General features: G+C 43.7%; 2 protein-coding genes across 2 annotated transcripts; one reads left to right on the top strand and one right to left on the bottom strand.

Moving 5' to 3' along the window:
* Positions 1-23,863: 23,863 nt before the first annotated feature.
* On the top strand, positions 23,864-92,158 carry LOC143769577 (ovostatin-like). The gene is made up of 38 exons (XM_077258260.1): positions 23,864-23,983; positions 29,617-29,679; positions 32,996-33,197; positions 34,210-34,366; positions 35,250-35,302; positions 35,676-35,696; positions 37,209-37,377; positions 38,490-38,574; positions 38,960-39,089; positions 39,741-39,852; positions 41,778-41,893; positions 42,010-42,168; positions 43,771-44,028; positions 46,743-46,800; positions 46,875-47,017; positions 48,584-48,733; positions 49,577-49,744; positions 51,507-51,609; positions 55,014-55,049; positions 57,630-57,699; positions 58,349-58,580; positions 59,743-59,866; positions 59,975-60,099; positions 61,369-61,420; positions 61,760-61,843; positions 65,364-65,540; positions 65,969-66,047; positions 66,230-66,383; positions 77,408-77,485; positions 79,007-79,166; positions 82,239-82,459; positions 82,552-82,767; positions 85,401-85,525; positions 87,793-87,883; positions 88,585-88,653; positions 88,739-88,844; positions 90,172-90,221; positions 91,850-92,158. The coding sequence occupies exons 1-38, from the start codon at positions 23,916-23,918 to the stop codon at positions 91,853-91,855; spliced, it is 4,470 nt and encodes a 1,489-aa protein (XP_077114375.1). The 5' UTR covers positions 23,864-23,915; the 3' UTR covers positions 91,856-92,158.
* A 17,216-nt stretch (positions 92,159-109,374) lies between these two features.
* LOC143769578 (ovostatin-like) lies at positions 109,375-133,315 on the bottom strand. The gene is made up of 36 exons (XM_077258261.1): positions 133,174-133,315; positions 126,462-126,645; positions 125,542-125,698; positions 124,304-124,356; positions 123,956-123,976; positions 123,386-123,554; positions 122,927-123,011; positions 122,720-122,846; positions 121,796-121,907; positions 121,555-121,670; positions 121,002-121,160; positions 120,684-120,914; positions 120,042-120,099; positions 119,362-119,504; positions 118,915-119,064; positions 118,621-118,788; positions 118,417-118,513; positions 118,193-118,325; positions 117,745-117,976; positions 117,536-117,659; positions 117,333-117,451; positions 116,858-116,909; positions 116,143-116,226; positions 115,843-116,019; positions 115,658-115,736; positions 113,959-114,112; positions 113,694-113,771; positions 112,957-113,119; positions 112,643-112,863; positions 112,348-112,563; positions 111,646-111,770; positions 111,202-111,292; positions 110,824-110,895; positions 110,603-110,708; positions 110,358-110,408; positions 109,375-109,531 (listed from the first exon to the last, which is right to left on the bottom strand). The coding sequence occupies exons 1-36, from the start codon at positions 133,236-133,238 to the stop codon at positions 109,527-109,529; spliced, it is 4,377 nt and encodes a 1,458-aa protein (XP_077114376.1). The 5' UTR covers positions 133,239-133,315; the 3' UTR covers positions 109,375-109,526.
* Positions 133,316-144,179: the final 10,864 nt, after the last annotated feature.

Here is a 144,179-nt window from a genome sequence, read left to right on the forward strand (position 1 = left end):
CCGGATACACAGCAGGGGAACAGCTGGCGGTGCTGAACCCCACTGACACACTGGCGAGGTGTTTGGCTCTGTGCAGCCAGCACTTCCGGACAGCAAGTAGCGGTGTTGGAGCCCAGGCTGTGCAGGGGGAGCGGAGTGTAGGCCGAAGCCTGCACTGGAGCAAGTTGAAAGGGAACCTTTAACCCCCCCCCAGGCGTTTGTAGCTGAAAGAGCCATCGTGTACAGCACTAATGCTGGAAAAGGTAAACTTATCTCTTTTAATTATGGTCCTTGAAAAGGCTGAACTTGACACTTATGAAATGTGTCCCCACACACGGTTAAACCGTCCGGTCGGAGGAACTTTCCATTGTCATGTGACGCAGCACAGCCGTCATTCTTACCCCCTTGGCGCCGTGCGCCTCCTCCTCAGCGTTGTTTGAATCTGTCCCGGAGTCTGCGCTGTTATGTTATCCCTTGGCCAGGCACACTTAGCGCTGCCCATCTTCTGACATCATTTGGTGTCAGGCTGGCTGCGCCTGTGCGGCTGCGCTGAGCAAGATCCCACCTCGCTGTGTCATCTAATGTAATCACTCTGCGGACCTGTGATCCATGGGCTGAGCAGTGCATATCGCCTATCACTCCCCTCCCTACGGCTTCTTCAGACTGTGCGGCGTCCCGGCCGTGGCATGCTATTAGGGATCAGCTGACGTTGCACAGTCTGAAGAAGGCGTAGGGAGATGAGTGAGAGGCGGAGGTTCAGATATGCACTGCGCATGTCCATGGATCACAGGCCCGCAGTGGGATTAAATCAGAAGACACTACGAGGCGGGATCTTGCCCAGCGCGGCCGCACAGGCGCAGCCATCCTGACACCAAATGATGTCAGAAGACGGGCAGCGCTAAGTGTGCCTGGCCAAGGGATAACATAACAGCGCAGACTCCGGGACAGATTCAAACAACGCTGAGGAGGAGGCGCACGGCACCAAGGGGGTAAGAATGACGGCTGTGCTGCGTCACATGACAAAGGAAAGTTCCACCGACCGGACGGTTTAACCGTGTGAGGGGACACATTTCATAAGTGTTAGGTTCAGCATGTGCAAGGAGCACCACGAAAAGAGGCACTTTTTCCCTTTGCATCATTACTGCTGCACAAGGTGGCTCCTTCAGTAACAAACGCCTGGGGGGGGACAGGTTCCCTTAAATTTAACTTGTTGTGCCTGCGTGGCGGTCGCAGGACACGTTGCCGTATACACAGCAGGGGAGCAGCAGGCATTACTGAACCCCACTAACACATTGGCGAGGTGTTTGGCTCTGTGCGTACAGCACTTCTGGACGGCAACTAGCGGTGTTGGAGCCCAGGGACAGCAGCAGGAGGAGGAGGTGGAGGAGACAGGAGGGATTGCCACACACACAGCTGGGGAACAGCTGACGTTACTGAACCCCAATAACAGAGGAGCGACTGTTGGGACTGTGCGGACAGCACTTCTGGACGGCAACTAGCGGTGTTGGAGCCCAGGGACAGCAGGAGGAGGAGGTGGAGGAGATAGGAGGGATTGCCACACACACAGCTGGGGAACAGCTGACGTTACTGAACCCCAATAACAGAGGAGCGACTGTTGGGACTGTGCGGACAGCACTTCTGGACGGCAACTAGCGGTGTTGGAGCCCAGGGATAGCAGGAGGAGGAGGTGGAGGAGATAGGAGGGATTGCCACACACACAGCTGGGGAACAGCTGACGTTACTGAACCCCAATAACAGAGGAGCGACTGTTGGGACTGTGCGGACAGCACTTCTGGACAGCAACTAGCGGTGTTGGAGCCCAGGGATAGCAGGAGGAGGAGGTGGAGGAGACAGGAGGGATTGCCACACACACAGCTGGGGAACAGCTGACGTTACTGAACCCCAATAACAGAGGAGGGACTGTTGGGACTGTGCGGACAGCACTTCTGGACGGCAACTAGCGGTGTTGGAGCCCAGGGATAGCAGGAGGAGGAGGTGGAGGAGATAGGAGGGATTGCCACACACACAGCTGGGGAACAGCTGACGTTACTGAACCCCAATAACAGAGGAGGGACTGTTGGGACTGTGCGGACAGCACTTCTGGACGGCAACTAGCGGTGTTGGAGCCCAGGGATAGCAGGAGGAGGAGGTGGAGGAGACAGGAGGGATTGCCACACACACACACATCTGGGGAACAGCTGACGTTACTGAACCCCAATAACAGAGGAGGGACTGGAGGGACTGGTGAGACAGCACTTCTGGACAGCAACTAGCGGTATTGGAGCCCAGGGACAGCACCAGGAGGTGGAGGAGACAGGAGGGATTGACACACACACATTGCTGGGGAACAGCTGACGTTACTGAACCCCAATAACAGAGGAGGGACTGTTGGGACTGTGCGGACAGCACTTCTGGACGGCAACTAGCGGTGTTGGAGCCCAGGGATAGCAGGAGGAGGAGGTGGAGGAGACAGGAGGGATTGCCACACACACAGCTGGGGAATAGCTGACGTTACTGAACCCCAATAGAGGAGGGACTGTTGGGACTGTGCGGACAGCACTTCTGGACGGCAACTAGCGGTGTTGGAGCCCAGGGACAGCAGGAGGAGGAGGTGGAGGAGACAGGAGGGATTGCCACACACACACACATCTGGGGAACAGCTGACGTTACTGAACCCCAATAACAGAGGAGGGACTGTTGGGACTGTGCGGACAGCACTTCTGGACGGCAACTAGCGGTGTTGGAGCCCAGGGATAGCAGGAGGAGGAGGTGGAGGAGATAGGAGGGATTGCCACACACACAGCTGGGGAACAGCTGACGTTACTGAACCCCAATAACAGAGGAGCGACTGTTGGGACTGTGCGGACAGCACTTCTGGACAGCAACTAGCGGTATTGGAGCCCAGGGACAGCAGCAGGAGGTGGAGGAGACAGGAGGGATTGACACACACACATTGCTGGGGAACAGCTGACGTTACTGAACCCCAATAACAGAGGAGCGACTGTTGGGACTGTGCGGACAGCACTTCTGGACGGCAACTAGCGGTGTTGGAGCCCAGGGACAGCAGGAGGAGCAGAGGAACACAGTGTAGGCCGAAGCCTGATTGGAGAAAGTCTAAAGGGAACCTTTAACCCCCCCCAAGGCATTTGTAGCTGAAAGAGCCAGCTTGTGCAGCACAAAGGATGCAAAAGGAAAAGGTGGCTCTTTTCATTATGCTCCTTGCAAACACAGAAGTAAACACTTATAAAATGTGTCCCCTGATACCGTGAGACCGTCCCGGAGGTGGGACATTCCTTCGTAATATGACGCAGCACAGCTGTCATTCCTACCCCCTTGGCGCCGTGCCCAGGGTCCTCTGCGTTGTTTGATTCCATCCCGGAGCCTGCGCTGTTATGTTATCCCTTGGCCAGGCACACTTAGCGCTGCCCATCTTCTGACATCATTTGGTGTCAGGCTGGCTGCGCCTGTGCGGCCGCGCTGGCCGAGAATCCGCCTCGCAGTGTCGTCTAATGTAATCCCACCGCGGGCCTGGGATCCATGGCCATGCGCAGTGCATATCCTCGCCTCTCACTCCCCTCCCTCCGGCTTCTTCAGACTGTGCGGCGTCATGACCGTGGCAAGCTATTAGGGATCAGCTGACGGTGCACAGTCTGAAGAAGGTGTAGGGAGATGAGTGAGAGGCGGTGGTTGAGATATGCACTGCGCATGTCCATGGATCTCAGGCCCGCAGTGGGATTAAATCAGAAGACACTGCGAGGCGGGATCTCGGCCAGCGCGGCCGCACAGGTGCAGCCAGCCTGACACCAAATGATGTCAGAAGAGGGGCAGCGCTAAGTGTGCCTGGCCAAGGGATAACACAACAGCGCAGGCTTCGAGACAGAATCAAACAACGCTGAGGAGCCGGCGCACGGCGCCGGGGGGGGGGGGGGGGGGTAAGAATGACGGCTTTGCTGCGTCACATTACGAAGGAAAGTCCCACCTCCGTGATGGTTTTACGGTATCAGTGGACACATTTTATAAGTGTTAAGTTCTGCGTGTGCAAGGAGCTAAACAAAAATAGCTACCTTTTCCTTGTGCAGCATTACTGCTGCACAAGGTGGCTCTTTCAGTAACAAATGCCTTGGGGGGGGGGAAAGGTTCCCTTACATTTCAGTTGTTGTGTCAGCGTGGCGGTCGCAGGACACATTGCCGGCTACACAGCTGGGGATCAGCTGACGTTACTGAAACCCAATAACACTGGGTCGTATGTTTTGACTGTGCAGACGGCACTTCTGAGCCTCAACTGGCGGTGTTGGAGCCCAGGAATTTAAGTTCAGGTGGTAGAAAGATGAACAAAACAGGAGACCTGGATAACGTAGACAGTCACCTAATTATTTAATCAGGAAGAGGAGTGGCAAATTCCTGCGAGATCCAGGCCTTGTTCATTTTCAGGAAAGTAAGCCGGTCAACGTTATCGGAGGATAGTCGCATGCGACGGTCAGTTAGTACACCACCTGCAGCACTAAAGACGCGTTCCGATAATACACTAGCCGCAGGGTAAGCCAGCACCTCCAATGCATACTGGCTTAGCTCTGGCCATGTATCCAGCTTTGACTTGAAAGGGGAAGAGCCGTCTGGGAGTACAGCAAGAGGGCAAGACATGTAGTCTGTCACCATCTGACGGAACCGTTGCCTCCTGCTCACTGGAGCCGTCTGTGATGGTGTAGACTTTTGTGGCGGGCACAGAAAACTGTGCCACAGTTGGGCCATACTGGTCTTGCCTTGGGCAGAGGCACTGCTTCTGCTCCCTCTTTGTGCAGAGCCTCCACCACTGCCTGGACGCACTGAGCTGCTTTGTAATGCACTAGCAGCACTTCTCTCAGTGGGAATGGAGAAGATGATGGAATTCACCAGTGTGTCTTGGTACTCCCGCATTTTTCGCTCCCGGTTCAATGGTGTGATGAGGCTTTCTAAGTTGTCCCGGTAGCGAGGATCGAGGAGGGTGAACACCCAATAATCAGGCATGTTGAGAATGTGGGCGATGCGGCGGTCGTCTCTCAGGCACTGCAGCATGTAATCCACCATGTGCTGCAGACTGCCAACTGGCCAAGAAATGCTGTCCCCTGCTGGAGGTGTGATCTCTGCCCGCTCGTCATCACCCCACCCTCGCTGTACACACTGACTACTGGACAATTGTGTAACTCCCTCCTCTGGACGGATGTCTTCCTCCTCCATTGACTCCTCCTCATCCTCCTCCTCACAAGTGTCCCCTGCCTACGCGTTTGTGAGGAACCACGTGGCGCTGACTGTCCAGAAGATGATGGAAATGGTGAATCCTCATCCTCCACCTCTTCCACAACATCATCCCTTAGCGTTGCAGTGATTTTTCAAGCAGGCAGATAAGGGGGACAGTCATGCTGACTAGTGCATCATCTGCACTCGCCATCCGCGTGGAATAATTGAAGGGACGTAAAACCTGGCAGACGTCCTTCATAGTGGCCCACTCTGTGGTTGTGAAGTCTGAACGGCGCGGAGTGCGACTTCTCTGCGCCTGATGCAGCTGGTACTCCATTACAGCTTGCTGCTGCTCACACAACCGCTCCAACATATGTAACGTGGAATTCCACCTGGTAGGTAGGTCACATATGATGCGATGTTCCGGCAGGTGGTGTCGGCGTTGCAGAGCCGCAATGCGCGATTTTGCCGTGCTGGAACACCGCAAGTGAGCACACTCTAGGCGGACCTTGTGCAGCAGTACATCAAGATCCGGATAGTCCCTCAAAAAACTCTGCACGACCAAATTGAGCACATGTGCCAGACATGGGATATGAGTGAGGTTGCCGAGGCCCAGAGCTGCCTCCAGATTTCGTCCATTATCACACACTACCATGCCTGGCTGGAGATTCGCTGGCCCAAACCACACATCGCTCTCCTGCTTGATGGCATTCCAGAGCTCCTGCGCTGTGTGGCTTCGATTCCCCAAAGAAATTAATTTCAAGACGGCCTGTTGACGTTTGGCCACGGCTGTGCTCATGTCGGTCGTAACAGGTAAACGTTCATCACGGGTCCATGTGGAGGTGGACTGTGACGGCTCCTGCAGCGATGATTCTGAGGAACTGGTGTAAGAGGAGGAGTCAATGCGTACAGAATGGATTCCTGCAATCCTTGGAGTGGGCAGGACACGTCCTGAGCCACTCGCACGATCTGTACCCGGCTCAACGACATTAACCCAATGGGCAGTGAGGGAAAGGTATCGCTCCTGTCCATGTTGACTGGTCCACGCATCGGTGGTGAGGTGGACCTTGCTACTGACGGCATTCAGTAGCGCGTGTTTTATGTGTCCCACCACATGCTTGTGCAGGGCAGGGACAGCTTGCCTGCTGAAGTAAAAGCGGCTGGGCACATTGTACTGTGGGACTGCCAATGACATCAAGTCACGGAAGCTGTCAGTCTCCACCAGCCTGAATGACAGCATTTCCAGTGACAGAAGTTTGGCAATGCCTGCAGTCAGAGCCTGTGCTCGTGGGATGTTTGACGAGAAAGGCCGCCTTTTCTCCCATGCCTGTACTACCGATGGCTGTAGACTGGGCTGGGAGTGTGTGGATGACTGGGAAAGTGGTGCTGCAGGTGGAATTACAGCGGGTCTCTGGACAACAGGGCTAGAGGTTCTTCCACGGCGATCCTGGGAGGAAGCCGAACCAGCTGCGTGTGAGCTGGAGGAAGAGGCAACACGAGCTGAAGAGGTGGTAGCTGCCGCTGTTGGTTGGCCTAGCTCTTCAGTGTGTTTTTCTAACTCCGCCGCGTGCCTGTTGCGCACATGTTTCCACATGTTGGAGGTATTGAGGTTGCTGACATTTCGACCTCTTTTGACTTTGTGATGACACACCTTGCATTTGACATAGCAAATGTCATCTGCAACTGTGTCAAAAAAGGGCCAGACACTGCAAGTCTTGGGAGCGCCCTTTTTGGCTTTTGGAACAGACATGCTCCTAACGGGTGCCAAAGTGGAGGCTACAGGCTGCGCAGTCTTCCCCCTCCCTCTACCTCTTTGGCCCGTTCTAGGAATCTCTTCCTCGGAGCTGCTCCCACCACCTTCCTGTCCCTCACGCCACGATGGGTCAAGGACCTCATCATCTACACTACCCTCTGCCACCAACTGCTCCTCCTGGGTAGTCTCAGCAGCAGAGCACGCACCAGAAAGTGGCACCTGAGTGTCATCATCAGCGGATGCGGCCTGCGATGTGGTGACCGGAGGCACTGGCCCACCCGCCTCTTCAGAGGAAGAGAGAAAAAGCTGTTGGGCATCACTGCACCCTGCCTCTTCTTCCATTTCTCCAATGCTGCTTGGCTGGCCCCCTGTTTCCAAGCCAAGAGATTCAGAGAACAGAAGTAGAGACGGCTCCTGTCCTGGGCTCTCTGTCTGCCTGGGCAATTTGGCAGGTGGTGAAGAGACAGATGGCTGCTCTCCAGTGCTCTGTGTCTGAGAGGATGTGGCACTAATTGAAGTCGATGCGTTAGCTGCCATCCATCCGACAACGGCTTCAATTTGTTCTTCACGCAGCAGCGGTGTACGGCGCTCTACGACAAAGCTGCGCATGAAGGACTGTTCCCTGGTGAAACTGGGTGCTGGTGAGTCACCGGTGCCCGCAGCAGGCACAGAATCCCCACGTCCTCTCCCTGCTCCGCGCCCACACCCACGTGCCTTACTCACTGCCTTCTTCATCTTGGTTGACTGATAAAGATAAGCAGAAAAGTACTAACGGCTTTGTGTGCTTATTCCTGAACAGCTCCTAACAGGTATAAGAAACACTAATTTTCTAAAGTGTGGACTAGACTTTAATATGAGCTAATGTGGCCTACACAGATGTTAAGTGGTGTCACTGGTGTGTTTGGTGAACTTTATTATTTATTTATTTTTGGGGGGCTGAACTGACAACAGAGAGAGCTGCAGTCACACGGAGACCGTGCAGACAGCCGTAAACGGCGCTGCAAGGCCCAAAAACCCTCCTCTACGTTATCCTATGTAGTGTTTTTCCACAAGTTAGCTGGATACGGGTGGAAAGACACTAATAGGAATTTTTTGAAAAAATGTGCAGCAGCCTGCACTACTTAAAACAAAAGGAAAATTGATTTTACGGTATGACGCAGTGAACAACCCTGAGCTGGATACAACCAGGCTATGGCTGCTCACAGACTACAGGGCGAGCTGCAGTCACACGGAGACCGTGCAGACAGCCGTAAACGGCGCTGCAAGGCCCAAAAAACCTCCTCTACTTTATCCTATGTAGTGTTTCTCCACAAGTTAGCTGGATACGGGTGGAAAGTCACTAATAGGAATTATTAGAAAAAATGAGCAGCAGACTACACTACTTGAAAAAAAAAAAAAAAGAACAGTATGAGGCAATGAACCACCCTCCCTGAACTGAATACAACCAGCTATGGATGGCCTATGGCTGCACTCAGACTAGAGAGTGGGCTGCACTCACACACACACACAGACCTTGCAGATCGCTGTGAAAACAGCGCTACAAGGCAAAAGCAAGGTGATTAGTAGGTGAACACAGCGATTGCTAAATTAGCCTTGGAAAAGCACAAAGAAACAAATCGCTATCTCTAAACTGGCCCTCAGTCAGCAAACAGCGTCCTGTCACTAACTGAATTCACAGCAGAGTGAGCGCAAAATGGCGCCAGCGACTTTTAAACTGCATCATGACATCATTTCAGCAGCCAATCACAGCCTTGCCAGTAGTTTCAGGCCCTCCATGCTGAACAGGATGTGCCCACACTTGGAATCATTCTCATTGGCTGAATTTGTGCAGTTTGAATCTGGGAACTTCCGATTCCGGTATCCGATACGCGGCAAGTATCGGATCTCGGTATCGGAATTCCGATACCGCTAAGTATCGGCCGATACCCGATACTTGCGGTATCGGAATGCTCAACACTAGTCACCAGTGATCACTGCATTACCTTTACAATGGCACTATATACAGAGCTCCTGTGTATAATGTCATTGATCACAGTATATCCTGAACAATATATGCAGCACTCGTGTGTATAATGTCACTGCTGATTACTAGGGTTGAGCGAAACGGGTCGTTCATTTTCAAAAGTCGCCGACTTTTGGCTAAGTCGGCGTCTCAAGAAACCCGATCCGACCCCTGTGCTTGTCGGCCATGCGGTACGCGACTTTCGCGCCAAAGTCGCGTTTCAATGACGCTAAAAGCGCCATTTCTCAGCCAATGAAGGTGAACGCAGAGTGTGGGCAGCGTGATAACATAGGTCCTGGTCCCCACCATCTTAGAGAAGGGCATTGCAGTGATTGGCTTGCTGTCTGCGGCGTCACAGGGGCTATAAAGGGGCGTTCCCGCCGACCGCCATCTCACTGCTGCTGATCTGAGCTTAGGGAGAGGTTGCTGCCGCTTCGTCAGAAGCAGGGAGAGCGTTAGGCAGGGTCCACTAACCACCAAACCGCTTGTGCTGTAGCGATTTCCACTGTCCAACACCACCTTCGGTGTGCAGGGACAGTGGAAGCTACATTTTTTTTTTTTCTCTCTCAGCGCTGTAGCTCATTGGGCTGCCCTAGAAGGCTCCGTGATAGCTGTATTGCTGTGTGTACGCCACTGTGCAAACCAACTGCTTTTTTCAAAGCACATATCCTCTTGTTCCTTCCTTTCTGCACAGCTATCTTTTTTGTTTGTCCACACTTTTTATTTAATTTGTGCATCAGTCCACTCCTATTGCTGCCTGCCATACCTGGCTGAGATTACTGCAGGGAGATAGTAATTGTAGGACAGTCCCTGTTTTTTTTTTTGGTTTTTTTTTTGTGGGAGACTAAGATTTGCATTTCTGCTACAGTGCCATCCGTGTGTGTGCCATCCCTGTGTGCGCCATCTCTCACTCAGTGGGCCATAGAAAGCCTATTTATTTTTTTGCTTGATTTGGGTTCTAAAATCTACCTGAAAAAAAAACACTACATCCATCAGTGGGAGATTAATATTGTCCTCAGGGCTTGTGTGCCACTCCTGATCCTGACTCCTGTGAGCGCCATCTCTCACTCAGTGGGCCATAGAAAGCCTATTTATTTTTTTGCTTGATTTGGGTTCTAAAATCTACCTGAAAAAAAAACAGTACATCAATCAGTGGGAGATTAATATTGTCCTCAGGGCTTGTGTGTCACTCCTGATCCTGACTCCTGTGCGCGCCATCTCTCACTCAGTGGGCCATAGAAAGCCTATTTATTTTTTTGCTTGATTTGGGTTCTAAAATCTACCTGAAAAAAAAACACTACATCCATCAGTGGGAGATTAATACTGTCCTCAGGGCTTGTGTGCCACTCCTTATCCTGACTCCTGTGTGTGCCATCTCTCACTCAGTGGGCACTGGGCCATAGAAAGCTTTTTTTTTTTTTTTATTATTATTTGGTTTCTAAAGTCTCCCTGAGGAAAAAAAAAAAAAAAAAGGTGGGAGATTAATATTGACATTTGTGCTTGAGTGACAGTCCTGCGTGTGTGGCATCTCTGTGATTTTGTGCCACAGAAAACAGAGTGTGTAACATTGTGCCTGATTTTCCTTGTGGTCTCACCAACCTGTTAAGGGATATTGAAATCATACTGAAGTTATAGCTTACCGTGTAAGTTGTTTGACAGCAACAAATAAAGTTACTTTGGTTAAGTTTTTAAAACAATGAGGAAGTCTGGTGCAAGAGGTCGTGGCCGTGGGCAGGGCCGGACTGGCCATAGGGCAGTTCTGGCAAATGCCAGAAGGGCCGATGGCAGTAGTGGGCCGCTTGAGTGTGCCGCTGTCGGCACTCTTCCCCCCGCTGTTGCGGCACACTCCCGGCCCCGCATTCAACTATACCGGCGTCATAGACGCCGGTACAGTTGAATGCAATGATGGAGGAGAGTGCGTCTGCTGACGCCCCCTCTCCCATCATTCCCCGCTCTGCCTGCCGCTGACACTGCGGGTGCGCGATGACGTCATATCATCGCGCACCTGCAGTGTGACCGGGCACCGGGCAGACTGCAGCTGCTGAGACCGGAGCCAGAGGAGAGCAGCGCGGGGCACGAGGAGAGAGGTGAGTAGAGTGTTTGTTTTTTTTTTAACAAAGAGTGATGAGTGGATTGTGGAGCTATTGGGGGGGGGGACTGCCTGCATTCCATTCTATGGGGGCTGCCTGCCTGCATTCCATTCTATGGGGTCTGCCTGCCTGCATTCCATTCTATGGGGGCTGCCTGCCTGCAGTACATTCTATGGGGGCTGCCTGCCTGCAGTACATTCTATGGGGGCTGCCTGCCTGCAGTACATTCTATGGGGGCTGCCTGCCTGCAGTACATTCTATGGGGGCTGCCTGCCTGCATTCCATTCTATGGGGGCTGCCTGCCTGCATTCCATTCTATGGGGGCTGCCTGCCTGCATTCCATTCTATGGGGGCTGCCTGCCTGCAGTACATTCTATGGGGGCTGCCTGCCTGCAGTACATTCTGTGGGGGCTGCCTGCATTACATTCTATGGGGGCTGTGCTGCATTATATTGTATGGTGGCTGCCTGCATTACATTCTATGGGGCTGGCTGCATTATATTCTATGGGGCTGGCTGCATTCCATTCCATGGGCATGTGCTGCATTATATTCTATGGGGCTGGCTGCATTCCATTCCATGGGCCTGTGCTGCATTATATTCTATGGGGCTGGCTGCATTCCATGGGCCTGTGCTGCATTATATTCTATGGGGCTGGCTGCATTCCATTCTATGGGCCTGTGCTGCATTATATTCTATGGGGTTGGCTGCATTCCATTCTATTGGAGCTGTGCTGCATTATATTCTATGGGGCTGTGCTGCATTATATTCTATGGGGCTGGCTGCATTCCATTCCATGGGCATGTGCTGCATTATATTCTATGGGGCTGGCTGCATTCCATTCCATGGGCCTGTGCTGCATTATATTCTATGGGGCTGGCTGCATTCCATGGGCCTGTGCTGCATTATATTCTATGGGGCTGGCTGCATTCCATTCTATGGGCCTGTGCTGCATTATATTCTATGGGGTTGGCTGCATTCCATTTTATTGGAGCTGTGCTGCATTATATTCTATGGGGCTGTGCTGCATTATATTCTATGGGGCTGTGCTGCATTGCATTCTATGGGGCTGTGCTGCATTACATTCTATGGGGCTGTGCTGCATTATATTGTATGGTAGCTGCCTGCATTATATTCTATGGGTCTGGCTGCATTCCATTCCATGGGCATGTGCTGCATTATATTCTATGGGAGCTGTGCTGCATTATATTCTATGGGGCTGTGCTGCATTATATTCTATGGGGGCTGTGCTGCATTAAATTCTATGGGGCTGTGCTGCATTATATTCTATGGGGCTGGCTGCATTCCATTCCATGGGCCTGTGCTGCATTATATTCTATGGGGCTGGCTGCATTCCATGGGCCTGTGCTGCATTACATTCCATGGGGCTGGCTGCATTCCATTCTATGGGCCTGTGCTGCATTATATTCTATGGGGTTGGCTGCATTCCATTCTATTGGAGCTGTGCTGCATTATATTCTATGGGGCTGTGCTGCATTATATTCTATGGGGCTGTGCTGCATTGCATTCTATGGGGCTGTGCTGCATTACATTCTATGGGGCTGTGCTGCATTATATTGTATGGTAGCTGCCTGCATTATATTCTATGGGGCTGGCTGCATTCCATTCCATGGCCATGTGCTGCATTATATTCTAGGGGGCTGGCTGCATTCCATTCTATGGGAGCTGTGCTGCATTATATTCTATGGGGCTGTGCTGCATTATATTCTATGGGGGCTGTGCTGCATTAAATTCTATGGGGCTGTGCTGCATTATATTCTATGGGGCTGGCTGCATTCCATTCCATGGGCCTGTGCTGCATTATATTCTATGGGGCTGGCTGCATTCCATGGGCCTGTGCTGCATTACATTCTATGGGGCTGGCTGCATTCCATTCTATGGGCCTGTGCTGCATTATATTCTATGGGGCTGGCTGCATTCCATTCTATGGGAGCTGTGCTGCATTATATTCTATGGGGTTGTGCTGCATTATATTCTATGGGGCTGTGCTGCATTGCATTCTATGGGGGCTGTGCTGCATTAAATTCTATGGGGCTGGCTGCATTACATTCTATGGGGGCTGTGCTGTATTACATTCTATAGGGGCTGTGCTGCATTACATTCTATGGGGGCTGTGCTGTATTACATTCTATGGGGGCTGTGCTGTATTACATTCTATGGGGGCTGTGCTGTATTATAGTCTATGGGGGCTGTGCTGCATTACATTCTATGGGGGCTGTGCTGCATTAAATTCTATGGGGCTGTGCTGTATTACATTCTATGGGGGCTGTGCTGTATTACATTCTATGGGGGCTGTGCTGCATTACATTCTATGGGGGCTGTGCTTTTACATTCTATGGGACTGGGCTGCATTGCATTCTATGGGTGCTGTGCTGTATTACATTCCAATGGGGCTGTGCTGTATTATAGTCTATGGGGGCTGAGCTGTATTACATTCTATGGGGCTGTGCTGTATTACATTCTATGGGGGTTGTGCTGTATTACATTCTATAGGGACTGTGCTGCATTACATTCTATGGGGACTGTGCTGCATTACATTCTATGGGGGCTGTGCTGCATTACATTCTATGGGGGGCTGTGCTGCATTACATTCTATGGGGGCTGTGCTGCATTACATTCTATGGGGGCTGTGCAGCATTACATTCTATGGGGCTGGGCTGCATTACATTCTATGGGGACTGTGCTGTATTATAGTCTATGGGGGCTGTGCTGCATTACATTCTATGGGGGCTGAGCTGTATTATAGTCTATGGGGGCTGAGCTGTAATGTTGGATACAGCTGTAATTATATGTTATATAGTTGTGTTACACTCCCCTCACTTCTTGTAGCCTACAAGTGTACAAAGATATTATACAGTCACCATGCGACAAGTGGGCCTGTGTGACTTCAAATGCCAGGGCTGAATTTTAGTCCCAGTCCGGCCCTGGCCGTGGGCGTTCATTGTCAGCTGGTAATGATGGTAGTGGTAGTGGAGCATCAGGTGGTCGTGGGGATAAAAATATTCCACGTAAGTCTGGAGCTGTGGAGCCAGTTTCGTCGTCTGGCTACACAAGGCCTCGAACGCTCTCTTTTCTGGGAGTAGGAAAACCGCTTTTAAAGGCGGAGCAGCAACAGCAAGTTTTGGCTTACATTGCAGACTCAGCCTCTAGCTCTTTTGCCTCCTCTTCTGAAACTGGTAAATGTAAAAGCAGCGCGTCGCTTGTGGATGTCCACGGTCAGGGACAAGTCGCTTCCTTGTCCTCTTCAGCAAAAACTACAACAAGAGAGAAGGATGCAGCAGGCGACACAATGGGTTACTCCATGGAGCTCTTTACACATACCGTCCCTGGCTTACAAAGTGAAACACTTAACAGGCCATGCCCATTACAAGTTGATTCTGACATGGAGTGCACTGATGCACAGCCACAGCCAGAGTACTATGCTGCTCCTTTGACTCAGACCACCACATTGCCCTCTCAGGGTACTGATCCACAATCAGACCCTGATGAGACTATGTTGCCCCGCCACGAACGCTATACCACCGACCGACACAGTGACACAGACGAAGTTGCACACGAGCTCGAAGAGGAGTTAATAGATGACCCAGTTATTGACCCCGATTGGCAACCATTGGGGGAACAGGGTGCAGGCGGCAGTAGTTCAGAAGCGGAGGTGGAGGAGGGGCCACAGCAGGCATCAACATCGCAACAGGTTCCATCTGCCGGGCCCGTATCTGGCCCAAAACGCGTGTCAAAGCCAAAACCTGTTGGAGGACAGCGTGGCCATCCGGTTAAAGCTCAGTCTGCAATCCCTGAAAAGGGATCCGATGCTAGGAGGAGTGCAGTCTGGCATTTTTTTAAACAACATCCAATTGATCAGCGCAAAGTCATCTGTCAAAAATGTTCAACTAGCTTAAGCAGAGGTCAGAATCTGAAATGTCTCAATACTAGTTGCATGCATAGACACTTAACCACCATGCATTTTCAAGCCTGGACTAACTACCAAACGTCCCTTAAGGTTGTAGCACCCTCGGCCAATGAAGCTAGTCAGCAACGCAACATCCCTTCCGTCACTGTAAGGCCACCATTTTCCGCACCACCGGCAGTATCTGTGCAGGTTTCTTTGCCAGCCAAAAGCACTCAGGGTCAGGGAATCACCAGTTTTGTAGGAGGAAATATTGCATCTAGGTCACCGGCGGAAACAATACCATCTCCAACCATCTCGCAGTCTGCCATGTCCATCGGCACACCCGCAAGTTCCACGATCTCCATCTCTCCAGTTCAGCTCACACTACATGAGACTCTGGTTAGAAAAAGGAAGTACTTATCCTCGCATCCGCGTACACAGGGTTTTAACGCCCACATAGCTAGACTAATATCGTTAGAGATGATGCCCTACCGGTTAGTTGAAAGCGAAGCTTTCAAAGCCCTGATGGAGTACGCTGAACCACGATACGAGCTACCCAGTCGACACTTTTTTTCCAGAAAAGCCATCCCGGCCCTGCACCAGCATGTTAAACAGCGCATCGTCCATGCACTCAGGCAATCTGTGAGTACAAAGGTGCACCTGACTACAGATGCATGGACCAGTAGGCATGGCCAGGGACGTTATGTGTCCATCACGGCACACTGGGTGAATGTGGTGGATGCAGGGTCCTCAGGGGACATCAATTTCGGGACAGTTGTGCCTAGCCCACGGTCTAGGAAACAGTTGGCTGTAGGCGTTCGCACCACCTCCTCCTCCTCGTCCTCCTGCAGAAGCTACAGCTCTTCCACAGACCACAGTCGGCCAACCACTCCATCGGCAGATGACACTGTTGCACACCAGTTGTCCCATTATGGGCCAGCTACTGCCAAGCGTCAGCAGGCTGTATTGGCTATGAAGTGTTTGGGCGACAACAGACACACCGCGGACGTTCTGTCCGAGTTCTTGCAACAAGAAACGCAGTCGTGGCTGGGCACAGTAGATCTTGAGGCAGGCAAGGTAGTGAGTGATAACGGAAGGAATTTCATGGCTGCCATCTCCCTTTCCCAACTGAAACACATTCCTTGCCTGGCTCACACCTTAAACCTGGTGGTGCAGTGCTTAGTGAAAACTTATCCTGGGTTCTCCGACCTGCTCCTCAAAGTGCGTGGACTTTGCTCACATATCCGACGTTCGCCTGTACACTCCAGCCGTATGCAGACCTATCAGCGGTCTTTGAACCTTCCCCAGCATCGCCTAATCATAGACGTTGTAACAAGGTGGAACTCAACACTGCACATGCTTCAGAGACTGTGCCAACAGAGGCGGGCTGTTATGTTTTTGTGGGAGGATACACATACACGGTCAGGCAGTAGGATGGCAGACATGGAGTTGTCTGGTGTGCAGTGGTCCAAGATACAAGACATGTGTCAAGTCCTTCAGTGTTTTGAGGAATGCACACGGCTGGTTAGTGCAGACAACGCCGTAATAAGCATGAGCATCCCCCTAATGCGTCTGCTGATGCAAAGTTTGACGCACATAAAGGAGCAGGCGTCTGCACCAGAGGAAGAGGAAAGCCTTGATGACAGTCAGCCATTGTCTGGTCAGGGCAGTGTACAGGACGAGGTAGCGGGCGAAGAGGAGGTGGAGGACGAGGAGGATGATGGGGATGAGTATATTTTTAATGCGGAAGCTTTCCCGGGGGCACTGGAAATTGGTTGCGTGGCAAGGCCGGGTTCTGGTTTTTTGAGGGACACAAGTGACGTAGATTTGCCTGAAACTGCCCCTCAACCAATCACAACCGGAGATTTGACAACTGGAACTTTGGCCCACATGGCGGATTATGCCTTACGTATCCTAAAAAGGGACACACGCATAACGAAAATGATGAACGATGACGATTACTGGTTGGCCTGCCTCCTTGATCCACGCTATAAAGGCAAATTGCAAAATATTATGCCACATGAGAACTTGGAACTAATATTAGCAACCAAACAATCAACTCTTGTTGACCGTTTGCTTCAGGCATTCCCAGCACACAGCGCACGTGATCGTTATCACACGAGCTCCAGGGGGCAGCAGATTAGTAGTGTTAGGGGTGCACACATCAGAAGTGGCGTTGGACAAAGGGGTTTTCTGACCAGGTTGTGGAGTGATTTTGCTATGACCGCAGACAGGACAGGTACTGCTGCATCAATTGAAAGTGACAGGAGACAACATTTGTCCAGTATGGTTACTAACTATTTTTCATCCCTTATCGATGTTCTCCCTCAACCGTCATTCCCATTTGATTACTGGGCCTCAAAATTAGACACCTGGCCAGAATTGGCAGAATATGCATTGCAGGAGCTTGCTTGCCCGGCAGCAAGTGTCCTATCAGAAAGAGTATTCAGTGCTGCAGGTTCAATATTAACCGAAAAAAGGACTCGTCTGGCTACCCAAAATGTTGACGATCTAACATTCATTAAAATGAACCACAACTGGATTTCAAAATCTTTTGCCCCACCTTGCCCGGCCGACACCTAGCTTTCCTATGAAAAGCTCTTGCCTGTGGACTACTGTGAATTACTTTTCTAATGTCTAATTTTCTGCAGCTGATTGTCCAGCATATGACATGTTTACACCTCCCTAAATGGCCAAACTCACCACACGGGGCCGTGGTATCGCGACTTGGCGCAAGCACCCGTGAGACAGCTGTTTGCCTGAAGAGGTGGGTGTGCTCGCTTTTGGTCGACGGCATTGGTACTGGGTCCCTCATAGTACAATAAAGTGTCTCTGGCGGTGGTGGTGCGCACCCAACGTCAGACACACTGTTGTAACATGAGGGGCCCTGGGCCTGTACCGCCGGCCACAAGAGAGTTCACCCACCCCCAGGTCAAACATTGCTCTACCACTTCCACAGTTATCTCTCACACTTCCACCAATGTTTAGTCTATGCGCTGACATCCTTCCATACCTGCCACTGACAATACCATTGTGTTGACATGTATGATGGTACATAACATAGTCAGGGGCAGTGTCCTCTATTTACCACAGTAAATACTTTGCGCTAAATTAGTAGGTCTGAAACAACGCAGAGGATCCCACCCCTGAACCTAATGATTGCACCCTTTAGTGTCTTTGTTTTAATGCGAGACATTCACATTTATTTGTTGTTTTTTGACTACTAACTGGCAGACACTCATTACAATCGGCCTCCGTTGACCACACCACTGCTGCCCGTGTACCCCTGGAACCTATTTTACAGTGCCTACAGCCAGCCCATTTTATCATGTTAGGCCTTCAAAGCCTGTCTGCGGTCCTTCCTTCCACTAGGCCTCCACTAACCAGACCACTGCTGCCCGTGTACCCCTGGAACCAATTATCAAGTTTATAAGCGTGTCCCGAGGAACACTCCGGTATAAAACATCAGAAAATATAAAAATAAGTATTTTGCTTATAATAAAGAAAATACTGGAGAGATATCAAATGCATACATTTTAACATTAAAAACAAAAACACATACAACCAAAAACTGGTACAGTACCAAAATTGGCCACCAGCTACAAAAACTTTCTCCTGCAAGTAGTTAACTGAAAGGTTTTTTTCCATTGAAAACACAGATATGGCATCCACCGAGTGTTGTCCTGTCGCGTCTTCTTTATATTATTGCAAAGAAGCTGCAACTGAATAAAGCTGTGCTTCAACCTTCTGGCTTTCGGCCTATAGTATCAGATATTAAACTGCATTTGGCCTTCAACTTTGGTTACGGCCTACTAACGGTGTCTGCCCCTCCCTGGTGTTGCCCTCAACTGAATAAAGCTGTGCTTCAACCTTCTGTCTCTCATTAAGTGTTTTTTAAAAAACAAAATGGTGGTTAGGGCCTACTAACGGTGTCTGCCCCTCCCTGGTGTTGCCCTCAACTGAATAAAGCTGAGCTTCAACCTTCTGGCTCTCATTAAGTGTTTTTTAAAAAACAAAATGGTGGTTAGGGCCTACTAACGGTGTCTGCCCCTCCCTGGTCTTGCCCTCAACTGAATAAAGCTGAGCTTCAACCTTCTGGCTCTCATTAAGTGCTGTGTTTTTAAAAATTGGTGGTTAGGGCCTACTAACGGTGTCTGCCCCTCCCTGGTGTTGCCCTCAACTGAATACAGCTGAGCTTCAACCTTCTTGCTCTCATTAAGTGCTGTGTTTTTAAAAATTGGTGGTTAGGGCCTACTAACGGTGTCTGCCCCTGCCTGGTGTTGTCCTCCACTGAACAAAGCTGAGTTTCCACCTTCTGGCTCTTTTTTTTTTTTTTTTAAATTGCTGGATGGGGCCTAATAGCTCTGTTTGCTCCTCCCTGGTGTTTGTCCTCAACTAAAAAAAGCTGAGCTTCAACCTTATGGCTTTCGGCCTATAGTATCAGATATTAAACTGCATTTGGCCTATTAGTGTGTTTGGGCCCTTAAAACAGTGTCTGCTGCTCCTGGGTTTGCTACTCCACTCAACAAAGCAATGCCGCCTGTTTAGTCCTGTTACCAATTTTGAACTGCATTTAGCCTACTTTATTCTTTGGCCCTATATCTGTTTCCTCCTCATCCTGCCCACTGCCCAGCCACTGCTACATGAGTCTGCTGGTACATTGACCTAGACCACTACATTCCCCTTGCACTCTACACAGCCAGAATCTGACCCTGCTGAAAGTCAGGTTCCCCTTCCCGCATGTTATACCACCTTACACAGGGACAAAGAGGAAGGTGCAGATGAAAGTGCAGGTTCCTTCATCAGGTGGGGGGGGCATACTCGTTGGCGACGTCACTGGCACATGGCCCCTCAGAGTACGCAAAAGTGTCGCTGCTGGTGGGAGGCGCCCCCGCCGTGCAAACACACCGCTGTACTTTGAGGGGCCCTGTGCCAGTGCCAATGCCAACGAGTGGGCCCCCCTGCTTGCTTAGGATCACAGCACTTGCAAACTTGACATACTTACCTCTCACTGCTCCACCGCCGTGACGTAGTCCATGTTTCCTGTGCCCACTAAAACCTTGAACCAGCCCTACCCCCCACAACTTTTGCCAAATCACCCCCAATTTCCAGTGCCCAACTATTATTATAAAGTTAATTTAGATTGACAAGCTTCAGAAAACAAGAATGGATGTTTTTGGCATTAAAATGGGCACTGTAGGTGTTTTCCTGGCCTCCACTCACTGCCGGCTATGCTTCCCCATTGACTTGCATTGGGTTTCGTGTTTCGGTCGATCCCCGACTTTTAGCGTTAATCGGCCGACTTCACTCGACTCGACTCTGGACTAAGTCTGGTTTCACAAAACCCGACTCGATCTTAAAAAAATGAAAGTCGCTCAACCCTACTGATTACTGTATTACCTGTATACTGTACACTATATACAGCGCTCCTGTGTATAATGTCATCACCGGTAATCACTGTATTACCTGTACACAGACACTGCATACTAAGTACAGATCTCCTGTGTATAATGGCACTTATGGTGATAGTATTGTGGTTTTTTTTTTTAATGATTAGTATTGTAGTATTCAGTCACTATGTGGTGGTAATATGTTGTCCGGACATGGTGTGGCGGTATTTGTTCCTTGTATGTGCTGTTATTTGGTCACAATCTAATCTTAATAATAATCTTTATTTTTTATGTAGCGCTAACATATTCCACAGCGCTTTTACAGTTTTGCACACAATATCATTGCTGTCCCCAATGGGGCTCACAATCTAAATTCCCTATCACTATCTTTGGAATGTGGGAGGAAACCGGAGTGCACGGAGGAAACACACGCAAACATGGGGAGAACCTACAAACTCCTTGCAGATGTTGTCCTTGATGGGATTTGAACCCAGGACTCCAGCGCCGCAAGGCTGCAGTGCTGACCACTGAGCCACCATGCTGCCCACAAAATGGTAAGATGTGGTCTAGTGATGGTGTGGTGGTATTTGTCCCTTGTAAGTGATAGTATTTGGTCACTGTGGTGGCAATATGTGATCTGGACATGGTGTGGCGGTATTTGTTCCTTGTATGTGGTATTATAGGTCACTATGTGGTGGTAATATGGTGTCTGTCCATGGTGTGGTGGTATTTGTCCCTTGTATATGATATTATTGGTCATTTTAAAAATTGAATATAAATAAAAATATACCAAAATTGTATTGGATATTTTAACAAATAATTAATAGGATAGAGTATAGTAGTGCTCGGCCAAAAGAGACTACCTTGTCGTGGTAGCGGCTTGAAAGATCTTTTTTCCAAAACAAAAGCTGCTGGCTATATGTGTGATCTGGTGATGAGAACTGTTAACGTGTGATTGGTGAGAAGTGGAGTTTTTCCAAGAGAGAGTGGTGGGGCTGTGGACAGTTCAAGGGGTGGAGCCTGGGAGGAGTCTCAAGGGGGCCCCCAAAATTTTGCCAGTATGGGGCCCCGAAATTCCTAGTGGCAGCCCTGCTGACTCACCAGTGACATCTAGTTGAAGTCCTTTATCTTCACTTTTCTTCTTTATCCAGCACAGACCGCCATCATTTCTTCCAGCCAGGACTTGTTTCTGCAGAAAATAACACAGTTATCTAGAGAATTGCACATTACATTGTAAGCGGTGGCTTTAACTGCATCCCAGCTCTGACTGACAGTCGGCTGTCAGTGCCGTGGTATGGTTAAAGACCCCATTCTCTATGCACTAAGCGGTGATTGAAGCCATACTGCAATACTGGCTGTATCTCTATTAATGAAAGCCTGAGGCTGCTGGGAGGAATAAAGTTATTGGATTCTCCGCCTCCAAGCATAGCACACCTCCCAAAATCTCACACCACAGGATTGTCCCCCAGCATCGCACATCTCCCAAATCCCACCACAGGCTTCCCTAAGCATTGCATCCCCCCAATCCAATTAAAACCTAACCTCCACATTTTTAAGCTTTTTTAAAAACACCTGTCTTTAGACAGGCCTATCACCTCACTTCACTAATCAAACTCGTCCCCGTTCGCCTTGACATATGTGCCTCAGAATATGGTCCCTCGGTTCATCTGTTTCCACATTCTCCAATAGCACTTGGTAACGGTACCTAGACAGATACTGTCTGATGACAGACCATGCAGCTTAGTTGAAATACCCTATTTATCATAATGATAACTGGGCCATACACGACAAGCAATTTTTACCTATTGTGCTTCCTCGATTTCGTTATGGATTGTAAGCTTGCAAGCGGGGCCATCACTCCTACTGTAACTATTGAATTATGTGTTATTTTGTATTGTCTTTATTGTTTGTACATGTCCCCAGTTAATTGCAAAGTGTTGCAGAATATGTTGGTTGGTTATTTATTTATGATTATTACTTAACAAAGAAAGCCCCTTCTCATTTCTTGGTGTTAGCAATGGCATCACATGGAAGAGAAATGTCACAAGTCCTGAGAAAGGTGAAGACTACAAGAAGATCAGCAAAGCTTTATTTATCAGTCAGAATATTGGAGGAAAAGTGATGCACAAATGTAACAGAGATGGAACGGCAAACATCTCACCAAGATGTCGAGGTCGACCACGTAAGTTACCACCTAAAGAGAAGCATCTTCTGATAAGAGTTGAAAAAAAGTGAAATCAGGGTGAGTGTTTCCAGTGACCCAATATGACGTACACTGCAGAGGAACGGCATATGCATGGGTGCCATCCATGAAGGAAGCCTCTCCTAAAGCCCATGCACATAAAAAAGCCTACAATTTGTCAGAGTCCATGATGAAAAAAAATGGGATTCTGAAATGAAAGGCTAAGAAAAATGTTTTTGGAACTGCTGCCTTCAAAACTGTACACCATTGCAAAGGTTTAGGAGGACCAAGAAAAATGCATGCCACCTACAGTGAAACAGGGTGGTGGCAGTGCCCTTATGTGGGGCTGTATTAACGGTATCATGAATTCACAGACGTACTGATCTATATGGAAAGAGAACATGCTGCCATCACTCCATGTCCTAGGTGGTAGACACTTTTCCAACAACACATTAATCAAAAACACAGATGCTGCATTTCTGAAGAGACACATTGTCATCACTCTCCATCCAGCATCCAGGCTCTAAAAGAGCTCGTTCTCGAAGATTGGAAAAAGATGGATGTTGCAATCTGTCGCCAACTCGTTCATTCCAATCCTAGAAGGATCTAGTCATACACATTACTAGATGTAGTAGTTTTTGATGTGGGGTGTACTCATTTTTGTATCAACTGATTTGAGTAAAACTAAAGATTTTCTAAGGAAAATTATATTATTAACCTCACTTTCAAGTTATGTGTAAAAACTAAAAAAAATGTTCTTTGAAACTTGGTCTTGTAAAAATTTTGGAAATTGTTCTTGTGCTCAGTGAGATAGTGATTAAAATCTTACTTTTTAAAAGGGGTGTACTCATTTATACTGAGCACTGCTGTATATAGTGATTTTATTTGGATGCGTTTTTGCTGTATTGAAAGAGTCTCATAACTTTTGAGTTGCAAAAACAAATCCATGAAGAGAATTTTCCCAGGATAATAACATTGATAGACTATTCTTGCATTTGTCATCTGCGACCTTTATTCATACAATCGTCACTACCATTTTGTAGAGTAGATCAGTGGTCTTCTCATCCCCCCAACATCCATCCTATAAACATTATAAGCTTAACTTACAGAGAAACATTTTGTAAGAAGGTGCTACGTATCAGCAGGAGAGTGACAATAAATGGGCATCGTAACGCTTCATTATTTGCTGTTTTTCTTTGTTGACCTTTTTCTGTTAAGCAAAAGTTCCAAGGTTCCTCTTGCATAATAAGGTGAACAAACACCTTATGTTTGGTGATTGCCTGGAGCAGTTTGGTTCCTGAAGTGATGAGCACATGGAAGTGGGTGGTATGTCTTCAGTTAGGACTATAAAAGAAGACAATGCTGCACCGTTGGTTTAGAGGTGATCCCTACCTGTCGCAATGTGGACGAAACGACTACTCCTGAGCATCTCCCTCCTGGGTCTGATCAGCCGGGCCAAATTTCAACTGTAAGTTTTTGGCTGACATGTCATTTACTCTACTACGAAGACTATGCGCACGAAGCACCGGTGTACTTAGCCAACAGTGTACAAAGGGAAAATCTCTGGGTATATATATTAATATTGCCAAGTGTAGACAGAAAGATACTAGAAGTGTGTTCTTTGTGTCTTTGTTGAGCAGGTAAACATCTGTATATGTTTATTTTAAGGGATCTTCCATCCTGGGACTGAAAAGTGACTATGCAATTCCCATGTGTGTACCTTGTGCCATAAGTTTGCCTCCTAGCTGCCTCTTCTGCTCAGATTAGTGCCCTGTTTCTTCAGCTTCCATGGTGGCCACCACAGTGGCATTTGGAGTGCCATGATAAGTCTAAACCAACCCACCTCTGCCTTCACTATTCAACAGCATCAGAAAGCCAAGGAAGGTTTGGTTTAGACTTACCACTGGACTCCCCATGATAACGGCACATGTACAGATACAGTACCACCGTATCCCACCACAATGTCAGTCAATGTAAGTCAGTATCACACCACAGTGCCAAATTGTGCCCCACACCAATGCTAGACAGCACCACAGGACAATGTCACATAATGCTACACTACAATGCCAGTCAGTGCCCCGCTCCAATGCAAGTCAGTGCCCTGCTACAATGCCAGTCAGCGCCCCATTCCTATGCCAGTTGGTGCCCCACTCCAGTGCCAGTTAGTGCCCCACCACAATGCTAGTCAGTGCCCAACTTCAATGCCGGTCAGTGCCCCACCACAATGCCAGTCAGTGCCCCTGTACAAAGCCAGTCAGTGACCCATTCCTATGCCAGTCAGTGCCCCACTCCAATGCCAGTCAGTGCCCCACTTCAATGCCAGTCAGTGCCCCACTACAATGCCAGTCAGTGTCCCACCACAATGCCAGTCAATGCCCCTCTCCTATGCCAGTCATTGCCCCACTCCAATGCCAGTCAGTGCCCCACTTCAATGTGAGTCAGTGCCCTGCTACAATGCAAGTCAGTGCCCCATTCCAATGCCAGTCAGTGCCCCAGTCCATTGCCAGTCAGTGCCCCGCTACAAAGCCAGTCAGTGCCCCACCACAATCTCAGTCAGTGCCCCATTCTAATGCCAGTCACTGCCCTGCTTCAAAGCCAGTCAGTGCCCTGCTACAATGCCAGTAAGTGCCCCACTTCAATGCCATTCAGTGCCCCACTCCAATGCCAGTCAGTGCCCCACCAAGATGCCAGTCAGTGCCCCACTCCAATGACATTCAGTGCCCCACCACAATGTCAGTCAGTTCCCTGCTCAATGCAAGTTAATGCCCCACTCCAATACCAGTCAGTGCCCTATGACAATGCCAGTCAGTGCCCCACTACAAAGCTAGCCGGTGCCCCACCACAATGCTAGTCAGTGCCCCACTCCAATGCCAGTCAGTGCCCCGCTACAATGCCAGTCAGTCTCCAGCTACAGTGCCATTCAGTGCCTCCACACCAATGCCAGTCAGTGCCTTACTCCAATGCCAGTCAGTGTCCCACTACAATGCAAGTCAGTGCCACACTAAAATGCCAGTCAGTGCCCCATTTCAATGCCAGACAGTGCCCCACTCCAATGCCAGTCAGTGTCCCACTACAATGCCAGTCAGTACCCCACCACAAAGCCAGTCAATGCCCCTCTCCTATGCCAGTCATTGCCCCACTCCAATGCCAGTCAGTGCCCCACTCCAATGCGAGTCAGTGCACTGCTACAATGCATGTCAGTGCCCCATTGCAATGCCAGTCTGTGCCCCACTCCAATGCCAATCAGTGCCCCACTACAAAGCCAGTCATTGCCCCACCACAATGTCAGTCAGTGCCCTATTCCAATGCCAGTCAGTGCCCCACTCCAATGCCAGTCAGTGCCCCTCTCCAATGCCAGTCACTGCCCTGCTACAAAGCCAGTTAGTGCCCCACTCCAATGTCAGTCAGTGACCCACCACAATGCCAGTCAGTGCCCCACTCCAATGCCAGTCAGTGCCCCACCACAATGCCAGTCAGTTCCCTGCTCCAATGCAAGTTAGTGCCCCACTCCAATGCCAGTCAGTGCCCCTCTACAATGCCAGTCAGTGCCCCACTGCAAAGCTAGCCAGTGCCCCACTACAATGCCAGTCAGTGCCCAGCTACCAATCAAGTCATTGCCCCATTCCAATGCCAGTCAGTCTCCAGCTGCAATGCCATTCAGCACCTCACTCCAATGCCAATCAGTGCCCCACTACAATACCAGTCAGTGCCCCATTCCTATGCCAGTCAGTGCCCCACTCCAATGACAGTCAGTACTCCACTACAATGCCAGTCAGTGCACCACTACATTGCCAGTCAGTGCCCCACTACAATGCCAATCAGTGCCCCACTACAATGCCAGTCAGTGCCCTATTGCTGTGCCAGTAAATGCGCCACTCCAATTCCAGTCAGTGCCCCACTACTGTTGTGAATTCCGTTCTCGAACTCCCTCCTGTGGTCAGGAATGGTACTTCTGTGAGTTCTGTCCGTGGACTCCCTCTGGTGGCTGAAAGTGGAGCTGCTGGTCTTGAAGCTGCTTCCTCAGCTGCCCTCGTTTAGGACTAGGCTGGCTTCTCTATTTAACTCCACTCAGATCGTTACTTGATGCCAGCTGTCAATGTATCAGTACTGGTTCAGATCTCTCTTGGATCTTTCTGATGACCTGTCTACTCCAGCAGAAGCTAAGTCCCTGCTAAGCTCATTTGTTGTTCATTTGTGTACTGAATATATTTCTTAGTACTTGCTAAGTTCTAGTCCAGCTTGCTATCATTACATTACCTTGCTAGCTGGAAGCTCTGGGTTGCAGAGTGGCACCACCGCACCGTGAGTCGGTGCGGGGGTCTTTTTGCACACTCTGCATGGCTTTTTGTAGTTTTTTGTGCTGACCGCAAAGATCCCTTTTTCTATCCTCTGTCTATTTAGTAAGACTGGCCTCCTTTGCTGAAACTTGTTTCATTCCTATGTTTGTGCCTTCCTCTTAACTCACAGTCAATATATGTGGGGGGCTGCCTTTTCCTTTGGGGAATTTCTCTGAGGCAAGGTGAGGCTTTGTTTCTGTCTTTAGGGGTAGTTAACTCTTAGGCTGTGACGAGGCGTCTAGGCAGAGCTAGGCACGCTCCACGGCTAATTCTAGTGTGTGTGATAATAGGATTAGGGTTGCGGTCAGCAGAGCTCCCACTTCCAAGAGCTCGTCCTGTTTTGCAGTTTAACTATCAGGTCATTCCAGGTGCTCCTAACCACCAGGTCCATAACACACTACATTGCTAGTCAGTTCCCCATTCCAATGCCAGTCAGTGCCCCACTACAATGCCAGTCAGTGCCCCACTCCAATACCAGTCAGTGTCCCACCACAATGCCAGTCAGTTCCCTGCTCCAATGCAAGTTAGTGCCCCACTCCAATGCCAGTCAGTGCCCCACTACAATGCCAGTCAGTGCCCAGCTACCAATCAAGTCATTGCCCCATTCCAATGCCAGTCAGTCTCCAGCTGCAATGCCATTCAGTGCCTCCACACCAATGCCAGTCAGTGCCTCACTCCAATGCCAATCAGTGCCCCACTACAATACCAGTCAGTGCCCCATTCCTATGCCAGTCAGTGCCCCACTCCAATGACAGTCAGTACTCCACGACAATGCCAGTCAGTGCCCCACTACAATGCAAGTCAGTGCACCACTACATTGCCAGTCAGTGCCCCACTACAATGCCAATCAGTGCCCCACTACAATGCCAGTCAGTGCCCTATTGCTATGCCAGTAAGTGCGCCACTCCAATTCCAGTCAGTGCCCCACTACAATGCTAGTCAGTGCCCCATTCCAATGCCAGTCAGTGCCCCACTACAATGCCAGTAAGTGCGCCACTCCAATTCCAGTCAGTGCCCCACTACAATGCTAGTCAGTGCCCCATTCCAATGCCAGTCAGTGCCCCACTACAATGCCACTCAGTGCACCATTCCAATGCCAGTCAGTGCCCTGCTACAATGCCATTCAGTGCCCAACTCCAATGCCAGTCAGTGTTCCACTACAATGCCAGTCAGTGCACCATTCCAATGCCAGTCAGTGCCCCACTACAATGCCAGTCAGTGCCCCACTACAATGCCAATCAGTGCCCCACTAAAATGCCAGTCAGTGCCCCATTCCAATGCCAGTCAGTGCCCTACTCCAATGCCAGTAAGTGTCCCAATCCAATGCCAGATTGCCCTCAACAACAATGTCAGAAAATATTTCACCACAATGATAGTTGATGCTCCAATGTAATTCCAGATTGTTCCCACAGCCATTCGAGTCAGAGATTCCCATCATATTGCTGAATTAAGAGCCCTCACATGGCACTAACACAGTACCACAGTGTCCCACACCAATCCCAGATAGCGCCCCATAACAATGTTGGAAAATTCTACAAGACAATGCTATTCAATTCCCCAATTTATTTTAGATAGCACTCCATGGCATTGCCAAATATTGCCCCACCATAATGCCAGCCAGTGCCCCACCACAATGCCAGTAAGTGTCTCATTTCAATGCCAATGGCGATAGCTCCCAATGACAATGGTGGAAAATACTCCAACCCAATGACAGTCAATGCTCCAATGTAATTCCAGATAGTTCCCCACAGTAATGCCACTCATAGTTCCCCATCATATTGCTGACTTTGGAGCCCTCACATGGTGCTATAACACAGTACCACAATGTTAGATAGCGCCCCCACTACAACTGCAGATAATGCCCCACCACAATGGTAGTCAATACCCCAGCAATATGCCAAATACTGACTTCAGCACTACAGTACCAGTACAAAGCCTTCATTATTCTGTGAGCTCTATGGAGAGGCAAAGACAAACCAATAGAGGTTTGTGGCTAGAAAGTGCTGGCAGCTAAGAACCTGCACATATCCCTGTACCGTGTGTAGAAATCTCTGTTATCTACACACGATGAAATCAGATTTGACATATGTCTGTGTGTAGGACCTGACTTCAGTTCTCAGATCACACTGAGATTTGTCCCTGGAGCACAGTGCGCGTCGCGGTAATAACTCTGCAATGGCCGGATCACACAGAGCTCATATGGGCATTTTCCCATGCTGGCAATATTCTACGTGGGCATTTTACTTGTATGCATATATATTCTATTTGACCCCTAGGATGTGACATACAGTTATTAATTCACATCTAATGAACAATCCTGAGTAATAATTACTTTTCCTAATTGTATTAATTATTATTGTTTATTGTTAGTGATGAGCGAGTGTACTCGTTGCTCAGGTTTTCCAGAGCACGCTCGGGTGATCTCCGAGTATTTGTTAGTGTTTGGAGATTTAGTTTTCGTCACCTCAGATTCAGCTGAGGTGACGATTTACAGCTCCTAGACAGCTTGATTACATGTGGGGATTCCCTAGCAACCAGGCAACCCCCACATGTACTCAGGCTGGCTAGCAGCCGTAAATCATTCAGTTGAGGTGGCGAAAACTAAATCTCCTAGCACTTACAAATACTCGGAGATCACCCGAGCGTGCTCTGGAAAACCCAAGCAACGAGTATACTCGCTCATCACTATTTATTGTCATAAATCATTTATGAAAATATTTATTATTTTTGCTGTTTTTGTTGTCATTTTTGTCTTTCTATTTAGCACTGAAGAACCATTTCCTGATCCTGTCACAGTAACGCCTTATCCAACACGATATGATGATAGGTAAAGGAGACGAGCTGATTGTTTTCTGTGTAGTGAATGTAGTAAATTGCACTATGCACAGGTCTCGCGTGCCCTTAGCTAAAATCCTTAACAATTAGGCTGTGTTGTTAATTGTGTACAATAATTCTGTGAATATCTCATAATTTCCATTGCCATGCCGGGGATTAGTGATGAACAAGTGTGCTCGTTACTCAAGTTTTCCCGAGCATGCTCGGGTGGTCTCCGAGTATTTTGGGCGTGCTCGTAGATTATGTTTGTGTCACCGCAGCTGCATGATGTGTGGCTGCTAGACAGCCTGAATGCATGTGGGGACTCCCTAACAAACAGGCAATCCCTGCATGAATTCAGGCTGTCTAGCAGCTGCAAATCGTGCAGCTGCGGAGACACAAACATAATCTATGAGCATGCCCAAAATACTCGGAGAACACCCGAGCATGCTCGGAAAACTCAAGTGATGACTAAACTCGTCGGATTGTTGTGAGTCCCAGCAGTTGGGCCCCCAGCATTCGAGAAAATCTGTAGTAATGCTGATATGTTTGGAAATAACCTTACAGAGTAGTTGAGCAAAAAGATTTACAGTACCATAGTTCAGGGACCATGTCAGTAGGACATGGCTGCCACACCAGAGCTTTGCAAAGGACCATGTCAGTAGGCCATGGCTGCCACACCAGAGCTCTGCAAACCTCTTACCTGTGGCACCTTTTCTGATTAGTAGGCCCTGCAGTGCCATTACATTTCATCATGATGCCCACATTATGCCGCAGGGGCTTAGCAATCACAAAAAGTGTGCTTCGCAAGACTATGGTCCATCAGATTCAGACTACCAAAGTGGCCATTGGCTGCTGAACCTTACAGCCATTATCAGAATCTTTTGCAATGTTACTGGACAGTGTCCTTTGTTTGTTCTGTGACCATTATTAGTTTTTCCAGTGAAACATGGCTACAAATTTAGACATATCTTAAGGGGTATTCTCAAACTTGGCAGGTTTCTCCTATCCCCAAGGATAGCATATAGCCTCCCTATTCCTGGGAGATTGACTGCTTAGAGTCCTACTGATCCAGGCACTTCATTCTTAATGGCACCACTGGAGATGGTCTTCAGCATTCCCTTAAGAATCAATGGAACGGCAGTGCTCATGATTGACCACCGCTTCATTCACATGAGGCTCTTCAGAGCCCTTGTCATCGGGATCAATGGGGTCCCAGCAGATGGACACTCCTCAATCTCGAAGTTATCCCCTATCCAATGGATACGGTACAGATTCCAAATTGAGAATACCCTTATGATGGCAATACAAGGTTAATAATTTAATATCTACATTGGGTCTGACGCAGTTGGAGCTCAGGGCTAAGAAAAGCCCAGTAATGCTGGTAAAAGTCTGGCCTATGGGACCTTTACTGATACGAGTGAAGCCAATAGAATATCCAACAGCATAGGCCAAAGCTACAAAAATCTCTGAAGTTTTAGATGAACAATCCTGGTATTTGGAATAAATCCATTGTTTTGTTTCTTTGAGGTATTAGTTGGGTCCCTACCTACCCCTTTACAGTGCCAACTTAGGATTTATATCTAAGGCACATCAGAAGGTATATCCAAAACGTATGAAAGGTGCACATAACCGATAAGTGATATCATAATATTACCAGCTACTTTTCATATCAATATGGTTTTGTTTAAAATTCCAGCAACTTGCCCCTTCTATAGCACCTATAACAACACTATAGCGGATGTGTCGATGTGAGCATGGATGTTGTAACCCTTACATTTCTTCCTGTCTTTTATCGGAGCTGGACATGTTGTAACGACAGCAGTTTTTAGGTCAGTGTATTCCCTGATTGTTGTCATTACTAAAAAAAAAACTTCCATTTGCCATAAATATATATATTATCCGGTGTAAATGCAGTTTTTTTTCCTGAATCCAGCACTGTTTTTCTTTTGTTCCTATGACTCTCCATTTCTGAGTTATGGCCCCCTTTATAAATCTAGTCTTGTTAGACAAGTGGGCGCGGTTCTCTACTTTGTTGGCGTCCTCTTGACCATCACACCCAGTTGGTAAACATGTCCAGATTTACAAACAGGGAAGAAGGTGCGATTGCTCATAGGCGGAGGGGTACAGGAATGAAAACTAAACAACATCAGGTTTAAAACAGCAATATTTATACTCGGGGGGGAAAAAAATTCAGATGCAATAGAAAATATATAAAATTGTTATTAATATGACAAAAATGGGAAAACCTCAAATTTACCATAGCTCTGATTTAACTATATTTTAAAATAAAAAATAAGTTAAAAAAAATGAGAAATTAAAAATTTAATTATATTAAAAAAAATGTAAATTTTGCACTGGCCTCACTGTCACAAGCAACAAAATGTCTTCAGCTTACACTGGTTTGTTGAAGCTCCTTAGCTCATAACTGCGAACATGTTCAGTGGTAAAATAGAGATAATTCCCTCCTTAGAAAATTCCCAAACCATCCAGAAGTGTCCACTGAGTTATATAAACCTCACCTTTACTGTACAGGGATATGCCTGAATTTACCAGAGCTGTATATGAAAATGAAGAACAGTCCTGAAAAATTCTGGATTGTGGAACGTTATGAAAGCCCCATTGGAAAATTTGAAATAAGACCTCCAATTATTTTGTGTCATATACAGTTTTGGCCTCCCCTGGTGGGATAGGAGGGCTCTAGGTTAGGATCTTAGGTGTGACCTTCAACGTCACACACCTTGTTTACAGCCTTACACTACCAAATCTGAAAAATATGTAAAACCCAAAAACTGAGCTGGACTATATGCTGGTATACATACAAAGTGTAAGAACTCGTTAACACTGTGGCCTTTCATAGACAAAACCCAAGAAACCCCCCCAAAAATCTTGTATTTTGTCCACACAGGTAGCGTGGTTCCCCTTTCTGAGCTAAGTATTTCATCTGCATAGCTTCCCATGGATGGGTGTCTGAGTCGGGACCCTGTCCTGCTTTGCCCTTAGTCACATTGACACATGGTATAATACTAGAAATTAGGTTAGGACCATCCCAATTGAGACACCTTGTCATGGTGGGATGGCTTTTATGGTTTCTTTATCAAACTAGTATTAACTAAGTACCCCATGTTATTTCCATGTACTATTGCGGTTTACAGATTTACTTACTGTAGGGTATATGCTCATTTTTTTCTTTTTTTTTCTTGGCTTTTGACCTAACCCCAATTTTATCTGTTCCCCACTGTTGGAATTTCCACCATGAGGCGATATCATTATTGAGGGACTATGAGAAGCACAATGACCATGACAAATGTTATATTCTCTAACTACAGTGTCCCCAAAAAAGAGACCATATTCAATTACGCCATGATCGTCTCAGTCACGCAGCAAAGTGGAAAGACAGGACAAGTCTGCATCTTCATTGACAGCGAAGAGAGCGTTCAGCTGAATGTTACACTTGAATACCAAGACATCAGAATTTCTATATTCAACCAGTTGGTCAGTTCTACGTTTTTCGAATGCGGATTTTTTCAAGTAAGTGATAAAATATCAATAGGTCATCAAATAAAACATTATTCATGAGTTTGTATAATAAATAGAAAAAGAACTTAAAAATAAGATACTAATTTGGTTGATTAGGTTTCTGATAGTGTCTGGCTTTTATGTAGAAGTAGCACCATTGGGGTGTTTGTCATGTAGCTTTGTAATGCTCAATGTGCAGTTGGGTGTAGAGTAGAGTACTAAGTGCCAGATCACCAGGGACTTTACGATGAACCACTATATGTTACACTCCAAGAACACAAAGAGATTTAAAGATTTATTGCCATTTTCTTAGATGGGTAAAAATTATTGGAAAAACAAGAAACTTTGTAACTTACATATTGATTACATTTAGCCTTGTTCTCCATTTATTTTAAGTTTTTGATTTTGTTTTGTTTTTTTAATGTTCATTGTGCTTTTTAGAGAGGTGACCAAAAGTGCAAAGTGCTTAGACAAGCTCTTTCTTATTGAGTTTGTAAGTGCTGCTCTAAAGGTTGATGGAGAGTGAAGTTAGCTCCTGATCGTGTCCAGACTTAGTTCCTCCAATGCTACAGAGGCAAATCTGCCTCATATAGCAGCACTGGAGGGCCAACACTTCTGGCCAGTGGTGTCACAAAGCTGATGGCCTGACCTGTCAATCAAGCAAGAGCACCCTCCCTCTCAAAGCAACCAGGAAGTTATATGACTAAGGAAAAAGATGAAACATACTGTACTTAAATGGTCGTACACTACCTAAGTCTACCAGATACATGTCTATTGATGCCTTTGTTTTCCTAGTCTATTAAAGACCTTACCCATTGACCCCTAAAACCACCAGGGATTTTAAGTGATATTTTATTTATTTATTTATTTATTTTTATTTTATTTTTTTTTAAATTTTAGTTTCATTTATTTTAATTTTATTTTAACTAATGACATAGAGATGAAGTTATGGCCACTTCAAAGTTGCATGTTACATTAATAAAAAGCAAATAACAACAATTTGACCTCTATTATGTCTTCTCAGGTCCCTTTAGTGGAATCCGCACAAATGGCTTATGTCGCCTTTGCAGCTGTTGGAGCAACAGTAGATAAAAGGGAACGCAAGGGTGTTGTATTTGAAGCCATGAGAGGCGGTTGCTTTGCCCAACTGGAAAAAACTTTGTATGCACAAGGAGAAATAGGTGAGTGAAATGACTCTTAGCTTCAGACTCCTAAAGTTAATTTTGGGTTCATTATCTCATGATCTTCAACATACTTGCTGGGTGCATCTTTCTAAAGCTGGCCATACATTTTAGATGGTTATTAGATGGCTGTCAGCCAAAGGATCGTTTGGTCGACTGCTATCTCAGACGACTCTCCCGAACACAGGAGAGCTCATTCGGCCAAACACTACTCTGTTCTCTATGAGAAAGTCGTTGGCTGACACATCGGCTGGTTGTTTATCTCATGGAGAACAATGCGGTCAACAGTCTGTAATCGGACATGCCTGATAGACAACTTTCTCAACCATCAGTTAGCCGGTGCCTTCATACACATTAGACCATCAGCCGAACCTGTCGATATTGGCTGATTTGGCCAACATAAGACTAATGTGTATGGCCAGCTCAAGGCTTTTGGTCTTTTTTTTCTCAGAGTCATAGTAAATCACATAGAAACAAAAAGTTAAATATTGGAATAAAATTAAATTTCCACGACCATGTTGCAACTTCAATGAGGTGGCACAATGGTTGCAATATTCCCTTGGTTTTACATACGTAAATTTTAACGTCAAATCATAGCATGAAGAGGTATCCTGAGCAATAATGATACTATATGACATGCCTAGTGATAAGGTAAGGTACCTTAGTGACAATTGAGTGGCTCCAACGTCATCTCCGAATGGGGTTGTCTTTTGCTGGACTAGACTTGCGTCTTTGTGTCAGAGCTTTGGCTTTTAAAGTAATTTCCGAGGTTGTCTTCTCCTGGACCATGTTTGGGTCAGAGCCTAAGCCCATTGGAATATCTTCTGCTACTCTAATTGGACATACCTAATGTTTTTATCTATGCTTTTTTTTTGGTTTCCAGTTCGATGCAGAGTGTTTTGCCTAGATTTTGATCTGAAGCCCACTAAGCAAAGGGTAGGTGGAATTGTAGTTATTCTTTTAGAATTTGGGGGGCTATTTGCTCTTGTTTTCCTACACAAAAATCATACCGGACTAGAGGACAATTTACAAATATTTGTCTAAAAAGTTGCAGAACTACATTTGTAAATACACATATGTCCTTCCATACCTTTTGACTCTTGGTTCGTGATGCATTAAATAATTTAATAAAATAGAAATTTGGAGGGTTTTTTGTGCAATGGTTTGGTCCGCTTCGCAACTGGCCTTTTCAGGTTTAATAAACTGTGGGTAAATTTGGGGATACATATAGAACCCTATGTAATTCTTAATATTTGTATTTAATGTGTCGATAACCAATGAGTTTTTCTTTTTCTCTCCCGTTTTGCAGTTTATCCGAGTCTTCTTGGTGGTAAGAATTCAATGACAGTCCTGTCCTTGTTTAACGTTATTTGGTGTTATTATGATTCTGTTCTCATACATTTACCTATGACACGGCCCAATACCCAATGTCAGATTCAGAACATGTGCACATCTATATATAATTTTTTTATCTTTATTCTGAAGTTATTTAATCTTTGGCAACTAACAGTCAAGCCTTTTGGGATGACTGAAGCGCCATCAAAAATGTCCTCCCATAGTCATTTTCAAGGCTACATCAACCTCATGCCTCCTTTACTACCCCTCAAAGCCTCTTTGATGACCTCTACACAGAGGACACCTTCCAGAAGTGGTGCTTCCCTGAAAGTTTCTTGAAATATAGCAACTCTAAAAAGCATACTGTAACTTGAAGTCCTTTGGCCCCAATGCAAGATCTTTAACAGGACTCAAAAGTACAACGCGCCCTCTATAATTCGCTTATGTTAATGTCTTGGTCTTTGGTCACCATGGTTCTGGTCTGACTGTTATTTCTGCACCCCTGTAGTTAATAATCTTGTCAATAGACTCTAGAGGGAATTAATGGACTCCATTATCTTTTACTAATAAATAAGTAGGTTTTGGGGGGACCTTTACGGCTACTCAGTGTGTCACATCTGGAGCCGACTGGAGGTGATAAGTCCAAGCACAGACCACTAAAAATATCTGTAAAATATGCCCTGTAAGAAAATATGTCATCTGCATCTGGGGTGTCCAATCTTGGTTCACTCTGGTAAAGGAAGATGGCTCCAATGGTGGTGGCAGAAGAGTGAGGATGATGGTAGTGGCTTCCATGCTCCACAGATGTGATGCCAAGCTAATCTTAACAATCACATTGTAGGGCTCCAAAACTGAAGACCAGGTCAGCTGTTGTCACTACTGCCCTATACCTTGTGTGCCATACTTCATCAGTGCATGTGTTTTACAGAGAAAAATTAGCCAAGAACTTCGGCACTCAAACTGAAATTTTATTGTCGTATATAACATAAGAGGCAAAAAACCAAGCAAGAAAAAAAGGAAAACACAACCCTAGTGGGCCCAAATTGTTTAATAAAAAACGGAAAACACTACCCTTGTGGATACAGATTGCTTCAGTTTGAGTGCCGAAGTTCTTGGCTAATTTTTCTGATACTATTTCTTCAGAGCACTGACAATTTTTGTTTGTGTCAGTGAGCACCACTTAACCCTTGGACTTTTTTACAGAGAAAAATCACCTAGGTACACATACAAGGACTTAAAAAAATGGGGTAAAAAAATTAACCAATAATGACAAAATAAAGTTAATAAAATCTTATCCTCAGTTTTCCCACAGTTGAGACTCCCAGAGATCAGCTGTAATCTGTGGAGCAACTTAGCAGTAGATATTCTGCAGTGCCCCCAGAGGAAAAGTAAAGTATTACATGCTACCTATTAAAACTGATGAGTCATCCATGCAATTCATACACATGCCTGGTCCTCCAGATTATTGAGATCAGCATGTTCTCATTTTAACCTAAATCTTTTCAAGGAGCCAAATGGAGCACGAGTTGCACAAATATTGGATCCATCCTCAGATCATGATGTGACGTCAGTGGAAATTCCCCTGAATGAGGACGCTGGTATAGGATCGTACTATTTGATATTTGAAAAGGAATCTGGTGAATCCGTATACAGTTATTTTACAGTGGAAAGATACCGTACGTATTCATTGTCTTCAATACCTAGTTTGAATATTGATTTGTTAACCACTACTCGACTTTCCCAATATCTCCTATATCTCAGAAGTGTAGTTTTATCTCTCTTACTCCACTTTATTTCATATTTTTTCTAGTCAAACATAAATTTGCTATGGTTGACATCACTTTAGTTTAGGATTAATTGCAGCCAAAGGTCCCACACACATCTGTATTCTTTAAGGCTGGCGTTGTGCACACCGGTCTTAATGAAGGGCACACTGTAGTGCAATGCACCAAATTAATTAAGTGGTGCACGCCTTTTACTGAATTTGGTGCATCACCTTAGTGGCTTGCACCTCTGTGCATCAGGCTATGAAAGTCAAAAAATACAATAGAATCTGATGGATGTAAGCACACCTCACCCCAACTGGCTCCTCCCCAGTTGCTTCAAATTGGCCTGAAAACGGCAAAAGTAATTAAAAAAATTGTGTGCGTTGTGGAAACATTTTGCAATTTTTCAAAGCATTTTATGACAAAAACACTTTGAAAACACTTTAATTATTTGCTATCTATGCGTGGCACCATACCGCACCTCTGCGAGGGTGAAAATTCTTCACTAAATGCAATACTTTTGCAATAGCTTACTCAGTGGCGTGACCACATGGCAACATTAATGTGGTTTTCCCAGGAACAAAAGTTCCTTTCAATCAATAGATCTTGGAATAATAATAATTTCCACAATTGGATGTGTCTAAATAAAATGTTCCTGTGCCGAGATAATATTATAAATGTGCCCCTGCTGTGTACGGTGTATTGGCTGTGTCTGACCGTACAGGAACATGGTGATCATTATGCTGGAAGTCACAAGCTGGTGATCTCCACAAGGATAAACAGTACCCACTAGACTTCTGTATACAGATGCACACAGAGTTACAGTGTAAGCCCATAGCAGTTTATGTCTATCCTACAACAGGGGGCAGGAGACCTACGGTAAGTGGGTGGATAGCTATGATTTTAGATCTGCCACATTTTCCTCATGTGGTCATTGTCTGTCTTGGTTGAAGGTAAACTCTGAGCCTCCAACGTTGACTTTCCACTGTATTATCTTATCCATGCTTCCCATTATATTACAGAATTGCCAAGATTTAGAACCGCGATCGTCTGTCCAAATCAAATTTCAGTTCTGGAGAAATCAGCACCAATTGAAGTATCTGCTGAGTATGTACCACAATTTATGAAATACACATGCACAATGATTATTTGAGTAAAGCATTGGCTTTAATTCTGAATTACTCTAGTAGATGTAGACCTGCCTGTAATGGGTACTCTACTGGCCACCATTCAAGGTCCCTTTAATTGGCTTTCCATTATTGAAAAGGGATTAGTAAAGATGAACTGAAAAGTTGTGTCAAAATTGGATTTCAGCCTCCATTACCAAAAAGTTGACTTTGCAATCGGAAGATTGGCCATCGATGAATTGGCTATTTACATTCTTGCTCGTCTCTGATGGTCAAAATGAAAAACTACACGAATACATTTTTTTATATTAAAAACACAACACTGTCGTTTCCTATTTCATCTTTTTTTTTTTTTACTCTCACAGGTACGTATATGGTAAGCCATTACAGGGCAGCGTCATTGGAAAGTGCTGCAGGAATGTAGGATACACTGATGGTAGAGCGAAAAATTGCATGAGGGGCTTGGAAAACATTTGTGTGGACTTCACTGGAGAGGTAAATTTATTCTTCCAAGTAATAAAATCAACCTTTTTTTCTATACTACTTTCAAAACTTAGAGTTACCGGTTAAGATCTTGTGTGCTGGAACATGTACTGGAAAAGTAGACCCTCCAAGAACCGTCATATGTTGACTTGCTACAGTTGTCCATTACAGAGGCATTCTCCCCTAAAAATATGCTTTTAGGAAAAAATACATCCAGGAGAGTGCCAAAATGGAGTGTAAGACAAAATAGTAGGAATCCTAAGATGATTGATGGGAGACGAAAAGAAATAAAACACAATCAAATCATAAGACCGCTAAACCACAAAGTGACACATTTTTGGTTCAAGAGTCAGAATTTTATTGATGAACTATTGCACTCCACCGGTTGTACCAATGAGAATGTGGGAATAGAAGTTCATCTCTCTGATACATGGATCATTTGGGCAAAATACAGAGTGTATAGCATTTTTTGACTATTGTAGGCTGACATGCCTTCCTAGAACCGGAGGGCTCGGTAACACCGGTAGACCGCAACAGCATATTATAAGTGTTTTGGTTCTTTATTGTCACAACTTGAATCCTGCACAAAGTTCCAGAGCATATCCAAGGTTATCTAAAATTGTCAAATACTTCTAACAAGCTCTCATTTGTATTCTTTTGCAGCTGGACTCAGGAGGTTACATTAAATCTCTAGACCTGGACATCTTTATATTGCAATTTTCAGAATACGACAATAGCATCAATTGTGAAGTTACTGTAAAGGAAGACGGGACAGGTAATAAATGATGAGCGATCCCTGTTTAATTAGAACTTGCCGGCTTAGCCATACTTTCCCAGGAATATCATCTCTAAGTGAGTCATTTCATCTTGAATTGAAAAAGCACTCCAGAGCTTCCAATTGCATTGAAAACAAGCGTGCAACACCCTGGAGTCTCCTAGAACTGTATCAAACATCTATCCCCACGAAGTAGCGACTGCATTCCCTGACTTAGCTTTTATACAGGCTCTGATAGTTCCTCCTGGTTGGCTGTGTTATACCATATATTGTAATCACTGCATGACATTATGGAATAGCCCACCCGAAATCATATGATCCTTATCTGACTGATGCAATCTTCTGCAATGTATAAAATGGCAGTCACCATTTTAAACAATTTGCTCGAAATGCTAACTGTTAGAAATTTGCTGATCCCAGAATATCCCATGATGATTAATCTTACATTTAATCTATTTGATTATCATTGTATGGAAAATCATCCATCCATGAAATGTACACTGGAAGCTGAGGGTATATGATGTTAGTGAAAGCAGTAACATTGCAAGGAGCTATAATGCATTGTGTACCATGTTTTCTCCCAAAATGGACCCCCATATTTGTCTGCTTGGTCTAGCGACATAAGACTATTTAACCCAAGGGCACACTTGGCTTGGAAATGGCATCTTTGACTTCCTTCCGAGTGGACCTATGACAGGTGTGATGGCTCCCAATATATCTAGATTGACTCCCTAATACTTATTATAGGCTTAATATAATTTCCATATGGGTTATGGTGTTTTTGTAGACTACTTCTGCTGTATAAAAACCTGAACCCAATGACACGACACCCAGCAGAAGTTTGAACGAAGACTAAGGCAACTTTGTTTTTTGTGTTTAATTCCCACCAATTACTCTCGAATGACTTTGATCAATCAGAGTCATAAAAAAACATTGAATAGGAAACTATACATTTGTAATCCAATTATTTCTAATTACTATATATCAAGACTACAAAATTGATGGCACCTCCAATGATCAGCTTTCTGCCGAGTTTACTGAGCGCAGCTCCACAGACTTTCCCCAGCTATCGCAGCTAACTACGACTCAATCCTATCCAAATGAACGGGCTGTAGTAGCAATAGTGAGAGGACGGAGTCCTGTGGGGTGTACAAACAGTGAGATGTTGTCTGTAGGGGACCGTTGCGACCCATTTAGTAATTTACCTGTGGGAATTGAAGCCCTATCAATCTGTTGATGGCCTAATCCTAAGAAACGGTCATCTATACTATAGTAAACCATTTAAAGGATTATTCAGAAAAAAAAACTTCCGTAGGGTAGGAGAATAGTTTTGCCATCTGCTGGGATTCCAAGATTGGGGCTCTGGAAGCCGGAGAATGTACTTTGGAGTCCCGTCTTGAATGGAGTGGAAGCCGAGCATGCATACCTCCACTCCTCGCAGGATGGTGCTGCAGAGCTACTTGCTCGAGACCATCGGGAACCTCAGCAATCAGATAATTTTTCTCTATGCTTTTGATGGAGAGGAATGTGTATCTTTATGAATAACTAGGGATGGGCGAACGTGCTCAGATAACATCTTATCCGAGTATGCTTGGGTGTTATCCGAGGATCTTGGTTGTGCCCGTATATTATGTTCGAGTCCCCGCAGCTGCATGATTTGCGGTTCTTATACAGCCTGAACATATGTGAGGATTCCCTAACAAATAGGCAATATCTAGATGATCTCAGGCTGTCTAACAGCCGCAAATCATGCAGCAGCGGGGACTCGAACATAATATACGATCACACCCAAGATACTACTTGAGCATGCTCGAATAAGACCAAGCACGTTTGTTCATCACTAGGAATAATCTTTTATGAAAATGATCAAAATTAATCTCTCAAGTTGTAAAAACTACAAAATACTGTCAATATTCATTTTACAGATGTCCTAGATACCCAATCCTGTTATATTTATATCACCAACCGGCCGGTGAATCTGCAGTTGGATTATTCCTATTATAACCAATATTACAAGCATGGTCTAGATTATCTATTTGCCGTGAGTATAAATAATCTTATGGTGGTCCATTCCAGCTAGCGGTACTTCGCTTTTATTACTTCACCCTATTTTGAATGCATTTCTCCGCTCACTTTGGCCCCATTTCATTTTTATAGGCCACGTTAACAGACGAAAAAGGCAATCCAATGCCCCAGGAGAGTATTATCATAGAGGTCAATGGGCAAATCGTAAAGAAAGTAACAACAGATGACCAAGGAAGGGTAGAATGTGCGATCAATACGATGCCATACTATCAGCCAAACATCACCATCAGCGTATGTATTATATAGTTACATAGACTGAAAAAAGATCAAGGTCCATCAAGACCTTGGTATTCAAAATATCAGTCACTTTAACGGGAGGGTCGTTTTGGATTTGGTAAATAATTGTCTATCTGGGCAAAAAAATATGGCTTTGGTAAAGGGAAATTGTCAGAACAAAATCTTTTACAGCACTTTTCCTCTAAATTGGTCTCAATAATTGACCATTGATGAGACCAAATTGGAGGAAAAGTGCCGGAAGAGATTTTGTTCGGACCATTTCCCTTTACCAAAGCCATTTTTTGTCCAAGATAGTGGATGTAATATGTTGTGTCAGGGTAATAAGGTATATTAGAAAGACAGCAAATGCCTCATTTTACATCCTTATAGGAAATTTGGAGATGAGGAAACGGCTGCTGGTCTCTCACCCAATTTACAAATGAGTGAAAATGCAAAAGATGATCACTGAAATTTTAAAAGGAGAATTAAAAATGTTAAAAAGAATCTGTTTCCTGTGTAATCTTAGAGCAGCATGATGTAGGGACAAAGAGCCTAATTCCCAGGATGTGTTACTTACTCAGCAGCTTGCTGTAGTTTCAACATAATCAGTGTTTTAAGATTATCATGGCAGGACTAGGTGTCTCGTGCAAGGTAGTCCAGCTAATCTGTGTAACAGTACCCCTGCCACTGATTGGCTGACAATGTAGCAGTGCTATAAATGCTGAGCTGTGTATAACCCCACCCACGCCCTTGATTGGCAGCTTTCTGCATAGAAAACTGCCAATTAGGGGCGTGGGTGGGGTTATACACGCCTCAGCATTTAGAGCACTGAAACATCTACAATACAGAAGACTGGGATTCTATCAAAACTTTACCAAGCTTCCCACTAAGTGATACATCACTGTAATCAGGTTCTCTAGCTCTTCATCATGAGGCTCTCAAATCCCAATGCAAAAATATGCTGAGAGATTCCCTTTAATTCAAGTCAAAAATGTAAAAAAAATCAATTATGATTTTCTTACTTTGATCTTTCCTGTTCTGATTTTGCTTCATGCTTCAAGTAAAAGTGTGATAACTCTAGGTAAGGCAAGTGACTGCAGCAGGAGCCTCTCCCCACTTCTTGGTGTACAGAAGGAGAACAGGAGATCTAATAGATTCTCTTTATATAAGTTCTACTTCTTGAGCACAGGCCGCAGGAGGAGCTCTCGTTTTCTGAGAGGTGAAGAAGAACACCAATATCTGCCTTTTTATCTAAGCTCAGCTTGCCATTGATAAATAGGAACACCAGTAGCTGCCAAGATCTACCACTGCTCGGGTGGCTATAGATGAGCAGAAACAGCAGTAGCCGCCCTTGTATCTAAGTTCCACTCCTTTCGTAATCATGAACATTGAGGGAATCAGGAAAGTTTTATGTGTGTTCTCAAAAAGATTTCTAAAAAAAAAAAAAAAAATTGGATCCATAAAAATCTTACAATACTGATGTGTGAATGAGGCCTTAATTGCTGTAGTGTGGGGGAGGGTCAACATGTTTTACATCATTTCTACCCAATGTTATGTCATAATATGACATCAATTATTTTTCTGCATATTAGACATTTTTGTTTTCTCCTTTTCTAGGCCAGCTATCCAAATGAAGATCAATGTTTCGCCACAGATCAGGATTCCTCTTGGATGTATTATCCTGGATATCGACCTAACCCAGACTATCCTTCAGTAGAAATAACCGTTTATCGCTTTTTCTCCGAGTCAGATAGCTTCATACAAATGAAAAGGGTGCAAGGACGTCTCTCCTGCAATATGAATCATATCATAGAGGTGGAATACAAAGTCACGGCAGTGGGGAAACATGCAACATCGGTGACGTTCTATCACTTGGTGGGTGTGAAGGAAGGGAAGAAAATCTGTCTAGACACAGTGTTACTTAATGTCCCAACTTGACGCTCTTGAAGACGCCTCTAATGTTTTGAGCAATCTTTTAAAAGAGTTTTCTGTGACCTTTCAGAGGCTATAATCAGAGGTGACAAATAGTGGCACATTGGTGGATCCAGTATCAGCTGTTGGAACCCTACAGGAAAACATTGAATAGGTTAATTGTGAACCTTCTCATAAGAAAAAAAACCTGGTGTCAAGTGAATGGTTCCAAAATGTCCTCCTTGTTGGGTTGTTTTTGGCGCACTTTTGGAATCCATTGAGGTGCCAGCACTTAGGTTCACCAGAGCTCCGTAACTATTCGGGTCATTTGACTTTTGTGTCAAGTTTGATCTGGATTCTGATACAGATTTTGCATGTTTTTCCCAACGCCTCACTCATTAGTCTCTGTGGCCTAGTGCCTTTCTCCTCAGTCATACAGGCCAACTAAAAGGGATAACCCTTTGAACAAAAAAATAGCAGCAGCCATGTTGGTAGTTCATGGCCACCCGACCAAAGTCTTGCAAAGCTATATTTTTGGCACCTCTTCTGATTAATAGGCCCCCATCACATCATGTGAGCATCATGCGTCAATGATGACATTGGGTCAGGCTTACTAATCAGAAGAGGCACCAACGCTGACGCATGTAGAAGGAAATTCGCATGGCTCTTAGGCTACTTTCACACTAGCATCGGGCTCGGCCTGTTGCAGTGCGTCGGGCCGAGGTTACCGACGCTAGCGTTCTCTGCACCGCACAACGGGGGCAGCGGATGCATTTTTCCAGCGCATCCGCCGCCCCATTGTGAGGTGCGGGGAAGTGCGGGGAGGTGGGGGCGGAGTTCCGGCCGCGCATGCGCGGTCGGAAAAAGCGGACCGTCGGCAGCAAAAAACGTTACATGTAGCGTTTTTTGCAGCCGACGGTCTGCCACAACACGGCGCAACCGTCGCACGACGGTTGCGACGTGTGTCAATTCGTCGCAATGCGTCGTTAATGTTAGTCTATGGACAAAAAACGCATCCTGCAATCACTTTTGCAGGATGCGTTTTTTGACCAAAACGACGCATTGCGAAGGAGGACAAAAAACGCTAGTGTGAAAGTAGCCTTATGTAGCAGTCATGGAATGCCAACGTGGCCACTGGACCAAGGCCTACAAATCAATTTTGTAACTTTCATGATGATTTAATCTTTGGACAGTTCATCATAATCAGATGTGATTTGTTAAAATTTTGTATGCAATTCTAAAATTTGTGCAAAAAAAAGAGGGGGGTTTTGAGTTTTGGGATTGGAATGCATTTGAGCAAATATTTTGAAACTTTTTTTTTTTAAAGTTACAAATAATGAATCGACTGCAAACTTTCAGTTTACAAAAACCACACCAACAATAGCGAGCAGAGAAGAAAAACACAAACAAGTGGAAAATAAACTTCAAAACAGGCGCAACTTAGGATTTGGTGCAAAACAAAAAAAAAACAGTTTTCAAGCAGAAAAAATAGACAAAAAATAGGAGCTAATGCAGTAATAGATAGGAACCTTTGTAACTAGTAAATAAATAAATAATTAATTAAAATAAGCATACAATTATCATAAAAACCTGATTTAAACAATAGGTCATTATCTGATGACACATCTCCTTTAACCCCGTCACAACCTTTGACATATAGAAGTGTCATGTCCTTGCCTTTGATGCGGGGCTCCGCCGTTGACATCCCATCTTTCCCTGCACATAACAGCTGATCCTGCCCATCGGTGCCCGTCACAGAAGATCCCTTTGCCTGTCATTGTGAATATCCTATAAAAAATATATATATATAAAAAAAAATAATTAAAAAAATAAAAAATACACATATTTGATATTGCGGCATTCAGAAACGCCCAATCTATTGATATATAAAGTAGATTAATCCCATCAGTAAATGGCGAAGAAAAATTGAAAGTTCAGAATTACTTATTTTTGGGGCTCCCGCAACATTGCAATAAAATGCAATAAGAGGCCATCAAAACATTGTATCTTGCCCAAAATGGTATAAGTAAAAACATCAAATCAGGGTGCAATAAAAAGCCCTCACCCTGTCCCACATCTTGAAAAATTAGAATGTTATGGGTCTCGGAATATGACGACATAAATACTTTTTTTCTTACAAATTTTGGATTTTTTTCCTATCCTTAAATAAAAAAGAACCTATACATGTTTGGTATCTGCGAACTCGCACTGACCTGGAGGATCATAATGACAGGTCGGTTTTAGCATTTAGTGAACATGGTAAATAAAAAAACAAACAAAAAACCATTGTGTAACTTTTTTTGCAATTTCACCATGCTTGAAATGTTTTTTCTCGGTTTCCAGTACACTATATGGTAAAATTAATGGCGTTATTAAAAAAAAATGTGCAACTCGTCCCCCAAAAAGCAACTCCTCGTATGGATATATTGACTGAAAAATAATTAAAAAAAAAGTTAGGGCTCGGGGAAGAAGGTCATGAAGGGGTTAAACTATAAGTAGGTATCTGGATTGTCAGAGAACGTCCACTAGAACCAGGGGGAACATACAAGCTCCTCGCAGATCGGGGCTGTGGTCGGATTATGGTCAGACCCATTTTAGACAAATATTTCTCCTTCAATTGCAAATCTCCAAAGATGATTATTTTTTTCACGCTTAACATTTTTTTTTTTATTTTTTAGATCAAAGCAAGAGGACAGATGACATTACATAGTACAAAGAGCGTTGATCTGAGCGACGGTGAGAATCCGCCCTGCACATAAACGGTTACACAGCGTCCCCCACTCTGTAACACTCATCTTCTCTCCTTACAGATGGGAAAGGATCCTACCAGCTCGACCTGTTTGTAAACTCTGATTATGCAACCAGCGCTCAAGTCCTGATTCTGGCACCGATGCAGACGGAAATCATCTCAGACTCCGTGACTCTGGACATAGAAAGCTGCTTTAACAATCAGGTAGATACAATGATACAAAACATACAAAAATGTGCTTAGGAATTCTGGGGGGAATGGTGACGTCACATCGGTAACACCGTTTTTATTTTACCAGTGAATTAAAATGATCATCAATAATGCAATGCACACAATTTTTTTTTTATTTAAACCGTTATGGGTTAGATTAATGATTGCAGCTCTGGAGTATAAACGGAATGTAACTCAGGATCAGTAATGTTATGCATGTACACAGTGACTGCACCAGCAGAATAGTGAGTGCAGCTCTGGAGTATAATACAGGATGTAACTCAGGATCAGTAATGTAACGTATGTACACAGTGACTGCACCAGCAGAATAGTGAGTGCAGCTCTGGGGTATAATACAGGATGTAACTCAGGATCAGTAATGTAATGTATATACACAGTGACTGCACCAGCAGAATAGTGAGTGCAGCTCTGGAGTATAATACAGGATATAACTCAGGATCAGTACAGGATTAGTAATGTAACGTATGTACACAGTGACTGCACCAGCAGAATAGTGAGTGCAGCCCTGGAGTATAATACAGGATGTAACTCAGGATCAGTAATGTAATGTATGTACACAGTGACTGCACCAGCAGAATAGTGAGTGCAGCTCTGGGGTATAATACAGGATGTAACTCAGGACCAGTAATGTAATGTATGTACACAGTGACTGCACCAGCAGAATAGTGAGTGCAGCTCTGGGGTATAGTACAGGATGTAACTCAGGATCAGTAATGTAATGTATGTACACAGTGACTGCACCAGCAGAATAGTGAGTGCAGCTCTGGGGTATAATACAGGATATAACTCAGGATCAGTACAGGATCAGTAATGTAATGTATGTACACAGTGACTGCACCAGCAGAATAGTGAGTGCAGCCCTGGAGTATAATACAGGATGTAACTCAGGATCAGTAATGTAATGTATGTACACAGTGACTGCACCAGCAGAGTAGTGAGTGCAGCTCTGGGGTATAATACAGGATGTAACTCAGGATCAGTAATGTAATGTATGTACACAGTGACTGCACCAGCAGAATAGTGAGTGCAGCTCTGGGGTATAATACAGGATGTAACTCAGGATCAGTAATGTAATGTATGTACACAGTGACTGCACCAGCAGAATAGAGAGTGCAGCTCTGGGGTATAGTACAGGATGTAACTCAGGATCAGTAATGTAATGTATGTACATAGTGACTGCACCAGCAGAATAGTGAGTGCAGCTCTGGAGTATAATACAGGATGTAACTCAGGATCAGTAATGTAATGTATGTACACAGTGACTGCACCAGCAGAATAGAGAGTGCAGCTCTGGGGTATAGTACAGGATGTAACTCAGGATCAGTAATGTAATGTATGTACACAGTGACTGCACCAGCAGAATAATGAGTGCAGCTCTGGAGTATAATACAGGATGTAACTCAGGATCAGTAATGTATACATTGCCCTCTTTTTTGGCCAGCCAGTTGCAATATATCTGTGATGATGATCTCACTTTATATATATATGTAAATTAATTTGGGGTTAATATTTTTCTTTGCATATGATTTATGTTTTTAGGTTTCCTTGAATTTCACAAAATCGGTGGTAACACCTGGCTCAACAGTTGTGCGAGAAATATCAGCAGCTCCCGGTTCATTCTGCGGGCTAAAAGCTTCGGATGTCAGTCTCCGTTTACTTGGAACATATGAGACTCTCAGCCCGGATTATGTAAGAGTCCTAGTAGCATAAATGGGACCAGAACTTCCATTATATACAGCTTTGAATAAAGAAGATATTGTACAAACCATAGATGATGCAGTAAATAAACATGTTACTTCTTAAATTGTTATTCTCATAGTGAGTACCCTTTTATACCTCATAGTGAGTACCCTTTTATACCTCATAGTGAGTACCCTTTTATACAGTATTTCATATTTGGGTGTATGGATGTCATAAACGTGAAATCCTCACCAAAGATCCCTTTTGAAGGGATGACACACAAAAAGAACTATCCACAGGATAGGTGATAAATGCATAATCCATAGGGGTTGCACAACTAAGGCCTCCATGGATTTCAAAAGCAATGGTCCTGTGTGCCCCATTTGAAGCAACCAGAGCCCACAAAAGTCCCATCCTCAGGTCGCTGATAAATGTGTGATTTATGGGTGTTCCGTAACCAGGTCTTCTTCCAATTATGAAAAGGACGGTCCTGTTTCCCTCATTTTTAGTGACAGGCACACATTCACACTACTGCTCGTCTGTCTCTGTCCATCCCATAAAAAACAAATAGAATAATAGTTCACATGGATGCCCATAGCTTCATCTGTAGAGGAAAAAAGGAACCATGATCTCTGGATTGGCGGGAGGTCCAGCCCCAGATGAGGTGTGATTGCCAAAGGTTAGCGATGTCGGACATGCAGCGATCAGCTGACCACCCAGCCGGCTTCTATTTTAATAAGGAATTTTTTTAATGAGACAACCCCTTTAACTACTGATATTTTTGTATTGAATGTTCTTTTTTATCTTGCAGTTCACTATTTCTAATGCCTTATACTTGTTTCTGTCTTAAAGATATATAGCTCTGTGAGCTCCCATCAGTATGGCTACTACGTTGAAGGTTTTGACTTAACAGAACCAGCTCCACCTTGTGAGGATCCAAACACAGAAGTGTTTTGTCATGGAAGATATTATCGGCGTGTGAGCAGCCCGACAGATGGGGATAGCTACCAAAATTTCCTGGTGAGTGGAAAGTAACAGTAAATCGGTATCTTGTAGAATCGGGACACTACACGGTAGATGAGCTGATAGAGCAGAGAATCAATGACTCTCGTGGCAACGCTCTATAACCAAACGGCATGGACATCAATAACTATAATTTTCACAAATCATACAGATATGTATGAAGCTTTGAACAGTGAAAGTCTAGGTGCTGAGGTCACCACCGATCGATAACATGAAGAAGCCAAAGTGCTTCGGTGAGTATTACTCTTCTCCGATACTCAAGATAGGCTCAACACAAAGTATATGGAGTCCATCTTCAGTCTTGGTACAGAGCAGCACCCAACTAATGAATTTCCCCAAATTTTAGTACTTGCCAGGGATCAAGATTATGGCCTGGAAGAGATGTCAGTTGTGAATGCAGCCTGCTGCTTCATTTAAAGCCTATGACACTGGCACAGATAACCGGCTCTTCATCTTACCGATTTTAGTACTCGATAGGGATCAATATTTTTGGCCATTAGGACTTGAATATTACGGCCAGTCACTTTGCTGCCCCACCTTAACTCTGTCACACTGATGAAGTTAACTGAGTGTATCACTGGGCTTTTATCAGCACAAGACTGAAGATGGACTCCATGGACCTTCTGTTGAACCTACCAATAAGCTGAGCATTATTCTTTTCTGAGACTCAAGAGAGACTCAACTGAAAGTCTATAGAATCCATCTTCAGTCTTAGAGCAGCACAGTACTGAGCTGGTGTCTTCTTTTCCTCTATTTTAGTGCTTAATATAGTTCAAGATCATGGTCAGGAGAAGTTGAATGGAATGTCCGGTCGTGCTTGTGCCATGCTACTCCATTCAATGTCTTTGGCCCTGACAAAGAAAGCAAAGTGCAGCACTTGGCTACTCTTAGCACAAGACTGAAGATGGACTTCATAGACTTTTATGTTGAGACTATATCAAGTCTCAGAGAAGAACAGTGCTCCATTAGAACATTATTTTTCTCTGAGAATCAATATAGAGGGAACAGAGGAAGCAGAATGTCTACAGAGTCAATCTTCAGTGTTGGAGGAGAGCAGCAGTCAGCTGCTTTCTTCTTCTCCTCCATTTTATTACTCAGTAGGGATCAAAATCACAGGCTGGAGAAGTTGACTAAAGTGGCCAGTTGGCACATGTACTATGTTGCTCAATTCAAAATCTATGGCATTGGCAAATATAGCTTAGTGTGACAATGCTCTTCTTCTTGATTGAAAGTCTATATAGTCCATCTAGCCTAGACGTAGAGTAGCACTCAGCTGAGGTCTTCTTTTCCAGCATTTTAGAACTTGGTAGGAATAAAAATCGTGCCAAGAAGGAGTCTGCTGCTCCATTAAAAGTCTATGACACTGGCAAAGACATCCTAGTGCAGAGCTGCTCTTCTTCTAGACTCAAGATAGACCCAACGGAAAGTCTATGATGAAGTTTGACTTCAGACTTGGAGGAGAGCAGTACTTAGCTACTGTCATTTACTCTATTTTTATACTTGGCAAACGTTAACATCTTGCCAAGAGAAGTTGAAGACAGCAGCCAGTTCCACTTGTGCCCCACTGCTCCATTCAAAGTCAATGGTACTGGAGAAAATCGCCGCGCAAAGCTCTGGGCTATCATGACTACGTAGACAATACCACACATAACCTTTGTTTAAAAGACAGCAGCCATGTTTTCCTACAATCTCACTTTACAAAGTGAATAATTCAGCTAGCTAACCTTTAAAGACCCATTTCTTTATCTCTTTATTCCAGTTATCCAGCCTGATCATTGCCAGCAATCTCTTGGTTAGAAAACCACAAGTCTGTGGAATGGAGAATGCCTACAGCTATTATGGAGACGCAATATATAATTCAGGTAACTACTAAAAATTCTACATTACATGGAACCACCATGTCCTATTTCAGAGTATGTCTACCTTGAAACCTATTCCTTAGCCAGCACCCTTACATGAAGGGCGGACATGTATAGAAACAAGGCGACCAACACGCATCTCATAAAAGCAAGCGCTTGCCTCTTCTTTACCAGCATCTAAAACTGGAATAATATGGAGATACGCAACACATGTAAAATATTATCAAGCAATCAGAATGTGTTGGTACAGAGGACCCATGTCCTAGGGAATCTAAATGAAGATTAAATATAATTTTTTGCATCTAGACATCTTTATGTCTGTCTAGCCTTCTGCTTGTTCAGTGCCTTCTGCTTGTTCAGTGCCTTCTGCTTGTTCAGTGCCTTGTACTTGTTCAGTGTCTGCACAGTGTTTTCTATGATGCATTGTGGTAGGCATTATCTTTACCCCAAACACTGCCCAGTTAGAAAACTAAATTAACCCCATCCCAAAATACAGCATACATGTCAGGCGTTTGTTTATGCAGTGAGCTCAGAAGTTTGTAACAGCAGCGATGTGAACTAACGCTGATCGCTGCCATTACCACTTAAACTTGCTTCTGTGAATGTCTGACAGCGTCACTTAAGGCGTGCAATCCTGGGAACGTGCGATTTCAGATACCCATCTGTTGCATTTCCATGTTGCTATGCCTGGCATAGGGGCATGCTGAAGGCCACCTTGGCTGCCATCTTGGTACAGGTATGCCAAAGACTGGATTTTTTAACAGACTGTAATTTTAGCTCTATATGTCAGATAATCACGGGTTCATGTCCCCTATGTGGACTTTAAAAAAATGAAGTTTAATAATAATTGAATTACCCATCCTTTCCCCCTTTAAGGAACAAAAAATACACATTTTCAGTATACCCAAAAGTGTATAAGTCTAAACTATCAAAAACACTATAAAGCATAAAAAAATGAAACACTGGAATTTCCATTCTTTAGTTAACGTACCACCAACAAAAAACACAATAAAAAGATATTGAAATATTGTAGGTAGCAAAAAAAGAACACCCTCTTACAGGTCCATCTATGGAAAAATAAAAAAGTTACAGGTCTTAGAAAATGGCATAAAAAAAACATTTTTTTTTTTCAGAAATTGCTGCAATTTTTTAAAGCTTTTTTTTATTATTTATGTCAAACTTGGTATCAACGCAATCATACCGACCTGGGGAATGATATTGTCGTATTATTTTTACCAGGAAATGAATGAACGATTGGATTTTTTTCCCCAATTACCAGTATATGGTCAAGTGAATGGTGTCTTTAAAAAAGTGCAACCTGTCCAACAAAAAATCAAAAAACTTATGACTCTTGCAAGAAGGAGGGGGAAAAAGCACAAAATCCAGAACTTGGCTTGGCATGAAGAATTCTATTCTGATTTCTTAGAGATCCAATGCAAAGACATGGAATTATATAAAAATCATATTTTTGAGCGCTGCCAACACTATGGCGGAGTGTGCAGTATTTTAATCCTGCTTCCTCTATGGGTGGCTACATTAAACCAAAATTCTACCCTTTAACCCCTACACGTCGGGTCCAATTTCCATTTTTGATTTTTTTTGTTTTTTCCTCCCCTTCTTCCCAGAGCCATAACTCTTTTTTTTCTGTCCACAAAGACATATGAGGGCTTGTACCTTTCCATGACACCATTCACTTTACAACACAATGTACTGGAAAATGGGAAACAAAATTCCAAGTAGGGAGAAATCATGAAAAAGAAAACACAAATCTGACATTGTTTTTTTTTAGGAATTGTTCTTATAGTATATATTTAGTGGTAAAAATAACTTTGTAATATGATTCTCCTCGTCAGTACAATTTCAGCGATACCAAACATAGCCGGTATTTTTATTATTTTAGTGATATAAAATTTTTTTTATAAGTTTGTATAAAAAGTTTTTTGAGTTCTGTCGCCATTTTCCAGAAGCCGTAACGTTTTCACTTTTCAGCCGATGGAGCTGCGTGATGGAATATTTTTTGCAGTGCTAGGCGACATTTTTATTGATACCATTTTGGTATAGATTTGATCTTTTGATCGCTTGTTACAGCATTTTTTGTGGAATTGCAACAATCAATAAACTTAATTTTTGTGTTCTTGAATTTTTTTTTCTTTACGCTGTTTACCGATGGGGTTAGTTATTTTTATATTTGATATATCTGAGTTTTCTGAATGCGGCAATACCACATGTGTATTTTTTTTATTTTTATTGAGGGGAATGGGAGTGATTTGAACTTTTATGTTTTCTTACATTTTTTTTCATATTCTTCAAAAGTTTTTTTTATACTTTTTACTGTATTGAATAGTCCCCTTAGGGGACTTGAAGCTGCAATTGTTTGGTCACTTGTGCTTTACTCAGAGATGCCGCAGCATCGCTATGTATAGAAGAAATTGCAGTCTCCTTTGAAGATCGATCACAGGCAGGGTTTTGAAGGAGCTCCATAATGACAAGCACAGAGGTTTTCAAAAGACCCCCTGATTTCATTGCAACCTATAGGCGACCCGTGATCTCATCATAAAAGCGCCGATGGGTGGAGAGAATGAAGGTGCCTACAGGTGTTAACTACCACTGTTTTAGTTTGACAGCAGCATTTAACAGGTTAACAATCGTGCTCAGAGTGCCGCTACACCCGCGATTGTTAGAGGCAGGTTCTGGCTATAATATGCAGCCTGGTGCAACCTTTTATTGTTTTCTAAGTTATATGGTTTTTTGGGGGGGGTTGTCACCTGTTCACACTAGTTTGGATGTGCTGGTCTTTTCCTCTTTTTGCAATACGCAGCTATCACCTTGTGAGCCCACTCAATGCACCCCCTTCTGACTTGCGCCGTACATATACGACGGATGTCATGAAGCGGTTAAAGAAAACTTCTCACCAGGTCAAAAGTGTCCATTCTTTGTTCTAATAGTATTCCTGCAGCATCTCTGAGTTTGCCATTTTTTATTGTGTTTCAATACGACATACGGTTGAAGAGCTACGGACATTTATAATGTGACCTGGTCTTCACAAAGGGGCGTGGTTCATAGGGTAAAGACACGCCCACAGACAAACCCGTGAGCACTGCCCTCTTGGAGAAGGCCATAATAATGAGCACCAAACAGCAAGGCTCATATCTCTGGAACTATATGGCAGATTTTAAAAATGAAAAAAGCAGAATAATCAGTAAAGCAGCGGGAAAAATAGGAGCAGCAAAAACTTGCCAATTTTGACCAAGTGAAACACCCCCTTTAAAATTATTGAAGTTTTTTTGAGGCGCTATTCACAAATATGTATATATACTCTGACTTTAAAGACATGGGCAAAGATAAATGTGAATGAATTATGATGAATGGCTCATAATTTTGTTTTATTTTTTTATTTCTGTCTTCAGCTTCACCTAAATTTGCTGCATTTGACGCACAATCAGGTAGGGATCAGTAATTTACTGCACCCAACATTGTAGGAACTGAGACATAATCAAACTAAACGGTTAATTTATTGAGCGGATATAAACAATGTTCAGGCTTCTCATGTATTTGTGAGTGGTTCAGAATTTGTGCCTGACCACACAAGGAATGGCACTGTGATAGACACAGACATGGTAGGGTTAATGTGAAACTGGTTCACTCAGAATGTGGATAGGATAGCGTGATGGTCACGGTCTCTCAGATCGGGATGCAAGTTTAAAGTCACATTTTGTGTCTTCCTACAATAAAAATTATATCTGTTTGTTTTATAAATGTCTGATGTGTCAGTCATGAGAAATAAAGAGCAGAAGCCATATGCAAATTATTATTATTATTATTTATTATTATAGCGCCATTTATTCCATGGCGCTTTACATGTGAGGAGGGGTATACATAATAAAAACAAGTACAATAATCTTAAACAATACAAGTCACAGCTGGTACAGGAGGAGTGAGGACCCTGCCCGCGAGGGCTCACAATCTACAAGGGATGAGTGAGGATACAGTAGGTGAGGATAGAGCTGGTCATGCAGCGGTTTGGTTGATCGGTGGTTACTGCAGGTTGTAGGCTTGTCGGAAGAGGTGGTTCTTCAGGTTCTTTTTGAAGGTTTCGATGGTAGGCGAGAGTCTGATGTGTTGTGGTAGAGAGTTCCAGAGTAGGGGTGATGCGCGAGAGAAATCTTGTATGCGATTGTGGGAAGAGGGGATAAGAGGGGAGTAGAGAAGGAGATCTTGTGAGGATCGGAGGTTGTGTGCAGGTAAGTACCGGGAGACGAGGTCACAGATGTATGGAGGAGACAGGTTGTGGATGGCTTTGTACGTCATGGTTAGGGTTTTGTACTGGAGTCTCTGGGCAATGGGGAGCCAGTGAAGGGATTGACAGAGGGGAGAGGCCGGGGAATAGCGGGGGGACAGGTGGATTAGTCGGGCAGCAGAGTTTAGAATAGATTGGAGGGGTGCGAGAGTGTTAGAGGGGAGGCCACAGAGCAGGAGGTTACAGTAGTCGAGGCGAGAGATGATGAGGGCATGGACTAGGGTTTTTGCAGATTCTTGGTTTAGGAATGTACGGTTCCGTGAAATATTTTTGAGTTGAAGGCGGCAGGAAGTGGAAAGGGCTTGCATATGTGGTTCGAAGGAGAGGTCAGTGTCAAGGATAACCCCGAGGCAGCGAGCTTGTGGGACTGGGGAGAGTGGGCAGCCGTTTACTGTAATGGATAGGTTCGTTGGGGGGGGGTCGCGTGAGATGGGGGAAAGACGATGAATTCTGTTTTGTAAATGTTAAGTTTTAGAAATCTAGCAGGGAAGAAGGATGAAATAGTGGACAGACATTGAGGGATTCTGGTTAGTAGGGAGGTGATATCTGGTCCAGAGATGTAGATCTGTGTGTCATCAGCATAAAGGTGATACTGAAAGCCGTGAGATTCTATGAGCTGTCCCAGGCCAAAGGTGTAAATGGAGAAGAGCAGGGGCCCAAGGACTGAACCTTGTGGGACTCCGACAGATAGGGGGTGAGGTGAGGAGGTGGTGTGTGAGTGGGAGACGCTGAATGTCTGGTCTGTTAGGTATGATGAGATCCAGGATAGGGCCAAGTCTGTGATGCCAAGGGATGAGAGGGTCTGCAGTAATAGGGAATGGTCCACTGTGTCATATTAGTAGAGAAGTGCAATGGGGACGTGTCAGTGCACATGAAAAATGTACATGTTCATTAACATGCCACCAGAAATCAGGAGTCAATGGTGTTTTGCATTTTTTAGTCTAAAAACTGTAACAGGGCTATGTACTTTACAGACAGAATCCCTAGATTGTTTCTCGGCATAGTCAATAATTGCAGCAGTGAACAACCTGCTGTCCAATCAGTATGGGTAAATAAACATGGGCCAGAAAAGTCCTTTTTGGAATTTTTAAAATGTTGAAGATGAAAATATATATATATTTTTCGCCTAAAATACAAAGGAAATGTGTCGTCTTTAACTTGAGGCCTTTTAGAGATCAATTCATCTTCAACTTGCTTCATTGTTCACAATAACAGTAATTTTGACCAGGGGTGCCCAAACTTTTACATGCCGCTGTATGGCATCTTTGCTCCGCAGGCCTGAACTGTGCAATCTCAGATACTGGAAGCAGAGTGCAGTTGTGTCTCTGAAGAGTTGGAGGAGCACCGGGACATGGAAGCTGGCCGAGATAAGGAGTTATAAGTGCATTCCAGTGATCCAGCCATCTTCAGTGTAGTGCTTACAAGCTTTATGGAAAGAGCTTGTAAGCACTGTTCGAGTTGAGGACCAGAGCAGAATTCAGCAGCAAACTGTGTCTCACCTTAGACCTGGCACGCTCATACATGTGACTGGCCATTGTGCAATACTTTATTTAAATATTGACTGACAAATTCGCCATAGGTTATCATTGGGGATGTCATCAGTAGGACACCTTGTACTTATTATCAGACTGGACAATACAGAAGCATCTAAAATCAGTGATAGGACAATGATGTTGCCCTTGTCTCTGATAAGGTAATTTTAATCTACAATGTCTTCTCTTTCTAGGTGGCAACAGCTTTAATTCTGTTCGCAGCTATTTTGCAGGCACATTTGGATGGGATAACGTTCTCATAGGGTAAGTACGTGTTATAAAACTTGTACTAATAGTAGTAAAACCCTTTTGAAATGACCAATTAAAAATGGTCTTCGAGATTGGAAATCCCATCAGGATAAATCAGTGGTCTTCTATCACTGTCCTCAGCTAACTCTTGCAGCCCTATCGACCATGAATGGAGCAGCAGCAACTACTCCACCATCTAATGGGACATTCCAGATCCAAATTCTCAGGATCGTGGGGGAAATCCTCAACAATTAGAAAGTTAACACCTATCCTGAGGATCTCAGCCACTGACAAAACTGAGCTAGGTCTGCTCTGATGTAGCTGCTCTCGTGGAGGATGCCCATCCATGGCATTGCCAGCTCCTGCCTTCCCATACAGCTCACAGAGCGCTACATACAATAGAAAAGAGACGGAAGAGTTTATGAACGACTATCCTTTCCTCAGGTGCCCCATTTCTCTCTGACCTGATCTGCTTCTGCTCGATTACATGGTAATCCCTGAATGGACATTTACACCAGACCACAATTTGCACCTCTAAGAATGGAGACTACAAAAAAGCCCAGTGTTGTCTCATGTATTGCACCTCTGCCATATCTTCTTGATCATGGAAGAACAGACTTTACGGGATTAACACTGTATTACTGAATATTTCCATAATCCTTAGGTCAGACGGTAGAGGAACATCAACATCCATCATCCCGGACACGATCACCGAGTGGGAGAGCAGCGCGTTTTGCATTTCAGAATCGGCAGGTGTTGGTTTGACCGATGAGCCTGCAAAAGTCATGACATTTCTACCTTTCTTTGCGGAAGTGACAGTAGCCCAGTACTGCACCAGAGGAGAAAGAAGCATCATAGTTGTATCTGCCTCAAACTACCTAGGAAAGTGCGTCAAGGTAACTCAATCTTCATATTATCTCATACGAATCCACTTCCAAATATGTAGAATTTTGGACTCTTCAAGAACAGGATCAGGAGATTGTTTCCAAATGTACAGCCTTAGGGTTCAGCAAAACCATATGTACCTAGCCGTCATACCTCTGCACATGGAGTCCCAAGGCTTTCATACTATGGAGCCTTTTATGTGCCACCACACAACACTTTCATAAAGCCAGGTATATTTTTCACTGAAACGCTACGGTGTTTCAGAGAAAAGTATAGTTTGAAGATTTTCCGATCACCAGCTCCCATTGTCAACTCTTCACCATCGCTATCATGTAGGCTGGCCACCATAGGAGACTGAGACTTTCACTGTATACTGCAAACAATCACAGGTTCAAATCCCTTAAGGGAACTTTAAAATAATGTAAAAAATGTACCAAAAAAGTTTTTTAAAAAATGTAATAAAAAGATATAAAAGTTCAAACACCTTCCTTTCCTCGGAAAAAAAAATAATACAAAAAAATATATGTTTGGTATTACTGTGTTTATAAATGTCCAATCTGTTAACTCACCCAATTTGTAAACATCATAAGAAGAAAAAAAAATAAAAAAAACAGAATTGCGGGGTATTTTGATCACCAAACCTCCTTAAAAAATGGCATTATAAGGAATCAAAACAAAGTATACACACAAAATTAGTATCAATACAGTCAGCAGCTCACCGTGCAAAAGTAGAAAGAAATAGGCAATACAAAGCAAAAAGAAAAACAATTTTTTTGCAATGTTCTGGTTTTTTTCATCACCTAAATAGGATAAAAAATTGATGCATTTGGGGGTTTGGTATTGCTGTCATCAGGTTGATGTTCAAAATCAGGTTTCCAGGTCATTTTTACCATACAATCAATGTCGTAAACATAAAACAATGAAGGAATTGCGTTTTTTCACCATCTCATCCCGCTTGGATTTTTTTTTACCGTTGTTCAGTACATAATATATTAAAATGAATGGTGCCATTTAAAGCTATAAGTCGTGCTGGAAAGAAAAAAAAAACAATCTCTTATACGGTAATGTTGGCGGAAAAGTGAAAAAGTTATGGCTCTTGGAAGAAGTTTTGGAAAAAACAAAACCGCCCTTGGTCCTTACAGGATTAATATCAATCCTTTTGCTTTTGCTCAGGTGAAATTAGAAATCGAAGCTTCTGAAGATTATGAGGCGACTCCTTATAGTGATGATGATGAGGTCTGCATATGCGATAAAGAAAGAGCCTCCAAGCAGTGGGTTCTGGATTTTACTAATATAGGTTAGATCGTGTGTCTTTTTTCTACTATTATTATTTTTTGGGACATTGGGATTATTGATGGCGCCGATATTTCTAATTCATTGGTATCTTTTCAATTGTCATCCAAAGGTGATATCAGGGTCACGGCATCGGCATCAACAATGCAAACAGTGGATACTGATTCATGTCATGATCTGAACGACAATAATGGAGGAACTCATAAAGACACAGTCATAAAAGTCATAAAAGTAGAGGTAAAGGTTCCGCTACTGCTACAGTTCTGTTTTCTGTTTGTAGTAACTTTTGTTTCTGTTTTATATAAATGTGTTCAAAGTGAATACAATAAATTCTGTACTGTTTCTTGCCGTACTACAGCCTGAAATTCAGTATTCTGTTTCTTCAGACTGATAATGTTAAAAAAAAATATTCCTTGTCCCCCCAAAAAAATTTATTTCTTATATAAAAGAGTAAGCAGAAGGCAAATAAGAGGGAGAGGAGGGCAATGCAGCTGCAGATTCTATAATACAGCATTAGTTTGACTACTGAAGGCACCAGTTGCCACCACAGGCTTGGTCTCGTGGAATTTGTACATTTTACTATATTATATAATAAAAACCTTCAGGTTCAGGTCCCCTATTGGGACAGAAAAAAAAGTGAAAATAATCAAAAAAAATAAAAAATATATAAAAATGTTTGAATCATCCCCCTTTCCAAATATATATATATATATATATATATATATATATATATATATATATATATATATAAAAATTTGGTATTGACACGTCTGCAAAAGTCTGATCTATTAAAATAATAATAATAATAACAATAAAAAACTATGTTAAGAAAAATAAGAAATAAAACAGATTCAAAGCAGAAGAATTGCTGCTATTTTGGCCACCTTGCATCACATGAAAAATGTAACGAAAAGAGATCAAAACGTCATAAATAACCCAAAGTGATGCCAGTAAAAATAGTGGTTTTCCCTGCAAAAAATAAATAAACAAGGCCTAGCACTGCCCCCTACACCAAAACAAAAAAAAAGGGATCTAAGAAGAAAATGGTGATACAAAAACTTAAATTTTTCACATTGTTTTGAACTTTTTAAATACTTAAAGTTTTAGAAGGTTACATACTCTACTGGCCATGCTTTTATTAATGGGTCTAGGAAAGCTAAAAAAAAAAATGGAAAAGATTGATTTTCACCTCCTGGATCAAAATGGCACTTCTGTACTCATCACTGCTTCTCCTGCTCGGACAAAATGTGAACGCTGCATCCGATCAGCACCCAATGATCAGCCGCAGCACTCATTTTATGCTCCCGCCAGCTGTTGATCCCTGCAGACCAGTGGAGGACACAGCGATGAGTATGAAGATTCCGGGAGGGTAGTATCACTTTTTGAGATCCATTAATTAATACGAGTTTTGTCAGAAGTGGATAAACTAACACTAAGTGTAAAAACATTTTTGGAAAGTTAAGAATTCATTTTATTCAGAGTCTTCTTCTTTTTTTCCCCCCTAAGGCTGAAGGAGTAAAAAACGAAGTTGCATTCAGTTACCTGCACCATGTGGATGGTAGGACGTGATCACATTTTGAGTTTTATGATATTTGCAAAGAGTTTTAGAGGCACAATGTTAAATTTGTCACATTTTTGTTTACCTCAATTTTTAAGGCACTCTAAGTTTTTATTTGCTTGGCGCTGTTGTTGCATTTCTTACTAAAAAAAAAAGAAAACACAATAAACTTACACATCAGTGTATGATAAAGCCCGACTTATTTGACGGTGACGTAATTCCTTCATTATGATTGAAGCGGTCCAGACAGAAGAAACCCCCACCACCAACAACCAGTCTGGAAGTGATGATATAGCCGATCTAACTGAATGTTTTTTTTTTTGTTTGTTTTTTTTAAAGATTCAAGTGAGGAATCTCACATAGAAATTCAGAATCCATATAACATAGTGGAAGGTTCATATGAGTTATACGCAACTGTCGTAGGTGAGTTTGTTTCACAATTAAAAATAAATGATAATGTTGAAACTTTTTTATTCTACTAACTTTTTGCTGTTACTTGTATTGTACTGATATTTTCCAATAAGTTCCGTTGGAGTTGACTAGTGAAATAAAGTTATCACCTATTCACCGCAGTGAAATTCTCCCGGTGAACTCGCCTCTGCACTGTGCGACTTTCTCCCGGTGCTAGCGGTGATCTCACTGAGGTCACCGCAGTTCAGCCCGGCTGGGAACAGAGCCTCATTGACATCACCGCTAGCCTGCTCATTCACCAGTAGTTCTCAGCCTGGATGGTCGCATGTAGCACCGTCCAGGTTGAAAACTATTTCTCCCCCAGACATGGATTACAGCAGGGGACAGAACAACGGAGAGGTGAGGGATATTGTTGCTTTTTATTTTTGGTTTATTACAGGAGATCGAGGGCGACAGTGGAATTAGGCGAGGTCATAAGTATGGTTTAGTTGAGATTATTTAAGGAGTCCGTGTCATTTTTTCAATTAAAAGACTTTATTATGGATGTCTGTGTTTTCTTACAATGTGTCTATGGGGTTAGTAATGGTGGTGTTTCTTTGACGCCTCTCCATTACTAACCTCTGGGCTTGATGTTATCGGACAATACAACCTCGCAACTATCACCCCACTTGCCAACGCTACAGGGCAAGTGGGAAGAGCGAGGCTAAGTGCCAGAATTGGTGCATCTTAGAGATGCTCCTTTTCTGGGATGGCTGAGAGCTGATGTTTTAGCCTGGGGGCAGTATACATGGCCCCTTCCTAGGCTATTAATATCAGCCCACAGCTGTCTGCATAGCCTTTGCTGGTTATTAATTATAGGGGGACCCTACATCATTTTTTAGGGTCCCCCAGTAAAGGCTAATTATACAGCTGTGAGCTGATATTAATAGTCTGGGAAGCTCCATGGGTATTATCCTCTTCCCAGGCTATTAACATCTGCCCCCAGCCATCAGCTTTCCCTCTGCTGGTTACGAAAATTGTGAGGGACCCCACTCCAATTTTTTAAAAAAATTATCTTTTATTAATTAAATACATGTCCAGTAATTTGCACACACACTGTACTAATTGTATTTGTCACTGACATGTATATATCTACCTATTCTATATGTTTTTACTGTATGTAATACGTCTCTTCTATCCTGTCGGCTCCTGCACTGATTTTACAGAAGCCGACAGATGAATTGCCGGCTTTTCTTCTATCTATCTCTCTATGTAATATACACATATATACATGTGTGTGTCACTGACATCTATATATATGTATTCTATGTGTATATATCTATTCTATCTATTCTACTCTAACCTGTCAGTGTGATTATATTGTATGCGGCACATAAAATGTCGGCTTTATCTATCTATCTATCTATCTATCTATCTATCTATCTATCTATCTATCTATCTAATATATATATATATATATATATATATATGTGTGTGTGTGTGTGTGTTGTGACAAATTTTTCCTTTGAAAACGATGTGTAAATGACATAGAGAATTGCTGTATGTAATAGCTCATGTTAAAATCACATTGCAATACGATGTAAATGGAATGCTAGGTGTGAAAAATCGTATGGTACTCGCACTACTCTCGTGCGACTCTCAGCAGGGAGACTCGGACCGATTTTTCATACGTTAAGTGTGACCCCGGCCTTACACTGATGCTCCATTTTAACAAGGCGACCAGTTCCCCTTTCTGAAAAATCTGTGCAGGTCAAGGCAGTTGGACCTCCTCCTATCAACAAGTTGCAGTATCGCCTATCCTACGGAAAGGTGAACACTTGTTTTCATCGGAGAACCAACTTATTCTGCCAGACAAGAAGGCACAGCCTCGAATATCTAAACTGCACATATATTATGTGATTTCAGGTGTTCACTGTTGTGTGATGCTCTTGTGCCCCTTGTATCCCCCTCATTGCTTGCATGTCAGATGCATTGCACAACGCCATACCTCTGGCAGTGACTGTGATTGGCTGTAATTGGTGTTCCAATTTTGACTTGTATACCCCTCTTAAATTCAGATAAAAATGGGGGTGAAGTCAAAAGAAAGAAGAGAGAACAGAATGGTGATCATGCATTTCTATAAAGACTGAGATGACTAATTTATAGCTCCCTAGCCATTAATTAATTCACTTAATTTGACTCTCTTTAGAGCTCGCATCAAGAGTTGAAACCCACGTGGGCAAAATTAAAATTTTTATTTTTATTTTTACCAAAAATGTACTTTAACTGTAATGTATTCCTATCGCCAAGATCATATCCTAATATCTAGTTGGTGTAATAATAATAATAATATTAGCAAATACTGCCAATTAGAAATGTAGTATAGTTCTTCTGATAAGCTATGTTGTTTACCTCATTTGTCAGGCATTGGTTACAATCATTAGCAACTAACTGTCACTATATGAGTGGTCGTAACCTAAGCTACTGCTATGCCCTTCACATGGGGTAAGCGACGTAGCTCATCAGGAGAACTATACTACATTTTCTAATTAGAGATATTAGCTAATATTATTATTATTACACCTACTACATATTGAGATAGGATCTTGGAAAAGGGAATACCCCTATAAGGATCACTAGTTCATTAGTGTACCCAGTATATTTCAGGCAGGTACGATAACATGATTGGTATGGTAGCACTCTTCCATGCATCGATAGTGGCACTCATTTTTTCCTCTATCTCTTATGTCACCACCAAAAAAAATCCCATATCTTAGCTTCAGAGACAGGCATCCATCTCACAAGGCGGCAGACAGAGTATTTTACAAGTTTTGTCTTCCTGATCTTCCAAAACAAAGGTTATCACTGCGAATTACTGTGGCAGCACTTTCACTGGTCCCATTGATTACATGATCAAGACCCAATGAAGCCTTGAAAGTCCTGTGATGTAAAGGAAAAATAATTTAAAAAAATAAATTAAAAAATCCACTTTTTTTTTTACTTTTTGGGCGGCAAATCATAAAAAAAATTAAGAAAACGTAAACATTTTAAAAAAATAGTTATGCTATAAAAATCATGATATTGATGCAAAAAAATTAAAAAAAATAAAATAAAAATGCTGCACAATCATAAATAAAGATCTGCCTTCAATGTATGGACCTCAGCCATGGCATATCATACAGTATATAAAAATACCTGTTGCACAATGTCGGAAAAATACCATTTTTATTTTAGGACTTTTATTGTCTTTTCATTTATTAAAACTTTAGGTTGAATGTGAAGCTCAAAAATTGAGCAATTTGTATTTTTTTTACATTTCTTTAAACAATAAAAAAAGGCAAATTTTGTTTTATGATAAAACATAGTTAAAAATGTAAAAAAAAAATGTTAAGTTACTTATAGCTGAAGTTAAATTATAATTTCATTTCTTATAAGGACACTCACATAAAAATATGACAGTGACGCATTCTCTTACATTTGGGATGAAATATTAAAAAATGATTTCTGCTTTAAGTTCTATTTTAGACAATGCTGTTTTTTTTACAACGTTCAGGTGACACAATACAACTTGGAGTCGAGAATCTTAATCGTCTGCTGAACTTGCCAGATGGATGCTGTGAACAGAACCTTTTACGGATAATTTCCACTGCAATTTTTCACAAATACCTCAGTGACATGGGACGATTAACTCCCGAGCTTAATGAAACAGTAAAAAATGTTCTCATTAATGGTAAGGCCTTCTAAGCTGTTCTGCTATGGATTTTCGGTTGTAGAGTTATGACTTATGGGGGAGTCTGAAGAGTTTGGAGGCTTCGATAATGGGTCAGGTCGTTGGTTAATGTTACCAAAATTTGCGTGGCACATGTAAGGCCAACGTTAGTACTCATTCACGCTAGCAGGATCCCCAACGCCATCGTGTGGGATCAGTACAGCATCGTACTGATCCCATACGCTACCATGCAGAAGTCATTGGGCTACCTACTGATTACCGCAGTCCATAGAAAGTCAAAGGGATCAAGCTAAGACTTTCTTTTTCTCTCAATTGAATTCTCTGCCTAATTCCTGAAATTGCCGCAATGGAGGACCTATGGACAGTTTTAAGCCAACTGTTAAAAAAAAGTAACTCTGTTAAAATTTGTCTTTTTTTTTGTTTTGTAGCCTATGCTCGACAACTTCCATGCAGAAGCTGGGATGGCCAATATTCTGTCTACCGAAATTCATTTGTTCCAAATTCTTGGTAAGGGCAAAGTGATACATTTATTCTTATGTCAGTAAGCTGCATCCAAAGGGGCAGACGGCAGTGATGAAAAATATGAAGACCATTTTGGAAGCAGGGATCTGATTAGTTGTTACGTCTACACACCTCAACGTTTGAGAGTTTTGAGCATAATTTTTTTCTTTTTATTGTCCATGTTTCAGGGTGCTCGTGAACTCATTCTATGCATTTGAATTGGCCAAGGATATTATTTATGTTGATACGGAAATGCAACAACAGACACTGTCACACCTGGGAAATCTCCAGAACCTCACAACCGGCTGTTTCCATCCAGTCGGGTCGTTTTTTACCACCCAGGTAATGGGCACTCTCTTGAAGACATAAGTAGAATTTCTCATTTCAGATATAAACAAATCCATAACGTACAACACAGCGCCAAACCAATATTTCTTACTGGTCATGGATATCCATGGTGTCGTTATGTATCAAGTTTGATCACTACGTTATGAAATCTAATATATAAAGCTGATGAATGTGTGTATGTATGTATGTGTGTATGTCCGGGATTGGCATCTGAACCGTCGCAGCTACAGCCACAAAATTTTGCACAGTCACACGTCTGGACCCCGAGAGCGTCATAGGCTATGTTGTGAGGTGAAATTTTAACCCCGCGCTTTCCAATTCACCAAACAATTTTGCCCCTCTCTACATAATGGGGAAAAAATGAAAGGAAAAGTGTTGGAGGCAAATTAACAGCTGCCAGATGTGAACAAGGGGGACTTAAAGAATGACAGCGATGGCGCCAAAGAGTATATACTGTACAGTTGCTAAGGTGGGGCCCCGACATGGGATAATCACCACACCACCACGGGGATATGAACACACACACAAAATGCGCCACACACTACCACGTGCTCGAACACATATACCACCCTCAGCGCACATTTCACCACACATACACCAACCTCGCCACATAAAAGTCGAAACACAAAAGTCGCCGCTCAAAACTCACCACGCGCAAAACTCTCCACATGCAAAACTCGCCACACGTGCAAAACTCACCTCATGGAAAACTCACCACACGCAAAACTTGCACACGCGGAAAAATTGCCACATGCACAAAAGTTGCAACACATGCAAAAGTTGCCTCACACAAAACTTGCACATACTCAAAAGGCACCACACATAAAACTCGCCACGCGCAAAACTCGCCATGCGCAAAACTTGCTGCACACAACTTGCTACACTAACCTGTCACATGCAACTCGACACACAAAAAGTTGCTACACGCATGTCGCCACACAAAACTCATCTCACAAAAGTCGCTACATGCATGTCGCCACACGCAACTCAACACACACAACTTGACACACAAAACTCGCCCTAAAACACACACAAGTCTGGTATTATCCTTCAAAAATAAAAATCTGATTAATAAGCAGACAAACTACAAGAGCAACAAATGTACCATATAGGAATCCGGCAGCTGTCAGTCACATGACCAGTCTATTATGTTTATGTGTGAGCTAATATATACTGCCAGGGGGAGGGCTTATTGTTGGCTGGAGATTTATCAGGCTGCCAATTTAGCTTACAAATACTGAGGTAAAAATACTGACCAAATAACGTGTGAACGAGGTCTAATACAGGAGGAGATGACATACAGATATATACTATATACAGGAGGAGATGACACACAGGTATATACTATTTACAGGGGAGATGACACACAGGTATATACTATATACAGGAGGAGATGACACACAGATATATACTATATACAGGAGAGATGACACACAGGTATATACTATATAGAGGAGGAGATGACATACAGGTATATATTATATACAGGAGGAGATGACACACAGATATATACTATATATAGGTGAGATGACACACAGGTGTATATACTATATACAGGAGGAGATTATATACAGGTATATACTATATATAGGAGGAGATGACATACAGGTATATACTATATACAGGGGAGATGACACACAGCAGGTATATACTATATACAGGGGAGATGACATACAGGTATATACTATATACAGGAGATGACATACAGGTGTATACTATATATAAGGGAGATGACAAACATGTATATACTGAGGTGAAAATGAGGTGTGAGGTGAAAATGAAAAGGTGTGAGTGCAAAATGAGAGGAGTGAGGGAAAATAGTGGAGTGATCGGAAAATGACAGATGTGAGGTCGAAATGACAAGTGTTAGGGGGGAATGAGAGGAGTGAGGGGGAAAATAAGAGGAGTGAGAGGGAAAATGAGAGGTGTGAGGGAGAAAATGAGAGATGTGAGGGGGAAAATGAAAGATGTGATGGGGAAAACGAGAGGCGTGATGGGAAAATAAGAGAAGTGAGGTGCTATAACTAACCACAGATATTTACTATGCCCAGGCAACGCCGGGCTCTTCAGCTAGTTATCTATAAATATGGAATGAGTTGGAATATTTAGTCTAATCTAACTATGGCGTCTCCTTACAGAGAACCTACTACTAGCCAGAAATATATATTTTTAATCTGGCCTAAATGTGATGTTCTCCTGAATTTACCACTGTCTTTCTTCTGTTCCTACATCACTGTGCTACAAAGATAGGACTCCCTCTTCTTTCTATGAATATCATGTCTTGTTAGTCGAGTGGGTGTAGTCATCAAGGAGACATCCAAAGGGAAGAGTTGAGGATCACACCAAGACTATATTTCTATACAAGCAAGAGGATTTCCTTAATAACTAACTATTCAGTTGGTATAATGGGGCATTAAATCCTAAAATCCCTATTAAACTAACTATACAGTGTTATAGGGGACTTAGCCCCTATATAAATCTTACTAGCACTATAACTTTATTGGTACTGGGCTTCAGAAAATAACTTTTAATTTGTGACTAAATGAGAGGTCTTCGGTGCACCCTGGGCATGGCCAAAATCTCTGTGCACCATTATCACCCTTATTTTACCAGAGTGAACTCTGCCTTTCATGTGTGTGAATGCACACTGACACTGGTTGTGCCGGCCTTGCATGCGCACATGTCATTGCGGGCGTACACGTAGAGGCGGGTCATGTTTCCTTCCTGGCTTTTCTCTATTGGCACCAGTGGTCATGCTGGTACACCAGGAAGTTCATCGAGCGGCTTCAGAGGTAACATGCCCGACTTCATTGCATCACATAATATGGGATAATCATCACTACTGCCACCAATGATAACACTTTAGCAGCTAGTTTCGAAAAATTTGCCCTATCAATTATATCAGGCGCCCCAATTCTCCACCCTCTCCTCTTCTCTGAAGCCGCTCGCTGCACTTGTACACCCGGAATTGCAGCAAGTGTCATCAGTAGACAAAAGCCATTTGCCTTGGCACAGTGAGCATGCCCACAATGAAATGATTGCTCACTGGGTCACCACAGCCAGTGTCAGTGCGCATGCACACACACACACACACACACACACACACACACACACACACACACACACACACACACACGGCTGTGTTCGATCTAGGAAAGCTGCACTGTGAATCAGAAACAGTGAAAGCCCCTATGATGCAAAATGACTGGGGTATGCAACCTTTTGGCCATGCCCACAGTGCACCTAAGTCCACTCACTTGCATAGAAGTTAAACATTATTTTCTCGAGACCTGTACTAGTAAGATGAACAGTGATGCTCTGTTTTTTTTAAGGGCTAAGTTCCCTATACCACCATATAGTTGGGGTGACAGACTCCACTTAAATTCTAGCATAGCCCTTGGAATATCTTCAGATGGGGGTAGAATTGCCAACTTATTTTTGCATAAACGCTCCATCTTTCCAGCCCAGCCTGAATTTTTTTTTGCGAGGGAGCAATTGCACCCCCCCCCCCCTTAAAACATAAATTAAGTGTGGTTTATCACATCTTTGGGAAACTGAGCTCACATTTCCTAGCCACACAAAGCCTGATTACTGCCACATCTGTTCTCAATCAATAAATCACTTAAACAGGACCTGCTAAACAAAGGGAAGTAGACCAAAAGATCCTCAAAAGCTAGACATCATGCCGTGATCCAAAGAAATTGTGGAACAAATGAGAAACAAAATAATTGAGTTCTATCAGTCTGGAAAAGGTTATAAAGCCATTTCTTAAGCTTTGAGACTCCAGTGAACCACTGTGAGAGCCATTATCTACAAATGGCAAAAACATGGAACGGTGGTGAACTTCCCCAGGAGTGACCGACCGACCAAAATTACCCCAAGAGCACCGCGACAACTCATCTAAGAGGTCACAAAAGACCCCACAACAACATCCAACATCATGATTCCACCATAAGAAAGAAACTGTGCAAAACTGGCTTGCATGGTAGAGTTCCAAGATGAAAACCACTGCAGAACAATAAGAACATGAAGGCTCATCTCAGTTTTGCCAGAAAACATATTGAAGATCCCTAAGACTTTTGGAAGAATACTGTGTGGATCGATAATACAAAAAAGTTGAACCTTTTGGAAGGTGTATGTCCCATTACCTCTGATGTAGAAGTAACAGCATTTAAGAAAAGGAATATCACACCAACAGTAAAATATGGTGGTGGTAGTGTGATGGTCTGGGGCTCTTTTGCTGCTTTACGACCTGGAATACTTGCTGTGGTAAATGGAACCATGAATTCTTTTGTCTACCAAAAAATCCTGAAGGAGAAACTCCGGCCATCTGTTCTTGATCTCAAGCTGAAGAACACTTTGGTTATGCAGCAGGACAATGATTCAAACCACACCGCCAAGTCCACCTGTCATGATCTCCATGGCCAGAGAACTAGCATAAGCCTCTATAGGAACAAGCTCTTGGAAGATGTAACTGTACTGACCATGAACTAAACCTACCGCATCATCTAGAAGTAGCCAGGTAGCATGTCCTACTTTTTATCCCTATATGCCCAGCGCCGGCCGGAGAACTAAATAATGCTAGCAGAGGGAAATATAAGACCTGACTCACCTCTAGAGAAATGCCCAAAAGGAGACAGAAGCCCCCCACATATATTGGCTGTGATATGAGATGAAACAACAAACGCAGCAGGAAAATAGTTTTAGCAAATTTGAGGTCCGCTTTCTAGATAGCAGAAGACAGAAAGCATACTTTCATGGTCAGTAGAAAACCCTAACAAAACACATCCAGAAATTACTTTAGGACTCTGGCATTAACTCATAATACCAGAGTGGCAATTCCTGATCAACAAGAGCTTTCCAGACACAGTAACGAAACTGCAGCTGTGAACTGGAACCAAAATACAAAAACAAAACATGGACGAATGTCCAACTTATCTAGTAGATGTCTGGGAGCAGGAACAAGCACAGAGAGGCTTCTGATAACATTGTTGACCGGCAAGCATCTAACAGAGAAGCCAGGTTATATAGCGACACCCAGATCTAATCAGAACAGGTGAACAGGGAAGATGATGTCACAAGTTCAATTCCACCAGTAGCCACCGGGGGAGCCCAGAATCCAAATTCACAACAGTACCCCCCCCTCAAGGAGGGGGCACCGAACCCTCACCAGAACCACCAGGGCGATCAGGATGGGCCCTATGAAAGGCACGAACCAGATCAGAGGCATGAACATCAGATGCAGTGACCCAAGAATTATCCTCCTGGCCGTATCCCTTCCACTTGACCAGATACTGGAGTCTCCGTCTGGAAACACGGGAGTCTAGGATTTTTTCCACAACGTACTCCAACTCACCCTCAACCAACACCGGAGCAGGAGGCTCAACGGAAGGCACAACCGGTGCCTCATACCTGCGCAATAACGACCGATGAAAAACGTTATGAATAGAAAAGGATGCAGGGAGGTCCAAACGGAAGGAAACAGGGTTAAGAATCTCCAATATTTTATACGGACCGATGAACCGAGGCTTAAACTTAGGAGATGAGACCCTCATAGGGACAAAACGAGAAGACAACCACACCAAATCTCCAACACAAAGCCGAGGACCAACACGACGGTGACGGTTGGCAAAAAGCTGAGTCTTCTCCTGGGACAACTTTAAATTGTCCATCACCTGCCCCCAGATATGATGCAATCTCTCCACCACCGCATCCACTCCAGGACAATCCGAGGATTCCATCTGACCGGAGGAAAATCGAGGATGGAACCCCGAATTACAGAAAAACGGGGAAACCAAGGTGGCAGAGCTGGCCCGATTATTGAGGGCGAACTCCGCCAATGGCAAAAAAGCAACCCAATCATCCTGGTCAGCAGACACAAAACACCTCAGATATGTCTCCAGGGTCTGATTAGTCCGCTCGGTCTGGCCATTAGTCTGAGGGTGAAAAGCAGACGAAAAAGACAAATCTATGCCCATCCTAGCACAAAATGCCCGCCAAAATCTAGACACAAATTGGGTTACTCTGTCAGAAACGATATTCTCAGGAATACCATGCAAACGAACAACATTTTGAAAAAACAGGGGCACCAACTCGGAAGAAGAAGGCAATTTGGGCAGGGGAACCAAATGAACCATCTTAGAAAAACGGTCACACACCACCCAGATGACAGACATCTTCTGAGAAACAGGCAGATCTGAAATAAAATCCATCGAGATGTGTGTCCAAGGCCTCTTAGGAATAGGCAAGGGCAACAATAATCCACTAGCCCGAGAACAACAAGGCTTGGCCCGAGCACAAACGTCACAAGACTGCACAAAGCCTCGCATATCTCGTGACAGGGAAGGCCACCAGAAGGATCTTGCCACCAAATCCCTGGTACCAAAAATTCCAGGATGACCTGCCAACGCAGAAGAATGCACCTCAGAGATGACTTTACTGGTCCAATCATCAGGAACAAACAGCCTATCAGGCGGACAACGATCCGGTCTATCCGCCTGAAACTCCTGCAAGGCCCGCCGCAGGTCTGGAGAAACAGCTGACAAGATAACTCCCTCCTTAAGAATACCTGTGGGGTCAGAGTTGCCAGGTGAATCAGGCTCAAAACTCCTAGAAAGGGCATCCGCCTTAACATTCTTAGAACCTGGTAGGTACGATACCACCACCTGATGTCTGGCCCCCTCGAGCCAATGGCGCCACTCCTCAAACGCCCACTTCATGGCCAAAAGCTCCCGATTCCCAACATCATAATTCCGCTCAGCGGGCGAAAATTTACGGGAAAAGAAGGCACAAGGCCTCATCACGGCGCAGTCAGAACTTTTCTGCGACAACACTGCCCCAGCTCCGATCTCAGAAGCGTCGACCTCAACCTGAAAAGGAAGAGTCACATCAGGCTGACGCAACACAGGGGCAGAAGAAAAACGGCGCTTAAGCTCCTGAAAGGCCTCCACAGCATCAGGGGACCAATTAGCAACATCAGCACCCTGTCTAGTCAAATCGGTCAATGGCTTAACGACATCCGAAAAACCAGAAATAAATCGACGATAAAAGTTGGCAAAGCCCAAAAATTTCTGAAGACTTTTAAGAGAAGAGGGCTGCGTCCAATCACAAATAGCTTGAACCTTGACAGGATCCATCTCAATGGAAGAGGGAGAAAAAATATATCCCAAAAAGGAAATTCTCTGAACCCCAAAAACGCACTTAGAACCCTTGACACACAGAGAATTAGACCGCAAAACCTGAAAAACCCTCTTAACTTGCCGGACATGAGAGTCCCAGTCATCCGAAAAAATCAGAATATCATCCAGATACACTATCATAAATTTATCCAAAAAATCGCGGAAAATATCATGCATAAAGGACTGGAAGACTGAAGGGGCATTAGAAAGACCAAAAGGCATCACCAAATACTCAAAGTGGCCCTCGGGCGTATTAAATGCGGTTTTCCACTCATCCCCCTGCCTGATCCGCACCAAATTATACGCCCCACGGAGATCAATCTTAGAGAACCACTTGGCCCCCTTTATGCGAGCAAACAAATCAGTCAGCAACGGCAATGGGTATTGATATTTAACCGTGATTTTATTCAAAAGCCGATAATCAATACATGGTCTCAAAGAGCCGTCTTTTTTTGACACAAAGAAAAAACCGGCTCCTAAGGGAGATGACGATGGACGAATATGTCCCTTTTCCAAGGACTCCTTTATATATTCTCGCATAGCAGTATGTTCAGGCACAGACAGATTAAATAAACGACCCTTTGGGTATTTACTACCCGGAATTAAATCTATAGCACAATCGCACTCACGGTGCGGAGGTAGTGAACCCAGCTTGGATTCTTCAAAGACGTCACGATAATCAGACAGGAACTCAGGGATTTCAGAGGGAATAGATGATGAAATGGACACCAAAGGTACGTCCCCATGAGTCCCCTTACATCCCCAGCTCAACACAGACATAGCTCTCCAGTCAAGGACTGGGTTGTGAGACTGCAGCCATGGCAATCCCAGCACCAAATCCTCATGTAGATTATACAGCACTAGAAAACGAATAGTCTCCTGGTGATCCGGATTAATACACATAGTCACTTGTGTCCAGTATTGTGGTTTATTATTAGCCAATGGGGTGGAGTCAATCCCCTTCAGAGGAATAAGAGTTTCCAAAGGCTCTAAATCATACCCACAACGATTGGCAAAGGACCAATCCATAAGACTCAAAGCGGCGCCAGAGTCGATATAGGCGTCAGTAGTAATAGATGACAAAGAGCAAATCAGGGTCACAGACAAAATAAATTTAGACTGTAAAGTGCCAATGGAAACGGATTTATCAAGCTTTTTAGTACGCTTAGAGCACGCTGATATAACATGAGTAGAATCCCCACAATAGAAACACAACCCATTTTTCCGTCTAAAATTCTGCCGCTCGCTTCTGGACAGAATTCTATCACACTGCATGCTTTCTGGCGTCTTCTCAGTGGATACCGCCAGATGGTGCACAGGTTTGCGCTCCCGCAGACGCCTATCGATCTGAATGGCCATTGTCATGGACTCATTCAGACCTGCAGGCACAGGGAACCCCACCATAACATCCTTAATGGCATCAGAGAGACCCTCTCTGAAAGTAGCCGCCAAGGCACACTCATTCCACTGAGTAAGCACAGACCATTTACGGAATCTTTGGCAGTAAATTTCAGCTTCATCTTGCCCCTGCGATAGGGACATCAAAGTTTTTTCTGCCTGAAGTTCCAAATGAGGTTCCTCATACAGCAAGCCCAAGGCCAAAAAAAACGCATCCACATTGCGCAACGCAGGATCCCCTGGTGCCAATGCAAAAGCCCAGTCTTGAGGGTCGCCGCGGAGCAAGGAAATCACAATCCCAACCTGCTGTGCAGAGTCTCCAGCAGAACGAGATTTCAGGGACAAAAATAGCTTACAATTATTTCTAAAATTCTGAAAGCTAGATCTATTCCCTGAGAAGAATTCCGGCAAAGGAATTCTCGGCTCAGATACCGGAGCATGAATAATAAAATCTTGCAAATTTTGTACTTTCGTGGTGAGATTATTCAAACCTGCAGTTACACTCTGAAGATCCATTATTAACAGGTGAACACAAAGCCATTCAAAGATTATAAGGAGAGAGAAAAAAAAGAAAGACTGCAGCATAGACAGACTGGCAAGTGATCCAATTAAGAGCACAGAGGAAAAAAAAAAAAAAAAAAACTCTCAGCAGACTTCTTATTTCTCTCCTTTCTCAGCCAAGGATTTTAACCCTTTAGTGGTCCGGTCAAACTGTCATGATCTCCATGGCCAGAGAACTAGCATAAGCCTCTATAGGAACAAGCTCTTGGAAGATGTAACTGTACTGACCATGAACTAAACCTACCGCATCATCTAGAAGTAGCCAGGTAGCATGTCCTACTTTTTATCCCTATATGCCCAGCGCCGGCCGGAGAACTAAATAATGCTAGCAGAGGGAAATATAAGACCTGACTCACCTCTAGAGAAATGCCCAAAAGGAGACAGAAGCCCCCCACATATATTGGCGGTGATATGAGATGAAACAACAAACGCAGCAGGAAAATAGTTTTAGCAAATTTGAGGTCCGCTTTCTAGATAGCAGAAGACAGAAAGCATACTTTCATGGTCAGTAGAAAACCCTAACAAAACACATCCAGAAATTACTTTAGGACTCTGGCATTAACTCATAATACCAGCGTGGCAATTCCTGATCAACAAGAGCTTTCCAGACACAGTAACGAAACTGCAGCTGTGAACTGGAACCAAAATACAAAAACAAAACATGGACGAATGTCCAACTTATCTAGTAGATGTCTGGGAGCAGGAACAAGCACAGAGAGGCTTCTGATAACATTGTTGACCGGCAAGCATCTAACAGAGAAGCCAGGTTATATAGCGACACCCAGATCTAATCAGAACAGGTGAACAGGGAAGATGATGTCACAAGTTCAATTCCACCAGTAGCCACCGGGGGAGCCCAGAATCCAAATTCACAACATCCACCACTGAATGGCTTAAGAAAAACAAAATTAAGACTTTGGAGTGGCCTAGTCAAAGTCCTGACCTTAATCCGGTCTGGCTGTGGCCTGACCTGAAAAAGGCTGTTCATGCTCGGAAAGCCTCCAAGCCAGTTGAATTACAACAATTCTGCAAAGATGAGTGGCCAAAATCCCTCCAGAGTGTTGCAAAATAAACATTGCAAGTTTTTGCAAATGCTTGATTGCAGTTGTTGCTGCTAAGGGTGGCCCAACCAGTTTTTAGGTTTAGGGGGCAATCACTTTTTCACACAGGGCCTTGTAAATTTGGATTTCTTTGATGCATTTTGTGATTACTTGTGTTATCTTTATCTAATATGTAAATTTGTTTGGTGATCTGAAATATTTAAGCGTGACAAACATGCAACAGAATAGAAATCCAGGAAGGGGGCAAACACTTTTTCACACAACTGTAAGCTCAGGCAGGTGCTCACATGTGATCATGCAGGCCATCTGCAAAGATGTGGAACATAGCAGAGACTACCGACCAGGGTGAGGAAAGTAAGGCACGGATCCGGGGCAGGTGCATAACCTTGAGTCAGTTCCAGCATCTTCAGGACTGTTGGTAATTTTATCACACTGGTTGAGCTGATCTTTGAGTTACGTTCTTGTTCACAATATTTGGGATTGAGGGGTCTTTGGTCCAATACATACAGATGCTGCTCCCTGGGTTAGATCACACAGGTGATGGATTGGGCAGAAAAGGATCAGGTGTTGTCAGTAGAGTGCTCGGGATCGGTTGCCAAAAGTGGTGTACCAAACTGACTTTGCTTTAGGGACCCTTCTACTTTAGTGCACACTGCTGGCTCCTTTAATAGTTTAGCTTTGAATCTTTTCATTCCTCACAAAATAATAAAGGGGAAACTGAAATCTACTACTGTGTATGGAATCTTGACAGTTTGCAGATATAATTTATTATTATGTAATTATTGGATATGCTTAATTTAACACAAAAAACGTTTTGTAGGATGAAAAGGAAAATGATATCCTCTTTACGGCATACGTGGTGCAACGATTACTGAAATGTTATTTATACGGCATCGGGGTGAGTAAATCTACATGTTCTAGTGTATGAGATAAAACTACATGGATTAAAATAAATAAATAAAAATGTTGAGTTTGTGAATAATTAATATTTACAAAATTGTAAAATTTGATAGCATAACATCATTACTGATCCTATTAATAAATTCATCCATAAATGGTGGGTGTTTTTGTTTGTTTTTTGTTTTTTTTAAATCACTCCATCCAACAGTAGTCCACCCTTCACTAGCCATTGTTGTTAACTTTTCCTTTTTGTCAGGGTGCCTTCATACTTTGCATTTTTTATTTTTATTTAAAAAAAAAACAATACTTTTTTGTATTTTCTGGTTAGATGTTAGCTAAGTCATGAAAATATGCAATACATTTTCTTGTTTTTTTTTGCACTTGCTAAATGTTTTGGGTTCTTTATCGTCTTCTTGAAAACATAGACAAAATATTTAGATTAAATTCTCCAACAGGACACTTTCTTTTTTTCTTAAACAGCGTGCCCTAGGTTTGTGATTTTTGTATTCTGCTATTTTCTTATAGACTTTTGTAATGGAGAAGAAAAAACTTCAATTAAATTCTCATTGAAAAAAATGTCAAACACCCCCACCTCCCCAAAAAGCAACTGAGATTCTTTTTTTTTTCTAAAAACAAACCACAACAAAATGTTTGCGACCTAGGCCTCATTCAGACATCCGTGTTGCATGCACGTGTTCTATCCATGTTTTTCACCTATAGAACAGGTATCCAATATAATCTATGCTGATGTTCACATGCCCTGATTTTTCGAGAACCCTGCTATTTTGGTTAGAAGGTAATGTAAAAATGGTGTGAGATGCAAGAAATGGTTCGTACTTATGTTTTATTTTTTTATCTGGACAACTAAGTCACAAATAACGAACTTGACAACCATAATAAAATATATGAATTAATCAATGGATTAAGGTGGTGACACAAGTTAAAGAAGTTTTCCACTACTTGGGCAACTTCTTCTCATACCCCTCGTTCTGCCCTAATAAAATAATAAAGTCTATACTCACTTCCCGTGTCGACGTTCTTCCTGTGGAGTCGTCACTCGCTCTCCCGGTTGTTGTGACATTTGAGCCCAGCGTCCAATCAGCGCCAGAGTCACTGTCCCTGCCTTTGGACAAATCGAAAATGAAGATGAAGTCTGGGATCAGCTGCAGCCCGGACTTCCTCTACATGTTCAATCGTATGAAGGCGGAGACAGTGACGCCAGCGCTAACTGGGAGCCGGGGTCACGTGTCACAACACCACACGAGAGTTTCCAGGAGAGCGAGTGCCGACTCCACGGGAATGCCACCGACACGGGAGGTGAATATAAGCTTCTTTATTTTATCGGGGCCAAGAGTGGGGTATGAGAAGGGGTTGTCCTAGCACTGGATAACCATTTATGTTTGGGCTAAAGATTTCATTGATGAGCTTGGTATGGTATTAAAACTGACCTCTACAAATTTGAAGTTCTATGTAAAATTTTTGAAACGTTCAACGTTACTGTATTTTCCATTTCTCCTAGGACTCACTGTTGCAAGGAGGTTTGAGGTGTCTCCGAAATGCTGACTTAGAGTCTCTGAATACGTACGCGCTTGCCTACACGTCTTATGCCGCAGCCCTGGCTGAAGTAGATATTTTGGATATAGTGTTGAACATTTTGAGACCGAAAGCCATTTCTGAAGGTATTTTAAAACTATTCTTTTATAAATACATATAAATACAAACTGTAACGTCATCCCTTATCTGCTTATAATGCTACAAAATCTGTATAAATGACTAAAAACTGTCTGTTTTAGCAAATCCTTGTATTCTCCTTGAAATATCAAACCTGGAAGATTCATTTTTCCACAGTTACTAAAGTTTTGAAGCCCAAAATTGAGACCTTTAAGTTCCATCTATATAAAGGTGGGGCTTGCATAAGTCCCACCCATTTCAGCCAAAGACATGAGAATTTGCCAACAAAATGGGGACTATCAGCAATTATATTCTTAGAAATCTGTTCTGTGTTTTTCCGGTGCTATTCCTCCTTGGAATAAATGAACACTAAAGATGAGCAAATTGAATTAATGCCAGTACGTGTTCACCTGGCAAATTTGTACAAACTGTGGTCCACTTCAAATGAGTTGCCTAAAATAGCACACATTGCAGAAGTTTGCATCACCCCATGAGGGATCAGATGACCTCTGGGGGACTTCCCTTGCAGCTATCACATCACATGGTAAAGTGCACAAAATCCGGAGGGATTATCATAGACTGTATAAAAGCTGAGGCAGGGAATGTGTCATGACTCTGACAGGATGGTTCTGCCTCCATCCTTGTCAGGTCAGGGTTAATTCTAGTCCGCCTCTTTTTGGTTCTGAGGCGGCTATTTAATGTTGTTAGTTCCTGGGTTTGATGTCTGTGATACTTCCATATACTCGGTTTGTGGTTGCAGACCCAGGTTACCTGTCCGTAATCATTGTGCCTCTGTGCGTGTGAGTTTTTGCTATGTATGACCCGGTTTGTTCCCTGACTTTTGCCTCTGTATCCTGCATTGTACTGCCCTGTCCTTCCTGTTATCTGACCCCTTGGCTCGTCTCGGTATACTTTCGGCTCTCCTTTGACTATATTTACCTTCTGTGCCCTTTAGGCCGGCGTCACACTGGCGTATTGCATCCGATGCGAGAGCATCGCATGCGATATGCTATTGACACTCAGCTCCTGGTCGCAGCAAAGCAGGAGCCGAGTGTCATGCGTCTGTGCTCCGATTCTCTCGCACAGGGAGGATAGGAGCACAGCTGCGGAGGAGGCGGAGAAATGAATTTCTCCATCTCCTCCATTGCTGGGGTCCGCTTATAACGCACAGCACTCGGATGATATTCGAGTGGTGTGCGCTGTCTCACTCGCACCCATAGGTTTATATGGATGCGAGTGAGCCCAGAGTTTTCCTCGGTCCGAGACAATCGCAGCATGCTGCGATTGTCTTGGACCGAGGAAAACGGCCGGCAAAAAGTCAGCTGCTGGGAGCTGCCCCATATGTTAACATTGGTCTGAGTGCAATGTGATTTTTTATCACATTGCACTTGGCCGTTTAAAACGCCAGTGTGACGCCGGCCTCACTCTGTGCTCCCAGCTGCCTTCCCTGGCCACACAGGCGGTGACTCTGTCCCCCTGTTATCACATGACTGCTTTGTTCCAGGTCCTGTGATCACTGCTTAGTCTCAGGTCCTTGCACACTGCATGCTTTGTTCCTCCACTCCCTGCACTCATTCCTGTGCCCTCTGATAGCACCCCCCAAGGCTGCGCCAGTGACACCGTCAGTTTCATTACAGAATGCAGCCGCTATTGTGGGGTGAATCTGGATAGTGAGAGGATTTCACATCTCACAGCCAAAGAGATGGGGAGAGAAAGCCATAAAACACTGAATAAACTGTACAGATAAGGTGTGTGACAGCAGTGCAGAAGATTAGTCTCTAAAGGTACCTTCACACTAAGCGACGCTGCAGCGATACAGACAACGATGCCGATCGCTGCAGCGTCGCTGTTTGGTCGCTAGAGAGCTGTCACACAGACCACTCTCCAGCGACCAACAATGCCGAGGTCCCCGGGTAACCAGGGTAAACATCGGGTTGCTAAGCGCAGGGCCGCGCTTAGTAACCCGATGTTTACCCTGGTTACCAGTGTAAAATGTAAAAAAAACAAACAGTACATACTCACCTTCGCGTCCCCCCGCGTCCGCTTCCTGCACTGACTGTGAGTGCCGGCCCTAACAGCAGAGCAGTGACGTCACCGCTGTGCTGTGCTTTCACTTTACGGCCGGTGCTCAGTCAGTGCAGGAAGCGGACACCGGGGGATGCAAAGGTGAGTATGTACTGTTTGTTTTTTTACATTTTACACTGGTAACCAGGGTAAACATCGGGTTACTAAGCGCGGCCCTGCGCTTAGTAACCCGATATTTACCCTGGTTACCAGTGTAAAACATCGCTGGTATCGTTGCTTTTGCTGTCAAACACAACGATACACGGCGATCTGACGACCAAATAAAGTTCTGAACTTTAACCAACGACCAGCGATATCACAGCAGGATCCTGATCGCTGCTGCCTGTCACACTCAACGATATCGCTAGCCAGGACGCTGCAACGTCACGGATCGCTAGTGATATCGTTTAGTGTGAAGGTACCTTAAGGAAAAGAGACGAATACAGATTTAATTAATGCAGAGAGAGATAGAATTAAGGTCTGATTCATCAAAGCTTTTACTCAAGAAAACTTGTGTAAAACACATTGAAAAGTCACAAACGTTTTGGGCAACATGGAGTTGCGCAATCTTTTTTTGACTTTTGTTACTTTCACCCCAGCTTGAAGCACCTAAACTAAAATGGGCAGAGCTGTGGAGGACCCAGGGAGTGACAAGAGCACGGCTATGCCCGCCTGTTGAATTCAGCAATAAATGGAAATGGAGTAGCATTTTTGGCACGGCGCACAGAGGCGCGCGCCACTGAAAAGATTCGCTGAATTCATTCCGTGGTGCGCGCCTCTTAATTATTTTGTCACATGAGCACTTTATTAAGAATGGCCTGCACAACTCCAGTCTTAATGAATTGTGTTTTCAGTTTATTTGTCGTCATTGGAATACTTTCGATTCGCCATGATTTGCCACAAATCGAATTACCTGGGAAAAATTAGGTGAAGTTGGTAAATTCCGATTTCGACTCACCTCTAAGTAAAAGTGGAAATGTCTTATTTATGACTCTCTCATATTGTCTTGCCTCTAGGTGGTACAATACACTGGGAGAGTGAAAACTTACCTTTAAGGAGGCCGTATTATTACTTCCCTCCTTCGCACGCTTCAGCAGATGTCGACATAACAGCAAACATTTTCTTGGCCCTTCTAAAGACCTACACACCAACTCCAGAGAACAAAGCTTTTCTGGGCCAAATAGCGGCATGGCTGACTTTTTGTCAGAACTCCAGAGGTGGCTACTCCTCTTCACAGGTATTCGGGAGGTTATACAAAGACCCCTGTCAGATCTTCACACCTCCAATAAAAAAATGGAAGACTATGTCAATGTTGTCTTCTTCCATTAGGACTCAATGATGGCCATCGAGGCCATGACTGAGTATGGTCGATTGTTCTTCGTTGAGGAAAGTGATGCTGTCGTTGTGGTCCAGCAAGAAGATATTGAAGTTGCCCGAATAAATGTAGACGAGAACAACAAGCTGCTGGTTCAGAGGGTGAAGCTGGACGTTGTACTAGGAAAGTACAAAATTTCTACCACGGGAACAGGCAATCCTCTGGTACAGGTAAGATAAAAGTCCAAATCGTTTTGTTGTCTTACTTCCATTTCCACATCACAGGACTGCGACCAGAACTTCACTACCCCAGCCCCCTCCATAAAATTAAAGGGCTATCTAAAGGATATAAACACTTTTGGGATCTTTGTTTTTTACTAAAAATGCATGTATTTTTTGGCTTGAAATTGGTTTTGCAATTGGGTTTCACTAAAAATTTTGCACCGTTTGCCTTCAATAGGTTTTGTGTTGCAGTGCCTATTGCAAGCTACAGAATGAGTTCACTGAGAATCTGCTAGTGAGCTTGTCCTAAATGGAGAGTTTTTAACTCTTATCTTCCTCTGGTGGATTTATGACCACATGAAATTTGAGCGTAAGGTCACTGTCATGGTCAGGATAAAACATAGACCGGGGTCACACTTAAGAGTGCAGTCTCTCGCCTCAATACCCGGCACTGCCGCCGGCAATCGGGACCGGAGCCTACAGCTGTATAGAAATACATGAAGCCGCATACTCCAGGCCTGAGTGCCGGCGGTAGTGCCGGATATTGATGCAAGTCTGACTCCAGCCATAAAGTTCCTATCATATCAAGCTGGTCGACTTCTCAGTTAACTCATTCTGCAGCCAGGAATAGATAATGCAACACAGAAGTCATAGAAGGCAAATGGTGCAATATTTATAATGTAACCGTCTTGTAAAAAATGATCTTTTTAGCCAAAAAAAACATACATTTAAGTGAAAAAAATCCCCTGAAAATGTCCATATCCATTAACCTCTCCCAGACATAGAAAACACTGGTACTTCCTATGTCAGGTCCCTGTGTATGGCATCTACCTGCAGCAGCAGCGATCAGAGCTAAGCTATGCTCCAGTTACTGCTGTTAACCCCTTAACTGCCATCAGCTACTCCCCCTCCCCCCAAAAAAAATAAATAAAAAATTGCATGGCTCCATTGACTGAAAAATAAAATGTAACAGGTCTAAATATGGTGACACTATAAATGGTGACACCAACCAAATTTAAAAAATAAATAAATTTCACCACTAAAATAAAAAACTACAAGTTTGGTATCGCCATCACCGTACTGCCCTGGAGAATCATATTACCATGAGATCTTTATCACTCAATGAATGTTGTAAACACAAATATAAAAAATGTCAGAATTGCGGTTTTTCACTGTTTTACCATTCTTTCTCAACTCCCAGTACATTCTACAGTAAAATGGCTTTAAGCCTCTATGTCTATGAAGCATTAAACAATTTGGTTTTTAGAAGAGGGTGAGGGAAAAAATGAATTAGCAAAAAATGAAAAATTGCCAGTTATGAAGCGGTTAGCGCTGTGCCTCTTTTTTTGTTATTGTATTTTTGCCTAAACTAATAGAGGTTGGGTTACCTGAAGACCTTCAACAATGTATCATGTTGTCTTCATCTGTCATGGTGGCAACAATAACCCAAAAATATTCTAGAGATTGTTGTGACATTACAGAACTGTAAAACTCCATAACAAACATATACACCCTGGAATTACTCAAAGAAGACCTTGCGCTGGATGTTTTACATCTGAACGGAGACCTCCTCAAATTGTCACAGGTCCACTGATTCTGGAACAGTTTTTTGTTTGTGACCCTCTGTTCCAAAGTTCTGCCTCCCGGAAATAAAGATACAAATTTTCCCTTTCATCAACTGGGTGTGTACCACAGATCTTCTCAGTGGGCGTTTCCTTTTCCTCCTCTGATGCTGGCCAATCAAAACAAGGCCGCGCCCACAGAAAAGTTCTGTGGTATGCGAACGGTTGGTGAAAATTAAAATTTGCATCATTATTACCAGAGGGCATAAGTTTAGAACGGAGTGGCACAGAAAAAAAAGAGAAACTATTCCAGAATCTGTGGAACAGCCCTAATTGGAAGAAGTAGTCAGTTTAAATAATAAAACATACATTGAAAGGTCCTTTAAAAGGGATTTTCCAGAAAGCAAAAAATGGGCATAAAACATATTTGACGCGTTTCAAGTGTGGCTGACTCTTAGACAGTAGATACATAAGTTTAAAACTTATCAGAAATAAAAGCAAAACAGTTGAGTAGAAACGCTAGAACATCGACACAGAAACATGAAGAAGGTCTAGCTGGTGTCCATCCTGGCATCCAGTTGTGCATCTAGTTCTTCTGCCGATAACTGTTGCTTTGAGTTCCTGCCAGCTACCCATCCATGGCCTCGATTTCCTCCCCTGTATATATAATTAAGAGTCAGCCAGACTCGAAACACGTTAGTATTTTACATGTCCATGCTACTATTTTAATGAAGTCAAGATAAAGAATTTTTGCTTTGCTGGATTTTAAAACCTCTTTTCATCACTCTGAGCAGAATGTCACACAATGTTTGATGCAACTGTCGCAACTAGAAAAACATTTCTGTTTAGAGAATTTTCTTTAGCTTTTAGGCCAGCCGTATTTTTCCAGATTTTACAGTTTTTCACTGTAATTTCCTTTGAAACTAATTACATAAAGGCAGCATTTATGCAATCATGTCCCAGTGTTGGAAGTTTTTTCGGTCTCCCTATGAGGATCGGAGGCAGGGCTCACATTTTCGAAGAGGGATTCACATGTTCAGATTGTAGGAATAAATAATGACCTGAATTTTTCTTTTGTAGATAAATTCTTATTTCAACACTAAGGCAACAAATGAAGGAAGCTCATTATCACTGACTGTTACTGTTCAAGATGAAACCTGCACTAACGGCATCGCTCATGCCATTCACTTTGATATTTGTGTAGGGTGAGTCTCGGTGGGCCCAGTTCTTGCTCTTTTGTAAAATATTATGCTTAGAGGTATTGTTAGTAGCATCCCTATGTAAATTTATGACTAGTTGTCCCGCTATTGGATCCTTAGCATTAAGCTGTGCATTATGGAAACAGCAGCTCCACCACAACGGAAATAATGCATTACATTACCGTTAATTGAAATCTGCCAATTGTATGGATATGTTTGGTCCTCACGAGCGAGGGAAACATCATGTAGCTTCTCTCAACTTGGCTAATGTTTAGGGGTCCTTAATGTGGGTCACATTAGATATGTTTTCCAAGCTTGATTGTCAAAGACTTTTTTTTTCTTCATCTTGACCTTTTTTATAAGGACCGCCATACGGTCCTTATAAAGATGGCAAACTATGCTTTAACCGACGGTTTTGCCGGCAGCTATCCCGATTGGCTCCCCCATACACGGGAGTGCTCGTTAAGCCGAATATTCCTGTGTTCTCTATGAGAGAGTCACTGTGAGACATGCTTGCCAATGGCTTGTCTCCTAGAGTACAAGAAGATCAGCATTCAGAAATCAGACATGCAGAATTAATATCTTCCTCAATAATAAATTGTCCGGGGCCCCCATACACATTAGACAGTCAGCCATACTCTTCGATATTCTAATGTGTTTGTGGGGCTTAGCACAAGTGTTGTCTGAATGGCATTTTTCTACTACTTTTTCAAGGGTGTACAAGTCTATTAAATTTGCATTATTTCCATCTTATGTAGGGAAAAATCGTCCATAAAGGAGGGCTATGTGTCTGCTTTGGGAGGAGAAAGGGAGTCCTGCCCTTTTTTTAGAATACGTGATTGAGCAATTAAGCCAAGGGTCATGGAAAGAGTTCAGGAGAATTTCTTCCATACACAGGACAGGCCAGACATGAAGGATTCCTGCTCTCCATTCACTTTTTAGCTCACAGATTCAAGCAGCAGAGCTGAGCTGTTTTGATCTGAATCAAGCTCTCCTGTGAGATAAAACACTTGTTTTAAAGCTCTGCATGATGTTTTTCTCTCTTCCTCCGTCTGTTCCCTTCTCTGTTCTTCATTCCTCCTCCCACCTCCATAGAGGATAATGGGCTGCTGTGCCGCATTACATAAATAGTTCACCTCTTTGACAGTCTTGAAGTGACTTTTCACAGTGAATGACAAGTTCAAGAGGCAGGAGAGAGGGGAAAAAAGTGACTGAAAAGTGAGGAAGAAAGCTGATTTTTCTGATGAGAAACATTACAAAGTTTCTTACAATCGCCTGCACTATTGACCTATGCAACGTTTGTTGACAATACAAGTTTCATAAGATGTAGAAGCTAAGAAGTGAAAAGAACTGTAAAAAAAAGTTGTTCTTATGTGAAAGGCAAAAACTTAGTGTGAAATTAGCCTACATTGCTCACCCTGTTTTTGACTCCCATCAAATATCATGAATTAATGAAGAGTTATAGAGTGGTTACAAATGCTGAGTAGCAAGGGCCACTCATTCCCACTCTCTAGTATCACTATCCCTCTTTGATGCCTTCCTAATTGTGTGGAGTGTCTTTGGGTGTTTGCACTTTTGGGATCTCCATCAGACCCCATTTCACAATTGGACTTTGCACATAAAGCGTCTAAACCTTCCCAAAGTTTAGATGGGTTTCAGTTGATTGGCTGCTGCCTGTTCCTGAGTCTTCAATGTTTAAACTTACCGTGCTAAAGAGGGTTGAGGTTGGACTCAATGTGTTGCTGATGTTGCCTGCTTCCACTGCCAAGAGGAGGAACCATCACTGAATCTTTGAAGAAGTGGACAAGGAACAGGCTATAGCTCATCACTTGATCCATGCCTATAATTGCTGTTGCTTTGACTTTGTCAAAACCTACACAATGTAATGGTCCATCCCAGATATATGGGGACCTGCTGCCAAATTCATCTTAATTCTAGAACTAGTAAACTTCATAAATAAAAAAGGACACAAAAATTGGCATGTGAATGTCCATGGGGGTACATACTCCATTGGAGCATGCAGTAGACACTGTCAGGCTTGAGTTTTTTGTCTTCATTCTTGGCTGGGAGTATTGCAAAAACTAAAAAAAAAAAACCATTCCGCAAGGTCATGGAGGTGGTTTTAATTGTGCAATTTCCTGTGAATTTATAGAATGCTGGGCTCCAATTTGGCTTCCAATACATTTTTACTACACTTTCGAAACTTACTCTTGACTTGAGTAGCCAATAACAGACATTCTGCAATATTTTCTATTTTTTTTTCTTATTTTTAGTTACTATGGAAGTCGAGGGATCACTAATATGATATTAGTTGACATTAAAGAACTGACCGGGTATCAAACTGACCGAAGCTCAGTCTACAAAGTAAGTATCAGAAGTTTGTGTAAAATAGAAGTCAAGAAGTTACCTGCTAAATTTAAAGGATTGTTCAGTACTTCTTTTTTTTGCACTCAATGCCATTTCATGGTCCAACAATTAAAAAAAAGACATTCACCTGTTCTTCCCCCTTAGAACAGCTCCCCTAGACCCTTGCTAATCTCCAAGCTTTCATATGACCGCTGCAGACAATTTCTAGCCGCAGCGGTAATGCATTGTTCACGTTATCCCCACTCATAAGAAAAGACTGACGGGATACCTGGGGATCAGTGTGTAGGATATTTTTTTTGGGGGGGGGTTGGATTGTTTTTATATTATTTGTGGGCCATGTGAAAAAAAATGTACTATACGACCTGTTTAGCTAACTAATCTTAAAAGTAAAATTTTTAAATTGGCAACGTCTGCATGACTGATGAAGACATTCAATACGGTGCTTGGATGTCTCCGTGAGCACCAGAGACGTTGAAGGAACTGGCACCAGTGATTGACCGCTGCTCTAGTCACGTCTTCTCATTGTGGTCATGGAGTGAGGAATGGAGGGGATCGGGATAATCAGTGGGAGCCCCATCAGTGGCAGCCATATTAATCACAACTAGCTACAGAATTTGGATTGTGGAAAATCTCTTTGAGATCTCCTCAAAAGAATTTCATTGCACCTTCGGCTAAAACTAAGTTATGTTCTTTTTTAGTTGGTGTCCGAAGAGAAAATATCCGAACATGGATTTGAAGATAATCACATATTTCTGTACCTGCAACCTGTGAGTACTCGCCTGTCTTCCAACTTTCTGATAAATTCACTTTAAGGTTCCAAATACATTGTGTAACATCCTTTATATTGTTTAGATTGGTGCTGACACTGAAGTCTGCTTCTCCGTGACATCGTACATGGAAAATCGGGTTTTAGCCTACCACAGCGGCACTGTTATCGCCCGTGATTATTATTATCAAGGTAACGCATCTAACTTATATGATAAAGTAAGATCTGTCTGTGCGGCTTCTGCAATTCACTGCTCGTAGATGTACAGACAAACCCTGGGACACTTTCCCACTAAAGAAAACAATGCCCAAAATGAATTAAAAAATTACATAATCTGTGACAAATCTTTGGCGAACGCACTTAAATTCCAAAAATCCATAATTATCAAATTTTGCAACTTAATAATAAGTTTGTCATAAATTAAGCCAGCAGACTTTTTTAAGCATGGTAGTGCACAATGTTAGATAAGAGCGGGAGAACAATGTCGTCAAATGTCCCAGCCGAAACCAGATCTCACACTTTTCACTGATGAGGGGCAGTACCCCGAAACACAGTGTCTGCAAATTGAGATTTTTGTTTTGGCTTTTATCAGGTGACAAGGCTCGTTAAAGGGTCGATATTGACTATTGCTATTTCCTATAGGTGGCACTAGAGCTCTAGTCCTCTTCCTCTCTGAGAAAACTTGCATATTTCCCAGAAGAGTATTGTGGCTTAAAAGTCTCCTCTCCTCGACATGTCATGCTTGTGGATCCACATTAATGTGCAATTTTTGTGCAAAATGCTTCTTTTTGGCATGTTATGGTTGCAGCACAACTGTAGTTATTCCTCGCATTTTATGACAACTGTGATCAATGTAGATTATACAGTTTTTATATAGAAATGAATTCATAAATACATGAAACATCACACCAAATGTTTAGCCAAAATGTTGCAAATTATTGGGTACAAGAGCAATGATAATTCTCCCGCATCTACCTGAGCTAGTGGGTTTTTCTCATTCTGAAAGCCATTTTTCATAGTATTGGAGGATCTTCCAATAGGTCTCTAATACAACAGGACCATGAAGAAGAAGACTTCCCAATCTACAGTTGATTTTAGTCACTAGGGTCTATTTCTTGTGGTATGATTCACTATCATACATGTATGGCAGATGTACTCAGGAGGCATAACGGGAAGGTCCTGAGCTTGTGACCACCTTAGATGACGTAGTCAATACCAACCAAGGCATTTAAGTGGTTAGACAATGGGAAGAAAGTCTCTGTCACGCTATTCTCCCCAAGCTACACTGGGTTTAAGAGGGAAATAGTAATATGCACATACATTGCAATACAGAAGGATATAAGAGCGACAACAAACAAGTCCAAATTAAGTAATTTTTATCATAAAAAAAGTTATTCAAATGTTGTTACCAATTTAAAAGACATTAAAGTCGAAAAATTCTTCTGTTTTTTATTTCTTTGTAGTCTGCTTGAGACTATGACAATAATTTATGGGAATTTTTTTTCTATTTAATTTACAGAGGACGTCGTTTCCGCACCATACTACCACCCCTGCTCACCTTTACGTGAGGTAAGAATAGATTGAGTGTCTCGACATGTCCTCTCTAACTGTATAAAAGACTAAATTCTGAATTCCTTCAATCTTCTGAAGGTGTCGTTTCCAGTAGGCTGCCTCCATAAGTCATGGGGTTGTATACGCCACATTTGATATTTGGGATCACAAATAAGTGCAAATGAATTTCATTTTCCAGATCCTCACCTGTCCCCCAGGGTAGGTTTTACAGTCCTCTTCTAGGTGCCTCCAATCCTCTTCTAAGTGCTTCTGGTCATCTTCTAAGGGCTTACAGTATTCGTCCATCTTCAAAATAGACTTCTGGGTCTCTGAAACTTACTAGACAGTGTGACATCATGAGGTTATGAAGCAATGCTCATCATCACAATGCACATGTTGTAATGCAGAAGATATTACTCGATGTCTAGGCAGCATCATGGTTGCCAAAAACCGCAGTAAATATGGAAGAGTACTGGAGGCACCTAGGGGGATAAGAAGTCCAGGTGAGCAGCTACACATAGAAGCTTGTAAGGGTTGGTGAGCGTTCAGTAAACCCTACATATATTATGCTCTGAGGTTTGCAGAGACCATTGAATGCCAATCGAATATCCCGTCATAGTTTAAGTGAATCTGTCGAATTCAAATTTCATCAGATTTGTTCATCTAGTGACGAGAAAAAAATATTAAAGTGATGGGGTACTGGAAGCTTGACCAAAAGCACTGAAGAAGTCACCCTCAGAGTTGGACAGATTGGGGTATGTCGTACCACGGTAGAATGTGAGCAAAGTCAATCAAGCCAAAGATCTGGTAACCAAGGCCTATAAGACCCAAATATGGAGAAGTACTATAGGGACTGGTGCCTTGACATAGTCAGACCCCTGCTAATGGGTGTCTGGCAAAGCTGAGTCATCGGTATCCTACGAGGTAGTAGGTTATAAACCTCTGCACTCAAATTGCAAAATCAAGAATAATTTTGTTCAACGACCCATGTGAAAAACAGATCAATTCAGAAAGCCAACCTTTTGGCCATATCAAGCCTTTTTCAAGGTATAAATTTAACAAAACAAACATTGATCATATTCATGAAGGAAAAAAAAATTCATAAATAAGAATTACAAAACAAAGCACAATTAGTATAGTATGACATACATTAAATATTCATCTAGTATCATCCATGGGTTGAAGAAATCATAGCCACATAGAAAGAAATAATTAGGTCCAGAAGTGATCCATACGTAAGCCGAAACGTTGGCTTTCGGAATTCATCTGTTTTTCACACGGGTGGTTGAATAAAATTATTCTTGATTTTGCAATTTGAATGGCAAAGTATCGTTTGAATGTATGATAATAACGTCTTACTTCTGAGCACCTCTTAAAATTTGTTTGCAGTAGAGCAAAGCCTTTTTCCCGTTAGTGCAGTAGGTTAGTCAGTCGAGCCAATTCATTTTGGCATTGGGTGGCAAAGGGTTGAGATGGCTCTAGACTGCAGTCAGATGGCAATATTCCATATTGGAGGAACTAGGAACTGATATATACAGTTTTCATCCCGATTTGGTTATTTCATATGTTAGTATATAACTGTGGTCAACACAGAGTAAGACACAATGAGACCATACAACCGTAACTGGTTATCTTTCTTTCTCCAGGAATAACCTTGGAAACTTCCCATGGATCACCTTTCAGGATATTATGCGTTCCGCAACATGTAGAGAAGTTGTAGCAGTTTGCAAACTGCAAGACTGAAATATCATCTATAAAAACCAAGCAGATGAGACAAATCCGGCAAGAAAAAAATACAAGAACTAAAAGAAGAATTCACAGCAATCCTGGTGTAGTTATATCTACAGCTCAAAGAAATTAATTTGACTCTTATAACCAACTTAACTTTAAACCTCTTCTGTGATATTACTTCTGTAGTTTCTTTATGAAATATAGTAAAAAACATTCAGTCTTCAGCATCGTCTTCGACTTGTTTTTGTCATTTGCTTTAATTATGTGCGGAAAAAAAAGTTTCCAGAAATATAAGAAAAAGTCTGTTGGTCTGTCTTCAGGACCTTCAAGGGAAGGTCGAGTTAGCTCAAATAATTGGAAAATGGCATTACAGTTGTACAGGAGCATAAGTGTCTCAAAGACCTCCATGTTAGTCTGCGTCTGATGGCCCCATAGTACATGTCTCAGATGGTCTTATAATGCAAGCCTCAGATGACCCATTTTACTTTTCTTAGTTGGCCCTATAGTACTGTACATGCCTCAGATGGTCTCATAGTACCTGATGACGTGATTCATAGTGCCTGTCTCAGATGCTCCATAGTGCCTGCCTCAGATGGCCCATACTGGCTGCTTTGGTTGGCCCCATATTACCTGCCTCAGGTATGCCCATAGTTCATCTCAGATGGCCTCATTATACCTGCCTCATATTCCTAAATAATGCCTTCTGCAGGTGACCCCATAGTGATTCCCTTGTACGCCCCCATAATCCAGCTTCAAAAGACCAATTAGTCCCTGTCTAATTTGAGCCCCATAGTAGCAGGCTTTAACAGATACCAGATGGGACATCTTACCAATAACGTCACTCGTTTATTGCAATTTCAGCTTGGAACATGACATTGACCACAGCGTTTTCTAACGCTTTTTTTAGGCGAGCTCCAGACAAATGCTGTGGGAAAAGACAATGTGCACATACCATTAGGTGTAAGTTTACAGTCCATGGAAAAAAAATGGTACCATGGTGTCAGTGTTTTGGATCAATGTGCTATACGCCAGTCCTGTGGTACAGACCCTGTTATTATTGAGTCTGTAAAGATTAAAAATAATGGTCTATCAATGACTGTACTTAGTTCCTGCAGTACTCGGGGGTGTATCCCATCCGGGCCCGGAGATTTGTCAATTTTAGTGATTTTTAGACGCTGCCGTACTTCCTGCTGGGTTAAGCAGGTGACACTTAATGGGGATTTTTTGTTATCACTGATCATATTGGCTGCCATGGGATTTTCTTGTGTAAATACTGATGAAAAAAAGTCATTTAGCATATTGGCTTTTTTTCCTCATCCTCATCCACCATTTCCCCCAGACTATTTTTAAGGGGGCCAACACTGTCATTTTTTAGTTTCTTACTATTTATGTAGTTAAAGAATATTTTGGGATTATTTTTACTCTCTCTGGCAATGAGTCTCTCTGTCTCAATCTTTGCTGCCTTGATTTGCTTTTTACAGAATTTATTTAAATTTCTGTATTTATTTAATGCCTCCTCACTACCTACTTCCTTTACTTCTCTAAATGCTTTCTTTTTGTCACTTATTACACCCCTTACAGCTCTATTTAGCCATGTCAATTATTTAAGTTATTTTTGCCTAATTAAGCGCTCTGTATATTTGACATAAAAGGGCATGCTCATAGAGATTTTTCAACAGTTACACCATATGGTACAAAAACTTGTGATTTACATGTTATTTTTTTACATCTCCTCTATTACTGATTCATTGGTATGCAAATTGCCTCTTCAGAGAAAAAGAGGACAAACTCTATAGCGCCACCTGTTGGAAGTAGCGATCCTACAAGTCACAATCAACCCTTTAACGAGTCGTACAATATGACTTAGGATAAAAGCCAAATCAGTATCTCAATTCGCAGACACGGTGTTTCGGGTTGTTGGCCCTCGTCAGTGCGAAGCATGAGAACTACTTTGGCTAGATGATAGGCCAAACCTTGCCCCTTAGACTACAGTCCAGAGCCTCTCACCTAGCCAAATCAGTTCTCATGCTTCGCACTGACGAGGGCCAACAGCCCGAAACACCGTGTCTGCGAATTGAGATACTGATTTGGCTTTTATCCTAAGTCATATTGCATGACTCGTTAAAGGGTTGATTGTGACTTGTAGGATCGCTACTTCCAACAGGTGGCGCTATAGAGTTAAGTCCTCTTTTTCTCTGAAGTAGCAATTTGCATATTATATTTCCCAGAGGAGCATTGCACGGCGAATAAGCCTCCTTACCTTGACAAGCCAGAGCTGATTCATTGGTGAAATTTAGAGCTTTTTGAAGCAGAAATGTATCAAGAATTGACATAAAAAAAAAAAATAAATAAAAGCAGCTTGTTTACTATAGACATGTTTTTTTCCATTGAAGCACAAAGAAAGTTTATCCAAAAAGGATACAAGATTTTTTTGTGTGGTCTTTGGGGCAGAATCTTCTCCAAAATGCTTAAATAATTAGTTTGGTCATACCCTATAGAGCAACATTCCCCAACTTCAGTCGTCAAGAGTTACCAACAGATGAAGTTTTCAGGAGCTCGTTGTTGCAGATTTGATGGCATTCTTACACGGAAAATACTAAGGAAATCCTGAAAACTTGAGATGTTGATGACTTGAGGCCTGGAGTTTGGGAACATCAATATGGAGCATACATAGAATGTTAGCGTTGAAAGGGTCCTCGTGTCCAAACCCCTGCTCAATGCAGCATTCACTAAACCAGTGTTCCCCAACTCCGGTCCTCAAGAGCCACCAACAGGTCGTGTTTTCAGGATTTCCTTAGTATTGCACAGGTGATAATTGCATCACCTGGACAGGCAAGCATTCAATCACCTGTGCAATACTAAGGAAATCCTGAAAACATGACCTGTTGGTGGCTCTTGAGGACCGGAGTTGGGGAACACTGCACTAAACCATCTCAGACAGATATCTGTCCAGCGTCTGCATTCTAGTCATGTTGGCATCAAATGTTATATAGGGTAGGGTATACAAAGGAATCCGCAACGAGGGCAATCAATATAATCCCTTCTGTCTCATTTAGCCCAAGGTCAATTGAAGGACTGCAAAATAATGGCAGTTAATAAAATTACCTTGGTATGAATTACTTGACAGTTTTATCCCATGATAATTAATATCTAAAATTACTTGTATAAACCATTATCCATTTCTTTTGCTTGTTAACAATGTTGCACTTACCCCAGATAATGTTCTATTGTTCTAACTCCATTGTTGTGCACAATTCATTACCCAATAAATCTGTGCGGCCAAACAGCAGGCGGCTGAGTTATAGCACTTTATACAATAAGAATATGTTGTAAATTATGAAAGAAATGACACAAGAAAATGAATTTACAAGATCCCATTAGGTGAATAATTTAAAGGTGCAGATCACAAAATTAGAATATCAAAAAGTGAATTTCAGTTCCTCAATACAAAAAGTGAAACTCGTATTATATAGAGTCATTACAGAGTGATCTATTAAATATTTATTTCTGTTAATGTTGAGGATTATGGCTTACAGCCAAGGAAAACCCAAAAGTCATAATCTCAGTAAATTAGAATACTTTATAACACCAGCATGAAAAATGATTTTAAAATCTGAAATGTTGTCCTACTGAAATGTATGTTCAGTAAATGCACTCAATACTTGGTCGCGGCTCCTTTTTCATCAATTACTGCAACTATGCGGCGTGGCATGGAGGCGATCAGCCTGTGGCACTGCTGAGGGGTTATGGAAGCCCAGGTTGCTTTGATAGCGGCCTTCAGCTCGTCTGCATTGTTGGGTCTGGTGTCTCAAATCTTCTTTTTGACAATACTCCATAGATTCTCTATGGGGTTAAGGTCAGGCGAGTTTGCGGCCAATCAAGCACAGTGATACTGTTGTTTGTAAACGAGGTATTGGTACTTTTGGCAGTGTGGACAGGTGCCATGTCCTGCTGGAGAATGAAATTATCATTTCCAAAAAGCTTGTCGGCAAAGAGAAGCATGCAGTGCTCTAAAATTTCCTGGTAGACGGCTGCTCTGACTTTGGTCTTGGTAAAACAAAGTGGACCTACACCAGTGGATGACATGGCTCCCAAAACCATTATTGATTGTGGATTGTTGGGGTGTACCGGGAACCATGAAAACACGAGAACTGACAGATTATTGCAGCCAGGCTCCACGTGGCAGCTTTTTTCTTGGGCAGATGCCCTTGTGTCTGGTACAAAACGGACAAGGGAACTCCTGAATGTTGCGAAGCTGAACAGGGAGTACGCTGCAGTACCAGTCGAGACAAACTGGGTACAACTTAAAGGACATAGGGAAAGCAAAGGATGTGAACTGTGCAGAAGTCTGTGTTGATGTTGTAACTGATGTGGACGTGCTGTAATTGGAAACAAGCAAAGTTCTACGTTTTAAGTTGGAATTGGACTGTCTTTATGTGAAGAATTGTCCCTGCATCTAAGGGAGGCCTCTGAGAACCAGGCAAGTGAGACAGTGGGACTGTATATATGTGATGCGGGTGGTCAGGGCATCCTAAAGCAAACACCTATGTGGGCCATGACTACGGCCCTGGCTGCCACTCACAATGCAGCGCTTATTCATATCCGTGAATTGTCAGTTAGTGCAGGGTATAATAGCCGTCCGGAGGCAAGGGCAAGACATGTTCTCTGGAACCACACTGACCACGAGGATCACGGACAAAGGACACCCCTATATTCCTTAGTTTTCTTCAAGATACTATATCAAAATGTTGGTTTTTTTGTGCACTTTCTTAGCTCGACAATCTCATAATTTAGACAACAAATTCTCTCCCATTGACAGCAGACTTGTCTCATCTTCTGTGTCACAATCAGTGAAATTACCCTCTAAGGCTAGGTTTCTACAATGAGTATCTGGTGAGATTGACACTGTAGATTTCTTGCGGAATTTCCATCAACTTGCCACATTAGGTTATTTGTGTTTCTTTGTTTTGAGTGGTTTTTTTTACATGTTTTTATTGCATTTTTTTTAGTTTCACTCTTTTTGAATATAATTTTTTAATTAAAACTACTTTGCTTTGTAAACTTCCTGTTTGCTGTGAGCTTCTATAATGCTTTATTGATAATGTTACATGTGCATGTGGATTACATCCATTTTTTTGCTGCTGAAATGTAATAAAAATCCATGTGAATTTTTTATTATGTGAATATTTGGCATCTCATTAAAGTGTATGGGGAAACCCCACAAATTAAACTCATTGTTCACAAGATTTAAAAAAAAACAAGAACGGTAAATGATCCCGCTTCCAGAATAATTTAATCCATAAAAAAAAAAAAAAAAAATACAAATTCGCAAAAGGTTGACGTGAACACTTTCTATAAGGACCAAATGTTCTTATTCCTGGTTAGAAATGCATTGGTTTTTATGAAGGGAATTTAGAAAGTGAAATCCGTCCCCTGTACTTTACACACTCTCCCCTGTTCCAGGGCTGAATCTCTGGTGCCAACTATGGTATCTGTTATTGTCTGCAGCGCTGACTTCACATCGACAGTGCTGCAGACAAGTAGTGAGCTCAGCAGCTTAGGATATCAACTCAAGCAGAGTCACTGAGCCAAGTTACTGACTGCAGCGCTGTCAGATGTAATGATGAAGTCAGTAAGGATTTACAGCACTTTTATATTGCAATATTTTGCATCAGTATTTGTTAGACTCCAGGAGTGGACTAAAACACAGAAGAGGTGAAAGTCATTCAGTTATGTTTCAGTGTTTGCTCCTGTATTTTTTAGCTGACAAATACTGATGTAAAATACTGGCCAAAATACTCTCTGATGAGGCAAGGAAGCCGCTTGGAATCCTGCTGTAGTACAAGTCCTTATTCCAATGATTAGTGCGTGATTACTCCATGATATTCAGCAGAGCAGGAGCAACACCAGGGGCAAAACTGTGGCTGGCCCTATGACAGACATGCGATTGACCCCGACTCCCAAACAAAATGAATCATACAGACGCACACAAAATAAACAAAGCATTGTAGTTAGGTGTCAAATATTCTCAATTTTATTTATATTCACATGACACCAAAAATGGCACAACCACCGACTCATGAAGAGTCACCCTCCAGCACTCAGGGGAGGAAAACCCCACCTGTGGTGGAAACCTCTAGGGAACGATGGCTGGAGGATCGCCCTTCCCTTGGGCTTAAGGTACCTTCACACGAAGCGACACTGCAGCGATAGCGACAACGATGCCGATCGCTGCAGCGTCGCTGTTTGATCGCTGGAGAGCTGTCACACAGACCGCTCTCCAGCGACCAACGATGCCGAGGTCCCCGGGTAACCAGGGTAAACATCGGGTTACTAAGCGCAGGGCCGCGCTTAGTAACCCGATGTTTACCCTGGTTACCAGCGTAAAAGTAAAAAAAACAAACAGTACATACTCACCTGCGCGTCCCCCGGCGTCCGCTTCCTGACAATGACTGAGCTCCGGCCCTAACAGCACAGCGGTGACATCACCGCTGTGCTTTCACTTTAGGGCCGGCGCTCAGTAAGTGTCAGGAAGCAGACGCTGGGGGACGCGCAGGTGAGTATGTACTGTTTGTTTTTTTTACTTTTACACTGGTAACCAGGGTAAACATCGGGTTACTAAGCGCGGCCCTGCGCTTGGTAACCCGATGTTTACCCTGGTTACTAGTGTAAAACATCGCTGGTATCGTTGCTTTTGCTGTCAAACACAACAATACACGGCGATCGGACGACCAAATAAAGTTCTGGACTTTATTCAGCGACATCACAGCAGGATCCTGATCGCTGCTGCGTGTCAAACTAAACGATATCGCTAGCCAGGACGCTGCAACGTCACAGATCGCTAGCGATATCGTTACAAAGTCGTTTCGTGTGAAGGTACCTTTAGAGTTAGTGCCGATCTATAACAAGTTTTACATTTGTACATTTTACCAGGTTTACAGAGAACGACATAATATAGACTATAAAAGGTGATAAACCGGGTGTGGGAGCGATCTGGCTGCAATATCTGTCACCACATTGGTTGTTAGACCCAATTTGCTGATGTGTTTGCCCAGATCTATGAACCATTTCTTCCTTACAGATCCACCTCATAAAATGTAGACATTTGGTTATTGGGATTGTTCATAATCGATAACCCCCAATAGCAGAAATACCCCTTCCCCATCCCAATTTATCACCCATTAAAGTCATAGGGTGCTTCTATGAACTCCCAAAGGAGAGCAGCTCTTTGTAGGAGGGTAACAGAAGGGGATTCTGTGCTGAGGACCCCCCTTGGTTACCTTCCCATGCCCTGAGGTGTCTAAAGCCAACAAACCCTTTCCCTGCTAGAGCCTCCAAATTTCACCAAGGTCGGCACATTATGTGGGGTGGTCAAGCTCAACGCCCTCCAGTGCATCGGTAATGGCACTGATCGTTGCAACGCAGACTTACATTATGGAATCTTCTTTATCACGTTTATTACCTCATAACAGTTGTCATAGTTACTGCAGGGGCCATTACTGATGCAGGACCCAAATATTCATCATTAGTAATTCACTTCATTATAGAGGCAAATAACTGCACTTTTTACCAAGCAGGCACCTATCATTATGGCTTCCCTTGGGCACCATAAGAAAACGGTAATTAGTTCTTACCGGTAATTGTATTTCCAAGAATCCACCTGACAGCACCATTGGGAGGACGTCCTTCTTACCCTCAGTGGGACAGGAACCAAAAGCAGTTAAAAGGACCCTCCCCACTCCACCCACCAGTGATTTTCTAAGTACCACATCTGGATGGATGCAAAAAAGAGAGTTTATTTACAATCACACACCAATGTTACATCACATTAGTCAGTAGTATAAGCTTGCAGTGGGAGGGAACTACTAGTGCTGTCAGGTGGATTCTTGGAAATACAATTACCGGTAAGAACTAATTACCATTTTCCAGTCCACCACCTGACAGCACCATTGGAGAATACCAAAGGATGTTTAACTAGGGTGGGACTACTGCATGTAAACTTTTCTACCAAAGGCTAATTGGTCTGATACGACATCTAATTTATAGTGTCTAGCAAAGGTATAAAGACTAGTCCAAGTCGCCGCCCTACAGATTTGCTCAGCTGAGGCTCCCCCCTTCTCTGCCCATGATGTAGAAATGGCTCGTGTTGAGTGGGCCCTAAGAGTGTCCGGGGGATCTTTCCCTTGGTCTGTATATGCTAGGCTAATCATGTTTTTAATCCACCTAGCAATGGTTGATTTTGCTGCTTTACAACCCCTATTTGGACCACCGTATTGTATAAATAAGTTAGTGTCCTGTCTCCAGCTTTCTGTCGCCCCCAGGTATTTTAGAACAGTCTCCCTAACGTCAAGGTTATGGTAGACCCCCTCTTTTGGCAGAAAGAAGGAAGGATTATCTCCTGGTTTATATTGGTAGATGATACTACTTTGGGGAGGAAAGCTGGGTTAGGTTTGAAGACTATTCTGTCATCAAAGATTTGAAGATATGGGTTCTGGATAGAAAGAGCCTGCATCTCCCCCAGCCTTTTAGCCGATGTGATGGCAATTAGAAAGGCAGTTTTAAAGGAGAGATTGGCTATGTCCATATCTTCCGACAGCAAGTAAGGGGTTTTACACAAAGTGTTAAGGACCAAGTTTAGGTCCCAAGGAGGAGTCGATTTCCTCACAAGTGGCCTCATTCTCTGTGTGGCCCTGGAAAATCTCGCTATCCAGGGATGGGAGGCTAGTGACGTATCGAAAAATACACTAAGTGCTGCAATCTGTACTTTTAGAGTACTAGGCCGAAGGCCCTTGTCAAATCCGAGTTGCAGGAAATCGAGGATTCTGGGGATATCTGGTTTCGAAGTATCCACATGACCTTCTCCCAGAAAGGAACAATACCGCTTCCAGATCTTGTTGTATATCGCCGAAGTCACCGGCTTTCTGCTTGCCTGGAGTGTGGTAATATATGAAAAAAACCTGGCACTCAACTTTATGTATCTGGAGATATTTTTATTGTCAGCAACAAAAAACGTTTCGGTCCAAAACCGGACCTTCCTCAGTTACTGAAAGTGCAAAATATACAAAAATAAAAAGAACAAAACAAATAAAGAAAGTATGTACAATACTGGTCATCCAGTGTATAGCAAACATGGCGGTATAGTTATTACAGTGGTGCAAAAACAGTACAGAACCAACCAATACTGGCACAATGCTACTTTTAGATGGTGAGTGGTTAGAATTTATTGTAAGTGAGGGGGTAATCACATACCGTTATAAGTAGAGGATTTGAGAAAGATGTGCCCGTGTAGGCAGGTGATAAATTATTTCTGTAATAGAGGGCATATAGCATAAGTGATGGACCAGCGAGAAGGTGGTCGTGGTGGTGTAGAAAGAGAAAATCATACCCATGAGGATGCAGACCTTAGGTCTGTGTAATGCTGTGTGGGCAAAGCCCTAATAGGTAAAAAAAGAGGGTTCCAAAGTGTCAGCTCACATGACCAGGCTCTATTGAGAAGAACGCTCACATTGGAGACAGGCTTACCTTGCAGGAATGGCGTGACCGACGCGGTGTCCACCGCTAGTCCGGTGCCATCTGCTTAGTAGTGTGATGTTTTATATGTGCACGCCGTCACTGAGGGCCTGTGGATCCCTGAGCCGGATGTGGGCGTGTCCAGCGCGCAATTAGGTGAGGCTATGAGCGTCATCACCAAGATGGTGGTGCGCTCCAGAGAGCGGAGTTTTGCGGGTCACGCTGAGGGGCGTGTCAGTGGGAGGAGGTGCAGCCCTGTACATGGCATCACCAAGCTGGTGGTGCGTTCCAGGGGGCAGAATTATGCGTGTCACGCCGGAGGGCATGTCGGTGAGAGAAAATATGCAGCCCTGTAAAAGGGCTATAGGCCGCTGGCTAGGAGTAGAATAAGCCCCAAGCGACGTAGTGTGAGCTTAAAAACGGGTATTACAAACCTGGTAATGTGTTTTTTCATGAGACGTGACGGCACAACGAGAGAGGGGGGATCCGCCCATCAAGGACAGGAAACCTTCAAGATAAAAGGGGCGGCTCCTCTCTCCACATCAGTTGTTTACAGAGTACGAGGGGAACTCCGCTGGTTAGTGTACACATAAATAATACATCCTATACGGTTCTATTCACAGATACCCCAGGGAGTGTATAATACAAATAATGCTAATAATGCACCCAACTAATGACGTGATCAAAAGGGTGGGAATATAAGGGTGCCGTCATGTCTCATGAAAAAACACATTACCAGGTATGTAATACCCGTGTTTTTCCATCATACATGACGGCACCACGAGAGAGTTACAGAGATTTGTATTCTCTTTAGGGAGGGATCACTGCTTGTAACACTCTTCTCCAAAATGTGAGATCAGAGGTAGCAGATAGGTCTAGCCTATAATGTTTAAAAAACGTAGACGGAGAGGACCAAGTGGCTGCCTTACAGATTTGGTCGATGGTAGCATCTGCTCTCTCCGCCCACGATGTTGCCATGGCCCTCGTGGAATGGGCTTTCAGACCCTGTGGAACAACCCTGCCTGCACTACTATACGCTAGAATAATGGCCTCTCACCCATCTAGCTATAGTCTGTTTTGAGGCTTTAAGGCCCTTCCTTGACCCCTGGAATGAAACAAATAAAGCCCTTTGCTTCCTCCAGGATTTTGTCATCTCTAGATACTGTAGGATACATCTAACGTCTAGGCAATGGAGTCTCTCCTCTTTCTTGTTACTAGGATTGGGACAGAAAGAGGGTAGGGTTATGTCCTGAGCCCTATGAAATCTCAATACCACTTTGGGGAGATATGCCGGATCTAATTTTAATACAACCCTATCGTCCATGATTTGTGTGTAAGGGGGGTCAGCTGACAATGCGTGTAAATCCCCCACCCTACGGGCCGATGTAAGGGGCACTAACAAAGCTGTTTTTAATGTTAGTATTTTATCAGAAGTTGTATTTAACGGCTCCAAGGGGCTTTCCGTCAGGGCTGTTAACACTAGATTTAGATCCCATGGTGGAAGAGTAGGAGATGGAACAGAGTCAGCTCTACTACAGGCTTGGACAAACCTCACCACCCACCTATTACTTGCCAGGTCACAGTTAAATAGGGCTGCTAAGGCTGAAATGTGTACTTTGAGGGTACTAACAGCTAACCCGAGATCTAAGCCCTTCTGCAGGAACTCCAGTATTGCCACTATTGAGACCTCCCCTTCCCGTATTGGCCCTGAGCTGGAGAGGAATTTCTTCCATATTCTCCCATAGATCTTGGTCGTTACTGGTTTTCTGCTGCTGAGCAAGGTGGATATTAACCCAGGTGAGAACCCTTCTTTCTCTAGTAACGACCGCTCAAAAGACAGGCTGTCAAATGAAGCCCGGAGTTCTGCGGGTGGTTGAAGGGACCCTGAGTTAGAAGGTCCTGGTCTTCCGGGAGAACCCATGGGTCCGTCACTGACATCACTCTCAGCCAGTAAAACCACGGTCTTTTCGGCCAGAAGGGAGCTATGACAATTACCCTGGCCTTGTCCTCCCTGATCTTCCTCAGAACCACTGGGATTAGACATATCGGTGGGAAGGCATACAGGAGTCCTGACGTCCATTCTATGCTGAAGGCGTCTACTGCCAACGGCCTGTCTGCTGGGTTCAGGGAGCAGAACTTTTGGACTTTCTTGTTGACTTTTGAGGCAAAGAGGTCTACCTTGGGTTTTCCCCACATGTGCACTATCCGTTGAAAAACGGACTTTTTTTTTTAGGGACCATTCTCCTTGCCTCAAGTTGTTCCTGCTTAAAAAGTCTGCCTTTATGTTGTCCACGCCTCGGATATGCAGGGCCAATAATGACAGGAGGTGCCTTTTGGCTAGAGACATGAGTCTTGTGGTTACGTGCATCAGAGCCCGAGAGCGGGTGCCTCCCTGGTGGTTCACGTATGCGACCGCTGTTTGGTTGTCCGATAGGACTCTCACATGATGCCCTGCCAAGTGAGGAAGTAATCTCTCTAGCGCCTTTTCTATTGCTAGGAGCTCCCACTCGTTTGAGGATAGATCTTTCTCCTCTTGAGCCCAGGGGTCTTGGACCCATAGTGTGTCTGAGTGGGCTCCCCACCCCCACAGACTGGCGTCTGTTGTGATCACCTTGGAGGCGGTGAATGTCCAGGGAACTCCTCTCGGGGATGACTATCTGTAACCACCATCTGAGAGATTGGAGCACAGAGAGTGGGAGAGTGAGCTTCTGCTCTAACTGCCCCTGAAGTTCCCGGTCGTTCTGCAGCACACACCACTGCAGTTCTCTTGCATGGAACTGGGCCCATTTTCCTGCCGGTATGCAGGAGGTTAGGGACCCTAACACCGACATGGCCCTTCTTAAAATCATTTCCATTTTTTTTTTTTTTAAATGGCTCTGTTTGATTTTTTCCTCTTTTTCTTCTGGGAGGCGACACTCCTGTGCCACGGAGTCCATAGTTATCCCCAGGAAATTCTGGACCATAGCTGGCTCTAGCTTGGACTTCTTGAGATTTAGTTGCCATCCCAGTGTCTGAAGAGTGTCCATCACTATCCTGACCTGTTCCTGACAGTGAGAAAAGTTCTTCCCCACTATCAGGAAATCGTCCAGGTAGGGTATTATCAGAGTGTCTTTTTCCCTGAGATGTGCCGCGACCTCTGCTATCAGCTTTGTGAATACCCGAGGGGCTGTTGCTATCCCAAAGGGCAGAGCCCTGTACTGGAGGTGGCTCAGCTGGGACCCCATCTGGACTGCCACTCTGAGAAACCGACGATCTTGTTGTCTGATTGGGACGTGATAATAAGCGTCCTTGAGGTAGAGGATGGACATGTAACACTGGGGATAGAGAAGTTTCACCGCTGATTTTATGGTCTCCATCTTGGTATTACAAGAAATTTGTTGAGGCCTTTTAGGTTTATTATTGTCCTCCAGGAGTTGTCTGGTTTTTTTTATGAGAAAAAGAGGGGAATAAAATCCTTCCCTTCTTTCCTCTATAGGAACTTCTTCCAAGACGTGTTTGTCTAGGAGTGATGTTACTTCTCCTTCGAGACTGTATTGTTTCTCCTGAGAGGATTGTTCCGGGGTCTGCATATACCTTCTTGGAGGCCAGTGGTGAAATTTTAGTTTTAGGCCTGATCCTACGATCTGCCGGATCCATATGCTGGATGAGATCCTCTCCCAGGCTGGAAGGAAGTGAGAGAGCCTCCCTCCCACCTGAGAAGGACCGTCACTGGGAGGGTTTTTTGGTGTCTCTGGGGGGACTTGCCGAAATAGAAGCCTTTTCCTCCCCTGGGTCGCTTGTCCAGGTTGCTCCTGTCTCAGTCTCTCTACTGCTGCCTCCGGAATTTTTGACCTCTCCGAAAGGAGCGACGAGAGGACTGAAATGGCTGTTTTGGAAAGTTCTTTTTATCCCCGGCTTTCTCCAATACCTCGTCTAAAGCCGGTCCGAAGAGGAAGTTCCCCTCACAAGGCAAAGAGCAGAGCTTCATCTTCGCCTGAGTATCTCCTGGCCAGCATTTAAGCCATTACAGCACGGCGTCCTGTGTTGGCTAACGCTGCTGATTTTGCTGCCAGCCTAGCAGAGTCCGCTGATGCTTCAGCTAGAAACACCGCCGCTGCTTTCATAGTTGGTATTGCCTCCAGGATAGTTTCCCTGGGAACTTTTTTCTCTACCTGTTCCTTCAGGTTGTCTATCCAGATTTTAAGGGATCTTGCTACACAAGTGGCCGCGATGGCTGGCCTTAGTGCTCCTGCTGAGGCTTCCCAAGCTGTCTTCAGGGAACTGTCCACCTTCCTATCCAGAGGTTCTTTTAGAGAACCTAGGTCCTCGAATTGCAGGGAGGATTTCCTGGCAACTTTGGAGACCGCCACATCAATTTTTGGGGCTCTGTCCCAAGATGAGGACACCTTCAAAACGGTACCTTCTTTTTAGGGAGATGGTTAACTGGGACCTTTTTTCTGGCTTTTGCCATTCCCTTTTAATCAGTTCTTGAATTTGTTCATTAACAGGGAATGACCTCCGTTTTTTCTTTTGTAGGCCACTGAACATAAGTTCCTGGGCTGTCTTTTTGGCCTTCTCATCTACCAGCCCCATGGTAGAGCGAACAGCTTTAATAAGCCTATCCGTAGCCTCTGCTGAAAGATGTCTTCCTCCTCTGAGCTACTATCAGAGCAGCGGGCTGTATCTGAATCCTGCTCTGACCCCGAGGAATCTCTTTGGGACCCTACTGAAGTGCTGGACCTGTCCCTAGATCTGACATCTGTGTCAGCTGTCTGCAATGCTTTTACGGACTTCGAGACCTCGGTCTGGATCAGGGATCTTAGGTTGTCCGTAAAGGAGGGTGTTTCCTCCGCCACCGTCCTGTTGATACACTTCTGACAGTCTTACCCCAAGATGTCGTTAAGGGCTTTTTACATAAGGGGCACTCCTTTTTAGTTTTTCCACTACACTTTTTGGGGACCTCCTATACTCCACCCCGCAATGTATGTAAGAAAAGAGGGGAGAGACGGAGATAAGAGAAGAGAAAAGAACAGACATTAGCGTGCTGGACTTTCTCGCAGATCACTCACCACTCGGACGCTTTCAAAGTACGGGTACTGGATCCGGAGGTTGCCTGGATTTCTCCGTGTCTCTCCCCGAGACTAGGGACCCCTCCTTGGCATGGCGATCCGTCCGTATGCTGTCCGAGCGGCTTCTGCTGCTGCCATGGCGGGACTGGCTCTTTTCACTTGAGCGAGACCGCCTCTCCTGCATCTCTTGCTGTGGCATCAAATGCTCTGGTGAAAGACTCTCCATCATACACACTAACACTTAGCAAGAGTAGTCACCTTCAACCTGGCCTGGTTTTAGTGACATAGAGCAGCGTTTCTGGCTTGTTTAAATAGATTCACTTATTTTTTTCCCTAATGAATCACCTGGTTGATCCTGCCTTACTGGCTGCTTCAGTGATCAGGTGTATAATCGCACCTGTCCTGAATAAATACCTGGTTGATCGTGCCTGCACCACTTCCGGTGCTTCTATGTGCAATCACCTGGTTGATCCTGCTGTCGCTAGTGCAATGCCTGCGCTGAATAATCATGCCAGCGCGCACCCGGCAACCACTTCCGGTGCGCGCTTTGTAATCCACCATTTACCTGGTTGATCCTGCCTCTGCCAGAGCCCTGTGCGCGCACCCGGACTTACTTCCGGTGCGCGCTGCTGAATTGTGCTCCAGGCGTGCGCATCACTTCCGGTGTGCGCCGCCTTTTTCGGTCCCCCTGTCCCTTAGCCCCTGAGAAAAGTTCGAGTGCTGCGGCCGGGTATCATGCGCATACCCACCGTTTTCGGCACCCGACTGAGAAGGGGCTCACAGCGCCGGGACTCCAGAAGGCAGCGCCGCACACACCTCCAGAGTCAGATGTCCTCTTAGCCGGACACCGCTCCATGCATCAGGTACCGCCAGAAAGGGGGAAGGAGGCAAGGGGGGAGACCTGTTTCTTCACGCTCGACAGGGAGGGCCCCAAAACCCACCGAGGAGCTTACCTAGCCCGGGCACCGATGTGCCTCACAGGCTGCATGGCCACCTTTGGTCAACAGGGGGGGCACCAGAGGGTGACCCCCATGGACAGCAGGATTTCTACTCGACAGGGGGGGCGCGCGCCTGCGGTCCCCGTGGAGGATCTTCACCCGGGCGTTCGCCTCGCGGGCTGTGGCCATGCTTCGCTAAGGGGGGCATGGTATACATTGACCCGAGGCGACTACGGGTACCTGGTGACGGGTGCAGCAGACCAGCGCCTGCCCAAATCCACCCGACCCAGGCATCCTCTTCAATCTTCAGACGTCATCAGACGTCTTCCATCTCGAGGGTTCCCCGTCAAGGACAGGAAACCAACTGATGTGGAAAGAGGAGCCGCCCCTTTTATCTTGAAGGTTTCCTGTCCTTGATGGGTGGATCCCCTCTCGTGGTGCCGTCATGTATGATGGAAAAAAAAAAAAAAAAAGCTTCCAGACTTTATATGTTGTTAATAGTAACTGCCTTTACTAGCTTTGTGGTTTGCTTTCCAGTCTGATTACAGTATGAGCAAAGATCCCTTTCCTAATTTAGATGCCATAATTGTCTTTCCTCCACATGTAACAGACTCAGACCATCACATGGTAACAGGGGAATCCCCCGGTGGGCCCCTGTGTAGATCTGGGCCCCTGACCCACTGTATAGGCAGTACTTGGCATAATTCACTGTACAAAAAAAAAACGCAGCATCTCATCATTCATTAACCACGCTACCCAGTTTATTATGTAGATATACAGGTAAGATTGTGAACAAAGGTAGTATAATATTTGCATGCAGGTGAAAAATTGCCCCCCCCAAAGTCAGTTCCTGGTGGACCCTTGTCACCCCAGTCCGACACGAATTGCAGCAGTGTACAATGCCGACTTGTGACACGCCTTTCTCCAGTTTAAATTTTTTTGCATTAAAGATTTTGCAACAATGGATGGAAATCTAGAAAAATCCACTCCCTGTAAAAATGTAGAGAGGTATAAAAAAAAAAAAAAAAAAAAAGTCCTATCGACCTTGAAAGCAAGGGTTGCCCTTTGTGTACTGGGCTACAGACTGTTTCAAAACCCCAAAGCACAGTTTATGCAAATAGATTCTGGCTTGGCTTCTAGCCCAAGTCATGTGGCAAGGCTTGTTAAGGTAGATTGACTTAGGATTGCAGTTTCCTAGGGTTCCTGTGTTCTTCCTTGCATACTTATAATTCCCAGAGGCACATGCATGGCCTACAAGCCTCCTTACTCTTGCGTGAAAGAAATACACTTTTGCAGCTTTACACATGTATCTGCACTGGCATAAGGAATGGTGCACCAGGAATTATCAGATAACCGATTGATGATCCCCAAAATTGGAGGAGGACCCCTCACTAGTAAGGCTGGACATAGTATAAAACTTGATGCATGCTTGCGTTTCACACCCTACTTCTCAGGACTAATGGCTCACCACAAGGCTATGCAATTAGTTCAGTTGTCAAGAGTAACACCTATATCAGATCTCCCATCAGGTGCTCAGGATAAGAAGGCACCAAGGCCAGAATTTGGGCGCTAAGAATAATGGAGGGGGTGGTGGAAGCTTAGGCTACTTTCCCATGAGCTTTTGATGTTCTGCACCCAGTTAGTAAGAGAAGCAGAGTCAAAAATTCACAAGATCATGGGAACGCAGCCTAAAGAATTTTTAGCTAGGTGTTGACTTAAATGAGGCAATTGAGCAGAACATGCAATCTGCGTATGTGCAGCCTCAGCAACAACTGCACAGTATTTCACCTAGCAGTTGAAGTTTTGTAGAAGCTCAAGAGTCACAGGCTGGAGACTATGTATTACGTGGTAAATGACCACTAGACAACTCAAGGAAAACTAAACCTAGTATGGTTCTCGTTAGCAGTTTTGTTTTATTAACTCACAAAAAAACCATTAAACATGCAGATTTAGAAATTGAAACGTTTAATAGCTTCACAACATACATTTTATCATCTTCCATTTTGATGATGTTTCCCACCCTCTCCTCCCCCAGAAAAGTTGAGAGATTGTAGAAATTAAGCCAACACTGCGTCTTTCTTCCAAGCATTGTCATCTTAACCTACAAAATAAATAAAAAAAAATTGTTATAGTTTAAACCACCACATGCCAGAATATTAGACTGGGGTTTATTGGATCCTACAGAAGAGAATTCTAAGCTGTCACTTATTTTACACACCAGGACTTCTTAAAATGATCTAAAACGAATGACCCATTTTTCCCCCCGCTAGATTTTAGTGGCAGAAATATTTTGCTTTAAAGTCACAGCCAATAAGTGTTAAATTAATCATGATGTTGAAGCCTGAACCCAAAGACTTTCTTTTACTATGGAGGGTCACCTTGACCCAGAACATTGCAAGTGAGGATTCCTCCATCATACCTCCTTTAAGAAGCCATGCTTTTGTAAAGGAAAAGTGTTTCCTGGTACTAAAAAGCTGAATCCTTAAGATTAGAGATCCTCCTACTAGAATGTGTCAGAAATTGTCATACTTTGACTAAAAGCTGATTTTTTTCTCTACATGAGGGATCAACCAAAACATGATCCTATTAAGAGTCTCGCAATGACTAAAATTTTAAACAACTGGATCAGAAATCAATATTTAAACGTTTTTCCAAATAAGACATCCCTAGACCACAAGCCATTATATGCATGTGAAACTAGTCTATTTCAACCTCAAATGCAAGTACAGAACCAAGACTAACAGCATCCCCGAGGTTGTCCATCCAGGCCACTGGCCCCTCAGAAGAATGCATCCATATTCTTCTCAAACACAGCCATTCAGCATAGGTTCAAGGAGGAGAGGTCGATCACCAACGATCAGATCGTTGTTGGGGCATAGCAAATTGATTTATGAAGATTGACCCATTAGGTCAAAATTTCTCCTTACCTTTCTTAGGCTCTGCACAACTTAACTCATAAGATGCATATCCATTCTCCTCTGAAAAAAAAAAAAAAGTTACAAACTTGATGGTAGAGTTTATGACCACACGACCAAGTGTTGGGCAACTACAGTAATGTCTATCGTAAATATTCTCAATGAAACGTCAAGGGTTTACAGCCTCATGTATCAGCCCATTTACCTCTGCTACATCTGTATAAAGTCTTAAAATGTACAAGAAAAAAAAAAGTTACCTTCTTCGTAATATCTATACACAATTGCAGAGCTGCTCTTCACGTTCAGGACACGCTGGCCCATCAAGGCGTTCACGTTGAATTCAACAGGCACATCCTTGTGAACCTAAGAGAAAAATGGGGATCGGTTAAGAACAATCGACTATTGATTAGCATTAAAAATTATATTCCTAGGATAGGCTCTTAGGACAAATCTAGAGAAGAACATTCGGCTCACTTACAGTTTCAATGTACATTATGACATCTCCTTTAGGGCTCAGTTCAAATTTAGAAATAGTTTTATCTTCCACCAACTGTAAGAAAATGACAATTTATATACAATGAATAGTCACAGGGGAGGCAAGTATTGGTTAACCTCAGGCATGATCCACTCACATTACAATATACTATACTAGGCTTGCACTATTCTGAGTAGTGAACTCCTTGCACTATTCTGAGTAGTGAACTCCTTGCACTACAGACTTTACAGTAGACAACCATAGAGCCACAAAAATTAAGGCATTCTAGCACTGTTTTTTGGTGTAGCACAATGTATATATGTTAAAGACAGTTTTTAAATTTATTTTTCAATACAATTAAGTGAAAAACAAAACACCAACCTTGTTAAGAGATGAGTAGTCGGCGCTGTAGCCGGATAACATTCTTGCCTTCACAATTGCCATGTTGGATTCATTGTGCGCACCATTATAACTGAAAATAAAAAAAAAAAAAACATTCTAAACCTCTTGATCCCAGGAGTTGTGCGATATTTGTCCCATTTACTTGCAATTTTCATTTTGTTCCACACCAGTATGGGTAGATGGCATAATTGGTGGGTTCACATAAGTTTTGCAGAGTTTTTAAATTATGGACGATGGCAGGTGTTACATAGATTATATATTTGATATTTGTCAAGTTACACTTTAAGCTTCCAGAAATATCTAAAACGTTCTAAAGTAAGGCAAATATGGCAAAAGGCAACAACTCCATTAACGTTTGGACTGTTGTGATTTAGGACCCAGCATATCCATATGACATTTTTAGCTCCAAAGCGGTTAATGTACCTGAGCTTGATGTTGAGATTATAGCTGTAAGCCACTCCATTGACACAGTTCTCTGAAGAGGCCAATATGGACAGTGAGAAAGCAGAGTTTTCTTTGGGCACAGGGATGTTATAACCAACTGTAGTCTGCAAAAAAAAAAATAGAAATAAAATTATACGGTTTCCCTTAATCATGTTTTGCAATAGGAGGAGGTTGGGGTGGAATGTTGTGGTAGCTGCTCCATAGTTCAAAGTGGCAATAAAAGACTCAAGTCCATGCGTTATGCAGACCGGCTATTGATTTCTATGTTGACTGTGTAAAGCTTTGTGGAAACACTTGAAATGGCCTTGCAGCGAAACTCAGCTACCTGTGTGCACTTCTGGTAAAGGGATAGGGTGGAGGCCAATTGATAAGTACAGGATATGGGTAGTGGGGGAAAACTTAGCCAGGTCACATTTGGAGAGGAGGCATATCCTGGGTCTCTTATGCACTAAGGCAAGATCTGTAGCAGACTCCTTGTACTGTACCTCCCAAAAAGTCCACGTTTGGGTGGGGTTTGCGCAAGTCATGCCCTTTAGTGGTTTGTCCCAGCAAATTCAGGACTGTTGGCAAGGATGTAGTTAGGGTGCTGGTGTCTTCAGGAGAATCATACCCAGTTTTGTACACCTTGTTGCACCCCTGCCTCAGATACTAAATGGTTTCACCAAAGCCAAGACCAGTCACCTGTATCATGCTCCAGCCATTCCCACTGACATCAATGACATAGTTTCCATTAGTTTCTGGCAGGGCCTCTCTGTGAACCACTAGTCTGTTGTCCTTATTCAGATCAAATGTGGCCACGTCACCGTTGTCCTTTCGAACTACTACAGTTTGCTGAGAATTGGGAGTGTATAGTAGCTTAGCAAAGGCAGCCAGAGCCTGAATGGCCACAACTGTGTCCTACAAAACAGAACAAAATGGTTAATCTCAAGTCAATGAGAGCCTGAGAACTTGGTGGAGTCATAACTCTCATAGTTACCCAGGTAGAGACAAATCCACCGTGTGAGTTTTGCTGGCGAGCAAGCCACATGGAGACCTGGGCCATCTTTGTAAGGCTTTCTTGAGTTACAGCAGGGTCAGCTGCCATGCTTAGCAAAATGTACGAGGTAATCTCCAACTCTGCCGAGCGATATGGAGGCAAGAAGAATGGAACAGCTTTTCTTGCGGGGGCGTCTTCACGTTCCCAGTGAATTGTGCCGGCTGCATTTACAATTAAGGTAAAGATTAAAAAAGTTAAAAGTACAGGATGGATAAGTGTAACAAGACATTTCTACAACGCTTGAGAAGTGTTACCTTCATCTTTGGCCTTGCTCATCAGACTCTGAAGCAAGGGTTGGCTATATTCTGGGAGCTTGGCCAGTGTGAAGGCGTAGAGCATGATGGCTTGATCGTAGATTTTCTGCTCGCTCTTGGATGCGTTTTTCAGACATTCCAAAGCACCAGTCAGCAGAGTATTCTAGAGATTAAGTGATGGAAGAACTAGTTAGCATTTTTTTTTTATACCACCTCAGATTTCAGCGTTTTAGGGGAAAAAAAAAAAAAAAAATTGTATATTTTTTGAAAAACAGAGTTTTGATCTGTAACTAGTTGGATCAGAAACAGGCAAGTCTCATCAATACACATTTATCAGACTTGCCCGTTTCTCATCCAACCAGTTACACATCAAAATGATCAATTTTTTCAAAACAGAACATCTGATTGACACCTGAGGTACAAGTTTAATTAGTTTTATGCCATTACAGTCAGTTCACTTCAATTAATATCAGATTAATTATGTGAAAATTTAGTTTTACTGGAAAATCTGGGAACCAAAGTCAAAAGAGCATTCCCATCATATCAGCCACGAACAATCAATTTTGACGACTGAGCCAAGCATGAAAGTGTCGGCATCAGCGGCTCCTATGACCGTTTATAGGTCTAGCTCCTGCTTTGTCAGGGGACACCTAGGTTGAATTTTGTTACTCAGTGTTGAAGGCCCCTTAATTGCCAAACCTCTTGGCAGAATTACATATTTTTCACACTTTACATACCCCCAAGCTGTAGTCGGATTCCAAAAGTGCAATGGCAAGATAAGCTGTATAGTAAAGATCACGATCTGTTTCAGATTCCTGAAAAAGAGAAAAAATTATGTTCTGTACTTTTTTTAAACTGGTAACCTCCCGCAATTAACATCGAATGACTCGTGCCTTCATGGGGGTTCCTGTATAAACAGCATATGTTTCACGGGAGACTGATTTTTACCAACGGTAGTAGGACAAAATAAAGATTTGTCAGGAAGGGTTTAAAGATCCTCACCTGGACTGTGAAGAGTCTTCCCTGGGACTTAAAGCAGCCATTATCCAGTCTTTGGGCGTTTTCCAGCCAGATTAAGGTTTGCTGTTGACGGCCCTCATCGATGTAGATGTATTTTTTGGCTTTCTCAAATGTCTTAAAGCTGTAAGCAGTCAGCCTGTGGATTACATAGCAAGTTGTAAGGCCGGGGATCATGTCTTCATCTGAGATAATTGGGCAGATTATGCAAATAACATGCTGATCAATGTAATCAGGTTTTCTTGAATTTGGAGAAGGTTAGATTAACCCCTTCACCCCTAGGCAGTTATCAATCCCCCTTCTCCCAAGAGCCATAGCTTATTTTTCCATTAATATGACTGCACGAGGGCTTTTTATGTAGGACGAGCTGTACTTCTGAATGACACCATATAGTGTGCTGAAAATAAAAAATCCAAGTGGGTTAAAGTTGCCATTCCACCAACACAGATGATATACATCATCTATCTACGGGTCACTTCCGTCTGTCTGTCACGGATATTCATTGGTCGCGGCCTCTGTCTGTCATGGAAATCCAAGTCGCTGATTGGTCGTGGTTGTTTTGCCGCAACCAATCAGCGACGGGCACAGTCTGGTGGAAAAATGGCCGCTCCTTCCTCCCCACAGTCAGTGCCCGCTCCGTACTCACCTCCAGTCAGCGCTCACAGGGTTAATAGCAGCGTTAACTTAGTGCGTTACACCGCGGTCAACGCTGCCAAGTTAACGCTGCTATTAACCCTGTGACCAAATTTTTACTATTCAGCTCCAGTCTGAAGAGTGCATTGTGGTCTTGCGAGATGATGACGTAGCGGTCTTGCGAGACCGCACGTCATAATCTCGCAAGACCACAATGCATGGAGCGGTCACCGGGGCATCGCGTGGAGCATCGGTAACTGGCCGCTTAGATCCGGGAGCCAACGGAGGGCGAGTATGTAACCATTTTTTAATTTTTATCTTAACATTAGATCTTTTTACTATTCATGCTGCATAGGCAGCATGAATAGTAAAAATTTGGTCACACAGGGTTAATAGCAGCGTTAACTGAGTGCGTTACACCGCGGTCAACGCTGCCATTAACCCTGTGTGAGCGCTGACTGGAGGTGAGTACGGAGCGGGCACTGACTGCGGGAGGAAGGAGCGGCCATTTTTCCGCCTGACTGTGCCCGTTGCTGATTGGTCGTGGCTGTTTTGCCACGACAATCAGCGACTTGGATTTCCATGACAGAGGCCGCGACCAATGAATATCTGTGACAGACAGAAGTGACCCTTAGACAATTATATAGTAGATTCATAGCCATTGGTCGTGAAGGTTAATATAGGAGGTGTTTGGCCCACAGCCCTAAACACTGGTCTGAGCGCAAGCCGATGTTTTGTCGTCTGCACTTAGGAAAGTAGCTTGGCAATGTGTGCTCAGCAAATATGAACAGTCTCCTTAAAAGGGAATCTGATCAGGCTTGTGCTCCCTAAAAAGGAGAGCAGTTTAATTTAGAGACAGACCCTGATTTCAGTGAAGTGTCACTTACAAGGATGCTTGCTGTAATTTTATAAAAATCAGCAGGATATTAAACACTTAAAGAGAGGGGGAGAAAGCAAGGAAAACAAAAATAAAATTAGATAGATATCTCCATCTTGGAATTACCCTTTAATATTAAAGTGGATGTTCATTAACAGCAACAATGTTACTTACATAGAGTTAACGTTTTCTATGGAGTTCTGAAATAGTCGGTAAGCTCCACCAGAAGCAAAAGAAAGTTGGCGGTAGTATCCTAAAAAATAAACAGACATATTAGTAAACTTAGAATATCTATAACAAGCCATTTTATGAGAAACCATTTATTTTTCCCCCTCATTGTATAAAGCAATGACACTCACCTTCGGTCATGTAAGCTTTTGCTTTTTGGTAAATTTCTTCGGTTAGTTGTCCAGTGTTATTCAGATAATCCAATACCGGTGGAATAGGGGCCATTCGAGCGAGATTCTGTTCTCCACAACCATAAGGTTTCTGGACCAAATCCTGAAGGCTTCTTAACGAGACTCCAAAAAGATCACCTGTAGGGAAGATTGTGAGCATTGTGTGTATTCATAGATGGAAGCTTCAGAACCAAATCCATTCCTTGGAAGACAGTCAGGATCTTGAGAAGTAATGCAATTAGTAGGAAAAGAAATACTTACCCACAGCAGTCACATAAGCTTTGGCAGAGTCAGGAACCACGTTCTCCGGAAGAGCGATACGGATAGGCAGCTCGACATTGTTGTCTATAAAAAAAATAAATTAATTAAAAAAAGTAATGAAGATGTGTGCAAAAAAGTAGACTTTTCTTAATATGTCCTACAGTAGGACCTGGGAAGAGTGTGGCTCTGTAGGCCAAATCTGGCTGCTCTAGTCCAGCCTGTGAATGGAAAGGTTTTAAACACTGGTCCACAACATGCAGCTGCTCCCCCTGCATCCCAATATCACTGCCATCTGCATCCTCAGAAAACAAATAGCGGTAAATACAATGGTGGAGGAGGGAGCTGCCTGCTCCTTCTGCCACCATTCAACATGTACGACAGACGTGATGACGCCACTACATGTCTGCTACATGAAGAGTCAGCGCACACTGCAAAGTCCGGAGTGTTTTCAGGCATGTCAGTATACAGGAGGGCCATGTGGAGGATCATACTGTTTTCTGGAGAGCCATGTGGGGGCACGAAGTATACAGGAGGGTGTCCGCAGACTTATTCTGCTCTGTATTGCACATAATATATGCCAATATTGAGCAAAGTTAGTTTTGGCCCTACAGAACATTCATTCATGGGCTCATGTGGCCCCACAACACCAGCCCCTGAGGAAAATTGCCCACCTCTGCTCTATGGTAGTTTGGAGGAGGTGTGGGAAGTCACTTACTATTCACAAAGACTAGATTGCTTGAAGTGTGTTCCTGATAGATTCCTTCAGGCTGGAAAGCAGAAGATGGAAAATGTGCTCTTATTACAAGGCTAATTAACCTAATCAAAAGACAACCTGCAGTGCATTTCCGCAATGGTCAAACAAATCAATTTTTACAGGACACTTGTCTAGCTGCCAAATTTATCAGTTGCCATCAGTCAGAGCTCCTACTGCTTGCGACATCCTTTCAAATAAGCCACCACAACAATGCACGAGTGCCTACAACATAATGATGGCTTACTAAGAGGAGGCACCATGTAAGAGGTTCTTAATGATCTGCTTTGGCAGCGATGGACAACCGATGTGGGCACTTGACCAGAGTGCTGCAGTTTATTTTTTGCTCGACTCCAAATAAACCCCATTCACTTTTTTGTATCATAGCTTTGGACTATTACCCCATGACATAATGGTCTTAAGCTATCAAATATCTCACCTCCACAATCACAGTTTGTACAACCAGGTCCTTGCGGGGAGATTGGCCAGGGTCATTTGGTCCATCACAAGTGTCGCTAATTTGAGTCGTTGCAGCAGACACAGTAAAACTGAGCTCACCTGTAGAGAGGAATAAGCCAGGAATACATAATTAGCTACAGAAATGTATGCATGTTGGCACATGTACATGAACATGATGCTTACCGATAGTATTGGCTTGTACTTCCCAGGTGTAGGAGGCTCTACCATCGGTACAAATGCAGGCACCCTGCTGGCCGTCCTTCAGTTCAGCATTAAATGCATTGGTGTTTTCTAGAGTCACTTGGACCTAAAGTGGCAGCAATGTAAATCTCCAATGTTATTATGTTTTCTAAGGGTTAGTGTGGAAAAGCAAAAACAACGAATTCTCTTACTTTTACACATTTTTCCAAATAATTGCGTACAACTCCGATGAGGACCAAGGTTTCTCCTCGAATAAAAGAATATGGTAAAGAGAGTTCCATGAAGAATGGAAGGAAAGTGGTATAGTTAGCGGAGTATTTAGTCATTCCAAATCCAGTTTCTTCAGAGGTACAGAAAGCTGTTCCTTGCCATTTTGTGATTGTGTCGGGTACAGTCTCCGATAGAGTGGCATGGCCTTCAGTGCTAAGAAAAAATAAAAAAAAATTAAAAAAAAAAAAAATGTACATTTCTTCCTACAGGGACCATTGTTGGCACAAACTGAATTAGACAGTTAAGGATTCCTGAATAGAACCAGCCAAGTACTGCAAGAAAGTGCCCAATATAGCATTTAAAAAAATAAAAAAATTCCAGCAAGTGTTACCAGCTAGTTACGCAATTATAATATAGAGATATACTTACTCGAGAGGAACAATAACCCACATGAAGGTTTCACGAAAGTTTGTTCTAACAGATTCAATTGATGCAGCTCTACCTGCACCTCCTGGACTTGCATCTAAACTGGCAAATTTAGCATTGACCCCACCACCAGCCACTGTGACAAGAGAAGGTTGTCAGTGTAAAAATTACACAAGAATTAAGGGGGTTAAAAAAAAAATTATATATATAATATCCAAGACACGTACTTTCTTTGGCCAGTGGAACAATGCGCTGTGGAGGATTGTTATCACAAACTTCAGGTTTTCTTAGTTTGAGACTTGTGCCAATGACCAGACCAAGTGACTAGAAGTTGAAGAAAAAAAAAAAAATAAAATAATCAAACTATCTACATCCACGAGAGCCATCCCAAAGTTATGCTAATAAGTCTCTGCAGAAAAGGAATTACTAACCTTAAATTTACCGTAGGTATCACCTTCTGATGAGAAGCTCACAGGCAGATAGGATCTTCCGTTGATGAAGAATAGCTTGTCTGGGTCCTCACAAGGGGGTGCTGGGTCTTCAACATCAAATCCAGCCACATTGTAGCCATAGTAGTAGTACCTACGAGAGTTGTAGACCTAAAATTGAAACAAAAAGATTAGCCATGGTTCAAAACCACCATTCCTGCACAGGTAGAACCCATAAAATAGTAATTTTGGTTAAAAAAGTGGCTAACATTTAAAGATAGGTTGCCCACAACTTACTCTGTCAGCTGAAAACTGCTCATAGGGATTAAGAATTAAGAGGCTGGAATCGATCACACGTAGGGCACAAAATGAATTTGGATCTGCAGAAAGCTGTACATTAACTGTGGATGCAGGAGGGCCTCCTTCTGTTGAGAAAGTCATAGAAACCTAAAAAGAAAAAAAAAAAAAAAGTTGCATAAAGGATGATAGTAAAATAGACCAGAAGAGGCAAGGTCAAAACCTAGGTCTTCACATCCAAGGAGGCCAAAAGGCTCCTCTTGGACATATGACTGGTGAGATTTCACTATTGCTGATTTTTTGGCCAAGGACATATGACTTAGTCAACCCTCTACAAATTGGCTTCTGCTGTAGGTGCCCACTTGTACGTAGTTCAGTATGTGACTACACCAGTGATTGGTCCATTCTAGACTAGTCACACTACCAAGTTATTACAAAGCCATCTACCTGATTTTTGAAGCATTTTTCAATGTCAAGACTGATTGAATCAGCAATCATTTCATTATGCAAAATGCTGTATACAATCAAATCAGCATTGGGGGCCATGTCAGGAGACACCATGACATCCAACGAGAAGGAACCATTTCTTTCTGCAAAGGAGAAGAGTTAAATTATTTCTAATTTCTATAATGCACTATGGAGACATTGGAATGTGCAGTATTGGCACGAATTGTCACAGATAAAGTATGTATCTGAATAGAAATAAGCCAGTTTACCCCTTTCAGCCCCACATGGCTAAAGTTCATAGGAAGCCAATTAATGCATTGGCAAAAGTGTTTTTTGTGTGGAGTGAGAAACATGAATCCACAAAACCATATCAAAATATTAAGTATGACAAATCTATTGTCTTATACCAGATCAGAGAACTGAGCCCACAGAAGTTAGGGGGCCAGTATTGCCTTAATCTCTGGAGGGCATGTCCGGTCTCCTCCACAAACAGCCCATTAATTTGAATGGCCATTGTGTGATGCCCACTTTGGTGGCATTGCAGAGAAATAGGACACAAAGTTACAGCTGGCTACTCTGCTTTATGTCAAGATGCCATCTCAACAAATATGGATTGTCAAGAGGGGAACAGGGGTTACATTTTTCCCTAAAGTTGCAGTATAATATTATACACAACTCACCACTGCTCAGATCAACGTCCTTCTGACCACTCTGGACGATGACCGACTTGGACAGCACCTAAAAAGGGCAAAAAGTATAAAATACAGATTTATTCACCATTTACAACCTCAAGGATGGAAGCGAAATACCTTGTGAAAGCCGTTCGTTTGCTCAGTAATGTACAAAACTAGATATTAAGCTGGAGCCCATGTTACAACGTCAACATGGAGCAGATGTTGTGTCCCATTCCTACAGACCACAAACAAAAGCTCTTAAAGGCCAGGTCTCAGACTAGACTGGTTTGCTGCCATTAGGGGTATACTATAGTGTGAACATAGCATTGCTATTAGGGAACCACATACTTCGGTACCATATGGCAGCACATGAAGTGCCTATGGCTCCCTAGTATGTGGTTGCATTAGGTTCTGCTGTACACAGGGCTTTACGACTGCTTGCAAAAAAATAATGTTAGCCCTACAGTATGCATTGGAGACATTTTAGGTCTTCATGTCCAGATCCCTTTCCTCCCATCAAAGTGTTGAAATGTTGGTGTAGGTGGTGGTAGAGTTAGTTTAGCATGTGACTAGAGATGAGTAATGGAGTTATTCTTTGGTCAAGAGTAGAAACGAGCAATCATGTAAATCTATTACATAGACACTCACCAGATAATAGACGGTGGCAGTGTTCACTCCAGCTCCAGTTCCTTCCGGGCTTACGATGTAGGATACATCAATACTGTGGCTCTGTCTGCAGGGAAGTTCACCTTTAGGACGGGTCATTTGTAGGAAGCTACCAGAATAGGAGTAAAACCGGTAGACCGTGTATTCAACGTAGGGGTATTCCCTGTCTGACCACTCTGAAAAGTAGCACTGATCAGGGTTTTGGTAACTGACCTATGAGGCAAAGGAAACATGTTACTAAATTCCAATGGAGAGAAAATATAAAATCCCACATCCCGGCCTCATTTTTCGTTTACTCACCCTGACAGTAAAGTTTGCTTCAACCATTTTGGAGGTATCTATCCCATAGACAACTCTGCCATCAGAGTCAGTGATGGCCTTTGCGGGTTCACCGTTCTCAACCTGGATCTCAATTTCTTGACCTGCCATTGGCTGATCACCCTCATCTACTAGCTGGGCCTAATGAAAAAAATAAAAACAGGATTCCCTTATGCAATAATCAAAGTATATTTAATGCCTTGGTCATGTGGCTAGATTGTAGTCAATGAACGGAGAAGTAAATGTTGGCAAGTTTGGATGTCGACCAACTACCAATTGTAAGGCCTCAGGAAAAAACGGCTTTAAGAGAACAAGTGTAGAGCAAGTCACTGAGCACGATGGATTTATACACAATTATATGGACCAATAGACCTCCATATAACTCACTATTAATATAAATGCACACTTCTATAAACAATTTAATATTTCTCATTACCATGTACCTTGGGTCTAGACATCAATTTTGGGATAGTCTATGAACGATGCTCATTGCCATAAGACTGTCTTTTTGGCTGCCAGTCATACAGATACTCACCACAACAGGGTAGTGTATGCCTCTCTTATAATACTGGTTCATGGATTCATAGTCCAAGCGGATACTAGCTGGTTGACTCGTAACCCAAATGTAACGAGATTCTGTGGCTTGAATTCCTAAACATATGAGAAGTTGGTATCGTTCATCGGAAGTGTCCACCAAGTGTGTGTTTTTCCCCCCCCACACCATCCTCCCAGTCTATACCACCAGTTGTAGATATTCCATCTTGTTAGCTGGTTACCTGTTCCTGCTTCAGTAAGAGTGACTTCCAAGTTGAAGGACCGTCCGCTTGTTGACTTCATTACTGATGAGTACAGGTCAATCACACCACTGTATGAGCCATCTGGACCAAGCTGCAGTGGAAATTAATGGATATTTAGGGCCCAGGCTTTGATTTCCCCCCCCCCCCCCCTAAGAGAAAAATCAGTTTCTTCTGTCAGATTCTACATGGAGAAATTAGAATGATCTCTGCATTCCATCAGTCCATGACAAGTCAGACTGCACACTTCTCTGAAAGCGGTGGGATTTCAGACCAGTTGCCTTGCACAGACCATTTTAAACCTAGGAAGGCATTTAAAATGCCTAGAACAAACCAAAAAGTGGCAGCTAGCAGGTGGGGCAGCTATAAGAGCTGCCCTTGTGCCCCAGAGCTTAGTGGGTCCCATATACAAGAACTTCCTATTAGCGCCCCCATCCATCAGCGGTCTTTGTTGGAGATTGAGCATTTTGGTCCATGAGCTTTAAGCAATGCAACTGATAACTAATGTCAGTCAGCTGCTGGTAAAGCAAGATGGTATTGAATGCAGCCCAGGTGCACATTTGGGTACAAATTTCACACAAGCAAAATTTGGATATATTTCAGCACCTGCTTTGGTGACAAAATCCCAATCAGCATCAGAGTTAAGTCGAGACTGTTATTGGCCCCATCCACTTATCTTTTAGCAGTTTGTGGGTGTCTCAGTAGAGATAGACACCATAATGATCAATTAATTGCAGCAGATTGCTGTGCCTTCAATAGTGTGCTCCATGAGCTGCAACATCACCCACAGCCTATGGTCTAGGGTGGTGCAGTGTCAGAAAGCAGCCATTTTTCTAATCCTGAGTGGACACCATAAGGGGGTTTCTTTACGGTGAGGCAACTCTCCCCCACTTAACTATGACTCACCTCTCCGATCATGTTGGAACAAGTTTCACCTTTCTCACCGAAACAGTTTTGTCGTCTGCCATCATATTGTGGTTGCGTACAATAACGAACAGTGACAGAGCCGGCCACGGGCTCTCCATAGGTGTAACTAGAGAAAAAGCAATTTCATTAGTAAGATAAAGGGAGCAAAATCCGCACACCTAAATAAGTACCAAGAGCTTTACATACATGGCAGAAACGTTGAATGTCACAGTCTTCTCCACCACCGATACGGTTCGTGGTGAAACCACGTCAACCTTGAATCTGGGCAACACTGGAAGACAGAATAAAAGATGGAACCTGCGAGCTGCAACAAAGTTGGCAATATATTCATAAAGTTGGCCAAACCAGGTCATTTTATTAGCAGCAACCATCAATGTGGTACAACCTTCTTAAGGTCAAAAGGAAAGGTGAATTTGGGATGGGAAAGAAGTTGATTGTTCATGTGTTTTTTTTTTGTTTAGGAATGAAGCCATCAGCTGGATGAGGATAGATTGAGTAATTTCCTACCTTATTACCCAGTTAGGCCATCCACAAATCTCCACCCTGTCGCACACTCTAAGGACTTGGCTTTCCAACACCCAAAATTACAATATATGTCATTATAGACCATGTAAAAGCTTGGGACCATCAAAAAAATTAAGTTACCATATTGCTCCACTGTGATCCACTGACTTAAAGGATAGTCAGATTCTCTTTCGGCTGTTATTACATAGGAACCCAGAGGGGCATCAGAAATCAGGTTGAATTCCAAGGAAAGCACTCCATGGTTTAACTGTGGAAGCAGCCACTGGACAATCTTGGTTCTTGAGGGATCCTGTAATTGACATCCAAACATTCTCAATAATTGCTAGTCATCTGAAGATCACACCCTGGTGAATCCAGAAGCACACGAATATGACTGCCATAGTGAGGACAGTTTTCTTTTAACTATAGAGTATACCATTTGCAACCAGGAATGGATGTGTGAATGTGCCTTGGGGGGTGCCAGGACCTTTATGGTCAGCAAATCAAGCAAGACAATATGGGCAAGAACCTAAGCACCCATGAAGAAAGGATACATGGCACCTCTGTCTAGTGGCCGGAAAGAGGAGGAGATCTCCACTATGTGTATAAACAGTCCAAACAACAAGAGTTTGTTAGGAGCTGAGGTGCTTGAGCCGTACTCCCCATCACTAAAGAAGACACACACACACACACACACACACACACCCTTACCTGCAGGTAGACTGATGAGAACTGGAGGGAAAAATTAAAAAAAAAGGCACATTAGGTAAAGCACAAAAATAAGGGATGAAAAAGGAATAGAGCATTGTTTATTGAGATGGCTTTGATTAATCCAACCTTTAGCCAGAACACTTTAGAAAGTGACTGCATATTCTATGACCCCATGCGATACATTTTATATAACAATGGACCCAATAGGGTTTTGCTTGTTTTTTTAGTTTCCATTGGTCAGGTGCCATAAACTTCACCCAAAATGGCCTGTACGGCAGCATATGTTGGTCAGTTGGCTCCATGCATTATGTACTACCATATTTATGGTTTCATCGTGCAGTCACTCACCTTCTGATTCACCGGCTTAAGCTGAGCATCTAGACAGATCAAGCGGAATAGCACTGCAATGAAATGGAAGCCATTATTAAGAATGTCAAATTTAATGCCTACATTAATGGCAGCGCAACAAGCGTCACCATGAGCTGATGTGGCCAAACTAAAAATTTACACAATTTTGTGAGTCAGATAACTGCTAGAATTCAGCAGTGAAATTTTCTTGGCAGCAATCCCCCCCCCCCCCCCCCCCCAAGTATTAGTCTTCATATGGATGGATTTCAGCCCCATTACAAGCATTGATGGACTACACAGGGTGAATCATTTCTCACAGGGATGATTTTGCCATCAGACTCAATTCAGTTGGCCAACAAGTGACAGATCACTGGCAAGTTTACAAGAGCTGACATGTCAGGACCCAACATCACTGTGGTGGTCTCTGAAATACTCAAGGGGTGGGCAAGAGACCAAATAAAATGGCTTATCCAAAGCAAAACTGTTTTCATCTAATGTTTCTAGTTTTATTAGATCAGCCCTTTCCATGAGAAGTTGAGGTGTCCATTTGCTAGGATCCAGAAAATGTCACTAATCTAGTGACGGCTTCAGCAGTGTTGGGCCACACATCAGTGTTTCCCTTGAGGAAGCTTTGTTCTGTACCTGTTACAAGCATAGTTTAATCTCCTTTTGAGTGTATTAATCTCTCCCTTTATTAGAATACCTGATCTATACCACATTCTGGTCTCATCAGCTAGATGCCCATTCATCCAATAGGAATTAGCTTGTACATCCATCTACTCATTATGAGCTGGATTACCACCCGCACCAATCTGCTGATTCAAAATGGATGAGTTCAAAGAAAAACCTATTCCCTACAGAATCCCTGTTTTGCCAATTGGTGGAGAGTCCATTCCGCCAAATCTGAACCAATCCCATGTTGCAGTGCAATGTTCTTTACCATTACCTCTTTACCATTAACCAAGATAATCTTTGGCAATAGAGGGCCATCACCTCAAATGGAAGTATTAATTGGTGCTCTAATCTATTGTTGTATGTCCACCAGACCAAGAATTCTTAGCCACTTTATTTTGGGAGGGTCTTCGATGGCACACCCTCTTATTAGTCTTAAAGCTAGATGTTTAAACCCATACCCACTTTTTCAATATAAAAAGGATACCGCCCCCAAAAATAATAAACTCATTGGGACATTTTAGAGACACTAAATATCTAGTGACATATCCACCAATGCTGCTCACCCTTTTGGCCAGGTTTGTATGTAGGTTTGTCCATCTGAAACATGCAGCTCGTTTTAGCAGGGTTAATTACCACCGATTTCCGTTCCCTTAGGTCAGTCTTTGTCCCGATGGCTGAAAAAATGATTGCCACAGGAACAGCATTGAGGACAGTGGGAACCTGAGACAAGGAACAAGACCTTTGATTTAGTTTCATTTCACAAGGCAATGTACACAATTAGAGCTTTGCATCCAGCTAGACTTGTAATCCAGAAACAATAGGCTTACATACTGTGCCATCATGCATGTGAGCCAAGTCAATAATTGCGTTTGTTTAGCAGATTAACATTATGAAATGCCATGTCCAATGACAATTTCTGACTACAATAATTTAGTCACGTCATCAATATATACCGACACAAGGGTTTGGAGGCGTTAAATCTTCAAGACCTTGACATATACACGGTGCCAAAATAGAATTAAACAGTGTAGGATAGAAAGGTCTAGTGCAATAGGAGCCAAACCTTGAACTTTTGAGGAATAATAAAATCATGTTATATTCAAGGGTTGTCCATAAGAAAGGTCACCAATGCATTTCTGGTGTGTACAGCAACCTTACTTCTGGTGTGTTACAAAGGCTGTGAAGGCTCCATCTGGTGACATTATGGACAACCCTTGAATGTAATGATTTTATAAAATTGGCCAAGAGTTTATTTCCCTTCGAGCTGGACCTCCTCATTGTATCTGTCCATAGCAGTGGTATTGTTGCAAGTTCCGGAAGATAGAAGAGGAAGCCAGCTCATCAAAATGGCCTATTGATAAACAGCACCACATTTGTCTATGGCCATGTTTAGAAATGCAGCTCAACTTTTTAAAGTCATTATGGGCTGAAATTTAATTGAAACTCCAAGAATAAGGAGTTGGCAGTGGAGTAAAAGTCTTACCTTAAAGTCACCGCACTGGAAATAATTAGCAGAGGAAACGTCTTCTTGAATGATCGTGGTATTCCTTCCATTGTATTCCAATACAGCAGACACATCCATGCGTTCTTGACTCCCCACAATGTTTATGCAGGCTCTTCCAGTATCTCCACTGACCAGCAGTGCAGGCGTGCTGAGAACATATTGGCTAAAATGGAAAAAAAAAAAAAATTAAATATATACACACAATGTATATTTCTTCATTACCACCTTCCCCTTAAAATCCAACATTCATTGGTGCACATATTGAAGTTCGTTGATCATTGCCTAGTGTACAGGCATCCCAACAATGTAGCAGAAACATGACCTGTCCTTACTAGCCAGTCTCCAATTTTGCCCCAAGCCTCTTGTTTGTTTATGATCACACAAGGATTGTCAAGAACAAGATTTTTCTCCTCAATATTAAGTAGGTGTAATCTTTTGGGAATTGTATAGTCCACAACAGAACATAATAGAGAACACATAATCCAGACTGCTGACCTGATGTCATTGGTTTTACAATGGTGAGTAAATGTACAATTTAGTCTGAAGTTTACCATTAATCCTCCAAGTACATTCCAGCCTATTCGTAATTGCCTGTCAGTATTAGACTAAATCATGGATGCAGAAGTGCTTGTTCGGGAGGGGTGTTGGTCCTAAACCTCCAATGTACCTGCATCCAAGTGACAGTTTGCATGGTGTATGAAATATCACATACATTTCATTTGGCTTTTTGTATGTTATACATTTAATTGTACACCTGCTCTTGAAGTGTGCAGAGAAGCAGGCCCATGTTCCAGGTGCTAAGGTGCACCAAGAGAAAGAACACAACCGACAAACTGGGAAAACTTTGCAGAGGGATCTTCTCTGCCAGAGCAAATTAGTGGAGGAACTCTTGGTTCCAATGGGCCAGAAGAGACTGCATAATTAAGGCCATTTATAACAGTCGTGGGGACATTTGTCAAGCTCCCAAAGCTGACCCTCATGGGACCACCACCCACCTTTCCATTAATGCCCATATTCGAGTGGTGCTTCCTTCATCTTGGACATGGTGTCCACAGAAATCCAAGGCAGTTGACACCCAATTCATAATCCTGTACTTATCTATATTATGTCTTCAAGATCCAGCGTGACCTGACCCATCAAGGGATTGTAGTCAGGTCAGGACTTTTGTCTGGAATTTGGAAGATGCAGCTGAGAGTCATAAATTAGGCAGCAGAAATGGTGTATGCTGAAGATGAGCTAGCCCAGAGGGATCAGAAGGTCATGCTGACTTTCTGGCCAGAAGCCCAAGGCATCTGGACAAAGAAACCCAGACACTGGGAACAAATTTATCAAGACTTGGAATTCTCACACCAGTCTTGAAGAATTGTGAGCTGGAGTAAGATGTGCAAAGCTCATGAAGTGCCCCATTAATGAAGCAGGAACATCTTTTAGTTGCCATGTGCAGATTTTAAAAGTTGATGTAGCTGACTGGGACTGGTCTAAAAATGTCAGTAGTCAATGTTCGTTCAGCAAAAAGTTTGATATTTCAGTAATTTTCTGCTTCATGAGCTTGTGCCTTAGTAAACAAGACCATTGCGAGGAACCCTCCTCCTACAAGCCAAGACGGCACAAGTGGTGCCAGGTGCAGTTATGAAAGAGCTGTTAACACATCTAGTTGTGAAATGGTCAAGCAAAACTGAAATTTCTCAATCTTGAATAATCCAGCTGAGATTCTTAAAGACATAGCTCATAAGAATGGGCTTGAATTGTGTCGACCACCTATGTTTAGGATTCAGGAACCTCCCTGGTTGTACAAGTTTCTACACAACCACAGGCTGTCAGGAAAGAATTTCTTAAAGGAAAAAAGCCAGACATTCATAGGGAGGAGCTGCAGAATCCTAGGAAAGTGGTTGGTGCAGCCCCACAAGAGATACCAAGACAGTGTAGGCTGTGGGAGTAGAGGGTCAGACACTGTTTTGATGAGTCCATAGCCATTTGCTGGGTAGTCACCCTCTTAAGTTACAGGCGCCAAACTCATTAAGTGGTGTGTGCTTCTTCATGCATATGGCATAGCATGAGCTATGCCAGTCTTAATGAATCTTTGAATTGAAAACTTCAAGTTTTTCTCCACCCCCCCCCCCCCCAAAAAAAAAAAAAAAAAAAAAAAGTATATATATATATATATATATATATATATATATATATATATATATATATATATATATATATATATATATATATATATATATATATATATATATATATATATATATATATATATATCCACACATGGGGCTGCAAGGATGGGCAGCAGGAATCAGAATCCATGCCTCTGACCCTTGCCATCTTATATCAGCTTTAAATTGCTGATGCTTTAGCATGGCTGTCTAAACTGTCCAAGACAACCAATCACAGAACAGCTCTCATTTTACCAGAGCAGTTTCAGAACTGAAAGCAGAACTGTGATTGGTTGCTATGGGCAACAACTAGTTCCTCTAAATGAGGCCTACTGTATTAGCTATTGCAGATCAACCTCAATTTTTGTTATGCAACCAAATATCAGTACTAAAAATTACAGGTCAATGAGTGGTGCTAGGAGCATATATAAGAGTCTGAGGGTCCCTAGACTCCCCATTGCCGAAGTCAAAATTAAACAATCTATTGGGCTCAGACAGCCCCCCTGTGTAACCATAGAGGTCATGGCAGCTGTTCACTATAGCATTTAAGGGGTTAAACCCTGGTCCCAGCAGATACTGGGCATCTGCTTGATATGGAGCAACCTCAGCTTGTAAGCCCCCTCCATACAAGTGCTCCCAGTGTGAGGGGGAAACATTTGCCGCCAGGTCTCCCCAGATTATGGACCACAGAAGTTGCAGCCGGCAGCCATTGGCAGTGATGCTGCTCTTTTCGGGTCACGTTCACAATTTCACATCAGTATTTGTAAGCCAACCTGAATGTGTCCTTAAGGCAATTGTGGGAGTGGGGAGAGAAAAAAAAATATATAAATATATTTTTTTTTTATCTGTAAAAACCCTCATAATCAAGTCAAGTTACCACTCAGCATGTTGTAAAAGACATCTTTATGAACAGGGTAATGGCTTATAAAAAGTGCTGAAAGTAATTATACCATTAGAACCGTAATCTCGCCTCCTGTTTACGAGTCCGTGCCACTGAAGAGCCCAAAACTCCCATTGTGGTGATCGTGCTCCTGGCTGGATCAGACATGGCTTCCTGCATTTATACCCCTAGTGATTTGGGCTCTGATCGTCTCCTGTGCACAGACTAGGAGTCACATCAGATGATTCGGGGATTCTGCACCCTATAATTCATAGGAGGACAGACCTGCAGAACAGGAACACTGGGTGGAGGAGGGTGTGAACGGGCACGACACTGGGCTGGGACCAGAATAGTCATCTGCTACTAGGACGACTAATGTTCCTGGTTTTAAACAAATTGCAGAGCCATGGCCGGGCTGAACATGACGGGGATGTAGCAACTGTCCAAATATGTAAAAAAAAAAAAAAAGGGATTTCACAGGTCTAGGGAGTGGCAAACTGACATGTGCCCAAACAGTAACTAAAAGTCAGTATTTTGCAACTTCTATTATTTCAGCAGTATTAACTTGACACTATATGGCGGTCTTATGTGACCCGCCCTTCAGCTTAATGTACTTTTTTTAGCTTTAGGCCAAGGCTCAATAGTCATGCACAAGATTGATCATCATAATATGGGCAGATAAATTACATGGAAAATGCCCATTGCCAGTGACCCTCGATGGGAGTGTTCAGTCTTCCCTTACATATACAGTATGCAGATACGCAACCAGCAGGTAGAGGCCAAAAGGACAGTTTTGGCGTCTGTCAGAATACATTATTAATTAGATCTTAGACCTATTGAGACTGGTGTACTTATTGTGAAACTAAGCATCAGAAGGGCTGTATAATCCCAATCAAAGTGTACATTTTACGAGAGCCAAAATGCTCAGTATTTCAAGGTTATAAAGCCATTAAGATATGCTTTTTCAAAGCAAGTACACAAGTATCATCAGGTCTAAGCTATGTAATGTATGGAGTTTAGATTGTGAAATCTAGTGACAGGTCGTTTAACACCTAAATCTTGATGAATAGGAGAGTTTGATGACGGCACAGGATTTAGAGCTTAATATAATAGTGGCTTTACAAACCTTCTTCCTTTTTTGTTGAGCAGAGCAAGAACATCCTCTTTAGTAAAGAGGAATAAAAATCGATGAACAAGGCCCCATTCACATGTCAGGGAACTTTTGTGCAAGTGTGAACAGCAGACCAATTTTGATCAGGGTGCATTATCCAATTTTCTAATGTAAGGCCCATTCAGACCCTATAGATTAATGCATATTTTCTTGTACAGTTACCTGCATCTCATCGATTTGCCTTATTGTTACATGCACATGTTTTTTAGGCTTGGTTCCCACAGACTTTCCAATGCATAGTCTCACTAACAAACCGCTAGGTTTCACAGGATGAGATTTTAGAAATCACATGGTGTCAAAATATCCATAGCACAACTTGACACGCAGCGTCTCTATCCAGACCGCAGCATGTCAATTCTACTGTGCGGATTCACCGCGTCCAATACATTGTACAGGTGAAGTTTCTCTGGCAGAGACTGGCATCTCTAAGAGAAGTTCCACCTGTACAGTGTATAGGACGCGGTGAATCTGCACGTTCAGTGAACACATGCGGATTCAATAGACGGCAGTGCTTTGGATGCAGCAAACTGTTGTGTCCAAAGTGCTGCTATTTCTATATCGTGGGCACCCGACCTCAGAGTTTGAGCCAAGGGTCAGTGCTTGGATTCTCTTGCATGAGGAGGAGACGGAAAAAGCAATTTCTCCATTTGCGGTAGTTGGACTGCATTCAGATGACATCAGAGTGCAGCTAAATGTTACACACTCCTATAGGTTTACATGGGTGTGTGCGATCAGAGTCTCAGATGCACTCGCAGCATGCTGAATAGGCAGGAGAAAGATTCCTGATCTGCACGGCCCCATAGTATAATGTTGGGCTGAGCGCTACCTGATAAAACAGAACTCTGTCGTGCTATACGGTAGTGTGAGCGAGTCCTACATGTGAGGTTACCGGGCAGGAAGATTTAAAGGGAACCTGTCACCACGTTTTTGGAAGATGGGATAAAAATAGCGTTAAATAGGGGCAGAGGTGGGCATTACATTAGTGTGTTTGTTATGCGTTTATTACCCACCTAAGTTGCCGAAATACCTTTGCAAAGTCTCCGTTTTCGCCTGTCAATCAGGCTGGTCTGGTCAAAAGGGCATCTTGTCTTCCCCCAGATTTTGCATAGTTTTCCGTTGGTGGCGTAGTGGTGTGCGCATGCCCAAGGTCCCGAATCCTCTGCCAGGGGATTTAAAAAAGCGCGCTGTTCGTGATTTCATTGGTGATCGGTGGGCGCGGCCATCTTCCTTTGGCCGCGCGTGCGCAGAAGCGGCGCTCTGCTGGCCGCGGCTTCAGGAAAATGGCTGCGGGATGCTGCGCGTGCGCAGATGGATATCGCGGCGGCCATTTTCCTGAAGCCGCGGCCAGCAGAGCGCCGCTTCTGCGCACACGCGGCCAAAGGAAGATGGCCGCGCCCACCGATCACCAATGAAATAACGAACAGCGCGCTCTTTTAAATCCCCTGGCAGAGGATTCGGGACCTTGGGCATGCGCACACCACTACGCCACCAACGGAAAACTACGCAAAATCTGGGGGAAGACAACGCCCTTTTGACCAGACCAGCCTGATTGACAGGCGAAAATGGAGACTTTGCAAAGGTATTTCGGCAACTTAGGTGGGTAATAAACGCATAACAAACACACTAATGTAACGCCCACCTCTGCCCCTATTTAACGCTATTTTTATCCCATCTTCCAAAAACGTGGTGACAGGTTCCCTTTAATGGATCCAAAAGAGTTTTTTTGTGAGCTGAGCCACAGAATAGTGCGACCCCCGTCACTACAGCAGCCACAGAATAGTGCGACCCCCGTCACTACGGCAGCCACAGAATAGTGCGACCCCCGTCACTACGGCAGCCACAGAATAGTGCGACCCCCGTCACTACGGCAGCCACAGAATAGTGCGACCCCCGTCACTACGGCAGCCACAGAATAGTGCGACCCCCGTCACTACGGCAGCCACAGAATAGTGCGACCCCCGTCACTACGGCAGCCACAGAATAGTGCCTGGGGTCATGTAAAGTGATTTCCTCATTTCTGATGTACGGTTGTAGCCCATCTATGCACCAGACGTTTCAGGTGAATAGAGAGATTGATATAGATATATATCTTTCTTGCTGGGAATTAGTCTCATGCACATCCATTAATCTAAGCTCTACTTTGCTCACCAGACCCCCTACATCACCTGGTGTGAAGCCCCCGCAGCACTCACCCCAGACTCCTCCACAAGCTGTAGAGTCCACAGACCTGACCCTTTAACAATCTCTAAAAGTTGTGATAATGTTTCATAGCAGCGGCCATCAGAATAGGATATGCATCTGTGCACCGCTACATCTTAATAAGTGGGACTATTGCTCCCAGGTGGAGACTGTCACCTAGGCACCTGAACTACACCCCCCATCCTCCGCCAGCAGCTCACTGGTTAATGCAATAGGAGCTGTAAACAGTCAGACATAGAGGAGCTTCTGCAGCAATGTCTATAGAAGCCTGATCTAGGAACTTACGGGTCAGCTGTGGCCCCGATCAGCAGCAGGCTCAGGAGAGCAGCACACAGCAGCAACCGCCCCATAGTGCAGACAGCTGCCAGGCTCCCGCTGCTCGCCCTTTATAGGCTGACACATAGGCAGGAGCGCCCTCATTTGCATTATTTCCTCATCATAAGTAGTTCAGATAGGAAGCAGAGGAGGAGGAAGGGAGGAGTGCGGGCAGAAATCCAGGGGGCTCAGTTCCCTACTGAAGGAGATAGACAGTGAGGGTCCGTGCCCACGATCCGGATCTGCTGCGGGTAGGACGCTGCGTACTTGTGCATTGTCAAACCCGCAGCGTCCAGATGTTACAGCATAGTGGATGAAATCCCATGCCCACTGTGCGTCCACAGACGCCTTCGGATCACCCACGGAGACGGACATGTTATGCGTCTTTCCAGACTGCAGCATGTCAATTTATCTTCAGGAGATGCTTGTCTCCACAACAGAAATTGAATCATTAGAATGTTTTTAATGCAGTGAATCCGAACGGTTCAGTGGTCACATGCGGATTTCGGCAGCGCTTTGGACACAGTAACGTCCAAAGCGCTGCTAGGTCCACATCACGGCCCCATACCCACAGGGTCCACTCCAACAGGCGCAAAAATCGGACAAGTGCAATCTGATAAAAAAATTGGATTGTACTCACCCCAATGTTTCTCTGTGGGGCAGCTCACATCCGCGATTATTTTCTCATGCTGAGTCGGCATTCTGCGATTGCACCAGAGAATCGGATCGCACGCTCCCATATAAGCCTATGGGTGCCTGTGAAACATCACACTGCACTCGGATGTCACCCGAGTGCAGTATGATTCCTGCTGATGCCTGCAGCAGAGAATCGGATCAAACGCTCCCATATAAGTCTATGGGTGCCTGTGAAACACACTGCACTCGGATGTCACCCGAGTGCAGTGCAATTCCTGCCGATGCCTGCAGCAGAGGATTGGAGCGCAGAGCACTGACACTGGGATCACGCTCGCAGCGGAGCAGGAGCCGAATATCATTAGTATATTGCACTGGATGACCCTGGGGAATAAATGGGATTACACTCAGATCAATGTTATCCCATGAGGCCGTGCAGATCTGGATCTTTTTTTTCAGCTCTATTCAGCGTGAGCAAAAAACAGCAGAATGCTGTGATTTGGCTCCAAAATCGGATGAGTGCGAGAAACAAATCTGATCATCAGAACAGCATCCGATTATTACGGATACATTGTAACTGTGGCGCATAGGAAACAGTAAATGATTAACAGCTGCTGAGTGCAAGACGGATGACAAGGGAGGAAAAACCATCTCAATTTTTTGGAGGAGAAATCTTTATCCGCTTCTATGACCCCAGCCATGATCACCCTGAATTTTATTAAGAGGTTTATGAGCAGAAGCACTTATTATTTCAATTAGGCTATTTGTGTTTTTTCATGTGCGTTTTTTAACATGCGCTTTTATCGCATTTTTGACTGCTTTTTTGTCTCTTTTTGGTGTGTCATGCCGTATAGAAAGCTGCTTTGTTTTTGATTGTTCCTGTTTTTTACTTTAACAAAATTTTATTGACATACTTAGGTGCAGATTACATGCGATTCTGCACGCAGTAAAAATGCAAATGTGATTTTTTTTTTACCTGCAGAATTTGTGTACCTAATGCAAGTCTATGGGGAAAATCCACATAGAAAGCTCAGCATACCAGAGAGAGAAATTGATATGTTGCGGATTTAAAAAACGCACCGCAGGTCAGTTTACGCATTGTTAGAAAGAAGCATGGTGGGCAGGAGATCTCTATGAAATCTGCGTTTTTGCAGCGTTTTTTTACGCAGGTTTAAAAATGATTGCGATTTCTCTCCTAGTTTTTGCTCGGAAACAACACATTAAAATTATAGCCTAGGGAGCTTTCACATATCAGTGTTTTTTCATGTCCACAAAAATATCAGAGAGACGACTCCATTTTTGTTCTTATTCGTGGATCAAAATCATTTATACAAGTCGATAGCTCTGTGAAAATCACAGACAGTACACAGATTACATTTGTGTCCTATCCTTTTATAACAATGTAATGGGTAACCATTTTTTTGCACTTTTAGAAGAAAATTACTGATGAAACACTGATGGTAAAAACAGACACTGACCAAATACTGCTGAAAATCTAATCCAAAACACTGATGAAAATCTGACCATTTTTCTCATCTAAAGGAGGCCATATGTCAGGTTTAGACAGCCATATGAAACATCGGTCCGATCACGTCTGCAAATTGCTTACAAAATTGGCTCCGTGTGCAGGTATGTGTGTCCATCTGTATCACAGACCGTTGCAGGCATTGCCTTCTACTGCATGCAGAAGAGTGTTTTGTTTTTTGTTTTTTACACTCGAACCAAAACATCCATTTGCACTAGCAAATTTGCCACAGTTGGCCTGAATGGGTCCGTTAAAGGTCCATCCTACACTCGAACAGCACATGGGCCGAAAACATGAACAAGCCTTCAATAGGGTAAAGAAGCGGTGTATGGTATAATGTCCTCACAACCTTGTGCATAAGGGCTTAGATTACATTTATATATTGGGGCCGAGGTACGACCAAGATGGGGCTCAAAGTTGTCATGTTGATCAGAATAGTTGGGAAAACAGAAGATCACTGAAGGGAACTGAAGGTAACTGGCCAGTCACTGCAAGCAATGTTTCTGTTTGTTGTCACTTTTACCCCTATAATCTTTCACTTTCTGCTACCTCCCCCAATCCCCACACCAAGTAAGGAACTGTTCATCTCCTCTTCAATCCTCCCTATCCATCTCACCTCCTCCTCAGAACTGTTCCTTAACATACAATCCTCTGTCTCAAAGCACAGGCAGCCCCCTCATGCCCTCTCCTGCTCCCACCTGCTAACACTATCTCTGCTCCTTCTCACTGCTGGTGATATCTCTCCAAATCCTGGTCCTCCTCACCATATTCCCACAGTCATTTCTACCTCCCACCCACGCTCCATCACAAACTTCCGTAACCTCTCTAACCTTATACCCATTCACCCAGCCCCCGCTTCCCCAGTCCCACTAACAGGAGCTCTGTGGAACGCTCGCTCTGTCTGTAACAAGCTTCCCTACATCCATGATCTTTTTGTTACTTCCAAACTTTCCTTCCTCGCCATCACCGAAACCTGGCTCACCCCTTCTGACACAGCCTCCCCTGCTGCACTCTCTTACGGTGGCTTCCACCTTTCTCACACACCCCGCCCCAGCAGCAAGCATGGTGGAGGAGTTTATTTTCTCCTGTCAGATAACTGCTCCTTCACCCCAATCCCACTGCCACCCTCTGTTACCCTCTCTTCCTTTGAGGTGCACTCTGTGCGCATCTACTCCCCCTCCAACCTCCAACTGGCTGCAATTTACCGCCCTCCAGGGCCAGCCACCACCTTCTTTGACCACTCCACCACCTGGCTACTTCATTTCCTTTCTGCGGACATCCCCACTATCATCATGGGTGATTTCAACATCCCCAATGACACTTCCCTCTCAGCTGCCATTAAACTTCTATCTCACTTCCTCCTTTGGCCTCACTCAATGGTCTTCTGCAGCCACTCACAAAGATGGTCACACACTGGACCTCATCTTCACCCGACTCTGCTCCCTATCTAACCTCTCTAACTCACCTCTTCCTCTCTCTGACCACAACCTTCTCACATTCTCATCTCTCTCCACTCCATGTCTACAATCCCCACCCCACAAACTTTCACACCCTCGCAGAAATCTTAAACATCTTGACCTACATTCATTCTCTGAATCCCTCCTCCCTCTCACAGACATAAGTTCCATACACAATGCGGATGACGCTGCCGCTCTATATAACACCACAATAGCTGTAGCTTTGGAATCTGTTGCCCCACTTACACATACCAAAGCTCGCAAAATCAACAGACAGCCCTGGCACACCAGCCTGACCAAAGAACTGAGGCGAGCTTCCAGGGTTGCTGAGCGCAGATGGAAAAGATCCCACTCCAACGACCACTTCATCGCATTCAAACAGTCCGTCACTACTTTCAAGACCACACTCGCCACAGCTAAACAAACCTACTTCTCATCTCTCATATCCTCCCTGTCTCACAACCCTAAACAGTTATTCAACACCTTCAATTCTCTCCTCCGTCCCCCAGCACCTCCTCCCTCCCCACTTATCTCCGCTGAAGACTTTGCCTCATTCTTCAAGCAGAAGATTGATAGCATCAGAGACAGTTTTGGTCAACAAGCCCCAAAGCCCTTCCTCCCGACTTCCCTGCCCTCCACCTCCAAAACCAACTTCTCCACCATTACAGAAGATCAACTCTCCACTCTACTCTCAAGATCGCATCTCACCACCTGTGCACTTGACCCACTCCCATCCCACCTCATCCCAAACCTCTCCACAGTCTTCATCCCAACCCTAACCCATCTCTTCAACCTATCACTAACAACTGGTGTTTTCCCCTCAAGCTTTAAACATGCCTCCATCACACCTATCCTCAAAAAGCCCTCTCTTGACCCATCCTCTGTATCTAGCTATCGCCCTATATCACTTCTCCCTTATGCCTCCAAACTACTGGAACAACACGTCTACCTTGAACTGTCCTCTCATCTCTCTTCTTGCTCCCTCTTTGACCGCTTACAATTTGGCTTCCGGTCACACCATTCCACTGAAACTGCCCTAAATAAGGTCACCAACGACCTCTTAACCACCAAGAGCAAGCGACACTACTCTGTCGCGACACAGTGGACCATTCCCTATTATTACAGACCCTCTCATCCCTTGGCATCACAGACTTGGCCCTATCCTGCATCTCATCATACCTAACAGAACGGACATTCAGCATCTCCCACTCACACACCACCTCCTCACCTCGCCCCTTATCTGTCGGAGTCCCACAATGTTCAGTCCTTGGGCCCCTGCTCTTATCCATTTACACCTCCATTTACACCACTTATCCAGTATCACCTCTATGCTGATGACACACAGATCTACATCTGTGGACCAGATATCACCTCCCTACTAACCAGAATCCCTCAATGTCTGTCCACTATTTCATCCTTCTTCTCCGCTAAATTTCTGAAACTTAACATGGACAAAACAGAATTCATCATCTTTCCCCATCTCACGCGACCCCCCCAACGAACCTAACCATTACAGTAAATGGCTGCCCACTCTCCCCAGTCCCACAAGCTCGATGCCTCGGGGTAATCCTTGACGCTGATCTCTCCTTCAAACCACATATCCAAGCCCTTTCCACTTCCTGCCGACTTTAACTCAAAAATATTTCACGAATCCGATCATTCCTCAACCAAGAATCTGCAAAAACCCTAGTCCATGCCCTCATCATCTCTCGCCTTGACTACTGCAACCTCCTGCTCTGTGGCCTCCCCTCGAACACTCTCGCACCCCTCCAATCTATTCTAAACTCTGCTGCCCGACTAATCCACCTGTCCCCCCGCTATTCCCCAGCATCTCCTGTCATGAATCCCAATGGCTAGGGATAGCAAGGGACAAGCAAAGTAATACAAAATATCGGACGAGCTCTAGGGTGATGGAACCTGGGCTGACCGCTGCCCTACGCCTGACAAACGCAACTAGAGATAGCCAGGGAGCGTGCCTACGTTGGTTCTAGACGCCACGCACCAGCCTAAGAGCTAACTAGTACTGCAGAGAAAATAAGACCTCACTTGCCTCCAGAGGAATGAACCCCAAAAGGTATAGTTGCCCCCCACATGTATTGACGGTGAAATGAGAGGAAGGCACACACATAGAGATGATATATATAGGTTCAGCAAATTGAGGCCCGCTATAAACTAGAAAGCAGAACGATACAAAAGGGGTCTGAGCGGTCAGCAAAAAACCCTAATCAAAAAACCATCCTGAGATTACAAGAACCCATGTGCCAACTCATGGCACATGGGGAGAACCTCAGTCCACTAGAGCTACCAGCTAGCATAGAGACATAATAAGCAAGCTGGACAAAAAACCAAACAACTGAAAATCAGCACTTAGCTTATCCTGAAAGATCTGGGAGCAGGTAGGCAGGAACCAAACAGAGCACATCTGAATACATTGATAGCCGGCAAGGGAATGACAGAAAGGCCAGGTAAAATAGGAAACACCCAGCCTCTGATGGACAGGTGGAAACCAAAGGCCGCAACCCACCAAAGTCACCCAGTACCAGCAGTAACCACCAGAGGGAGCCCACAAACAGAATCCACAACAGTACCCCCCCCTTGAGGAGGGGTCACCGAACCCTCACGAGAACCCCCAGGGCGATCAGGGTGAGCTCTATGGAAGGCGCGGACCAAATCAGTCGCATGAACATCGGAGGCGACCACCCAGGAATTATCCTCCTGACCATAACCCTTCCACTTAACCAAATACTGGAGTTTGCGTCTGGAAACACGAGAATCCAAGATCTTCTCAACAACATACTCCAATTCTCCCTCCACCAGCACCGGAGCAGGAGGCTCAACCGAAGGAACAACGGGCACCTCATACCTCCGCAACAACGACCGATGGAACACATTATGAATAGCAAACGATGCTGGGAGATCCAAACGAAAAGATACAGGGTTAAGAATCTCCGAGATCCTATAAGGACCGATGAACCGAGGCTTGAACTTAGGAGAAGAGACCTTCATAGGGACAAAACGAGAAGACAACCACACCAAATCCCCAACAAGAAGTCGGGGACCCACGCGGCGACGGCGATTAGCAAACTGCTGAGTCTTCTCCTGAGATAACTTCAAATTGTCCACCACCTGATTCCAAATCTGATGTAGCCTGTCCACCACCACGTCCACTCCAGGACAATCCGAAGACTCCACCTGACCAGAGGAAAAACGAGGATGAAACCCCGAATTACAAAAAAAAGGAGAGACCAACGTGGCAGAACTAGCCCGATTATTAAGAGCAAATTCGGCCAGCGGCAAAAAAGCAACCCAGTCATCTTGATCAGCAGAAACAAAACACCTCAAATAAGTTTCCAAGGTCTGATTAGTTCGCTCCATCTGGCCATTCGTCTGAGGATGGAATGCAGACGAGAAAGACAAATCAATGCCCATCTTGGCACAAAACGTCCGCCAAAATCTAGACACAAACTTGGATCCCCTGTCAGAAACGATATTCTCCGGAATCCCATGCAAACGAACCACGTTCTGAAAAAATAAAGGGACCAACTCAGAGGAGGAAGGCAACTTAGGCAAGGGCACCAAATGAACCATCTTAGAAAAGCGGTCACACACCACCCAGATAACGGACATTTTCTGTGAAACCGGGAGATCAGAAATAAAATCCATGGAAATGTGCGTCCAAGCCCTCTTCGGGATGGGCAAGGATAACAACAACCCACTGGCCCGAGAACAGCAAGGCTTAGCTCGAGCACACACTTCACAAGACTGCACAAAGGTACGCACATCCCTAGACAAGGAAGGCCACCAAAAAGACCTGGCCACCAAGTCTCTAGTACCAAATATTCCAGGATGACCAGCCAACACAGAAGAATGGACCTCGGAGATGACTCTACTGGTCCAATCATCCGGAACAAACAGTCTTTCTGGTGGACAACGATCCGGTTTATCCACCTGAAACTCCTGCAATGCACGTCGCAAGTCTGGGGATACGGCGGACAATATTACCCCATCCCTAAGGATACCAGTAGGCCCAGAGTCTCCAGGAGAGTCAGGCACAAAACTCCTGGAAAGAGCATCTGCCTTCACATTCTTTGAACCTGGCAGGTATGAAACCACGAAATTGAAACGAGAAAAAAACAACGACCAACGAGCCTGTCTAGGATTCAAACGCCTGGCAGACTCAAGGTAAATGAGATTCTTGTGATCAGTCAAGACCACCACACGATGTTTAGCACCCTCAAGCCAATGACGCCACTCCTCAAATGCCCACTTCATGGCCAAAAGCTCCCGATTACCCACATCATAATTGCGCTCAGCGGGCGAGAATTTTCTAGAGAAGAATGCACATGGCTTCATCACCGAGCCATTAGAACTTCTCTGTGACAAAACCGCCCCCGCTCCAATCTCGGAAGCATCAACCTCAACCTGAAAAGGAAGTGAAACATCTGGTTGACACAACACAGGAGCAGAAGAAAACCGGCGCTTAAGTTCCTGAAAGGCCTCCACGGCCGCAGGAGACCAATCAGCAACATCAGCACCCTTTTTAGTCAAATCAGTCAAAGGTTTAACAATACTGGAAAAATTAGCAATGAACCGACGATAAAAATTAGCAAACCCCAAGAACTTCTGAAGGCTCTTAACAGATGTAGGTTGTGTCCAGTCACAAATCGCCTGAACCTTGACGGGATCCATCTCAATAGTAGAAGGAGAAAAAATGTACCCCAAAAAAGAAATCTTCTGGACTCCGAAGAGACACTTTGAGCCCTTCACAAACAGAGAATTGGCCCGCAGAACCTGAAACACCTTCCTGACCTGTAAAACATGAGACTCCCAGTCATCAGAAAACACCAAAATATCATCCAAATACACAATCATAAACTTATCCAGATATTCACGGAAAATATTGTGCATAAAGGACTGAAAGACTGACGGAGCATTGGAGAGTCCAAAAGGCATTACCAAATACTCAAAATGGCCCTCAGGCGTATTAAATGCGGTTTTCCACTCGTCACCCTGTTTTATCCGCACCAGATTATACGCACCGCGAAGATCTATCTTAGTGAACCACCTAGCCCCCTTAATGCGAGCAAACAAATCAGTCAATAATGGCAGTGGTCCATGGATACTGATATTTGACTGTAATCTTATTCAGAAGGCGATAATCTATACAAGGCCTCAGGGAACCATCTTTTTTTGCCACGAAAAAAAAACCTGCTCCCAGAGGGGACGAAGATGGAAGAATATGTCCCTTTTCCAAGGACTCCTTAATATAATTCCGCATAGCAGTATGCTCTGGCAGTGACAGATTAAATAAACGACCCTTAGGGAACTTACTGCCAGGAATCAATTCTATGAGGAGGGAGCGAATTGAGCTTAGGCTCCTCAAAAACATCCCTATAGTCAGACAAAAACGCAGGGATCTCAGAAGGAGTAGATGAAGCGATTGAAATCGGAGGTGCATAATCATGAACCCCCTGACATCCCCAGCTTAACACAGACATTGTTTTCCAGTCCAGGACAGGATTATGAGTTTGTAACCATGGCAGACCAAGCACTAGTACATCATGTAAATTATACAGTACAAGGAAGCGAATCACCTCCTGATGAACGGGAGTCATGCGCATGGTCACTTGTGTCCAATACTGCGGCTTATTCATAGCCAATGGTGTAGAGTCAATTCCCTTCAGAGGGATAGGAACTTCCAGAGGCTCCAGACTAAAACCGCAGCGTTTAGCAAATGACCAATCCATAAGACTCAGGGCAGCGCCTGAATCCACATAGGCATCGACGGATATGGAAGACAGTGAAAAAAATCAGAGTCACAGACAAAATGAACTTAGGCTGCAGAGTACTAATGGCAAAAGATTTATCAACCCTTTTTGTGTGTTTAGAGCATGCTGATATAACATGAGCTGAATCACCACAATAAAAACACAATCCATTTTTCCGCCTATAATTTTGCCGTTCACTTCTGGACTGAATTCTATCACATTGCATAGTCTCAGGTGCCTGTTCAGAAGACACCGCCAACTGGTGCACGGGTTTGCGCTCCCGTAAACGCCGATCAATCTGAATGGCCATAGCCATCGACTCATTCAGACCTGTAGGCGTAGGGAACCCCACCATAATATCCTTAATGGCCTCGGAAAGACCATTTCTGAAGTTAGCAGCCAGGGCGCACTCATTCCACTGAGTAAGCACCGACCATTTCCGAAATTTTTGACAATATATTTCCGCTTCATCATGCCCCTGAGAGAGGGCTAATAAAGCCTTTTCAGCCTGAATCTCCAGGTTGGGTTCCTCATAGAGCAATCCCAATGCCAGAAAAAACGCATCCACATTGAGCAATGCAGGATCCCCTGGTGCCAATGCAAATGCCCAATTCTGAGGGTCGCCCCGCAGGAAAGATATTACAATCTTGACCTGTTGAGCAGGGTCTCCAGAGGAGCGAGATTTTAAAGAAAGAAACAATTTACAATTGTTCCTGAAATTCAGGAAGGTAGATCTATCTCCAGAAAAGAACTCTGGAATAGGAATTCTAGGTTCAGACATGGGAGTGTGAACAACAAAATCCTGTATGTTTTGAACTTTTGCCGCGAGATTACTCAGGCTGGAAGCCAAACTCTGGACATCCATGTTAAACAGCTAATATCAGAGCCATTCAAGGGTTAAGAGGAGGTAAGAAGCAGCTAGACAGCATTTAAGGGCTAGGCAGCAAAACTCTGAAGGAAAAAAAAAAAAAAAAAAAATTTCCCTTAAACACTTCTTTTTCTCCTGCTTCAGCCCAAACAATTAACACTTTGTGGGCCGGCTATACTGTCATGAATCCCAATGGCTAGGGATAGCAAGGGACAAGCAAAGTAATACAAAATATCGGACGAGCTCTAGGGTGATGGAACCTGGGCTGACCGCTGCCCTACGCCTGACAAACGCAACTAGAGATAGCCAGGGAGCGTGCCTACGTTGGTTCTAGACGCCACGCACCAGCCTAAGAGCTAACTAGTACTGCAGAGAAAATAAGACCTCACTTGCCTCCAGAGGAATGAACCCCAAAAGGTATAGTTGCCCCCCACATGTATTGACGGTGAAATGAGAGGAAGGCACACACATAGAGATGATATATATAGGTTCAGCAAATTGAGGCCCGCTGTAAACTAGAAAGCAGAACGATACAAAAGGGGTCTGAGCGGTCAGCAAAAAACCCTAATCAAAAAACCATCCTGAGATTACAAGAACCCATGTGCCAACTCATGGCACATGGGGAGAACCTCAGTCCACTAGAGCTACCAGCTAGCATAGAGACATAATAAGCAAGCTGGACAAAAAAACCAAACAACTGAAAATCAGCACTTAGCTTATCCTGA

This window comes from Ranitomeya variabilis, chromosome 4 (genome assembly GCF_051348905.1).
Source record: "Ranitomeya variabilis isolate aRanVar5 chromosome 4, aRanVar5.hap1, whole genome shotgun sequence".
Classification (NCBI taxonomy): Eukaryota; Metazoa; Chordata; class Amphibia; order Anura; family Dendrobatidae; genus Ranitomeya; species Ranitomeya variabilis.

Bases quoted from the DNA above. Each gene is read 5' to 3' on its own strand.
- LOC143769577 (XM_077258260.1), top strand. From the start codon at position 23,916: ATGTGGACGAAACGACTACTCCTGAGCATCTCCCTCCTGGGTCTGATC. The intron at 39,853-41,777 runs GTAATAAATGAT...TTCATTTTACAG, and splicing joins TGTAAAGGAAGACGGGACAG to ATGTCCTAGATACCCAATCC. The intron at 79,167-82,238 runs GTATTTTAAAAC...TCTTGCCTCTAG, and splicing joins ACCGAAAGCCATTTCTGAAG to GTGGTACAATACACTGGGAG.
- LOC143769578 (XM_077258261.1), bottom strand. From the start codon at position 133,238: ATGGGGCGGTTGCTGCTGTGTGCTGCTCTCCTGAGCCTGCTGCTGATC. The intron at 125,699-126,461 runs GTAAGACTTTTA...TCCTTGTCTCAG, and splicing joins TCCAGTGCGGTGACTTTAAG to GTTCCCACTGTCCTCAATGC. The intron at 123,555-123,955 runs GTAAGGGTGTGT...TGTCAATTACAG, and splicing joins TCTCATCAGTCTACCTGCAG to GATCCCTCAAGAACCAAGAT.